Raw genomic sequence first — 113,051 nt, forward strand, 5'->3', positions numbered from 1 at the left:
CACTGTGCCTGACTCAGTTTATTTTTAAAATTTTTTCTTCATTTATTATTGGCTTCTTGCATTCATTGTTTTGAGCACTAACTATGTGCTCAGCACATTGCTAAGCCTTTTGCATGCTCTGCTGGGCATTCCCCATTTGCTCTTCCAGATCCGTTATCCACCCTGCTCTGGGACCCCAGAAAGCTGATCTTTTACAGATGGTATCATTTGGGCTCCATTGGTTGGTTTGTAGTTGAGCCTGGCCACTTCTCTTTCAATGCGTCCCTGGCAGTCAGTACCAACATTTTAGTCAGGTTTCAAATAAATCTCTAGACCAAGCTGGAGAGAGGGCTCTTCCAATGATTCACTGATTCTCCAAGATCTGAGAATGTGAAACTTGGAAAAGGGACATAAAGACCAGGGATCCTTTGAACTGGTTCAATAATGGCAGAGCTTTAGAGATATGCTTCTGAGCTCCCTGGGTCTGTCTCGCTTTCTGCCTTCTGAAGTCTTGATTGTTAACTTCTTCCTGGGTTTCAGTTAGAAGCATTAGTGTCAACTGGAGTTGAATTACCTGGAAGTTTGCCTCCTAGTTGTATAAACTTGGGAAAATATGATCTCGTCAAGTTTCAGACAAAGGCAAACCAAAGCTAGAACTCCAAAGAGCATAAAAGTTTTTTTGGGGGGTAAATTATTTAATGAAGTGTAACATTCATACAGGAAGTACAAAAATCATCAGTGTACAAAATCTCTATGAATTTTCACAATGTGTAAACCATTTTCCTGTTTTTTGTCTGACCTTACTAAGTCAGGGTGTAAATTATTAATTTTTGTTTGAGACAGGGCTTTGCCCTGTGGTGCAGGTTAGGGCAGTGGTGTGAGCAGGGCTCACTGCAGCCTTGACTTCCTGGGCTCAGCTATCCTGCTGCTTCAGCCTCCCGAGTAGCTGGGACTGCAGGTGTGCGCCACCACGTCCAGCTAATTGTTTAATTTTTTGTTAAGAGACAGAGTCTCGCTGTCTAGAACTCCTGGGCTCAAGAGATCTGCCCGCCTCGGCCTCCCAAAGTGCTGAGACGTGAGCCACTGCACCCTGCTGAGTATATTTTTTAAAACACTTTAACTAGGGGCTATGGCTCACACCTGTAATCCCAACACTTTGGGAGGTCAAGATGGGCGGATCACCTGAGGTCAGGAGTTCGAGACTAGCCTGGGCAACAAGACTAAACCCTCTCTCTACAAGATACACAAAAATTGGCTGTGTGTGGTAGCGCGCTCCTGTAGTCCCAGCTCTCGGGAGGCTAAGGCAGGAGGATAGCTTGATCATAGCTCACTTTGAGGCTGCAGTGAGCTGTGATCGCGCCATTGCACTACAGCCTAGGTGACAGAGCGAGACCCTGCCTTAAAAAAAAAAAGGATTTCTTTCCCGTTCAGTGGATTCATTTGAAGCGAGGGCCAATTTGAAATAGATGACATCATCTGTTAGCAGAGGCGTGAGGCAACTTGAGGCGGGGTATGGGGCCTGACGTCATCACGCAGCCCCTTCCTTTCCCCGCCCACTTCTCTTGGCGAACGAGGTGTCAGTATAACACCTCTATGAATCCGGAAGTAGGCTGTCAAAACAACCAAACCACGGGGCTGGGGGAGGCGGGGCCTCAGTAGGCGTCCTCACGCTAGCTGAAATAAAGCAAAATGCCCGACTTTTGGGGGCGGGGCTCCTGGCAACAGCATCTAGGCGCAGGCGCAGAGGCGACCTCCAGGCAGGGCCAGGTGGGAGGGACGGTGGGGGGGTAGGGTCGCGCAGAGCCCTCTGCGCCTGCGCCCCGGCACGAGGTGGGGCGGCGGGCGTCAGTACAGTAGAGTGTGCGCCGGGTTGGGGGGCAACGGTCAACCGTCACCCTGAGACGGGCGGCGGCGGGATGGCGACAGCCTCCGGGGCTTCGGATTTGTCTGGCTCCGGAGCGCCCCCGCCCGGCGTGGGAGCTCAGGCGGCGGCGGCCGCTGAGGAGGAGGAGCGAGAGGTGGTGCGGGTCCGAGTCAAGGTGAGGCTGGCGGGTGAGTCGGCCCAGGCGCCGAGGCATCCCAGGGGAGGGGGAGGCGGTGGCTGTCGTAGGATGGAGAGCGGGACCTGAGATTTGGGACAAAACCTGAGCGGCGAAGCTTGAGGGCCAAGTGATGGTGGCGAGGGGGAGGGAGGGCCTGAGAGCTTGGGAGCGTTAGCGACGTACCTTGGGGCGTGGGACTGAAAATGGAGAGACGGGGGTCTATGGGATAAATGGGTGGAGCTTATAGACAAAGGGGAGGGGCTACGGGCTGGAGGAGGGGCCGCAGTAGTTGAGGGTGGGGCTCTGAGGAATGAGAAGGTGCTGGCTCTGGAGTCAGTCAACCCGTATGTGTCGAGAGTGCACTCATGTGCAAGTTCCCACTTTGATGAACTGACAGGCTCGTGGGTGGAGACAACTAAAGAAATGAGATGCTTCGGACACTCAAATAATGAAAAAGGTTATGCAACAGGGAGTCACTTTAGCCAAGGTTGTACAGGGAAATCCCCAGAGGAGGTACTGAAGGAGCAGAGACCCGAATAAAAGGAGTTAGCCATGTGCATATTAGAAGGGAAGAGTATTCTAGGCAGAAGGAATAGCAAGGGCAAAGGCTAGAGGATGGGAATGGGCCTGGCATGTTCCCGTAGGTTCCTGATTGCTGGAGTGGAGAGAATGAGGGGAAGAGTGGTAGGAGGTGAATCAGAGTGCTAAGACAGAGGCAGATCGCCAAGGGCCTTTGGTGTATATGCTGAGGAAGAACGCTGTTGCCATAGTTCCGTAAACAATGATGGTGGCTCCAACCAACCAGTGGCACTGGCAGTGATAAGAGGGTCCACACATCACTTCAGTGTAATAAAGCTCTAAGGTAGAAGTTTGACATTCAGAAAAAAAGATGCCTGAGCTGGGAGTGAACCACGTGAAGAAAGTGGGAGGGATGTTCCAGACAGGGGATCAGCACAATCAATGGCCTGGAGTCAGGATGGTTTCAAGGTAACTTCTAACAGTTTGGTACTACCAGAGTATAAAGTTCAAAAAACCTGGTGAGAGGCTGGCTGGGGCCCCATAGGCCCGCTTGCTGGGACTCTAGGGTTGCCATTGAAGAGATTTAAGCAGGAGAGTGTTGTAGGTAGATGTGCTAGATTGGTTACAGCATCATAGAGGACTGATTTAACAGGAGCCAGACTGGATATGGTGATTCTGGCAACCACAGTTGAAGGGATATAGAAGAAGGATTGGGGGCCTGAACCCTTGCAGTAGCCGCCTCCTCACTGGACCCTATGGTCCAGAACACCTGCCTTGATCTGGCCCCTGGCACCTCTCTGACTTTGCCTTCTACCACTCTGCACCTCACTCTTCAGCATGGTGATGAGGCCCCTGGTGGCCTACCCCATGTCTTCTCTCCCCAGAAATGTGAGAGCTTCTTACCGCCAGAGTTCCGCTCTTTTGCTGTAGATCCCCAGATCACCTCGCTTGACGTGTTGCAGCACATCCTCATCCGAGCCTTTGATTTGAGTGGGTGAGTGGGAAGATGCTGGGGACTGGCCAGTGGGCCACCCACCTCTACAGTGGTTATCTAGCCTTTGTTTGTTTGGTAGGGTTTGTGTTTATTTTACTACTACAAATAATCCCACAGTGAACAGCCACATATGCATGTCTTGGAGTACAGCAGTCTACTTTTATCTGTGGTTTTGCTTTCTGCAGTTTCAGTTACCCATGGTCAACCTCAGTCTGCAAATATTACATACAATAAGTTATTTTGAGAGAGAGAGAGACCACATTCACATTACTTTTATTACAGTTTACAGATAGTCCCCAACTTACAATAACTGGACTTAGGATTTTTCAACTTTACAATGGTGCAAAAGCGATACGCATTTGGTAGAGACTGTACTGCAAGCCATTCTGCTTTTCACTTTCAGTACAGTGTTCAATAAATTACGTGAAATATTCAACACTATTATAAAGTAGGCTCTGTGTTAGATGAGTTTGCCCAACTGTAGGCTAATGTGAGTGTTCTGAGCACGTTTAACGAAGGCTAGGCTAACCTGTGATGTTTGGTAGGTTAGGTGTGTTAAATGCATTTTTCTTTTTTTTTTCTTTTCTTTTCTTTTTTTTTTTTTTTTTGAGACAGAGTCTCACTATCACCCAGGCTGGAGTGCAGTGACATCTCCCGGGTTCAAGTGATTCTCCTGTCGCAGCCTCTCAAGTAGCTGGGACTACAGGCGTGCACCACTATGCCGGGATAACGGTTTTTTTTTTAGACGAAGTTTTGCTCTTATCCCCTGGACTGCAGTGCAATGGCGCAGTCTCGGCTCACTGCAGCCTCCACTTCCTGGGTTCAAGTGATTATCCTGCCTCAGCCTCCCAAGTAGCTGGGATTACAGGCACGCACCACCATGCCTGGCTAATTTTTGTATTTTTAGTAGAGACAAGGTTTCACCATGTTGGTCAGGCTAGTCTCGAACACCTGACCTCAAGTTTTCTGTCCGCCTCGGCCTCCCAAAGTGCTAGGATTACAGGTGTGAGCCACCACTCCCAGCCCCGGATAGTTTTTTGATCTTCTCTTTTTTTTTTGAGACAGAGTCTCACTCTGTCACCCAGGTTGGAGTGCAGTGCCCAATCTTGGCTTACTGCAGCCTCTGCCTCCCAGGTTCAAGCGATTCTCATGCCTCAGCCTCCCGAGTAGCTGGGATTACAGGTGTGTGCCACCACACTCAGCTAATTTTCATCATATTGGTCAGACTGGTCTCGAACTCCTGACCTCAAGGGATCTGCCCAGCTCGGCCTCCCAAAGTGTTGGGATTACAGGCGCATGAGCCTCTGCACCCGGCCAATTTTTGTATATTTAGTAGAGACAGGGTTTCGCCATGTTGCCTAGGGCAGTCTCAAACTCCTGAGCTCAAGCAATCTGCCCGTCTCAGCCTCCCAAAGTGCTGGGATTACAGGTGAGGCACTGCGCCCAGCCAAATGCATGGTCAACTTACAGTATTTCCAACTTATGAACTTATGATGAGTTTATTGGTACATAATCCTGTCATAGTCAAGAAGCATCTGTATTGTCATAATTGTTCTATTATTGTTCATCTCTTACTGTGCCTAATTTATCAATTAAACTTTTTCATAGGTATGTATGTATATGAAAAAAAAAAAACATAGTATATGTAGGTCTTGGTACTATCTGCAGTTTCAGGCATCCACTGGGGGGTCTTGGAATATATCCCCTGTAGATAAAGAGGGAGTAATGTATTTGGAAACATCCAGTCATGGGATAAATTCCTAGCAGTGGTATTGTCAGGAAAAAGGGTATTTGCATTTTAATTTTTTTTTTTTTTTTTTTAGTCAGAGTCTCACTCTGTCGCCCAGGCTGGAGTGCAGTGGTGCGATCTCAGCTCATTGCAACCTCCACCTCCTGGGTTCAAGCGATTCTCCTGCCTCAGCCTCCTGAGTAGCGCCACCATGCCTGGCTAATTTTTGTGTTTTTAATAGAGATGGGGTTTCACCGTGTTGGGCAGGATCATCTCCATCTCCTGACCTTGTGATCCACCCGCCTCGGCCTCCCAAAGTGCTGGAATTACAGGCGTGAGTCACCGTGCCTGGCCTGCTTTTTAAACTTTTAATGGGTGTTTCCAAAATGCTCTCCAGACAGGTTTTATCAGTTTATGATCTCATCAGCACCACATAAATGCCTGTTTCCCTCACACCCTCACAAACACTGGTTACTGTATAACTGCAAAATTTGCTAATCTGATAACTGAAAAGTGGTGTCTTTTGGGGGCAGATGTGATAGTCATTTTGTTGTGGTGCTGGTTTTGGAGGAATACATGCACATGGTAAGAAATTCAAACAGTACAAAATTGTTGGGTATTTAGGATGTTTCCATGGTTACGGTGAGCATCACGCAACAAACTACATAGTTGCACAAGTATAGCTGAATAATAAATTCTTAGTTGTTATTAGAGTTTCTTACATAAACATTTTTGTCGTGAAAAATAACAAACACAGATTGCTTTTTTTTTTTTTTTATGTAGTAAGAAGGCTGCTTTCTTCCCACTTCTGTTCCTCATCTACCCCAGAGGGAACCAAATTTTTTTTGGTTGTTTTTTTTTTGAGATGTAGTCTTGCTCTGTCACCCAGGCTGGAGTGCAATGCCACAATCTTGGCTCACTCCAACCTCCACCTCCCAGGTTCAAGTGATTCTCCTGCCTCAGCCTCCTGAGTAGCTGGGATTACAGGCACCTGCCACACACCCAGCTAATTTTTTGTATTTTTAGTGCAGAAGGGGTTTCACCATGTTGGCCAGACCAGTCTCGAACTCCTGACCTCAGGTGATCCGCCCACCTCGGCCTCCCAAAGTGCGGAGATTATAGGCGTGAGCCACTGCACCCGGCCAACATTTTACCAGTTTCCAATGTGACCTCCAGATACAAGCAGGTATGTACCTGCTTGTATGTGTTGGTGTAACAAAGTGGGTATAAATGACCTGATCTCAGGCTGCCCACAATCCTTGGCACAGTACCTTGCACATAGTAGGAAGTTGTTTTCAACACCTTCTATATTACCCTCCTTGTTTTGGAAACTGTCCCTGAGGCCTCCAGGGCATCAGGGGCCCTGAGAGCTCCCTCATATCCCCTGTCCAGGAAGAAGAACTTTGGCATCAGCTACCTGGGCCGGGACCGGCTAGGACAGGAAGTTTACCTCTCACTCCTATCTGACTGGGACCTCAGCACAGCCTTTGCCACTGCCTCCAAACCCTACCTGCAATTGCGTGTAGATATTCGGCCCTCGGAGGACAGTGAGTACCCAGTGCCCCCGGGAGCACTGCTCTGGGACCCCTTTACTCCATAGGGTGATGCCACCCCTCACAATACACTCCCTCATGGTGGGATGGGTAGCAAGGTGTCCTAGCTATAGATCCTGGCTCAACCACTAGGCCTCAATTTCTTCACTTGTAAAGAGAAAATTGTATGTTAGAACCATTGCGAGGCCTTGTATCTTAGAACCATTGTGAGGGGAAATTCACATAAAATGCCTGGAATGGTGCATGACTGCATAATGAAGGCTCAGAAAGTGTTATCTCTAATAATGATAATTCTATTGTATTATACTATTGTAACATATAACCTAGTCATGTATGTAATAATTATATATAATGCAGATTTATAATGTAGTATAACGGTATAGCTTTAGCATTATGTATTTCAGTTATAATACCAAAATGTAACAATGCATATTATAATAATGCTAGTTGTGCTTATTCATTCACTCATTCTGCACCCATATTCATTTGTTTGTATTCTTGCTCACTCATTCATTTGTTCCCTTGACCTCTCAGCCACTTTTTCTCTTCTCATCTTTGTTCCTCCACTCTTGCCTATTCTGGTCCCTGCGAGCACACAGATAAATTAGGACATGGTCTCAAAATTTGATTACAGAACATACATTAGATAATTGTATTGTATCAGTATTAAATTTCCTGGGTGTGTGTCTTAGTCGTTTTGTGCTACTATAACAGAATACCGCAGACTGAGGAATTTGTAAAGAAGAGAAATTTATTTCTCAGTTTTGGAGACTGGGAAGTCCAAGATGAAGGTGCAGGCAGGTTGTGTGTCTGGTGAGGGCTTTCTTGCTGCATCATCACATGACAGAAGAACAGAAGAGAGTGAACCCACACCCTCAACATCTTTATAAGAGCCCTAATCTGCTGGGCGTGGTGGCTCACACCTGTAATCCCAGCACTTTGAGAGGCTGAGGCAGGCAGATCACCTGAAGTCAGGAGTTCGAGACCATCCTGGCCAACATGGTGACACCCCATCTCTTCTAAAAAAAATACAAAAATTAGCCGGGTGTAGTGGTGCATGCCTATAATCCCAGCTACTTGGGAAGCTGAGGCATGAGAATCGCTTGAACCCCAAAAGCAGAGGTTGCAGTGAGCCAAGATCTTGCCACCGCACTCCAGCCTGGGCGACAGAGCAAGACTTCATCTCAAAAAAAAAAAAAAAAAGGCCGAGTGCGGTGGCTCACGCCTGTAATCCCAGCACTTTGGGAGGCCAAGGCGGGCAGATCACGAGGTCAGATCGAGACCACCCTGGCTAACACAGTGAAACCCTGTCTTTACTAAAAATACAAAAAAAATAGCCAGATGTGGTGGTGGGCACCTGTAGTCCCAGCTACTCGGGAGGCTGAGGCAGGAGAATGGCATGAACCTGGGAGGCGGAGCTTGCAGTGAGCCGAGATCATGCCACTGCACTCCAGCCTGGGCGACAGAGCGAGACTCCATCTCAAAAAAGTAAATGAAAATAAAAAATAAGAAAAAGAGTCCTAATCCCATCTATGAGAGCACTACCCTCATGACTTAATCACCTCTTAAAGGCCCCCACCTCTTAATATGATCACATTGGTAATTACATTGCAACACATGAATTTGGGAGGACACATTCAAACCATAGCAGTGTGGTAGTGGTATCATATCTATTGAAGGAAAATATCCTTGTTCTTGGGAAAAACACAGTTAAGTATGAAGGGATAAAATGTCATGATGTCTGCAAATAACTTGGCAAAAATAATGTGTTTATATACAGAGAGAGTGAGATAAAGCAAATGTGGCCCAAAAAAAAATGTTACTAGAGGATCTAGATGAAGTATGTATGGGTGTTCAGGGTATTCTTTTAATGTTATTGTAGGTTTGAAATTGTTTTAAATAGTTGTGGAGTGGAAGATGTGGTTCCCAGCCTCAGGAAACTCACGTGCCCATTTGGGATGATTTGGGCACTTTATTGATGTCGTTATAACATAAATAGCTAATGTGTATTGAACACTTAGGGCCATTCTGTGCACATAATATTTTTTCATTGAATTGTCAAAATAATCCTATAGAGTAGGGACAATCATTTTCCCCATATTATAGATGAGGAAACTGAGGCTCAGAGAGGTGACAGGACTCATCCCAGCCATACAGACAGTAAGTTGAAGAGCAAGATTTGAACCCAGGCAGTGACTGAACTGGCTCCAGAGTCCTTGTTCTTAACCATTTAACTCTACAATATTTTGGACTTGTTAAAACTGGCAGCTTTGTAAAAAAGAGAGGAGAGAGAGAAACAAGAGTCAGAGGGAAAGATAGTGACAGAGATGGGCAGGAAGCCAAATAGGAAAAGATAGGTAGCCAGACATACCGGAACCTCTGCCACTGAGTAGCCATATGTGCTTATGTCAGTCACTTAATTCCTTGGGCCTTGTTTTCCTCACCTGTAAAAGAGACACAGTAGCACTATTTCAGGAAAAAAATCAAATCTGCATGGCTACAAAACATGTGGAGAAAACCCCAAGTGCATGAGAACTGGGACGAATGCCAATAAAGCAGAGAGACAGAAAGGCACCCAGCAGTCTGGCAGGAATACATCTTTAAAAGGTTATCGCTGTGGCTCACGCCTGTAATCCCAGCACTTTGGGAGGCCAAGGCAGGTGGATCACCTGAGGTCAGGAGTTCAAGACCAGTCTGGCCAAATATGGTGAAACCCTGTCTCTACTAAAAATACAAAAATTAGCCGGGCGTGGTAGTGGGCACCTGTAATCCCAGCTACTAGGGAGGCTGAGGCAGGAGAATCGCTTGAGCCTGGGAGGCGGAGGTTGCAGTGAACCGAGCTCGTGCCATTGCACTCCAGCCTGGGTGACAGAACTAGACTCCATCTCAAAAAAAAAAAAAAAAGAAAAGAAAAAAAGAAGCCCTCTGTCTTATTTACCAAATTCCTGCACATACATGGGTCTGTTTCTGAATTCCTGATTCTCTTACTTTGATCTATTTATTAAATTCTAAACCAATTCTATGTTGTTTTAATCATTATAGTTTTTTGTTTGTTTTTTTTGTTTTTTGTTTTTGAGACAGGGTCTCACTCTGTCATCCTTGCTGGAGTGCAGTGGCCCAATCTCAGCTCACTGCAGCCTCCGCCTCCCAAGCTCAAGCAATCGTCCCACGTCAGCCTCCTGAGTAGCTGGGACTGCAGACACATGCCACCATGCCCAACTAATGTTTGTATTTTTTGTAGAAACAAGGTTTTGCCATGTTGCCCAGGCTGGTCTTGAACTCCTGGGCTCAAGCAATCTGCCCACCTCAGCCTTCCGAAGTGCTGGGATTATAAGCAAGAGCCACCACACCCAGCCTTAATCATTATAGTTTTATGATATGTTTTCATGTTTTCCTTTTTAAAAACTTTTCTTGAATATTCATGTTTACTTACTGTTCTTTTTATTTAATAAATTAGCTTATTATTCCATTAAAATCCTGATGGGAATTTGATTAGAGTCATATTTTTAAGAGAAACTAATCTTTACCCAGTAAATACATTCTTATTAAAAATAAAAGCATTTTAAATAAGGGTGAAGTCTCCTGGGAACACTATGCCTAATCTCAGTACCCTACCCTACCCTTTTTGCCCTGAGGGAATCGGTTTGATGTATAACCGTGCATGTCCTTTACTTATTTACACTCCCTACACACACATTTATCCATGTATGTGAGTATATTCATATTTGTGTGTCTATACACACAAATGGTATGTGTTTAACATAAGTGGTATTCTACACATTAATATGTAAGTGTCCAATATATGGAGCGATCATTAGACATATTAATGGCATTCTCGTGATCATTTTCACGGCTGTGAAAGCAACAGACATGTTGGGACTGTTTGGATGGCCTAGTCCCTCTTTCTGGGAAAAAGCCAGTTTCTGTCACCTCTACAGTTGGGAGATTACAAAGCCTAGACCTTTGACCAATTTGTACCTTTCCAGTATGAATCTTTTTTTTTTTTTTTTTTTTTGAGACTCTCTTTGTCACCCAGGCTGGAATTCAGTGACACAAATATGGCTCACTGCAGTCTTGAGCTCGAGCTCTCCTGCCTCAGCCTTTCAAGTAGCTGGGACTACAGGCGTGCACCACCATGCCCAGCTAATTTTTGTATTTTTTGTAGAGACATGGTGTTGCCATGTTGGCCAGGCTGGTCTCAAACTTCTGACCTCAAGTGATCCACCCACCTCGGCCTCTCAGAGTGTTTGGATTACAGGCGGGAGCCCCCGCACCCAGCCACCAGCCTCCTTTCTATCATATGTACTGCAAATGTTTTTCCCAGTTGATCTTTTGTTTTTTGGCTTTGCTTATGGGATGGATCTGTTTTGTCCTATCAAAATTAAACATTTGATTGCACACCTATACACATATCTATCTTTTTCTTTATGATTTCTGAGTTTCTCCTTTTTATTGCAGGCGTGGGGACAGAGTTTCGCTCTTACTGCCCAGGCTGGAGTGCAATGGTGCAATCTCAGCTCACTGCAACCTCCACTTCCTGGGTTCAAGTTATTTTCCTGCCTCAGCCTCCCAAGTAGCTGGGATTACAGGCATGTGCCACTACACCTGGCTACTTTTGTATTTTTAGTAGAGATGGGGTTTCACCATGTTGGTCAGGCTGGTATCAAACTCCTGACCTCAAGTGATTCACCTGCCTGGGCCTCCCAAAGTGGTGGGATTACAGGCGTGAGCCACTGCACCTGGCTGAGTTTCTCCTTTTACTTTGGAACATGTTCCCCATCCATAAGCTTATACAAATATTCTGTATTTTCTTCTATGCTTATTGTTTTCTCTTTTACATATAAATATTTTTCTCTGTCAGCATTGTGACAAGCAGAACTGGCTTTAAAAAAATCAAGATAGTCAATTATGCCAGCATCATTTATTTTTTTAATTTAATTTTTTTTTAGATGAAGTTTCACTCTTACTGCCCAGGCAGGAGTGCAATTGCACAATCTCAGCTCACTGCAACCTCTGTCTCCTGTGTTCAAGCAATTCTCCTGCCTCAGCCTCCCAAATAGCTGGGATTACAGGCGCCCGCCACCATGCCCGGCTAATTTTTATATTTTTAGTAGAGATGAGGTTTTGCCATGTTGGCCAGATTGGTCTCGAACTCATGACCTCAGGTGATCCACCTGCTTCAGCCTCCCAAAGTGCTGGGAGTACAGGCATGAGCCACTGCGCCTGGCCTGCCAGCATCATTTATTAAATAATCACCTTTTCTGCAGTGATTCGAAATGCCACATTTGTTGCATATTCAGTTCCCATATATACATGCTTGGATTTATTTCTAGGCTTTCTATTGCATTCTACCAACAGGCTCTATTTGTCTACTGCTATGCTAACACCATGTTATTTTTATGACAGTGGTTTTGTGGTCAATTTTAATAAGCTTTTGCCATCCTCCCACTGTTCTTTGTCTTAGCTATTCTTTTTTTTTTTTTTTTATTTGAGATGGAATCTTGCTCTGTCACCCAGGCTGGAGTGCAGTGGCACAATCTCGGCTCACTGCAAGCTCCGCATCCTGGGTTCACACCATTCTCCCGCCTCAGCCTCCCAAGTAGCTGGGACTACAGGCGCTCACCACCACGCCCGGCTAATTTTTTGTATTTTTAGTGGAGATGGGGTTTCACCATGTTAGCCAGGATGGTCTCTATCTCCTGACCTCGTGATCTGCCCGCCCGCCTCGGCCTCCCAAAGTGCTGTGATTACAGGCATGAGCCACCGTGCCCAGCCTGTCTTAGCTATTCTTAAATGTGAATTCTTCTATAGAAACCTTAAAATAATTTTATCCAGCTCCAGGAAAAACCCCCATTCAATTTCTGACTGGCATTGCAGTGAGTTTATATATTAATTTAGGGTTTGGGAAGTCTGACAATTTTATGATAAGGAAATGTGGGTATCACAAATATTATGTAATACCACAAGCAGGGTCTGGGCCAGCAGCCCATAATGAAATACTTGGATGTTTCTTCAGGGAAATGTGTGCATAGTCACACTACGTGGGTTATATAAAGACTATATATAGTCTCCTGTCACTTCAGATCAGGTTTTGCTACTAGGTGAGTTTGTGCTTGTAGACATTCTTGGCCTGTTTGTTTTTTGTTTTGTTTTGTTTTTGTTTCTTTTTGTTTTTGAGACAGAGTCTCACTCTGTTGCCAGGCTGGAGTGCAGTGGCACAATCCAGGCTCACTGCAACCTCTGCCTCCCAGGCTCAAGCAATTCTCCTGTCTCAGTCTCCTGAGTAGCTGAGATTACAGGCATGTGTCACCATGCCCAGCTAATTTTTGTATTTTTAGTAGAGACAGGGTTTCACCATGTTGGCCAGGATGGTCTCGATCTCTTGACCTTGTGATCTGCCCGCCTTGCCTCCCAAAGTGCTGGGATTACAGGTGTGAGCTACCGCGCCCAGCCTTTTTTCCTTTTTTTGAGAGGGAGTCTCGCACTGTTGCCCAGGCTGGAGTGCAGTGGCACGATCTCAGGTCACTGCAACCCCTGCCTCCCAGGTTCAAGCAATTCTCCTTACCTCAGTCACCCAAGCAGCTGGGATTACAGGCACCTGCCACCAAGCCCAGCTAATTTTTTTTGTATTTTTAGTAGAGATGGTGTTTCACCATGTTGGCCAGGCTGGTCTCGACCTTGTGATCCGCCTGCCTCGGCCTCCCAAAGTGCTGGGATTACAGGTGTGAGCCACTGCACCTGGCCTTTTTGCCTGGCCTCTTTGCCTGTTTTATTAGTGGGATGCGAGGGGGGGGTTTATCAGTATAAAATGTCTCTTCATGTTAAATGCTTTTGGCCTTGAGTGGTGCTTTTTCTGACATTCGCATGGCTACTATTTCTTCTGTTTGTGTTTGCCAGATATACCTTTAGGATTCTTTAATTTTTAACCTTTTTGTGTCACCTAGTTTTAGGTATGTTTCTCATACCTCTCATAAAAACCTCATAGCAGAATTTATGCTTTTTTTTTTTTTTTTTTTTTTTTTTTGAGACAGAGTCTCGCTCTGTTGTCCAGGCTGGAGTGCAGTGGCCGGATCTCAGCTCACTGCAAGCTCCGTCTCCCGGGTTTACGCCATTCTTCTGCCTCAGCCTCCCAAGTAGCTGGGACTACAGGCGCCCGCCACCACGCCCGGCTAGTTTTTTGTATTTTTTTTAGTACAGACGGGGTTTCACTGTGTTAGCCAGCCCGTCTCAGCCTCCCAAAGTGCTGGGATTACAGGCTTGAGCCACCACGCCCGGCCAATTTATGCTTTTTAAGACAACTGACAGTGAAATTTTTTTTTTTCTTTTTGACACGTAGTCTCGCTCTGTCACCCAGGCTGGAGTACAGATGGCACGATCTCAGCTCACTGCAACCTCTGCATCCTGGGTTCAAGCAATTCTCCTCCCTCAGCCTCCCGAGTGGCTGGGATTACAGGCACACACTATCACGCCTGGCTAATTTTTATTTTATTTTTTTATTTTTTTCGAGATGGAGTCTCTCTCTGTCACCCAGGCTGGACTGCACTGGCAGTCTCGGTTCACTGCAACCTCCACCTCCCGGGTTCATGCCATTCTCCTGCCTCAGCCTCCCGAGTAGCTGGGACTACAGGCGCCCGCCACCACGCCTGACTAATTTTTTGCATTTTTAGTAGAGAGGGGGTTTCACCGTGTTAGCCAGGATGGTCTTGATCTCCTGACCTCGTGATCCACCCGCCTCGGCCTCCCAAAGTGCTGGAATTGTAGTCATGAGCCACTGCACCCCACCCAACAGTGAAATCTTTAGACCACTTTTTTTCCTCCAATCTCTCCCACTTTTTCTGGCCTTTAAAGTAGAGCTTTGGAACACTTCTAATTCTTACTTGTTTTCTGGTCCCTAACCCTTAACTTCTAGCTTTTGCTTAGACAACTTTTTTTTTTTTTTTTTTTTTTTTTGAGATGGAGTCTTGCTCTGTTGCCTAGGCTGGAGTGCTATGGCACAATCTCAGCTCACCGCAACCTCCTCTTCCCAGGTTCAAGCAATTCTCCTGCCTTAGCCTCCCAAGTAGCTGGGATAACAGAAGCGTGCCACCACACCCAGCTAATTTGTTTATATTTGGTAGAGATGGGGTTTCACCATGTTGGCCAGGCTGGTCTCGAACTCCTGACCTCAAGTGATTTGCCCACCTCGGCCTCCCAAAGTGCTGGGATTACAGGCATGAGCCACTGCACCCAGCCAATTTTTTTTCTTTTTAAATTCCAGGTTATCATTCTGTTTTCTTACTAACACACTAAGTCACTTATGTTTCAGGAATCCTAATGTAACATATAATATTACAAATCCCCAATCATGTTATCTTTGTCATTTTAACTATAAATATTAAAAATCTAGGGCCCTCCACCATTTACCTTCCCCTTCGTCTCTCCCTATCTTGAGCCCTTCTAGTCATGCAGGAGTCATTTGCTCAGAGAACTTCTTTGTTCTCCTCCAAAAGGGTGCATGGGTTAGATGTACTCTAATGGTCAAAAATGTTTTTCTTTGGCTGAATAGATCTGTTACTGTCTTGACTGGGTGTGGGGCCCTTAGATCTCAGGTCTTTCTTCTTAGCGCTCCATAGATGCTGTGAGCTACTGTCTTATTGCCTCCAGGGTTGTAGAGCAGAAGTCTGTTCCTTGTCTGATCTTTCCATTGTAAGCAGCCGTTCTTTGTCTCTGGAAGCTGCAAGAGTTTTTCTTTTTCTTTTTTTTCTTTTTTTTTTTTTTTTTTTTGAGGCAAGGTCTCTGTTGCCCAGGCTGGAGTGCAGTGATGTGATCTCAGCTCACTGCAACTTCTGCCTCCCAGGTTCAAGTGATCCTGCCACCCACCTCAGCCTCCCGAGTGGCAGGGACTACAGGTGTGCGCCACCGTGCCCAGCTAATTTTTATATTTTTGGGTAGAGACAGGGTTTTATCATGTTGCCCAGGCTGGTTTTGAACTCCCAGGCTCAAGCAATCCGCCCACCTTGGTCTCCCAAAGTGCTGGGATTAGGCCAGGCGTGGTGGCTCATACCTGGAATCCCAGCACTTTGGGAGGCAGAGGTAGGCGGATCACTTGAGCTCAGGAGTTCAAGACCAGCCTGGCCAACATGGTGAAACCCCATCTCTACTAAGAATACAAAACTTTGCCAGGTGTTATGGCGCACACCTGTAGTCCCAGCTACTCGGGAGGCTGAGACAAGAGAATCACTTGAACCCGGGAGGCGGAAGTTGCAGTGAGCCTAGATCACGCCACTGCACTCCAGCCTGGATGACAGAGCAAGACTCTGCCTGGAAAAAAAAAAATTGCTGGGATTACAGGCATGAGCCACTGAGCCCAACCTAAGAGTTTTTCTTTATTCTTAGAATTTCAGCATTTCAGGCTGGGCACAGTGGCTCACACCTGTAATCCCAGCACTTTTGGGAAGCCGAGGCAGGTGGATCACTTGAGCTCAGGAGTTCAAGACCAACCTGGCCAATGTGGCAAAACCCTGTCTTTACTAAAAATACAAAAATGAGCTGGGCGTGGTGGCACACCCCTGGAATCCCAGCTACTCGGGAGGCTGAGGCAGGAGAATAGCTTGAACCAAGGAGGCGGAGGTTGCAGTGAGCTGAGATCATACCATTGTACTCCAGCCTGGGTGACAGAGCAAGACCACATCTCAAAAAAAAAAGGGGGGGGGGAAATAGGGTTGGTTGGGGGCCTGTTGTGTGTTGTTAGTTAATTAATCCAATCTAAGACTTGGTGAGCCATTCCTTCATCTCAGGGAAATTTTCCTTCATACTTGTTTAATTCTGACATCTCCACCTGATCCCTTTTCTCCCCCTGCATTTACTGTTATTTCCATATTTGGTCTCCTGGACTTGGCATCCAGGTCTCTCTACTTTTTCACTCAAATCATCGAACCTTAGCTCCACGCCTTGCAATGGTTCTTCTGTTCGGACTTTCAGACCATTACTGATTTTTCATAGTGTGACCTTCTTAATTTTACCTGTTAAGTGTTTTAATGCTCTAATTAATGTTTTAGAAAGACCATTCTGGCAGCTGTTGGGAGAGACTGGAGAGGAATACAGAGGAAGTGAGGACTGGTTAGGAGGCAGTTTCAGGTGAGAGATATGATGGCTCAGACAGGGTGAGAAGACGGAGATGAGAGAACAGGTAGGATGGAGGAATGCTTTACATGCAGTAGCCATAGGGCTTGGCGGTGGTTTGGACCTGGGAGTTAAGCGAGTGGGAGGGGGACAAGGATGTCTCTCAGGTTTCTGGTCTATTAAACAACTGAACAGATAGAGATGCTGTTTGTTGAGATGGGGAGTAGAGGAGGAGGCCATGTCTAGAGTGGATATTGGCCTTCTCTCTTTGGACCCCTTAGGTTTGCAGTGCCCCATAAGACATCCAGGGAAAAGCAGTGACATGCAAACGTGGCCTAGAGTTTGTTTCCCCCCTCAGCTCTGTGGGAGAATTGGGCTCCATGGGAATGCTGTTTAGGGATGGCATTTGCTTGCAAATGACAGTGGCTTAAACAAATAGAAGTTGATTGGTTTCACACAAGAGAGTTTGAAAGTTAGCCACTTGGGCCGGGTGCGGTGGCTCACGCCTGTAATCCCAGCACTTTGGGAGGCCAAGGTGAAGGGGGCCTGCCCCTCCACACCTGTGGGTATTTCTCATCAGGTGGAGACAAGAGGCTGAGAAAAGAAATAAGACACAGAGACAAAGTATAGAGAAAGAACAGTGGGCCCAGGGGACCTGCACACTCAGCATGCGAGGACCTGCACCAGCATCAGTTTCTGAGTTCCCTCAGTATTTATTGATCACTATTTTTACTATCTTGGCAAGGGGAGTGTGGCAGGGCAACAGAGTGATGGTGGGGAGAAGGTCAGCAGGCAAACATGTGAGCAAAGGAATCTATATCATGAATAAGTTCAAGGAAAGGTACTGTGCCTGGAGGTGCATGTAGGCTAGATTTATGTTTCACTTTACACAAATATCTCAGTGTAGCAAAGAGTAACAGAGCAGTATTGCTGCCAGCATATCTCGCCTCCAGCCACAGGGCAGTTTTCTCCTATCTCAGACTAGAACGAATGGTTGGCTTTACACCGAGACATTCCATTCCCAGGGACAAGCAGGAGACAGAAGCCTTCCTCTTATCTCAACTGCAAAGAGGCCTCCCTCTTTCACTACTCCTCAGCATAGACCCTTTATGCGTGTCGGGCTGCGGGATGTAAGGTCTTTCCTTTCCCATGAGGCCATATCTCGGGCTGTCTCAGTGAGGGGAAACCTTGGACAATACCCAGGCTTTCTTGGGCACAGGTCCCTGTGGCTTTCCGCAGTGCATTTTGTCCCTGGTATTAGAGAATGGAGAATGGCGATGACTTTTACCAAACATACTGCCTGCAAACATATTGTTAACAAGGCACATCCTGCACAGCCCTAAATCCATTAAACCTTGATTCAATACAGCACATGTTTCTGTGAGCAGAGGATTGGGGCTAAAGTTACATACAGATTAACAGCATCTCAAACCAGAACAATTTTTCTTAATACAGATCAAAATGGAGTTTCTTATGTCTTCCTTTTCTGCATAGACACAGTAACAATCTGATCTCTCTTTCTTTTCCCCACACAAGACGGGTGGATCACCCAAGGTCAGGAGTTTGAGACCAGCCTGGCAAACCCTGTGTCTACTAAAAATACAAAAAATTAGCCAGGCATGATGGCAGGCACCTGTAATCCCAGCTACTCGGGAGGCTGAGGCAGGAGAATTGCTCGAACCTGGGAGGCAGAGGTTGCAGTGAGCGAAGATCACACCATTGCATGCCAGCCTGGGTGACAGAACAAGACTCCTCAAAAAAAAAAAAGTTAGCCACTGGACATTGCCATTGTTGGCTTAGTAGCCCTCTGGTGTCAGGGCTATAGGAGAGGATCTCTGAAGATCCTCTCGAACTTACCCTCAGATGGCCACTGCTGCTTCAACCACCACATTTTATGTGAGGTGGGAAGAAAGGATGCGAGGCAAAATGAAAAAGAGAGAAACGGTCAGGTGCAGTGGCTCACACCTGTAATCCCAACACTTTGGGAGGCCAAGGCAGGAGGATCTCTTGAGCCCAGGAGTTCAAGACCATAGGCAATATAGTAAGATCCCATCACTACCAAAAAAAAAAAAAAATCATCCAGACATGGTGGCACACGCCTGTAGCCCCGGCTACTCAGGAGGCTGAGGCAAGAGGATCGTTTGAGCCCGGGAGTTTGAGGCTACAGTAAGCTATGATCACACCACTGCACTCCAGCCTTGGGGGACAGAGAAAGACTGTCTCAAAAAGAAAAAAAGAAAAAAAGAAAAAGATGCCTGTAATCCTAGCACTTTGGGAAGCCAAGGCGGGCCGATCACCTGAGGTCAGGAGTTCAAGACCAGCCTGGACAACACAGTGAAACCCTGTGTCTAGTAAAAATACAAAAATTAGGCCGGGTGCCGTGGCTGACGCCTGTAATCCCAGTACTTCGGGAGGCCGAGGCGGGCGGATCACCTGAGGTTGGGAGTTCGAGACCAGCCTGACTAACATGGAGACACCCCGTCTCTACTAAAAATACAAAATTAACCAGGCGTGGTGGTACATGCCTGTAATCCCAGCTACTCGGGAGGCTGAGGCAGGAGAATCACTTGAACCCAGGAGGTGGAGGTTGTGGAGAGCCGAGATCCCATCATTGCACTCCAGCCTGGGCGACGAGTGAAACTCCGCCTCAAAAAAAAAAAAAAAAGTAGCTGGACCTGGTGGTGGGCACCTGTAATCCCAGCTACTCGGGAGGCTCAGGCAGAAGAACTGCTTGAACCCAGAAGGTGGAGTTTGTAGTGAGCCAAGATCGCACCACTGCACCCCAGCCTGGGCAACAGAGTGAGACTCCGTCTCAAAAAAAAAGAAAAAAGAGGCTAGGTGCGGTGGCTCACGCCTATAATCCCAGCACTTTGGGTAGGCCGAGGCGGGTGGATCACGTGAGGTCAGGAATTCAAGACCAGCCTGACCAACATGGTGAAACTCCGTCTCTACTAAAAATACAAAAATTAGCTGGGCATGGTGGCAGGCACCTGTAATCCCAGCTACTTGGGAGGCTGAGGCAGGAGAATCACTTGAAACCAGGAGGCAGAGTTTACAGTGAGCCACATTCACACCACTGCATTCAGCCTCAGTTACAGAGTAAGACTCTGTCTCAAAAAAAAAAAAAAAAAAGCATGTACTGCATACCTGTTCTACTTTTGCACAAATATTTTATTTCTAAAGTATGTCTGGGCTCTGGACTAGGGTGAATGAAGTTCATATCCCAGCCCTACTATTTCCTGGCTGTAGAATCTTGGTCACTTACTGTTTGTTCCAAACCTTTTTGTCATCGTCTGTAAAATGAGAATGGTAATATTAGTGTGCACTGTTTGTGGGAGGAGGACTGGCAAGAATATGAGAGTAGGAGTTTGGGCTCTTGAGCTTCGGGCCTGGCCTTCAAATTTCCACTCCTTCACTCACTAGCTAAGGGGCCTTGGGCAAGTACCTTATTGTGACTATGCCTGTTTCCTCAAAGAGAGTCATGGTAATGTAGTACTCAACCGATAGGACTGAAGTGACTATTGCATGAGTCAGTATTTGCAAAGAATTCAGAATAGTTCCTGGCACACAGCACTATGGAAGCATTAGCTAGTATTATTATTCCCTATATTGCTATTGAGCACTTGTCCTAGTGCTTGGCACATAGTAACTGCTCAATAAATATTACTTTATATCATTAAAATATTAGAGGCTGCCCAGCCATTTCCTGAGACATCTACTACAAAAGAATTGTTCATGGTTTGATTTTGTTTTTTACATGATTTGGATGATACAGGAAGAGGGACTGGGAGTCGTTTGTTCCCCTGCAGGTAGCCCAGCTTCAGTAGGAGAGGAAACTGGCCCTGAGGTCTGGGTTATCATCCCCATTCTTATAGCACTTTGTTCTGTTTGCCCAGGCCCATTGCTGGAAGACTGGGACATTATCAGCCCCAAAGATGTCATTGGCTCCGACGTGTTGCTGGCTGAGAAACGGTCATCACTGACGACTGCTGCCCTGCCCTTTACACAGTCCATCCTCACTCAGGTGTTTTCAGGGACCCTGGGGACCCAGCTGTGGTTGGAGGGCAGAGCCTACCTGGCACCCTGGTTCTCAGCATGCTGGCTGGCATCTGCCCTTATTCCACGCAGTTGATCCCTCCTTCCTTCTCATAGGTGGGCCGTACCTTGTCTAAGGTCCAACAAGTGCTGAGCTGGTCGTATGGGGAAGATGTCAAGCCCTTCAAGCCACCCCTGAGCGATGCTGAGTTTCACACGTACCTGGACCACGAGGGCCAACTCTCCCGACCCGAGGAATTGCGCCTGCGGATCTATCATGGCGGTGTGGAGCCCTCGCTGCGAAAGGTGAGCATCCTCAGTCATCTGTTGGGTCCATCACTGCTGCACTCATTAACAGCTCCTGAGACACATGCAGTCAGCCACACTGCTGTGGGCGAGGGTGGAGATGTTCCAGGGCACGAAGCTTTCTTTAGGGAGGGGTGAGCAGTTGGAGGCCTAGCAGACTTATCAGAAGGAAGACAGAGGCTCAAGGAGGGTGGGTGGGTGGCGACTGATAGACACTGGGTGTGGCTTATCTGGAGAATTCCAGCCTCATCCCTTTCACCCCTGGCCAGGTGGTGTGGCGGTACCTGCTGAACGTGTATCCAGATGGACTGACAGGCCGAGAGCGGATGGACTACATGAAACGCAAGAGCCGCGAGTATGAGCAGCTCAAGAGCGAGTGGGCCCAGCGAGCGAGCCCTGAGGACCTGGAGTTCATCCGCAGCACAGTCCTCAAGGATGTACTGCGCACTGACCGGGCCCACCCCTACTATGCGGGGCCTGAGGATGGCCCACATCTACGGGCGCTGCACGACCTGCTCACCACTTATGCCGTTACCCACCCACAGGTGTCCTACTGCCAGGGCATGAGTGACCTTGCCTCACCCATCCTTGCCGTCATGGACCATGAGGGCCATGCCTTTGTTTGCTTTTGTGGCATCATGAAGCGCCTGGCCGCCAACTTCCACCCTGACGGCCGCGCCATGGCCACCAAGTTTGCACACTTGAAGCTGTTGCTGCGACACGCTGACCCTGACTTTTACCAATACCTGCAAGAGGCAGGTGCTGATGACCTCTTCTTCTGTTACCGCTGGCTGCTGCTGGAGCTCAAGCGTGAGTTTGCCTTTGATGACGCCCTCCGCATGCTTGAGGTCACCTGGAGTTCGCTGCCCCCTGATCCTCCTGAACATGAGGTAGAGCTGGTTGGACCCCCCAGCCAAGTGGCAGACACTGGTTTTGGTGGCCACAGGGGGTGGCCCGTGCGACAGAGGCACATGCTGAGGCCTGCTGGTGGAGGAGGTAGCACCTTTGAAGATGCTGTTGACCACCTGGCCACAGCTAGTCAGGGGCCTGGTGGTGGGGGGCGTCTCCTGAGACAGGCCAGCTTGGATGGCCTCCAGCAACTCAGGGATAACATGGGCTCCAGGAGGGACCCTCTGGTCCAGCTGCCCCACCCAGCTGCCCTTATCAGCTCCAAGTCCCTCTCTGAGCCTTTATTGAACTCCCCAGACCCACTGCTCTCCTCCTTTTCCCACCCTGATTCCCCATCTTCCTCATCTCCACCATCCACCCAGGAGCCCTCTCCCACTGGTGATATGGCTGTAGGATCCCCCTTGATGCGAGAGGTAGGCTCCCCGAAAGACCCTGGAAAGTCCCTGCCACCTGTACCACCAATGGGCCTGCCCCCACCCCAGGAGTTTGGCCGGGGGAACCCATTCATGCTGTTCCTCTGCCTGGCCATCCTGCTGGAGCACCGCGACCACATCATGCGCAATGGGCTGGATTATAACGAGCTGGCCATGCACTTTGACCGCCTCGTGCGAAAACACCACCTGGGGCGTGTCCTGCGCCGGGCCAGGGCTCTCTTTGCTGATTACCTGCAGTCAGAGGTGTGGGACTCGGAGGAGGGGGCTGAGGCCACAGCTGCATCTTGATCAGGCTTTCTCCAGCCCTCCATTGGCTCTACCAGATCTCCATTCTTTGCCATGAGGGCCAACACATGAGACCCCACCTCCCTCCCTGCCTGCCAGCCCTAGACCTGTTGGAGCATAGATCCCTTCCTCCCCAGGTCTAAGTATGTGGAGCTCTGCTTAGGCACTGCCCCACAGAGGCCACGCCTCTTTATTCTGTTTCTGTTGTTTTGTTTTTAACAACTATACTTTGCACACATGAAGGTCACTGTGGTTTGTGTGTTTCTCTGCCTCCTCCCTGGGTTTTGCTGTAGATGGAGTCCTCAGGGGCCCTTTACCTGATGGAGGGGAAATAATTCACTTGGTGGAGAGAGGCTCCAGCTTCCCCCTTGTGATGGGGAGAGTGGATGCTGAGAATCGGTTCCTGAAGGTGAGCCCAGGTGGGGCACTGCTTGAGGAAGGCCTGAGTCTGTTTTTTTGGTACATCCATCTGCCTGTAAGGGTCTGTATTATGGCTGTGAATATATGTTTTCAGGACAGCACCCTGGATGAGAGATAAGAGAGTTCCTGGCTCAAAAAAGGACAAGATTCTTTACTGAGATAGGGAAGTATGGGCTACTTAGAAATGTTGGACCAGCCACCCCTGGCATTTCACGTCACCATTTCTAGGATCTTGACCTCTCTGTGATGTTTATGCACCAATGCTGGCAGCCCTGGGCAGGGGCCTCAGCCTCCTTTTTGTTTTCCACTTCAGACAGGTACCGTGCAGATGTGAACAAGGTTTGAGGGAGGCACGTCTCACACATGAGCATGAAAGCCCAATCATCACATTGTTGAATTACAAAAGGATCTAGGGCTCCTATTCTTGTCACTTGCTTTGGAGCCAGTTTGAAGGACTGTGGCCTAGCCCATGCCTAGGGGCCCTAAACTGGGATTCCAGCTCACAGCACCTGTCTTAACCATTTCAGCAATAGAAACCACTTATTTACCTTCTCCATCTCACTAATATGGAGAAACATCAAACACTGATAAAACGCAGGCCATAATAGAATTCACTTCATTATTTGGAGGATAATGATCAAAAAAAGGTCCTTTTTCCCACTGACATGCTCAGAGGATGGGATTCTCTCACAGGCCAGGTGCTGTCATCCACAAAGGATGGGTGAAATAACTGGGCTTCTCAGGTCACGGTCTAGCCACACCAGCTTCTTCCAAGTACTAACCAGGCTTGACCCTGCTTAGCTTCAGAGGTCAGACAAGATCTGGCACGTTCCAGATGGTATGGCTGTAAACCGGGCTGAGCTCTGGCCTGAGCTGTTGCAGTAGACAATGCTGCCAGAGATGAGGAGGCATCAGGGCAGTCATTCCCTCTGCTGTTTGCCCCAAGAATGCCATACAAACCTGGGGATGACCCTTAAAAGGCTCCCGTCACCCCCAGTATTGGGGGGAAGCTGACTATTCCTCAGATGAGAGCCCAGTCCCTTGAAGAGCAGGACAAGACTATTCTGTGTCTAGGGGGCTCAAGCACTGTGTGTGGGTCTTACGAGTGCATTTTGTGGAAATGGGCTCAGACTCCCCAAAGGGCCATCCAACCTATGGGAGTGTCTGGCCTTCTGAGGTCCTGAAATGTCTCTCTTTTCAGTAAACAGCTAATACCCTCTGGGATGCATTCTGTGATTAATGAGCTCAGGTGTTTGAAGGACCAGACAAGCCAATTCTGTGGATGGTAGTTTGGGACCTCTGAGGGACAGAAGAGTCCTTTCTGTGAATAGGAGGCTCAGATACCCTGAAAGGCAGAAACCTCTACTATTCGTCTAGGATACTTGGAGTTTCTGGTTCCTGCAAAGATGGCAGACAGCACAAGCTACTGATTCCTTTGCCCGAAACCAACTCTGGAGAAACTAGAGAGGGAAACATGGGTTCCAGAAATTGGAACATAGCAATGAGAGACCCATGGGGAAATGGAAGACTGTCTTTCACTGGTGTGTGTTTTGACGGGCAGATGGGCGGATGGCCAGAGGCAGTAAACAGAGGATAGGTTAGGGAAAAAGAGATTGACGTTCTGGCTCTCACCTCTCCCCTAGATTGCCTTGGGGAGGTCGTTGTTTGCCCCCTTCATTGCATTAGTCATCCAAACCACTGGTACACATGTCTGGGGAACTAGGATCAGGGCAGCAAGGGCCCTGCAGGGGAAAGAAATAGGCAGCCAGAGGAAATCAGTCCTCCACTTCTCCCACTCCAGACACCCAGGCTGGTGGATTACACCTAAGGAGACTGCCACCTCTTTTTTTTTTGAGACAGAGTCTTGCTCTGTCACCCAGGCTGGAGTGCAGTGGCATGATCTCGGCTCACTGCAACCTCCACCTCCTGTGTTCAAGGAATTCTCCTGTCTCAGCCTCCTAAGTAGCTGGGACTACAGGTGCCTGCCACCACGCCTGGTTAATTTTTGTATTTTAGTAGAGACAGGGTTTCACCTTGTTGGTCAGGCTGGTCTTAAACTCCTGACCTCAGGTGATCCACCCGGCTCGGCCTCCCAAAGTGCTGGGATTACAGGCGTGAGCCACCGCACCCAGCCAAGACTGCCACCTCTTAAAGCGGTTTTTCCCCGACGGTTTAAAGATGAACCCCACGCTAGGGGGATTGTCAGGTGTCCAAAGAGCAAGTGAGCGGGATAACTGTGCTTCTGCGGTGCCTGTGGCTGTTCAGCCTCTGGCTCCTCTCCCACACATCCTTTTACCCCTGGAGCTCCAGGTCATTGAGCTGACTCGAGTTGGCCTTCAGCCTTTCCTCAGTATGTTCTATCAGCCAGGAGAGCAGATAATTTCAGGGGTGTGTAAGTTCACCACCAAAATAACCAGACACCAGGTTATTTCCACCAAAGAAAAATAAACTGGACATTCTCTAGTGCTGGATAATAAATTACCCCAAACTTAGCCACTTAAAACATCACAGTTTCTGGGGTGGGTACTGTGGCTCACGCCTATAATCCCAGCACTTTGAGAGGCCGAGGCAGGCAGATCACCTGAGGTCAGGAGTTTTGAGACCAGCATGGCCAACATGGTAAAAACCCATCTCTACTAAAAATACAAAAAATTAGCTGGGCATGGTGGCGCACCTGTAGTCCCAGCTACTTGGGAAGCTGAGGCAAGAGAATTGCTTGAGGCCGGGCACGGTGGCTCACGCCTGTAATCCCAGCACTTTGGGAGGCCGAGACGGGTGGATCATGAGGTCAGGAGATCGAGACCATCCTGGCTAACACGGTGAAACCCCGTCTCTACTAAAAGTACAAAAAACTAGCCGGGCGAGGTGGCGGGCACCTGTAGTCCCAGCTACTCGGGAGGCTGAGGCAGGAGAATGGCTTAAACCCGGGAGGCGGAGCTTGCAGTGAGCTGAGATCTGGCCACTGCACCCCAGCCTGGGTGACAGAGCAAGACTCCGTCTCAAAAAAAAAAAAAAAAAAAAAAAGAATTGCTTGAGCCCGGGAGGCGGAGGTTGCAGTGAGCCAAGATTGTGACCCTGAGGCGGAGGTTGCAGTGAGCCAAGATTGTGACCCTGCACTCTAGCCTGGGCGACAGAGTGAGACTCCGTCTCAAAACAACAACAACAACAAAACTATCACAGTGTCTGAGGGTCGGGAATCTGGAAGCAGCCTAGCTGGGTGGTTTTGACTCATGGTCTCTCCTGACGTTTTACTCAAGTTGACAGCCAGGACTGCAGTCGGCTGAAGGCTTCACTTGGCTGACAGACCCACTTCCAACATGGCCCACTCACAGGGCCATTGGCAAGAGGCTTCAGTTTGTCACCACCTGAGCATCTCCGTGGGCTCCTCACAATATGTCATCCTAACGAGCAGGTGAGACCGTGACCAAGACAGAAGCCACAGTGTCTATCATAACCTCAGAAAAGACAGACCATCACTTCTACTGTATTTTATTGGTCACATAGACCAACCCTAGCACAACATGGGAGGGGACTATACAGGGCATGAATACCATGAGGCAGGAATCATCAGGGGCTATATTGGAGGCAGGCTCCTACACTGGGTAACGTATAATATCTGAAGCAGAAGTATTGAAACAGATGAAAAATTTTAAATAAACATAATAAATAAAAACTATTAGAATATAGGGCTGGGCGTGGTGGCTTACGCCTGTAATCCCAGCACTTAGGGAGGCCGAGGTGGGCAGAGCACGAGGTCAGGAGATGACACCATCCTGGCTAACACAATGAAACCCCATCTCTACTAAAAATACAAAAAATTAGCCAGGTGTAGTGACAGACGCCTGCAGTCCCAGCTACTTGGGAGGCTGAGGCAGAAGAATCGCTTGAACCCAGGAGGCGGAGGTTGCAGTGAGCAGTGAACCACTACACTCCAGCCTGGGCAACAAAGCGAGATGCTGTCTCAAAAAAAAAAAGATTAAAATATAAAACAGGAACTAGAGATTATAAAAAGGACCCCCAAAAATGTTAGGTGTGAGTATGATGGTAGACAAAAACAAAACAGCCCGGCGTGGTGGCTCATGCATGTAATCCCAGCACTTTGGGAGGCTGAGGCAGGAACATCACTTGAGCTCAAGAGTTTGAGACCAGCTTGGGCAACATGGCAAAACCCCATCTCTACATAAAATACATCTCTACATAAAATACAGGTGTGGTGGTGCATCCCTATGGCCCTGGCTACTTGGGAGGCTGAGGTGGGAGAATCACTTGAGCCCAGGAGGTTGAAGCTGGAGTGAGCTGAGATCGTGCCATTGCACTCCAGCCTGGGTGACAAGAGCAAGACCCTGTCTCAAAAATAAAAATTTTTTTAAAAAGTGTAAATGGAGAATATGGAATGAGATGTCCCAGTAGTAATTATAAAAATATTTGAAACACAGAGACCCTCATTGAATTTAAAAAAAAAAAAAAAAAAGTCCAACAGCATACACACACACAAAGATTGAGAAATGTTGAAAATGAAAGGATGGGCTGGGCGCGGTGGCTCATGCCTGTAATCCCAACACTTTGGGAGGCTGAGGCGGGCAGATCAGGAGGTCAGGAGATCGAGACCATCCTGGCTAACACAGTGAAACCCCGTCTCTACTAAAAATACAAAAAGCCGGATGTGGTGGCAGACGCCTGTAGTCCCAGCTGCTCAGGAGGCTGAGACAGGAGAATGGCGTGAACCTGGGAGGCGGAGTTTGCAGTGAGCCGAGATCAGGCCACTGCACTCCAACCTGGCCGACAGAGCAAGACTGTCTCAAAAACAAAAAAAAAAGTAAAAGAAAGAAAATGAAAGGATATAGCACACTAAAAGCCCAAAGAAAGCTAAGATAGCTATCCTAATAGCTAAGAAAATAGGTTGGGCGCAGTGGCTCCTGCCTATAATCCCAGCACTTTGGGAGGCCGGGGCGGACAGATCACTTGAGGCAAGGAATTCAGGACCAGCCTGGCCAACATGGTGCAACCCTGTCTGTACTAAAAATACAAAAATTAGCCTAGAATGGTGGCATGTGCCTATAAACCCAGCTACTCAGGAGGCTGAGGCAGGAGAAGCGCCTGAATCCAAGAGGCGGAGGTTGCAGTGAGCTGAGATTGTGCCACTGCATTCCAGCCTGGGTGACAGAGATGGAGACTCTCAAAAATAAAAACAGTTGATAAAAAAGCAGAGGAACAAACCCGAAGGATTGAGTCGTGGAGGAAATAATATAATGATGGAAAAAGATACAATAGAGAATTGTTAAGTAATAATAAAGATTAACAGAATAGGCCAGGTGCGGTGGCTCACACCTGTAATCCCAGCACTTTGGGAGGCCAAGGCAGGCACATCACTAGAGGCCAGAAGTTCGAGACCAGCCTGGCCAACATTTGAAACCCCGTCTCTACTAAAAATGCAAAAATTAACCAGGCATGGTGGGGCATGCCTGTAGTCCCAGCTACTCAGGAGGCTGAGGCAGGAGAATTGCTTGAACCTGGAAGGCAGAGGTTGCAGTGAGCCAAGATTGTGCCACTGCACGCCAGCCTGGGTGACAGAGTAAGACTCCATCTCAAAAATAAATAAATAAAAAACAAACTAAAAAAAAAAAAAAAAAAGAAAAATAAAGTAAAGAAAAAAACAGGTGCAGTGGCTCAGGCCTGTAATCCCAGTGCTTTCAGAGGCCAAGGCAGGCAGATCACTTGAAGGTCAGGAGTTTGAGACCAGCCTGGTCAACATGGTGAAACCCCATCTCTACTAAAAATACAAAAAAAAATTAGCTGGGTGCAGTGGCTCACGCCTGTAATCTCAGTATTTTGGGAGGCCAAGGTGGGCAGATCACCTGAGGTCAGGAGTTCAAGACCAGCCTGACCAACATGGAGAAACAAAAATACAAAATTAGCTAGGTGTGGTGGTGCATACCTGTAATCCCAGCTACTTGGGAGGCTGAGGCAGGAGAATCACTTGAACCTGGGAGGCAGAGGTTGTAGTGAGCTGAGATTGCACTCCAGCCTGGGTGACAAAACGAGACTTCATCTAAAAAAAAAAAAAAAAAAAAAGCTGGTACTTTGAAAATAATTAATGATGATAGACCTTTCCCGAGACTGATTTAAAACAACACAATGCAAAATGCGTAACAAAGGAAAATTACAGATACAAAAAGGCTACAAATCGTAAGCTAATACACTTGAAAACACAGATGAGGCCGGGCGCGGTGGCTCACGCCTGTAATCCCAGCACTTTGGGAGGCCGAGGCGGGCGGATCACAAGGTCAGGAGATCGAGACCACGGTGAAACCCCGTCTCTACTAAAAATACAAAAAATTAGCCGGGCGCGGTGGCGGGCGCCTGTAGTCCCAGCTACTCAGGAGGCTGAGGCAGGAGAATGGCGTAAACCCAGGAGGCGGAGCTTGCAGTGAGCCGAGATCGCGCCACTGCACTCCAGCCTGGGCGACAGAGCGAGACTCCGTCTCAAAAAAAAAAAAAAAAAAAAAAAAACACAGATGAAAAGCAAAAATTTCGGGAAACATTAAAATGTGGTTAAATGAATGCAATAGAAAGCTTGAATATAACTTGAATGTAACAATAAATTTTAGGAAAAATTAAAATGATAATCAAAGATTCCCCATCTTATTGTAATAAAGAGCCTCAGGCCCAGCCCCAGATGGTTTTGCAGATTGTAGTTCTATCAAACTTTCAAGGAACTGTAATTCCCATCTTATACAAATTGTTCCAGAAAATAGGAAAAGAGAAAAAGCTGTATACCTCATTTTATGAGGCTAAAATAGTCTTGATTCTAAAACCACATAAAGAAAATACTAAACAATAAAGTTATAGACCCACTGGACTTATGAATATAGATGCAAAAATTCTAATAAAATATTAGCTACCTGAATTAAATAGTGCATTTTGTTTTAAATAGTAAGTAGGGTTTATCCCGGGAATACAATTGATCCAAATTAGAAAATTAGTGAGTGCAGGCTGGGCGTGGTGGCTCGCACTTGTAATGCCAGCACTTTGGGAGGCTGAGGCGGGTGGATTATGAGGTCAGGAGTTCGAAACCAGCCTGGCCAACACAGCAAAACCCGTCTCTACTAAAAATACAAAAATTAGCTGGGCATGGTGGCAGGTGCCTGTAATCCCACCTACTCAGGAGGCTGAGGCAGGAGAATCGCTTGAACCTGGAAGGCGGAGGTTGCAGTGAGCCGAGATCGTGCCACTGCACTCCAGCCTAGGTGACAGAGGTAGACTCCGTCTTAAAAAAAAAAAAAAAAAATTAGTGAATGCAATTTACCATATTAATAAAGGAGGAAATTATATGATAATCTCAAATCAGAGAAGGATTTGATAAGGTTCAGTGCCTGTTTATGATATTTAAAAGGGTGCTGGGCATGGTGGCTCATGCCTGTAATCCCCATAGTTTAGGAAGCTGAGACAGGTGGATCACTTGAGCCCAGGAGTTTGAGACCAACCTGGGCAACGTGGCAAAACCCCATCTCTACAAGAAAAAAATAAATAACTCTTTGCAAACAGAAGTAGAAGAAAACTTCTTTAACTTCATACATAGCAAAATCTTACAGCAAAAATGCTTAATAGGGAATTTTTTTTTTTTTTTGAGATGGAATCTCACTCTTGTTGCCCAGGCTAGAGTGCAATGGCACGATCTTGGCTCACTGCAACCTCTACCTCCTGGGTTCAAGCAATTCTCTTGCCTCAGCCTCCCAAGTAGCTGGGAGTACAGGCGCCCGCCACCACACCCAGCTAATTTTTGTATTTTTAGTAGAGGCGGGGTTTCACTATGTTGGCCAGGCTGGTCTAAAACTCTTGACCTCAGGTGATTCACTGGCCTCGCCTCCCAAAGTGCTGGGATTACAAGCATGAGCCACCAAACCTGGCCAATAGAGAATTTTTAAATGCATTTCCCTTTAAGATCAGGAACAAGGCAAGGATGTTCACTCAATACTACTCTTTAATATAAAACCAGCTAATGCTATAAGGAAAAAGAAATGAGGTATACATTGTAGAATTGATAAAACTCAGTTGCAAATGATATGAGTGACTACCTTAAAGAACCAACAGAGCCGGGCGTGGTGGCTCACACCTATAATCCCAGCACTTTGGGAGGCCGAGGCGGGCAGATCACAAGGTCAGGAGATCAAGACCATCCTGACTAACATGGTGAAACCCCATCTCTACTAAAATTACAAAAAATTAGTCGGGTGAGGTGGCTGGCGCCTGTAGTCTCAGCTACTCAGGAGGCTGAGGCAGGAGAATGGTGGGAGGCCAAGCTTGCAGTGAGCTGAGACTGCACCACTGCACTCCAGCCTGGGTGACAGAGCATCTCAAAAAAAAAAAAAAAAAAAAGGCCGGGCGTGGTGGCTCAGGCCTGTAATCCCAGCACTTTGGGAGGTCGAGACGGGCGGATCACGAGGTCAGGAGATCGAGACCATCCTGGTCAACACGGTGAAACCCCATCTCTACTAAAAAATACAATAAAACTAGCCAGGCGAGGTGGCGGGTGCCTGTAGTCCCAGCTACTCGGGAGGCTGAGGCAGGAGAATGGCGTGAACCCGGAAGGCGGAGCTTGCAGTGAGCTGAGATCCGGCTACTGCACTCCAGCCTGGGCGACAGAGCAAGACTCTGTCTCAAAAAAAAAAAAAAAAAACCAACAGAATGACAAAAATAACTAATAGGACTAATAAGGCCGGGCGCGGTGGCTCAAGCCTGTAATCCCAGCACTTTGGGAGGCCGAGATGGGCGGATCACGAGGTCAGGAGATCGAGACCATCCTGGCTAACCCGGTGAAACCCCGTCTCTACTAAAAAAATACAAAAAAACTAGCCGGGCGAGGTGGCGGGCGCCTGTAGTCCCAGCTACTCGGGAGGCTGAGGCAGGAGAATGGCGTGAACCTGGGAGGCAGAGCTTGCAGTGAGCTGAGATCCGGCCACTGCACTCCAGCCCAGGCGACAGAGTGAGACTCCGTCTCAAAAAAAAAAAAAAAAAAAAAAAAAGAAAAGGACTAATAAGAGAGTTCAGCGGCCAGGCGTAGTAGCACATGCCTATAATCCCTGCATTTTGGGAGGCTGAGGTGGGTGGATCACCTGAGGTCAGGAGTTCGAGACCAGCCTGGCCAACATGATGAAACCCCATCTCTACTAAAAATACAAAAAATTAGCTGGGCGTGGTGGCACATGCCTGTAATCCCAGCTACTCAGGAGGCTGAGGCAGGAGAATCGCTTGGAACCCGGCAGGTGGAGTTTGCAGTGAGCTGAGATCACGCCACTGCACTTCAGCCTGGGCAACAATAGCAAAACTCCATCTCAAAAAAAAACAAACAAAAAAAGAGTTCAGCAAGGTTTCCCAATACAAAATCAACATCAACCTGTAAAAATCAAAAGCATTTCTGTATAGCAGCAACAACCAACAAAAAAAAAAGTAGGAATGAATTTAATGCAAAAGACCTCTATTTTAAAGAATTTAAACTCTAACAATAGAAATCGATCTGAATAAAAGAGAGACATTTCATGCTCTTTGCTGGAAAGATTTTGGTAATATGTAAGTTATTTTTAACAAATTATCCCAAAACTTAGTGGCTTAAAACAATAAACATTTATTATCTCACACGGTTTCGGAGAGTCAGGATTCTGAGAGTGGCTTAACTGGGTGGTTCTGACTCAGAGCTGCTCATGAGGCTGCAATCAGGATGTTGGCCAGGACTGCAGTTATCTGAAGGCTAGGATCCACCTTTAAGAAGGCTTGCTCACATGGCTGTTGGCAAGAGGCCTTACTTTCTTGCCACCTGGATCCCTCCACAGGGCTGCTCATGACATACCAGCTAATGTCCCACAGAGTGAGCAATCTGCGTGACAGCAGGAAGCAGATGTGCCTTTTACAACCTGGTCTTGGAAATGACACACTATCACTTCCACCTCATTCTGTGCTTTACAACTGAGTCACTAAGTCCAGCACACATGCAAGTGGAAGGGAGTTAGGCTCCAACTCCTGACAAGTGCAGTATCAGAGTGTGACCATATCTTAAAACCTCCACAGTTAATATTATTAAGATGTTATTTTGGCCGGGCACGGTGGCTCACACCTGTAATCCCAGCACTTTGGGAGGCAGAGGTGGGTGGATCACCTGAGGTCAGGAGTTCGAGACTAGCCTGACCAACATAGAGAAACCCCGTCTCTACTAAAAATACAAAATTAGCCAGACATGATGGTGGGTGCCTGTAGTTCCAGCTACCCGGGAGGCTGAAGCAGGAGAACTGCTTGAACCCGGGAGGCGGAGGTTGCGGTGAGCTGAGATCGTGCCATTGCACTCCAGCCTGAACAACATGAGCAAAACTCCATCTCAAAAAAAAAAAAAAAAAAAAAAGACATTATTTCTCCCAAAATGTAAAAATTCAATGCAATCTCAATAAAACTTCCATTACTTTTTGTTGTTGTTTTGAAACAGGGTCTCACTTCGTTGCCCAGGCTGGCGTGCAGTGGCACGATCATAGCTCACGGCAGGCACCAGTTCCTGGGTTCAAGCGATCCTCCTGCCTCAGCCTCCCAAGTAGCTGGGATTTAGGCGTGAGCCACCATGCCTGGCCTCATTACTTCTTTTTTTTAGAACTGTAATACACTTGTATTAGAATTTAGAATACTAATGAATCATGGGCAGCTAAGACAGCCTTCAAAGAAAGAGTTATGATGGGGATTTGCCCACTAGATATTAAGACATACTAAAGGCGTTAGTAATAAAAGGAAAAAAAGAAAGAAAAAAAAAAACCTATATTGGCCGAAGAGCTAAGAAGTAGACCTATTTAGAAGAGAAAGCCGGGCGCGGTGGCTCACGCCTGTAATCCCAGCACTTTGGGAGGCCAAGGTAGGCGGATCACAAGGTCAGGAGATGGAGACCATCCTGGCTAACACGGTGAAATCCCATCTCTGCTAAAAAATACAAAAAAATTAGCCGGGCGTGGTGGCAGGCACCTGTAGTCCCAGCTACTCAGGAGGCTGAGGCAGGAGCATGGCGTGAACTTGGGAGGCAGAGCTTGCAGTGAGCTGAGATCAGGCCACTGCACTCCAGCCTGGGCAACAGAGAGAGACTCCATCTCAAAAAAAAAAAAAAAAAAAAAAACAGCTCAGGGCCAGGCGCGGTGGCTCACGCCTGTAATTCCAGCACTCTGGGAGGCGGAGGTGGGCGGATCACGAGGTCAAGAGATCAAGACCATCCTGGTCAACATGGTGAGACCCCATCCCTACTAAAAATACAAAAATTAGCTGGGCGTGGTTGTGCGCACCTGTAATCCCAGCTACTCAGGAGGCTGAGGCAGGAAAATCACTTGAACCCAGGAGGCAGAGGTGGCAGTGGGCCGAGATCGCGCCACTGCACTCCAGCCTGGCGACAGAGTGAGACTCTGTCAAAAAACAGAAACAAACAAAAAACAACAACTCAGAAGTCAGGTACGATAGTCCTCACCTGTAATCCCAGTGACTCAGGAGGCTGAGTTGGGGAGAATGCTTGAGGCCAGGAGCCAGCCAGGGCTTATCTCTTAAAAACAACAACAACAACAACAACAAAACCAGCAACAAACCACCTCAGAGACAGACCCATATATCTATGGAACTTAATATATGATAGAGATGGTAACAAACACACAGGGATGGGACAGATTGCTTAATAGATGGTGATGGAGCATCTGGCTCATCACATAGAGAAAAATAAAATTGTAGCTCTATCTCACACCATATACAAGGACGGACTCCACATGAATTAAAGACCTAAATGTGGCCAGGCGCGGTGGCTCATGCCTGTAATCTTAGCAATTTGGGAGGCCGAGGCGGGCGAATCACTTGAGGCCAGGAGTTCAAGACCAGCCTGGCCAACATAGCAAAAACCTGTCTCTACTAAAAATGCAAAAATTTGCCAGGCATGGTGGCACACGCCTGTAATCCTAGCTACTCAGCAGGCTGAGGCAGGAGAATCGCTTGAACCCAGGAGGCGGAGGTTGCAGTGAACCGAGATAGTGCCATTGTACTCCAGCCTGGGCAACAAGAGCGAAACTCTGTCCAAAAAAAAAAAAAAGAAAGAAAGAAAAAAGAAACTGTAGGGGAACATCTTGTGACCTGGGGAAGAGAATTATTTCTTTAAAAGCACAGACCAGGTCGGGCATGGCAGTTCACGCCTGTAATCCCAGTACTTTGGGAGGCCGAGGCAGGCGGATCATAAAGTCAGGAGTTTGAGACCAGCCTGACCAACATGGTGAAACCTTGTCTCTACAAAAATGCAAAAATTAGCTGGGCATAGTGGTGCACGCCTGTAATCCCAGCTAATCAGAAGGCTAAGGCAGGAGAATCACTTGAACCTGGGAGGCAGAGGTTGCAGTGAGCTGCTATTGCATCACTGCACTCCAGCCTGAACGACAGAGCAAGACTCCGTCTCCAAAAAAAGCACAGACCATAGGGGGAAAAATGATTATATCAAAATTATGGATCTTTATTCAACTAAGTTTACCGTTTACAAAGTTAATAACACAAATGCCAGAGCTGGAGAGGCTATTTCCAACACCTAAGGGATTAATAATGAGACTATGTGAGGAATCCCTGACAATCAACAGGAAGATAAATATGGGAATTACCCCAACAGGAATATGGATGTACTGTATTCTGTATGTTAGCAAATTTGGTCTGTGTTGGGCAAATTCATTCTATCGATAAGAAATTTAGCCTCTGAGGACAAACCTATTCTTCAATGATGTGGCATTCAGAAATGAAAAATCTGTCAAATCCATTTATTGTAAAAGTGGCCAAGACACTGAAGACCAAATTGTGAACAGTGGGCTCAGACACTACTTGTTTGGGATAAGTCTATTGTGTATTGCTAAAGTCCCTTCTGTGAATAAAGGACTCAGTTACTTTTTTTTTTTTTTAGACAGAGTCTCGCTCTGTTGCCCAAGCTGGAGTGCAGTGGCATGATCTCAGCTCACTGCAACCTCTGCCTCCCGGGTTCAAGTGATTATCCTGCCTCAGCCTCCCGAGTAGCTGGGACTACAAGTGCCTACCACCACGCCCAGCTAATAATTATTATTATTATTTGTATTAGTAGAGACAGGGTTTCACCATATTGGCCAGGGTGGTCTCAAACTCCTGACCTTGTGATCTGCCTGCCTCGGCCTCCCAAAGTGCTGGGATTACAGGCATGCGCCACCACGCCCGGCAAGGGCTCAGTTACTTTCGAAGAGAGCAAAAATTGCTCTAAGGACTGGGATTTACAACCTCTGAAGATCGCAGCATCCTGTTTTGTTTTGTTTTGTTTTCACCGAGGCTGGAGTGCAATGGTGTGGTCTTGGCTCTCTGCAACCTCCACCTCCCGGGTTCCAGCGATTTTCCCGCCTCAGCCTCCCGAGTAGTTGGGACTACAGGCGCGTGCCACCACACCCGGCTGTTTTTTTGTTGTTGTTGTTTTTTGGGGGTTTTTTTTTTTTTTGTATTTTTAGTAGAGACGGGGTTTCACCATGTTGGCCAGGCTGGTCTCGAACTCCTGACCTCGTGATCCGCTCGTTTCAGCCTCCCAAAGTGCTGGGATTACAGGCGTGAGCCACCGCACCCGGCCAGCATCCTGTTTTGTAAAAGCCATCTCAGGCAGTCTATTGGTGGGAAAATTAAGGGGCTGGCTTCACGGGGGCAGTCAGACAAGGGTGAGGGCTGAAGTCAGAGATGAGAAGGAATGACGCCAGGGAAAAACGTCGCATGACAGGCGGCTAGATGTTGAGCACAGAGGAGAAAGAGTAGGAGTCAGGGTCAAACCTTAAAACGTACGGTCTGACATCACGGACTGTGAAGGGTGATGACATCAGTGACGTGGGGGATAAAATGTCGGGCCTTTAAAGGGTACGAGGTTAAAGAACTAGAAGGTGAAGGAGGTTGACATCAGAGAATGGCAGGGACCTAGAGGAAGACGATTGCGATGGTGAGGAAGACATCAGATCCAGCGGGGGAAACGATGGCAAGGACGGGAGGATGATGTCAGGGACGGCAAGTAGTATGAGAGTGAGAAGGTTCCTGTGTGGGAGGGATCAAGGCAGCTCAGCCGGTTGTGGGGGGGATGCTGACGTTTAGGGTGCACCATCTGTGCAAAAGTCGACCCCATTTCCGGAAACACCCCATTTCGCAGAGAATACTGCTCCCTTCACTTTGCTGTCCCTTCCTCTCCCCCGCCACTCCGCCCCTGCTAGCCTCAGCCAATCAGCATGCACGCCGGGACGCGCAAGGGGAACGTTCCGGGACGTTCTTGCTACGTACTCTTTATCAATCGTCTTCCCGCGCAGACCAGTCCTTGTTTTCTGTGCTCCTCCGAGCTCGCCGTCTGTCCGGGTTTTTTACGTTTTAATTTCCAGGTAAGTTGCGTATGGCCTGCGGAACGGCGGCTCCTCGCCACACACGCGCCGCGCCGGCCGAGACCGGGGGATAGTGAGTGGGGAGAGTAATGGCCGCTGACACGTAGGCTTGGCTTTCTCTGGGGCGGGCGGGTCCCGTGCTGGGAGGTGAACATTTCGGTTGGTGGGAGGCCAGCGCGCTGTATCTGAGTGTGAGGCCCCTCGGGAGGGACTGGGTGGCGTCGGTGGTGGCAGTGACCACGCGACAGCCGACACTTGCTTTCCTTATCCCACGTGGCCGCCGCCATCTTGTTCTGCCGGCGTTGAGGGAACGCAGGGATGTTCTGGGCTTGCGCAGTGACACAAAATGACGGGCGTGGCGGCTGTGGATGTGTGAGCATGCGCAATAGTGGCCCCCTAATGGTGGCTGCGCTGAGCCAGCTCCGCAGATTACTACCTTATTGGCCTTCTTTCCCAGCTTCTCTGTAGTTACCCATGTTTTGTTCCTCTTTTTTTTTTTTTTGAGACGGAGTCTCGCTCCGTCACCCATGCTGGAGTGCAGTGGCGCGATCTCGGCTCACTGCAAGCGCTCTCGGCTCACTGCAAGCTCTGCCTCCTGGGTTCACGCCATTTTCCTGCCTCAGCCTCCCGAGTAGCTGGGGTACAGGCGCCCGCCACCACACCCGGCTAATTTTTTTGTATTTTTAGTAGAGACGGGCTGTCACCGTGTTAGCCAGGATGGTCTCAGTCTCCTGACCTTGTGATCTGCCCGCCTCGGCCTCCCAAAGTGCTGGGATTACAGGCGTGACCCACCGCGCCCAGCCATTTTGTTCCTCTTTTTTATTTTCTGTACTTCTCTCCGCCTTCTGTCTCGCTATTTTCTCACGTCTCCATTTTGTTCCTCCTTCCTGCCACCATTCTTCATGTTCTTCCCACAGGACTTGAACTGCCATGTCCTCTGAAGAAGGAAAGCTTTTCGTGGGAGGGCTCAACTTTAACACCGACGAGCAAGCGCTGGAAGACCACTTCAGCAGTTTCGGACCTATCTCTGAGGGTGAGACGGGCCAGACTCTCAATGGGGGTTGGTGAGAGAAAGTCTGGGATCCTTGTATTTCAAGGAGTATTAACCGAAAAGTTAGGACCCACGCTTCCATGTTCTTTTTCTTCTTAAGCCTATGGTGTCCACTAAGGATGAGGGGAACCGTCTTCGGGATTGGTGGGAGGGCTCCGTTTTCCCTACCTACCTCCATCTCCTTTTCGGACCACCCTTTGCTACTTAACCTTTGTGGTGCTGACTGGTCCACATCGCTCCTTCTTCTCTCCCTCTCATAGTGGTCGTTGTCAAGGACCGGGAGACTCAGCGGTCCAGGGGTTTTGGTTTCATCACCTTCACCAACCCAGAGCATGCTTCAGTTGCCATGAGAGCCATGAACGGAGAGGTGGGGCCTCCTATCTGCAGAGGGACCTTGTCCCCATCTGCGGCTTCCTTCATTCTTTTTGTTTTTCCTTCTGTGTCTGCTCGGGGCAGCGTGGCCACCAAGCCCCGCAGTGCCCACTCACAGGAGCATGACTGCCTTTTGTTCTAGGGGGTGGAGGGCAGCGGCAGACAGAGCCTGGCCGCCTGGGAGGCGACGACTGGTCCTGCATGAGGCCGAGAAGCCACCTGTGGATGGTTGACCTGCCTTGGGCTTAGGTAGTAGAGTCTGCAGACCTGTGGGCCTGGCCCGGAGAGGACCTCGTGAGTCTTCTGACATGGACTCTGAAGCCTCAAACCAAGAGAGGTGTCTGTCTAGCCCTGATAGTCGGGCAGCTTAGAGGAGTGGGGAGGAGAACTCAGCCTGAGTTCAGTCAAGATGTAAGTAGTAGCAAGGGGAACATGGTGCATTCAGGTCATTTTGTGTGGGATTCTATAGCTCCTGATGAAACCATTCTGGGGTAAAGGAGCTTATTCTGGAACATGGCACCCAGAACCTGGTGCCCAGCAGGAATTTTTGGCCTCTTTTGCCCACTTGCCCTTGCCTGCTCTTCCCTCACCACTGCCCTGACTGCCAACCCATCCTCCTTGTGTCTCCCACACTTAGTCCCTGGATGGTCGTCAGATCCGTGTGGATCATGCAGGCAAGTCTGCTCGGGGAACCAGAGGAGGTGGCTTTGGGGCCCATGGGCGTGGTCGCAGCTACTCTAGAGGTGAGTACAGTGATAGTTTTGATCATGGGGTGAGAGGGAGAGTTGCCTAGGTGAGGACAACTGCCATTTAAATATTTTTCTGTTCTAGGTGGTGGGGACCAGGGCTATGGGAGTGGCAGGTATTATGACAGTAGACCTGGAGGGTATGGATATGGATATGGACGTTCCAGAGACTATAATGGCAGGTGGGTAGCCTCGGGGCTGGGATGTTCTGCTATTGATTCCCTCTCCTTAAGAACTCAGCGCCTGGGTTTTCATGCGTACCACATCTTGCTGTTACTAATGTGTGCCTAAAACGAGTATGAAATTCAGCATTTTGAGTCAATTGTGTGGTCATATGGTTGTAACATGGTAAAAGTATACACATGTTGTGCTGCGTGGGTTATATAACTATATTGCTTTAACGTGTATTATGATTTAAATACTGCATATTATTATTTAAATACTGCATATACATTGTATGCCATAAAACTGTTTACTATGATACTCATGCTTAACATATCGTGTTTTTGATATTTAAGGTTTATGTTATGACACATACTATAAAACATGACCCATATAATTAATGACAGTGGTGTATAATGCAGTCCCAGAAAACTGTGTGTGTGTGTTTTTTTTTTTTCCCAGAAACCAGGGTGGTTATGACCGCTACTCAGGAGGAAATTACAGAGACAATTATGACAACTGAAATGAGACATGCACATAATGTAGGTGAGACTTGGATATCGGCATTGAGTAAACCTGTTTGTCACACTCTGTCATGACTGTCTCACCTTTTCTGGCAAGACTGTTCTGCATTTCTGCTGCCCTCATACTTCATCCAGCCAACCTACCAAACACCATTCCTAGGCCTTCCTTGCTCTCAGGTGCATGTCAGAGCACGTTTGCTAGGGGGTGGGATCTGAAAACCCATCTCCTATAATCCTCTAGTCTTGTGTGGGATGGAGGAAATGAAGGGGTGTCCCTGTTGTCCAACCCTCAGCATCTGTATCAGCTCTAGGAGGTGAGCATGTTGTCAGCTGTTTCTTCATGACATCACAATTCTCCCCCTCTTGCTGTTCTCAGATACACAAGGAATAATTTCTGATCCAGGATCGTCCTTCCAAATGGCTGTATTTATAAAGGTTTTTGGAGCTGCACTGAAGCATCTTATTTTATAGCATATCAACCTTTTGTTTTTAAATTGACCTGCCAAGGTAGTTAAAGATCTTTAACAGTTCCATCTTTTTAAAAATTTTTTCTGCCTATTTAAAGACAAATTATGGAACGTTTGTAGAGCCTGAGTGTTTTTCTTTTTACCAGTTTTTTAGTTAGACCTCTCAGGATTATTGGAGCTAGCAATAATTGATTCTGGCAAGTTTGGCCAGACTGGTTTCAGAAAATTAATGTGTATCCAGGACATTTTAAAAACCTGTACACAGTGTTTATTGTGGTTAGGAAGCAATTTCCAAACGTACCTATAAGAAATGTGCGTCAAGCCAGCCTGACCAACATGGTGAAACCCCATCTGTACTAAAGATAAAAAAATTAGTCCTGCGTGGTGGCGTACACCTGTAATCCCAGCTACTCGGGAGGCTGAGGCAGGAGAATCGCTGGAACCCCAGAGGCGGAGATTGCAGTGAGCCAAGATCGCGCCACTGTACTCCAGCCTGGGCAACAGAGCGAGACTCCATCTCAAAAAAAAAGAAGTGTATCAATAACATGATTATCCAGGGGTATTTTCTAATTCAGATAATCAAACTGATTATATAGAAGAGTTGCTTTAAAATGTTTGCAAATGTCTTTTTTTTTTTTTTTTAATACTGGAAGAAAAAATATTCTGTTGTGTCTCATACAGTGCTTAGGATGTCTTTCACAGAGCTTATTAAAAAGATGAAACCTGAAAAACCTGCTTTTTTCTTACTCAGCCCACTTTCCAAATTAAAAATGGGGGCAGAGGTGGGCCGATCACCTGAGGTCAGGAGTTCGAGACCAGCTTGGCCAACATGGTGAAACCCCCGTCTCTACTAAAAATACAAAAGCAGGGCGTGGTGGCGGGTGCATGTAATCCCAGCTACTGAGGAGGCTGAGGCAGGAGAACTGCTTGAACCCAGGAGGTGGAGGTTGCAGTGAGCTGAGATTATGCCATTGCACTCCAGCCTGGGTGACAGAACAAGACTCTGTCTCAGAAAATAATGGGGGCACATCAGTGAGAGGGAGGCTTGGAGAATATTTGGTTGATGGGTGGGCAGGGACTGCAAGGGGGTTAGGTGTACGTTGAGGCCTGAGGCCGGCTGGAATTGGGTTTCCTAAGCTGGGCTCTTACCTTAGTCCCGTTGTCTAATCATTGGGCTTGAATCTCCCTAGCCTCTGAGCGTTAGATGGGCACTGTCCTCACAGGATTGTTCTGAGACCATAAGCACCTGACCTCATGGCGTGAGCTAATCCCTATCATAAATAGTGGTACCAGTTTATTCCTTCCCCTGAAATGTTGGGGGTTGGGGAAAGGTGCACTGGACTCATCTTTGTGTATGAGGGCCATGAGAGAGGCCTGGTTTGAAAACAGAATGTTAAGAGCTCATATACCAATATTTATGTGGGGCTCTTCTACTTCCCAGGTATTTGGGTGAGTCATTTTACTTCAGCCTCATGCCATTTTACATTTTCTGGGGAGGGTTAGATTAATTGGCATATAAAGCCACTGATAAGAGTTGGCAAAGCTTTCAGTCACAGAGATTTGATCTTTTTTGGTGTGTGTGTGTCTTGGGTGGTAAGTTGGTGGTGATTTTGTAATTCTAGCTGGTCTTAGTTCCTCAGTTCTGCTCCCTTTAGTCGTGATTCTTTCTAGTGGCTGTATTGAGGCCCCATAGGGGTTATCCCTCCATTTGTTCTAGTTTGGAACAGAGATATCTGTTCATGGCTTTCACTTGGCTAATACTGAGCCAAGTTACCACCAGGTCGCAAATTCCAGGACATTATTGTCCTGAGCTGCCTATTCCTTTGCTGGTGCGTTGTATTGTGAGTCTCAGTCCTGGAGGCCTGGCTCCTGAGTTTCCCAGCTAGTTGGGACAGGCCCCAATATCCCTTTTTCCTGTAACCCAGTCATGAATTTGCTTTGGCAGGTGGATGGAGACTCGGGAACTTCCACCTCACCCACTAAACCAGGCCCAGGCTGTGGGGCATTGTGGCTAAGCCCACCAGGTGGATACTTGGTCTGAGGAGGCATCCTATTCTGGGCCTTTGGGGAGCTAAGGTAGTGAGAATTGGCAGGAGGACTGTGAATGCCTTCTAGGTCGGGGGATTGGAGGGGGTCCTCTGCTCCCCACCTCTCAGGACAGCAATGTACCTCTCACCCCCAGTGTCAGCTGAGGTAGGATCCATAATCAGTAATATTCCTGCAACAAAATGACCCCCTAAGTGAAATCAATAAAGACCAAAATTTATTTGTATAACAGCTCTCAACCTGCTCTGCGCTGCTGTGTTTACAGTGTGCTTTCTGATCATCCAGCCCAGGGAGTCCCAGTCTCTGGCTGTCTATCAGCTCTAAGGAAGAGAGCCCACGGTTTTCTATGGTGCCATAGTCCCTGATGAATAAAGTTCCAGATTTGAGGTCAACCCCCCACCAACCTTGTTGGTCTACTTTGGTTTGACCTCAGCATCCAACTAATGCACATCTGTCAAGAACCCACTGAAGCTAGAAACCCCCCAAACACTCAAGGTACCTTGAGAACATGTACCCCAAGACCTGCAAAGACCAAACGCATGGCCTGTGACTACTTTCACTTTCAAGCCCTGGAACTTGTCTGTACCAAAAATCTAAACCATTCACCAGATCTCTTGTCAAGGTCCAGAATAAAGAGATTGGCTTTTGGTTTTCAATTAGGCTTTCAAGTCCTAAGCCCCACCCCTCCTAACCCACCTAGGCAGAAATCACTGCAGATCCTTGCTTCCTAATCTCTGCCTCAGGTTCAAACTAACATCCATAAAATGGAAATAACCACCCACTCCACACGGGTTAGGAGTGTTTTGTTGTTTTTTGAGACAGGATCTCACTGTCTCCCAGGCTGGAGTACAGTGGCGCAATCTCAGCTCACTGTAACTTCCGCCTCCCGGGTTCAAGCAATTCTCATGCCTCAGTCTCCCAAGTAGCTGGGATTACAGGTGCCTGCCACCATGCCCAACTAATTTTTGTATTAGTGGAGATGGGGTTTCACCATGTTGACCAGGCTGGTCCCGAACTCCTGACCTCAAGTGATCCTCCCGCCTCAGCCTTCCAAAGTGCTGAGATGACAGGCGTGAGCCACCGCGCCTGACCTAGGGGCTAAGAGTATTAAATGTAAAATGTTAAGAACAGGCCAGGTGCGGTGGCTCACGACTGTAATCCCAGCACTTTGGGAGGCCGAGACGGGCGGATCACGAAGTCAGGAGATCGAGAACATCCTGGCTAACACGGTGAAACCCCGTCTCTACTAAAAATACAAAAAACTAGCCGGGCGCGGTGGTGGGCGCCTGTAGTCCCAGCTACTTGGGAGGCTGAGGCAGGAGAATGGCGTGAACCCGGGAGGCGGAGCTTGCAGTGAGCCGAGATTGTGCCACTGCACTCCAGCCTGGGCAACAAGTGAGACTCGGTCTCCAAAAAAAAAAAAAAAAAATTGTTAAGAGCAGACCAAGTTCATCAAACAGCTCCACACACTTGTTCCATGTTCTGGATTGGGGAGTTGGGGGGGTGAAGGTGTAGAACTTTTAAAAAGGTTTTTAAAATAAGTTGCTGTGAATACTTCATGTGTATAAAAAAAAAAATTGACTGACGGCCAGTGTTCTGCCATTCTTACCTGCTTATCAAGACAAAACCTGCCCAAGTCCCTGCCCAGCTGCATTCCAAGTGTTTTCAAGTTTGATGGTAAGACCTGACCTGAGGCTTCTTACAACCTTTACTCAGTGGGAATAGGCATACAGTTCACTACAAAAATATTTGTGTTTACTTAGAGGACGTGCCCTGGATCTGTGGGCCGGGCGAGGGGGTGGGGGTGGTCTTTTCTAAATTGTTAAAAGCAGTTCATGCCGTTATTCTTAATAAACATTTCTAATATGCTGTGAAAGAGTCTATTCGTTTTTTAATACATATATCCATTTACTCATTGTTCCCATGAAAGAGCCTTGTACGCAAACCTCCAAATGCCGAAGGAGCCAAGAAACAAGGCAGACAAAAATTGTTGGTAAAGGGTGCTTTACTGGGGGAACTTAGAAGCATGACGTGGGGCCGGGCACGGTGGCTCACACCTGTCATCCCAGCACTTTAGGAGGCTGAGGCAGGAGGAACGCTTGAGCCCAGAAGTTCCAAACCAACCCGGGCAACACAGTGAGGCACCCACCACCTGCCACCTGTCCCCTGCCCCTGTTAAACCAAAATAAAAATTAGCCGGGTGTGATGGTGCACACCTGTGGTCCCAGCTACTTGGGAGGCTGAGGTGGGAGGACTGCTTGAGCCTGGAAGGTCTAGGCTGCAGTGAGTGGCATTTTGGCCTGGGTAACAGCAAGACCCTGTCTCAAAAAAAAAAAAAAAAAAAAAAACGCATAAGTACATCTGTCAATATTTATAAGATCAATTAATGCCCCTACTATAAGCTTGTTTAGCAAATCTTTTTTTCTTTTTTCTTTCTTTTTTTTTTTTTAAGATGGAGTCTTGCTCTGTCTCCCAGGCTGGAGTGCAGTGGCTCCATCTCGGCTCACTGCAAGGTCCGCCTCCCGGGTTCACGCCATTCTCCTGCCTCAGCCTCCCGAGTAGCTGGGACTACAGGCGCCGGCCACCTTTTTTTTTTTTTTTTTTTTTTTGAGATGACATCTTGCTCTGTCACCCAGACTGGAGTGCAGTGGCGTGATCTTGGCTCACTCCAGCCTCGACTTCCCAGGCTTAAGCAATCCCCCCACCTCAGCCTCCAGAGTAGCTGGAATTACAGGGATGCATCACCCATGCCTAAGCCTCCTGAGTAGCTGGAATTACAGGCACCCACCACCATGCCCGGTTAATTTTTGTATTTTCAGTAGAGATGGGTTTTCACCATGTTGGCCAGGTTGGTCTTGAACTCCTAATCTCAGGTGATCTGCCCAATTTGGCCTCCCAAAGTGCTGGGATTACAGGCGTGAGCCACTGCTCCTGGCCTTCCTCTTCAATTTTTTGAAAGAATTTATGAAGAATTGGTACTCCTTCTTGAAATACTTGGCAGATATCACTGTGAAACCATCTTGGTCCTAGGCTTTTCTTTGTTGGGAGATTTTTGATGAATGATTCAGTCTGCTTGCTTGTTACCGGTCTGTTCAGATTTTCTATTCCTGAGTCGGTCTTGGTAGAGTGTATATTTCTAGGAGTGTGTCCATTTTTTCTAGGTTATCCAATTTGTGTATCAGTTGTTCATAGTAGTCTTTAGTAGGCTTATTATTATTATTTGAGATAGGGTCTCACTCTGTCACCCAGGTTGGAGTGCAGTGGCACAGTCACGGCTCACTGTAGCTTCAACCTCCCAGAATTAAGTGATCCTTCCTGCCTCAGCTTCCTGGATAGCTGGGATTACAGGCACACACCACCACGCCTGGCTAATTTTTGTATTTTTAGTAGAGATGGAGTTTCACCGTGTTGGCCAGGCTGGTCTCGAACTCCTGACCTCAAGTGATCCTCCCACCTCAGCCTCTCAAGGTGCTGGGATTACAGGCATTAGCCACTGTGCCTGGCAGGTCCTTTGTATTTCTGTGGTTTCACTTGTAATGTTTCTGATTTTATTTACTTCGTTTATGTTTTCAAAAAACCAACTCTTAGTGTCATTAATCTTTTCTATTTTTTTCATCTATTTCATTTATTTTTGCTCTGATTTTGTTATTTCCATCTTTCTGCTAACTTTGAACTTCATTCTTTTTCTAGTCCCTTGAGGTATAAAGTTAGGTTGTTTATTTGAGATCTTTATTTCTTTTCTTTCTTTTTTTTTTTTTTTTTTTTTTTTGAGACAGGGTCTTGCTCTGTCACCCAGGCTGGAGTGCAGTGGCAAGATCACAGCTCACTGCAACCTCCACCTCCTGGGCTCTAGGGATCCTCCCACCTCAGCCTCCCGAGTAGCTGAGAGGCACACACCACCATGCCCGGCTAATTCTTTTATTTTTTGTGGAGAAAAGGGTCTCACTATGTTGCCAAGGCTGGTGTTGAACTCCTGGCCTCAAGAGATCTTCCTGGCGGGGTGCAGTGGCTCACGCCTGTAATCATAACACTTTGGGAGACCGAGGTGGGTGAATCACTTGAGGTCAGGAGTTTGAGACCAGCCTGGCCAGCATGGTGAAACCCTGTGTCTACTAAAAATACAAAAAATTAGCCGAGCGTGGTGGCAGGCGCCTGTAATCCCAGCTGCTTGAGAGGCTGAGGCAGGAGAATCACTTGAACCTGGCAGACGGAGGTTGCAGTGAGCAGAGAGAGCGCCACTGCATTCCAGACAGAGTGAGACTCCGTCTGAAAAACAAATAAACAAAAACAAAAAACAAAGCACAAACACATCTTCCTGTCTTGGCCTCCCAAAGTGCTGGAATTACAGGCGTGAGCCACTGTGCCCAGCCAGAAGAGTATTGTTTAATTTCCACATATTTGTGAGTGTTCTGATTTTCCTCCTTTTATTGATTTCTACTTTTATACCATTGTGGTCAGAAAGGCTCTTGATATGATTTCATTCTTCTTAAACTTGTTAAAACTTGATTTTGTTGGCCGGGCGCGGTGGCTCAACCCTGTAATCCCAGCACTTTGGGAGGCCGAGGCGGGTGGATCACGAGGTCAGGAGATCGAGACCATCCTGGCTAACATGGTGAAACCCCGTCTCTACTAAAAATACAAAAAACTAGCCGGGCGTGGTGGCGGGCGCCTGTAGTCCCAGCTACTTGGAGGCTGAGGCAGGAGAATGGCGTAAACCCGGGAGGCGGAGCTTGCAGTGAGCCGAGATCGCACCACTGCACTCCAGCCTGGGTGACACAGCGAGACTCCGTCTCAAAAAAAAAAAAAAAAACTTGATTTTGTGAAGGTTCGTTATACCAATACTATTCTTTTGTGTAAGTTTGAAATTTTCCATTAAAAGAGTGAAAAAGAAAGCTATCAGGGATGTGGTTTGTTCCCCTTCCACATTGGTGTGGGCAGTGCAGACCCTCAGGTGTTTTCTGCAGGCTCACTGTGTCTCCCACAGCCCTCTCCTTAGTTACAGGCGTTTCTACTCCAAAGGCCTCAAGAAGCCCTGTTCTATAATTGCTACCTTCTATTTCCCGATATCTGACATTCATTAATAAAGTTGATATTTGACTGGGCGCGGTGGCTCACGCCTGTAATCCCAGCACTTTGGGAGACTGAGGTGGGTGGATCACCTGAGGTCAGGAGTTTGAGACCAGCCTGGCCAACATGGTGAAACCCCGTCTCTACTAAAAATACAAAAATTAGCCGGGCGTGGTGGCATGTGCCTGTAATCCCAGCTACTCGGGAGGCTGAGGCACGAGAATCGCTTGAACCCGGGAGGTGGAGGTTGCAGTAAGCTGAGATCACGCCACTGCATTCCAGCCTGGGTGACAGCTTGAGACTTTGTCTCAGAAAAACTAAATAAATAAAAATAAAAATAAAGAAAGTTGACATTTTCCAGACACTAGCTCTAGAACCCTACTTGCTTCCCCTCCCCAGTGACAGCCCTCAGGACCCCCCTGGCTTCCTCAGGCAGAAAGACCATCCTTTTGCTGAGCATCAGAAGTCCTTATTTCTCTCCTCTCGAACCCAGGACCTCTTTTAAACACCAGTCTCCTCGCCTGTTAAATGGAGATAATAAAGGTAGCCCCTTCAATGAGTTAAGACATGGAAACACCTAGATCAGTGTCTGGTAGTTGGGACGGAGTCAGTCAATGTTAGCATTTATTCTGTGTGTCACATAATAACAACAGGGACACCACAGCAGACAGGACATGTCTTTCCCTCAGGAATCATGCATTGGTGGGGTCCACCTACAATAAGCTAAAACATTGCTGTGTAATGTAATGTTAGGGAGTGGGAAGCATTAAGGGAAATAAAGCAGGGTTGGGGTGGAGAGTGAGACGTGCTGGTTTACACATGGCAGTCAGGGAAGGTGACTCTGAGAAGGTGCCTTTCAACAGAGACCCGATGTTTGAGGGAGAGCAGTCAAGGAGGATATCCAGTGATCTAGTTCGTGGGAATGGTTCCTCCACAGTGCTCTGGCTCCCTTGCACGTCTCCACACAGGCCACGCAGCTAAGTTGATGTAAGTCTTGGCAGAACGCCCTGTAATCTTTGGAACACAGAGCACGGAAGGTTTGTGGGGAGCTCTCACGAGGCCATTTACCATTCACCTCCCTATCTACCAAGTAGCCTGTTGTGAGAGTTTTCTCCCCACCCCCTGAGGTTCTGGTGGGGTTTGAGGCTTTCTACCCCTCACCTCTGGGTTATAGAACTGCTTAGCTGCAGCATGAAATGAGCTCCTCAGCAACAAGGTGTCCTGCCACCTGGGGTGTGGTCATCTCGCCCCTTTCATTTTGGTGTTGCCCGGCCCAAGAGACATGAGCCAGAATCTGTGGCTGTTCTTGCTTTCGTGGTCCATGTATATAACATCCGAATGTAACAAGGGCTCGTTTCATTTCCAGCCAAACCTGTCAGCCTTACCTTGCTACGACATCTGGAAGAGGAGAATTAAAGGCAGAGGGAAAAGCAAACAGGTGCAAAGGCCCTGAGGAGGGAGCTGCTTGGTGTGTGGGGAACACCAAGAAAGCCAGTGGGGCAGGAGCAGAGTGAGCCAGGGGCCAGTGGCAGGTGGTGAGGTCAGGGAGGGTCCGGAGGGCCTCGTGGGGCACGGAGAAGACTTTGGCTTTTTCTCTGAGAGAGATGAGAGCCACGGCAGGGCTCCGAGCAGAGGAGAGCCCTGGGCTGACTTGGGTTGCAACAGGATCATTCTGGCTGCCGTGAGGACAGATTGAGGAGAGGGGGCGAGGACGGCAGTGGTGAGGAGGCTGCTGCAATTGTCCAGACCAGCGATGGTGGTGGCGGCAGTGGACGCGGAGATGAGAGCTCAGATCCTGGCATATTCTGAAGGTGGAACTCACAGGGTTTGCTGACAGATCAAAGCGGGGGCAGGATGACAAAGTACTTGTTAGGAATCCACACTAGACGAGCTCACAAAAAGTAACTTGACAGTTGGTGTTAGTGTTGTGGTTAAGAACAGGGATTCGGAGCCAAGTGGCCTGTGTATAAATCCAGTTCCATTGCTTACTGGTTGCGTGACCTCGGGCAGGTCACTTCCTCTGTTTTCATTTCCTCACCTGTGAGATGAGATGGCAATAGTATCTACTTCACAAGGCTGCTGTTGTAAGGATTACACAAGATTTTCTATTAATGTAAAGTGCTTCAGGCTGGGCGCAGTGGCTCATACCTGTAATCCCAGCACTTTGGGAGGCTGAGGCAGGTGGATCACTTGAGGTCAGGAGTTCGAGACCAGCCTGGCTAACAAGGAGAAACCCCGTCTCTACTAAAAATACAAAAATTAGCCAGGCATGGTGGCACATGTCTGTAATCCCAGCTACTCGGGAGGCCAAGGCAGGATAACTGCTTGAACTTGGGAGGCAGAGGTTGCAGTGAACCGAGATTGTGCCATTGCACTCCAGCCCGAATGACAGTGAGACTCCATCTCAAAAAAATAATAAATTAGGCCGGGCGCAGTGGCTCACGCCTGTAATCCTAGCACTTTGGGAGGCCGAGGCGGGCGGATCACAAGGTCAGGAGATCAAGACCATCCTGGCTAACACAGTGAAACCCTGTCTCTACTAAAAATACAAAAAAATTTGCCGGGGGTGGTGGCGAGTGCCTGTAGTCCCAGCTACTCGGGAGGCTGAGGCAGGAGAATGGCATGAACCCAGGAGGTGGAGCTTGCAGTGAGCAGAGATTACGCCACTGCACTCCAGAGCCTAGGCGACAGAGCAACACTCTGTCTCAAAATAAATAAATTAATTAATTTAAATGAATAAATAAATTATGACTGGCATAAATAAAGTGCTTGTTATTAGTGACATGACCATAGGATGAGAAGTGTCAGGGAAGTGAGTCATAGCAGAGAGCATGCCAGATACCAGAAACACTGTACAGTTTTCAAAGCATGTGACAGGAAGCCAGCGTGGCTGGAACATAACCTGATGGAGTAAGAGTGCCAAGGGGTGAGGTTGGAGAGGAAGCCTAGGTGGAGATCAGCCCCTCACGGTAGCTGGACACCATTGCAGACCTTGGCGCATACAGCAGTCCTGGAGGTCAGAAGAGACACAGGAACATAATTAGATCTGGGACTTAGTGCTGGGGGTGCACAGAGCTAGGAGAGGGACCGGTCATTATTGTCAACAATGCTGGCTGGTTACTAGGGGTTGGTGGTTTCTGGTGTCCAGGATAAGAAACAGTCCAGTTCGAGCATTAGGACAAATACCTAATGCATGCAGGGCTTAAAACCTAGATGACGGGTTGATAGGTGGAACAAACCACCATGGCACATGTATACCTATGTAACAAACCTGCATACGTTCTGCACAGGTATCCCAGAACTTAAAGTAAAACAAAACAAAACAAAACAAAAACAGTTCGACTTCCCACTGGCGTCCAAACACTAGTTCTAATATTGTCTACATCTGTAGCCATGGGCAGTAAACCCCTCCAGAGTTCACTTTCCTTATCTTCAAAATGGGGTTTAAATATCATACCTACCTTCTTAGGTTTGTGACAGTACATATAAGATCAGTATAGTCAGCACTCAGTAATGCAGGCTATCACCACAACCAGGTGGGACCTATCCCAGGACAGCAAGGGTGGCTTGACATTTGAAAAGCATGAGATGTAGTTCAACATATTAGCAGCAAAGAAAGAGAATCAAGGGCTGTAATCGCCTGGGACTGTGATATCAGATCCAAGGGCTAAACCCTCCCAGACCTGCAGTCTAGCCCTGAATGCCTCACTGGGCAAGCTGAATTGAGATCTCAAGACCAGAGTGACCCTAGTCCTACCCCTGTGAAGTGATTTCCGCTGGCTCTGAATCCGTGGCCGGCAGGCTTCAACAGCCGCCTTATCCTCACACTCAGCAGTCCAAGGCTTTGTGCATTCTGGTTTCAGTTCAAATTTATTTTTCACACCTGCCCCCCAGCAACAATAACCAAACTACTTTTTTTTTTTTTTTTTTTAAAGAAGAATCTTACTCTGTTGCCCAGGCTGGAGTGCAATGGTGTGATCTCTGCTCACTGCAACCTTCACCTCCCAGGTTCAAGCAATTCTCCCGCCTCAGCCTCCTCAGTAGCTGGGATAACAGGCACCGGCCACCATGCCCAGCTAATTTTTCTACTTTTAATAGAGAAGGGGTTTCACCACGTTGAACAGGCTAGTCTCAAACTCCTGGCCTCAAGTGATCCACCCACCATGGCCTCCCAAAGTGTTGGGATTACAGGTGTGAGCCGCCATGCCCGGCCAAACTACTATTTCATTTACAAGTTTACCAATTTCTTACATTATTATTTTCTTACTGTTGATCTTGGCAGTTAGAATCGTAGCTCCAGGGACTGAAGAAGTATCTGTCAGAAGGCTGGCTCACTAGTTCAGCATGCCAGGGGCCGCTCAGGGCTCTGTTGAGGCTTCTTCCAAAAGCAGAAATCTCGTTTCTGACTTTGGCTATAGAGAGTTGTCACCAACCCCCATTTGGGGGTTGTGAGAACTTTGGCTTCAGAGGCAAATGTTTTCCCATCAGGAAATGATGAAAGTTATGACCTCATATCCTAACCCCCACTCACCCCATCTAGGAAGAAACCAGGGGTGAGATAAGTGAATGACGATTCCGTGTCTCCACTCCAATTACACCTCAGCTCTGTGGCTCCTCCCGTTTCTGTCTCTGGCCTTGATTCTCAGCACACCTGTTCCCTGAACCACCTACACTTTCCCTCAAATCATGCTTTACTTTGTCCCCTGAACCACCCACACTTTCCCTCAAATCATGCTTTACTTTGTCCCCTGAAGTTGGGGCCCAACTTGAGATTTTATTTCAGCCTGTGGGAGCAATGAAAACAGACACAGCGCGGTGGCTCACGCCTGTAATCCCAACACTTTGGGAGGCCGAGGCGGGCGGATCACAAGGTCAGGAGATCGAGACCACGGTGAAACCCCGTCTCTACTAAAAATACAAAAAATTAGCCGGGCGCGGTGGTGGGCGCCTATAGTCCCAGCTACTCAGGAGGCTGAGGCAGGAGAATGGCGTGAACCCCGGAGGCAGAGCTTAGAGACTCGGTCTCAAAAAAAAAAAAAAAAGGCAGACACAGCCAATGTGGTCCACTGCATTCCTTTGCATTTCTTTCTTTCTTTTTTTTTTTTTTTTTTTGGAGACAGGGTCCAGGCTGGAGTGCAGTGGTGTGATCACGGTTCACTGCAGCCTCAACTTTGCAGGCTCAAATGATCCTCCCACCTCAACCTCCTGAGTAGCTGGAACTACAGGTGTGCACCATCACGCCTAGTTATTTTTTTCTATTTTGTAGAGATAGGGTCTCACCATGTTGTCAGGCAGATCTCAAATTCTGGGGCTCAAGCAGTCCTCCTGCCTCAGCCTCCCAAAATGTTGGGATTATAGGTGTGAGGCGCCACACTCAGCCTTTCCTTTGCATTTCTAAACTCTGGGAGCCAGATAGGTAGGGGGCTCATAAAGGAAGGACGAGTCTGGAAAAAAGACAGCCCCTGCCCGTTTCTTCCACCCTCATAGTCACTGTTGTGATTAGTATCATCTTCAAACAACTCAGGCTTACCTGTCTTTTCTGTCCAAATCTGGTTTTGCTGTTCATTTGCCTGGGACCTTTACCCATCACTCTGACAGTAAAACAGCCCTGGATCCTGTTAGAGTGAATGGGGTGTGTGGTCCTCCATGGGTTTGAGCTTTTTTTTCTAGATGTCATGACTGCAACCAAAGTCATTCACAATCTCTCCTTGATACCCCCAGGCCTGAGACCCTCATTTCCCCGACTCACTGACCTGCCATTCCCACAGATAAAACTGCCCCTTTCTCTCCAAGTTCTCAACAAGCTGCAACTGCCTTCTTTCATCGGCTTGTTGTTCAAAACCCATTTTTAGGCCGGGCGCGGTGGCTCACGCCTGTAATCCCAGTACTTTGGGAGGCAGAGGTGGGCAGATCACGTGAGGTTAGGAGTTTGAGACCAGCCTGGTGAAACACCGTCTCTGCTAAAAATACAAAAAATTAGCCAGATGTGGTGGTGTGTGCCTGTAATCCCAGCTACTGGGGAGGCTGAGGCAGGAGAATGGCTTGAACCCAAAAGGCAGAGGTTGCAGTGAGCCGAGGTCACATCATTGCACTGCAGCCTGGGCAACAACTGTCTCAAAAACAACTCTGTCTCAAAAACAAAAACTCTGTCTTGGCCGGGCACGGTGGCTCAAGCCTGTAATCCCAGCACTTTGGGAGGCCGAGACGGGCGGATCACGAGGTCAGGAGATCGAGACCATCCTGGCTAACACAGTGAAACCCCGTCTCTACTAAAAATACAAAAAACTAGCCGGGCGAGGTGGCCGGCGCCTGTAGTCCCAGCTACTTGGGAGGCTGAGGCAGGAGAATGGCGTAAACCTGGGAGGCAGAGCTTGCAGTGAGCTGAGATCCGGCCACTGCACTCCAGCCTGGGTGACAGAGCGAGACTCCGTCTCAAAAAAAAAAAAAAAAAAAAAAAAAAAACTCTGTCTCAAAAACAAAAACTCTGTCTCAAAAACAAAAACTCTGTCTCAAAAACAAAAACTCGGAAACTCTGTCTCAAAAACAAAAACAAAAACCATTTTTAATCTAATGACAGCACATACATGTTAAAACAATTCAAACAGGTTGGGTGCAGTGGCTGATGCTTGTAATCCCAGGACTTACGAGGCCAAGGTGGGTGGATCACTTGAGGCCAAGAGTTCAAGACCAGCCTAGCCAACATGGTAAAACCCTGTCTCTATTAAAAACACGAAAATTAGCCAGGCGTGGTAGTCCACGATTGTAATCCCAGATACTTGGGAGGCTAAGACACGAGAATTGCTTGAGCCGGGAGGCAGAGGTGCCCATGTTGGCCAGGCTGGTCTCTAACTCCTGGTCTCAAGTGATCCACCCTCCTCAGCCTCCCAAAGTGGTGGGATTACAGGCGTGAGCCACAGTGCCTGGGCAACAAACCTTTCATTAGTTTGTTTTGTCTAGTATCTTATAGCCTTATAGAAGAGGTTTTAAAAATAATTTTTATAAATTTAATATGTGAATACTGAAAAACAACAATAAAATAATTCATTCCAATGGTAAAATAGAATTTTCCAGGTATCCCTGACTCGAATTCCTGACTTTCCTGTGATTTCATTCCATCACATTTCTTTGGAAGCAGAGTGGTGGGATGAAGGGGCAGGGCTCTGTTGAGAGTAGGTGGAAGTGAATGGGAAAGGCATTTATCACAACACTCTTTATGATGAAAAAAGAACATGGAAATAAACCCAATGCCGGTCACAAATAGGGGACCAGTTCAGGGCTGGGTGTGGTGGCTCATGCCTATAAATCCCAGCTCCTTGGGAGGCTGAGGTGGGATGATGCCTCAAGGCCACAAGTTCGAGACCAACCTGGGCAACATATCAAGACCCATCCCCCCATCTTTTTTTTTTAAAAAAATAAAGGGTTTCACTCTAACATCCAAGCTGGAGTGCAGTGTCATGGCTCACTGCAGCCTTGACCTCCCAGGCTCAAGTGATCCTCCCACCTCACCCTCCTGAGTAGCTGGGACTATAAGAACACACCACCACACCCAGCTAATTTTGTTTTTGTAGAGATGTAGTCTCAAGGTATTACCCAGGCTGGTCTCAAACTCCTAGACTCAAGTCATCTTCTTGCCTTGGCCTCCCAAAATATTGGGATTACAGGTGCAAGCCACCATGCCCAGCCAACCCCATCTCTCTCTCTCTCTTTTTTAATTGATTTATGTTTGAGATGGAGTTTTGCTCTTGTTGCCCAGGCTGGAGTGCAATGGCACGATCTCAGCTCACTGCCACCTCTGCCTCCAGGGTTCAAGTGACTGTCCTTGCCTCAGTCTCCCAAGTAGCTGGGATTTTTACAGGCGCCTGCCACCATGCCCGGCTAAATTTTTATCTTTTTAGTAGAGACAGAGTCATCATGTTGCCCAGGCTGGTCTCGAACTCCTAACCTCAGGTAATCTGCCCGCCTCAGCCTCCCAAAGTGCTGGGATTACAGGTGTGAGCCACCACACCCAGCTTTTTTTTTTTTTTTCAGAGACAGGGTCTCGCTCTATTGCCCAGGCTGGAGTATAGTGGCACAATCACAGCTCACTGCAGCCTTAACCTCCCAGGCTCAAGCAATTCTTCTGCCTCAGCCTCCCGAGTAGCTGGGACTACAGGCATGTACCACCATGCCTGACTAATTTTTGGTAGAGATGGGGTCTCACTTTGTTCCCCAGGCTGGTTTCAATCTCCTGGACTCAAGTGATCCTCCCACCTCAGCCTTCCAAAGTGCTGGGATTACAGACATAAGCCACTATGCCCAGTTGACACCATGTCTTTAAAAAAAAAAAAAAAAAATCTTAAGGGAACCAGTTCCATAAAATGTCACCCTTGAATTCCCTGGGCTTCAAATATCCTCATCTGTAAATTGGCGATAGTAATAGGACCCACAACCTTCAGTTATTATGATTAAATTGGCCGGGTGCAGTGGCTCACACCTGTAATCCTAGCACATTGGGAGGCTGAGGCAGGCGAATCACTTGAGCTCAGGAGTTTGAGACCAGCCTGGGCAACATGGTGAAACCCTGTCTCTACCAAAAATAGAAAAATTATCCGGGCATGGTGTCAAATGCCTGTGGTCCCAGCTCCCGGGAGGCTGACATGGGAGGACTGCTTGAGCCCAGGTGGCAGAGATTGCAGTGAGCCAAGATCATGTCACTGCACTCCAGCCTGGGTGACAGAGTGAGACCCCATCTCAAAAAAAAAAAAAAAAATTAAATAGATTAACATATATAAAATACCTTGAACAGTACCCAGCACATTGTCTCATAAATATTGTTCTTGTTAACGTTACACGTTTGTGCAGTGAAATAGAGTCTATTCTTTATCAATCATGTTACAAAAGAGTATTTAATATTAAAAGACACTGATAAGCTTGTTACATGGACAAGGGAGATGCTGAGTCAATACAATACAGTGGGATCTTTCAGTGACTTTAAAACATTGTTCAATTGATTGTATTTGTTATAAAAATAGTGTGGAAAATAACAGCTTCGAATTTTATGTCAGTTGATGTTAAGATCCAACAGGAAGTTTACCCTGATAACGTTAAGATGAACAATTTGAAACGCAGCTTCCTGCTGGAAGTTGAAATAGAGATGATTCAGATAGCCTCCTTGGATCCAAACCCCAAAGCTTATTTTGCCTAATTCTATCTTCTGTCTTTAGAAACTCAAGCCTCAAGCTTTCTGGGGGCATCCAAGTCCAACCATCCCAGTCACACACACACAACCGACCTTATTCATCCCAGGGGTGTGCAGAGGCCCACTGCAAGAACTGGTGAACTTTCAAGGCGTCTTTACATATATGATGATTTTTTATTAATTATTCAAGTTTTGCTTGGACAAGATTGTGCTGCTAAAAAGTGGCCTACACCCCCCCTTTTTTTTTTTTTTTTTTTTTAAGACAGGGTTTCACTCCCGTCACCCAGGCTGGAGTGCAGTGGCGCGATCTTAGCTCACTACAACCTCCGCGTCCTGGGCTCAAGCAATCCTCCTGTCACAACCTCCCGAGTAGCTGGGACTGCAAGCGCCCGCCACCATACCCGGCTAATTTTTGTAGTTTTAGTAGAGACAGGGTTTCACCATGTTGGCCAGGCTGGTCTTGAACTCCTGGCCTCAAGTGATCCACCTGCCTCGGCCTCCCTAAGTGCTGGGATTACAGGCGTAAGCCACCGCGCCCGGCCCTACACCACTTTTAAAAGTCGTGTTTCTTCTCTTTTTTATAATGTACTTCTGATTTCTAGGGAATGATTCGCAAACTCACCCCTGACGCTATGTCCCTTAGACACTATCCTTCCATATACAAAAAGTGCCATTAACGAGTGGGTAGAACTCGAGGGGTGGAGCCTCTGTCCTTGGGCCTGAAGCGAATGTCCCTCAATGCGCCTGCGAGACTCCCACACCCTGGGAAGGATGTCTATCGATTCGCTCTGGGCTCGGCAGCTCTTTCTGATAGCAGGCAGCCATCTTGCTTGGAGCCTGAGAAAGGGAGGAGAGACAGAAGGAACCGGCGACAGTGGTCTCAGGGCCGCTCCGGGGGGCCTCAAGAACCGGAGGCAGCCCCGGAGGTGGTTCCCGATCCCGGGCTATGCTCTTGGACCTGAGAAGGGAAGGCGGAGGGCGGCGGGGACAGGATGGATGGGGAATGTCAAGCAAGGAATGCTAGGCGGGGGAGGGGCGTTGCTATGGCGACTGGGGAGGGGCGGTGTCTGTTCTGAATCGCTGTGTGTCACCCCGGCGCTGCCCAGGAAGGGCAGGGCTGGGGTGATGACCATGGTAACAGCCGGGTGGGAGTTCGTGACATCTCCGGCGCGGAGGGACTCGATGTCTATGGCAGTGGTCGCCTGGCGGACGGGACGGAACTAGATCCCTTCGCTCGGGACGCTCACATTCCAGGCCCTTGTCCTGCAGGCTCCCGCGGGCGGACACGCCAGAGGAGGAGGCCGGGGAATGGCCGCGGTGTGGCAGCAAGTCTTAGCAGTGGACGCGAGGTGAGGCGTGGGGTCGAAGCCCATGGGAGCAGAACTTACTGTGGTGCATGCGCAATGGCGATAAGTGAGGCTGGGCGGAGAACTTGCCTTAATGCGGCTGCGTGGGCATGCCGGAGGTGAGCATGCGCAGTAGCGGGGGCGGGCACGCCCGCGGTGAGTTGGCTGGGCCGGAGAGGATTCTAAACAGCAAGCCGGGAAAGTGTGGTCAGATACAGGCATGCGCAACGACGCCGCCTGTGAGAGGGAGGTGGGGCTCAGGCTAGTGACATCCTATCCCCTATGGGTGTCCCCTGGACTTTTTTTTTTTTTACATCCCCATTCTGACCCCATCACCTCCCAACGCTGACCCCCTTAAATGTCATTCTGACTTCTGTCGCCCTGGTATACCGACCCCAGTTATTGTCTGCACTGACTCAGTCACCCCGTATGGACCCCAGCGGGGCAGCAGACTGACACTGTTGTCTGCAAACTGACCTCATGACCATGCTCATTATTACTGCAGACTCACTCCCACTGCAGGACCAAGAGGTCCCCCATCACCACTGCTAGTCATTCTAACCACCCAGGCCCCAGTCACTGCCACACACCTCACTCTCCTGCCCTATCTCCCGAGCTGATTGATTCCCTCTGTCCTGTGCCTGCTGCCTGCCCTGCATCCTGACCCTGCAGGTACAACGCGTACCGCACACCAACGTTTCCACAGTTTCGGACGCAGTATATCCGCCGGCGCAGCCAGCTGCTGCGGGAGAATGCCAAGGCTGGGCACCCCCCAGCGCTGCGTCGGCAGTACCTGAGGCTTCGGGGGCAGCTGCTGGGCCAGCGCTACGGACCCCTCTCCGAGCCAGGCAGTGCTCGTGCCTATAGCAACAGCATCGTCCGCAGTAGCCGCACTACCCTTGACCGCATGGAGGTGAGCTCCTGGCCACATTCACCCCCTGGGCATACCCTGCCTGCACACATTCACTCCACTGACTTTCATCAAGCACCTGCTCTTTGCTGGGCACTGTTCTGCATCAGCAGAGGACAAAAATATAATATGCCAAGTAAATCAATAAACAGACAATAAACTTGGTAAACAGGTCAGTAAACATATAGCAAGCCCTGTCTTGAGTATCTGCTGAGCAGGGGGAGGGCAGGAACAGCAGAACTCATGAGGAAGCCACTGTACAAGCGGGCAGCGGTGGTGGTGGCAGGGGGCACGGTGAGAAGTGATCTGGCTCTAGGTAGATTTTCAGGGCTCCACACCTCAAAGGTTCTCGGGTTTTTTGCAGGATGCACCCACCCTGACCCTTTCCATTTGCAGGACTTTGAGGATGATCCTCGGGCCCTGGGGGCCCGTGGGCACCGTCGTTCTGTCAGCCGAGGCTCCTACCAGCTACAGGCACAGATGAACCGTGCTGTCTATGAGGACAGGTATGCACAGAGGCAACCAAGGCTGGGGGTGGGTTGCGAGGAGGAGAGGGGCCCTGGGGCAATGGCAGACTGAACACTTTTGCATCTACCTCCTGTCACCCCTCACTTCCTGTTGGGGCCCAGGCCCCCTGGCAGCGTGGTGCCCACGTCAGCGGCAGAGGCAAGTCGGGCCATGGCCGGGGACACATCACTGAGCGAGAACTATGCCTTTGCGGGCATGTACCATGTTTTTGACCAGCACGTGGATGAGGCAGGTGAGCCAGTGGGTGGTGGGTTCCATCACCAAGCATTTGCCCAAACTGTGACAACCAACCAAGGCATCCTTTTCTGAATCCAAGGCCCCTGGCACACCTCCAAAGGAGGAATGACCATCCGTAAAGCCTTTTGCAGACTGAAAATCCCTCTGCAAAGTGGTCTGCAGAGTCTCAGTGCTTCGTCTATTGGAAAGGGCCTCAGAAGCCTAAGAGAGCCCTTTGCAGCAGGCTGCCTGGGTTCCTGAGTCACTTGGAAGAGTTCAAAGCCTTTGCTGATGATAAATCCCCTTGCAGAGGGCAGAGTGGGCTACAGTGTCAAGGGTTTTGCAAACTGCCATGAACTTGATTATAAAGTGTTCCCTAAGACAGGAACTTTCTCACATTGCAGAAGACTTGCAATCTGCAAAGGAGCTGCTAAGACTTAGGGAGTTTTGGCAGAGAGTCTTCTGGGGTTACAGTTCCCTTTGTCAGCCAAGGAAAGCCCTTTGCTGAGGCCACTGTGCCTCATGCCGTGGGGCCCCAGCCCCTGGCACACACGTCAGAGCCTTTTAGAGAGAAAAGTGCCCAATGAGTGTGCAGACTCCCACTAATGGCTTCTTGGCATTGCAGTCCCAAGGGTGCGCTTCGCGAATGATGACCGGCACCGCCTGGCCTGCTGCTCACTCGACGGCAGCATCTCCCTGTGCCAGCTGGTGCCCGCCCCACCCACAGTGCTTCGTGTGCTACGGGGCCACACCCGTGGTGTCTCTGACTTCGCCTGGTCCCTCTCCAATGACATCCTCGTGTCCACCTCACTGGATGCCACCATGCGCATCTGGGCCTCTGAGGATGGCCGCTGCATCCGGGAGATCCCTGACCCTGATGGCGCTGAACTGCTCTGCTGCACCTTCCAGCCCGTCAACAACAACCTCACCGTGGTCAGGCTCCAGGACACCCACTCATCAAGGGCTGATGGGCTGGGTCAGGAAGGCCATCTGAGGGATTCAGAGTATAAGGAGGGACAGCCAGGGGGGCCTAGGATCCCCCCGCACCCGCCCAATCTCGTCACAGCAGTCCTAGTGTGGTCAGACTTAAAAGGGCAGCAAATCAGAAGACAGGGGAGTGGGCCGGGCGTGGTGGCTCACGCCTGTAATCCCAGCACTTTGGGAGGCTGAGGTGGGTGGATCACGAGGTCAGGAGATCGAGACCATCCTGGCTAACACAGTGAAACCCCGTTTCTGCTAAAAATACAAAAACTTAGCCGGGCGTGGTGACGGGCGCCTGTAGTCCCAGCTACTCGGGAGGCTGAGGCAGGAGAATGGCATGAACCTGGGAGGTAGAGCTTGCAGTGAGCCGAGCTGGCGCCACTGGGTGACAGAGCGAGACTCCGTCTCAAAAAAAAAAAAAAAAAAAAGGGGAGTGCCATTCTTGGTCTGGGATGGCCTTGCTGTGGTATACTCCAGGGAGCACTGGCCAGGGGCAGGGTTCTGGCTCTGGGGCCCCTTTGGTCCCATCAGCTGCAGTCCTACAGTTTTCCAACCGCAGGGGCTACCTCTGAGGAGCAGGATGATGAGGCTGAGCCTTGTCTGGTCTGTCAGTGGCCCCACCATGTCAGACTCCAGGGTAGATTGGTCAGAGAGCAGGGGAAGGACATTAGAAAGTCTGGTGTAACCCAGAGTGGGGTGGGGTGAACTGCAGAGGAACCGACTAAGGGTGAGCTTGTGGGCTGGGATTCTCCCCACATCAGCAGCAGCCCCACAAGTTCCAGAAAGGAGCAGCCAGGGAGCAGGGGAAAGCTGGGATCACAGGCCTAGATGGGCCCTGTGGTTCTCACACTGTGGGAGGACCAACCAAGGGGCAGCATGATGGCTCCGAAGGCCCTTTAGTCCCATAGGCAGGTGGCCTACTCTGGGCAGATTGCAAAAGGGGCTGGCTAGGGAGGTGGATTCATGCCTGGTCACCTTGTCTACCTGCCACAGCCGCACTGTGAATAGACTCAGGGACTAGCCAGTCGCATCAACAGCAGCCCCATTGTGGTCAGACTCAAGGAGGGCCTGGCTGGGAGCAGGATGATGGTCTGTGCATTCTCCCCACAGGTGGGGAACGCCAAGCACAACGTGCATGTCATGAACATCTCCACGGGCAAGAAAGTGAAGGGGGGCTCCAGCAAGCTGACGGGCCGTGTCCTTGCTCTGTCCTTTGATGCCCCTGGCCGGCTGCTCTGGGCGGGTGATGACCGGGGCAGTGTCTTCTCTTTCCTCTTCGACATGGCCACGGGTAGGCAGACAGCAGGCCTGCATCTGAGTGCTCGCCCTCCAGCCCTTCCAGGGCACAGCCCTCACCCTCGCCTTTGCCTTCCCTCCCTCTGCTGCTGCAGGGAAGCTGACTAAAGCCAAGCGTCTGGTGGTGCATGAGGGGAGCCCTGTGACCAGCATCTCAGCCCGGTCCTGGGTCAGCCGCGAGGCCCGGGATCCCTCACTGCTCATCAATGCTTGCCTCAACAAGCTGCTGCTCTACAGGTGGGTCCCCCATCAGGGCCTCCTGGAGATGGAGGGCCTGCCTCCTCCAGCACACTGGGACAGTAGCTCATCTCCTCCATCAGGTTAATTTAATTGAGGGAGCAGTAGTAGCAGTTAACAGTAATAGCAATAGTGAGCGCGTTTACAGCAATCACTGCGGCCAGGCCCGTTCGAAGCAGTTTCCATGTATCACCATATTGAATCCTTGCACCGACCTGTGAGGTAGGTGCTGTTATTATTTCCATTTTGCAGGCGAGCAAACTGAAGCATAAAATAGATTAGGGCTACCTAAAGCAGAGGCCTGTTTTCCTTTCTTTTTTCTTTTATTGTTTTTGTTTTTGCGGGGGGCAATTTGGGGTTTACTGTCCCCACTCACATCAGTCATGTTGCCCAAATGCAGTTCTCAGCCTGGGCCACACATTGAAATGACCTGAAGAGCTTCAAAAACTCTTGCCCGGGCCCCTCTGCAGGCCAGTAATTTCAGAAGCTTTGGGATGGGCCTGGGCATTGGTAGATTGAGAAATTCCCTAAGCGATATCTAGCCAGGCCTGAAAACCACTGCCTAAGAGGATGCTTTTTATTCTACCCCTTTATTTCTCTCCTCCTTTTTAAACAATTTCTATATATACTTAAATTTTTAAAAATTTAAGTGTACCCTTAAGTTTGTACCCATTTCCCACAGCCTCTCCTTTCTTCCTCCTGCCACCTCTGGCCTCCTTCTGCCACAGTAAAGCCCATTAACGATCCACATCTTTCCACATATCCTTGTCTGTCTACAAATCCTGGGCGTGTACACATATCCGCGTGTGCTTTTGTTTGTGAGACAGGGTTTTGCTGTTACCCAGATTGGAGTGCAGTGGCATGATCATGGCTCACTGCAACCTCCAATTCCTGGGCTCATGCGATTCTCCCACCTCAGCCTAAGTAGCTGAGATTACAGGCACACGCCACCATGCTCGGCCAACTTTTTTAATCTATTTTTTGTAGAGATGAGGTTTTGCTGTGTTACCCAGTCTGGTCTCGAACTCATGGCCTCAAGTGATCCACGTACTTTGGCCTCCCAAAGTGCTGGGATTACAGGCGTGAGCCACCTTGCCTAGCTCCCACCACAGTTTTGAAGGAAAGACATTTTAAAGAAATGGCCTTTTCCGGCCAGGCACAGTGGCTCACGCTTGTAATCCCAGCACTTTGGGAGGCCAAGGCGGGTGGATCACCTGAGGTCAGGAGTCCGAGACCAGCCTGGCCAACATGGCAAATCCCCTTCTGTACTAAAAATACAAAAATTAGCTGAGCTTGGTGGCAGGTGCCTATAATCTCAGCTACTCGGGAGGCTGAGGCTGGAGAATTGCTTGAACTTGGGAGGCGGAGGTTGCAGTGAGCTGAGATGGTGCCACTGCACTCCAGCCTGGACGACAGAGCCAGACTCCATCTCTTAAAAAAGAAAGAAAAAAGAAATGGCCTTTCCTACATTTCAAGTTTCTCACCATGCGATGCCTTGTGGCAACCCCCCAGGTCACCTGTGGGGACTGTGGTTTATTCTAAGGGCTGTGCAGTTTTCCACAGTGTGGGCGTACCATAGTGTGTTTATTTCCTCTCTTTGTGCCTGTCTTAACACCAGGATCTTTTAGAGACCGTTAGAAAGAAAAGCTAGTGAATGAAACTGCAGAGGCTCCCATTTATACCAACAGAGATGGTTTCTGAACCATCAGTAACTCACACATCAGCCCCTATTTATAGTTTATGCAGTCATCTCAGAATTGGGTGTCATAAGCTGGGTGTGGTGTGTGCCTATAGGTAGTCCCAGCTACTCGGGAGGCTGAGGCGGGAGGATCACTTGAGCCTGGGAGGTTGAGGCTGCAGTGAGCCATGATCGCACCACTATACTCCAGCCTGGGTGACAGAGTGAGATCCTGTCTCAAAAACTAAAACAAAAAAAAAAACGGGTTTCATGCACCTTGAAAAGAACTTAGGCACAGGGGTGGGGACATAGGCCCACAACTTGTCTCCCTGCTGGGGCTGTGTTTTGACCCGGTCTGTCCTCTTGTCAGGGTGGTAGACAACGAGGGGACCCTGCAGCTGAAGAGAAGCTTCCCCATCGAGCAGAGCTCACATCCTGTGCGCAGCATCTTCTGTCCCCTCATGTCGTTCCGCCAGGGGGCCTGCGTGGGTGAGTCCTGTAGGGACAGGGGATCTGGGTGACTGGGGAGGGGCAGGAACCAGGGCTGGTGCCAGCCTGGCTCAGACATCATGACACTCTGATGCCCTGACTTCCTAGGCCTCATGACCCCTCCTGCCCCAACAGCCTCACTCTGGGACTCACAGCTCCAAACAGCTCAGAGAACTCACAGTTTGCACTTGGTCTCAGCCAAAAGGCCGAGAAGTGATGAAAACTCACACTTTGAACACACTTCCCCCCAAACAGCCCAGAGACCTCGCACTCTGCACACAGTACCGAAACAGCCAGGCGACCTCCCATCTAGGGATGGGGCCCCCTCAAACCTCCCCAAGCCATGCTAGGACCTCACACCTTGGACATACACCCTTCAACACCTCAGACACCTCAGGGACTTCCCACCACGGGCACCCCAGGCGCCTCCCGATGGCCTCTCCCTCTCACCCCGACAGTGACGGGCAGTGAGGACATGTGCGTGCACTTCTTTGATGTGGAGCGGGCGGCCAAGGCTGCCGTCAACAAGCTGCAGGGCCACAGTGCACCTGTGCTTGATGTCAGCTTCAACTGCGACGAGAGCCTACTGGCCTCCAGTGACGCCAGCGGCATGGTCATCGTCTGGAGGCGGGAGCAGAAGTAGGGTCCTGTCAGCCCTGCTGCTGTCCTCCATCCCACCCCTCTTACTCCAGCCTCGTGTTGTAAATAAAGTTTCGGTGGTCGTGCTGAGGGCCAGCTCCCAACTCTGCCAGGGACGGGCAGGGCAGCGGGCAGCTCCAGGAACACAGTGGAACGGGGTTCATTGACTCATTCGTGCATTCATGCATCGACGGATTCATTCATTCCACAAGCATTGATTGAATGTCTGCTGGGTCACAGGCACCGCCTTAACTGTTTTACATACTCATGCATTCGATAGACATTAGTGAGCCCCGACCGTGTGCCAGGAACCGTTCTGGGCACTGGGGATACTGCTCTGACCTAAACTGACAGAAATGCCTGCCCTCATTGGGCTTGCATCATAATGGAGACAGTAGACAAAAATACGGAACAGGCCAGCTAATGATGAGTGGTGTGAAGAAAATAAAGCAAGGATGGGAGACAGAGCTACAGAAGTTGGGGGAGTGGGCTCTTTATGGTGACAGCATCAGGGAAGATGATCCTGACAGGGTGACTTTTTTGTTCTTGAGACAGGGTCTCACTCTGTCACCCAGGTTGGAATGCAGTGGCATGACCATAGCTCACTGCAGCCTCAATCTCCGGGACTCAAGTGGCCCTCACTTAAGCCTCCCAAGTAGCTGGGACTATGGGTGTGTGCCACCACACCTGGGTACTTTTTGTATTTTTAGTAGAGACGGGATCTCGCCATGTTGCCCAGGCTGGTCTCGAACTCCTGGGCTCAAGCGATCCACTCGCCTCAGCCTCCCAAAGTGCTGGGATTACAGGCGTGAACCACCACACCTGGCTCAGGGTGACATTTAAATAAAGACTTGAATGAAGTGAGTGGGAGTCATAGTGTAGGGGGAGAACATTCTAGGCAGAGAGAAAGCCAGCCTAAAGGCACTTAGGCTAGAGCGCTCCAGAAGGATCATTGTGTATGCCAGAGTCTTGCTGGACCAGAGTGTGACAGTAGATGAGGTCAGACAGGCCAGATGCTTCGTGGGCCACAGTGAGGACTTTGGCTTTTTTTCTGAGTGGGGGTGACCAGAAGGTCTCAAGCAGAGGAGGGGTATGATCTGACTTGGTCATAGAGGCTCCCTCTGGCTGCTGAAGGGAACAAATTGGGGGTGGGCGTAGAAGCAGGGGACCCAGCAGGAGACCCCTCTGAGCGCAGTGATGGGGACTTGCACCAGGGTAGTGACAGTGGAGGAGTTGGCAGGGAACATTGGGTTGGACCCCCAGCGGGTTCACCATGTTAGGCTGCAGGACTCTGCTGCCTCCTCAGGGGGCGATATTCCCAGACTCCTCCACACAGCAGCCCTTGCCTGGGCTCCACCTCTCAAACAAAATAGTGTTGTTTCTTTTTTTTTTTTTTTTTTCTTTTTGAGACGGAGTCTCGCTCTGTCGCCCAGGCTGGAGTGCAGTGGCCGGATCTCAGCTCACTGCAAGCTCCGCCTCCCGGGTTCATGCCATTCTCCTGCCTCAGCCTCCCGAGTAGCTGGGACAACAGGCGCCCGCCACCGCGCCCGTCTAGTTTTTTGTATTTTTTAGTAGAGACGGGGTTTCACCGTGTTCGCCAGGATGGTCTCGATCTCCTGACCTCGTGATCCGCCCGTCTCGGCCTCCCAAAGTGCTGGGATTACAGGCTTGAGCCACCGCGCCCGGCCATAGTGTTGTTTCTTGAAAGCAGGGAGCAGACGTGTTGGGTCCTGGAGCCCCAAGCTGGTGCAGGAGCAACTGGAAGTTAAGGCTGACCTGGGGCCTCCTGCTGTGTGGTGGAATCTCCATCCCTCAGACCACCCTTGTCTCCTCCCAGCCCCATTCAGGGTGCATATTCCAGCCCTGGAACAGCTTAGAGACCAAAAAATGATGTTAAGTATTTGAGGGGAGCCCCGAGAGAGGAGAAAAAGGTTTGAGTATTGATGGGAGTAAATAACCAAAATCGCTTATCAGTGGCCTGATTCACCAGAAAATGTCAAAGTTACCTGAAGCGGCAAAGAGGCTCTTGCTCCATCCCCTCCCTTCCTCCTCAGCTCCATTTGTTGCCACATATGCGTTGACTGGAACTGCGACTGACATCTTGGGACCTTAGGGTCAGTCCACAGCTTGGTAGAGACTCCAGCTTGGTCCAGTGTTGCTGAGCTGCTGAACTCGCACCAACAGTCTTGTTGGAGGGAAATAATCTCCCGTTTGTTCAGTCCAGTTATTTGACAGTGTGGTTACTTTTACCCCAAGCATTTCTATCTGGCACTTCCATCTAATAGACCTCAGGGTACATGGTGGTGAGATAGGGACATCAGTGAGCTAGATTGTTCCCGTGGTAAAGGTCATATATGTGTGTGTGTGTCATGGTCCCCAATACCAGTCCCAGGCCCAGTGATTTGCTAGGAGGACTTCCAAGACTCAGTATGTGGTTGTATTCATGGCTATGATTGATTTATTACAACAAAAAGATATAGAGCAAAATCAACAAAAAGATATGGTGTGCAGGACCAACTCCCAGAGAGACCCAGTGACAAGTTTCCAGGGCTCCTCTCTCATTGGAGTCACAGAAGATGTGCTCGGTTCACAGTAATGGGTTGTGAAAATACATGCGAAATGTTGTCAACCAAGGAAGCTCAATTAGAGACTCAGCACTCAGAAGTTTTTTGTTGTTGTTTTGTTTTGTTTTGTTTTGGGGGGGTCTTGCTCTGATGCCCAGGCTGGAATGCAATGGCGTGATCTCGGCTCACTGCAGCCTCCACCTCCTGGGTTCAAGCGATCCTCGGGCCTCAGCTTCTCGAATAGCTGGGACTACAGGCGCACAGCAGCAAGCCCAGCTAATTTTTGTATTTTTAGTAGGGATGGAGTTTCACCATGTTGGCCAGGCTGGTCTTGAACTCCTGACCTCAAGTGATCCTGCCACCTCAGCCTCCCAAACTGCTGGGATTACAGGCGTGAGCGCCTGGCTGGTATCAAGTTTTTACTGGGGTATGGTCACACAGGCACCCCCTGCCTGGCACCTACCCAAATCCCAGACTCCCAAAAGGAAAGCAGGGGCTCAGCATAAATCACCTTTTTAAATTATTATTATTGAGACGGAGTCTCGCTCTGTCGCCAGGCTGGAGTGCAGTGGTGCGATCTCGGCTTACTGCAACCTCTGCCTCCTGGGTTCAAGCAATTCTGCCTCAGCTTCCTGAGTAGCTGGGACTACAAGCGCGTGCCACCATGCCCAGCTAACTTTTGTATTTTTAGTAGAGACGGGGTTTCACCATATTGGCCAGGCTGGTCTCCATCTCTTGACCTTGTGATCCGCCCACCTCGACCTCCCAAAATACTGGGATTACAGGCGTGAGCCACTGCTCCCGGCCCACTTTTTTATACAAACAGCTTAGGTAGAGTAAGCCATTCTTTTTTATTTTTTATTTTTTTCTTTTTTTGAGACAGGGTCTCACTTTGTTGCCCAGGCTGGAGTGCAGTGGCTCAAACACGGTTCGCTGCAGCCTCAACCTCCCAGGCTCAAGCAGTCCTGCTGTTTCAGCCTCCAAAGTAGCTGGGACCACAGACATGCACCACCACAACCCCAGCTGATTTTTGTAGAGATGGGTTTCACCATGTTGCCCAGGCTGGTCTTGAACTCCTGGGCTCAAGTGATCCTCCCACCTTGGCCTCCCAAAGTGCTGGGATTACAGGTGTGAGCCACCACGCCCGGCCAGAGTGAGCCGTTCTTATCTCTTAGGGAATGGTGGGAACCCTCCTGGAATCTATGTTCCTAGACACCAGTCAAGGGCCAACCTTGAAGCAGGCCTTTCCAAAGATCGCAGTTGAGGCCTGCTCTGTTACTGTTTTTCTGCACAGTATGCAACACCACACAGATGCCCAGTTTCCACCAAGGTCTGTGGATGGCAAGATAATTTTGAGGAACCTCCTTTTTCGCTAACATTTTTCTTCTTTTGTTTACACTCCACATTCTCTATTGAGTCTAGATTCAAGATGATTGATCATGAATATTGTGCATGATTTTGGGGGTCTCCTCTTTGTGAAATTTTGAGGTGGCAAATTTGACATTCTACTTTAAACTCATCTTGGTGGTACTTTTCTTGACTCACCACCTGAGGGGGAATAGATAATGCAGAAAGAATAAAAAGAGTGTTATCAGTCGCATTCGGGCCTCGGTTAACTTGTCCAGCATCACTGGTTTCACATCAGATCTGAAGCTCTGTCAACCATTCCACTATCAGTGCCCCTCTGGTCTTGCCTCAAATCGAGGCTTTGATTAATTGTTCCCTGCCCTTTGTCTGACTTTGAACCTGTGTGTTTGTCAACTACTTTACCATCAAGAGCCTCTCTGGGCCAGGCGCGGTGGCTCATACCTGTAATCCCAGCACTTTAGGAGGCCAAGGCGGGCAGATCACGAGGTCAGGGGATCAAGACCATCCTGGCTGACACGGTGAAACCCTGTCTCTACTACAAATATGAAAAAATTAGCTGGGCGTGGTGGCGGGCGCCTGTAGTCCCAGCTACTCAGGAGGCTGAGGTAGGAGAATCGCTTGAACCCAGGAGGCGGAGGTTGCAGTGAGCCGAGATCGCGCCACTCCACTCCAGCCTGGGCGACAGAGGGAGACTCCATGTCAAAAACAAAAAACAAAAAAACAAAAAAAATGGCTGGGCGCAGTGGCTTACGCCTGTAATCCCAGCACTTTGGGAGGCCGAGGTGGTGGATCACGAGGTCAGGATATTGAGACCATCCTGCCCAACATGGTGAAACCCCATCTCTACTAAAAATGCAAAAATTAGCTGGATTTGGTGGCGTGTGCCTGTAATCCCAGCTACTCAGGAGGCTGAGGCACAAGAATAGCTTGAACCCAACAGGCGGAGGTTGCAGTGAGCCAAGATTGCGCCACTGCACTCCAGTCTGGTGACAGAGCGAGACTTGTCAAAAAAAAAAAAAAAAAGAAAAAGCCTCTCTGGTCTCAGAACGAAGCTGGGCCTTTGTTAACTATTACCCCACTGGTGTACCACTGGTCAAATCTCAAACCAGGGCTACTGTATAATATTTCACTAGCAATTGACTTCTGATCTGACCTTGAACGGAACTTGGGTTTCTATTGACTACTGTATTTTGTGATCAGCGCCCTTTTGCTCCGTTCCAACCTCGAGGACCCTCAGTCCTGACCTTGCATCTGGGCCTCTGTTAATTATTTCACCACCAATGCCCTTATGGTGTCAGTTCCAATCTGCACTTCTGTATTAATGATTGTACCACTGGTTGGGCACAGTGTCTCATGCCTGTAATCCTAACACTTTGGGTGGCCGAGGCAGGCGGGTCACCTGAGGTCGGGAGTTTGAGACCAGCGTGACCAACATGGAGAAGCAGCGTCTCTACTAAAAATACAAAATTAGCTGGGAGTGGTGGTGCATGCCTGTAATCTCAGCTACTCAGGAGGCTGAGGCACGAGAATAGCTTGAACCCAACAGGCGGAGGTTGCAGTGAGCCAAGATCGCGCCATTGCACCCCAGCCCTGGGCAACAAGAGCAAAACTCCGTCTCAAACCCCAAACGACAACAACAACAACAAAACAGTTGTACCATGAATGCCCATGGAGTCTACACTTAAGCCCAGGCCTCTATTAACTAGTCTACTATCATTGACTCTTTGGTCTGACCTCAGACCTGGGCATCTCTCTCTTTTTTTTTTTTTTTTTTTTTGACATAGAGTCTTGCTCTGTTGCCCAGGCTGGAGTGCAGTGGTGCCATCTCGGCTCACTGCAAGCTCCGCCTCCCGGGTTCATGCCATTCTCTTGCCTCAACCTCCTGAGTAGCTGGGACTACAGGCGCCTGCCACCACACCTGGCTAATTTTTTTGTATTTTTTAGTAGAGACGGGGTTTCACTATGTTGGCCAGGATGGTCTCGATCTCCTGACCTTATGATCCGCCCGCCTTCGCCTCTCAAAGTGCTGGGATTACAGGCGTGAGCCACCGTACCCGGCCCTGGGCATCTCTTAATGTTTCTTTCACCAGCACCTATGACCTCAAACCCAGGCACTTTATTTATTTTTATTTTTTATTTTTTTTAAGACAGAGTCTCGCTCTGTTGCCCAGGCTGGACTGCAGCGGCATGATCTCGGCTCACTGCAACCTCCTGCTCCTGGGTTCAAGCGATTCTCCTGCCTCAGTCTCCCGCGTAGCCAGGATTACAGGTGCCTGCCACCACGCCCAGCTAATTTTTGTATTTTTAGTAGAGATGGGGTTTCACCATGTTGGCCAGGCTGGTCTCAAACTCCTGACCTCAAGTGATCCTCCTGCTTTGGCTCCTAAAGTGCTGGGATTACAGGCGTGAGCCACCGCACCCGGCTGACCTTCATTTGATGTTCTAGCTTCAAGGTCCTTCTGGTCTCGAATCAAACCTGAACCTCGGTTCACTTTTCATCCAACAGTGCCACATGGGTCATGCCTGGTCTTCTTTTTAACTGTTCAACCTTCAGTCTCTTCTCATCTGACTTTGAATGTAGGCCATTTTGACTCACACCATCAATTGGTCTGATCTCAAATCTGGTCTCCTGTTAAGCATCAATGTTCTTCTGGCTGAACATGTTCTCAAAATCTGGGTTCTCTTTTCTTTTCTTTTTTTTTTTTAGACGGAGTCTCGCTCTGTTGCCAGGGCTGGAGTGCGGTGGCGCGATCTCAGCTCACTGTAACCTCCACCTCCCAGGTTCAAGCGATTCTCCTGCCTCAGCCTCCCGAGTAGCTGGGACTACAGGCACGTGCCACCACGCCCGGCTAATTTTTGTACTTTTAGTAGAGACAGGGTTTCACCATGTTGGCCAGGATGGTCTCAAACTCTTGACCTCATGCTCTGCCCGCCTCGGCCTCCCAAAGCGCTGGGATTACCGGCATGAGCCACCGCGCCTGGCCACCGGGTTCTCTTTTCTAGTCATTCCACATTCAGTATCATCCTGGTCCCTAATCAGAGCTCTTCCACTATCCTTGCTCTCTAGTCTGTCTGATTCTTAACCAGGACTTACATTTCCTATTTCATATTTAAAGATCTACTGGTCTAGTTAGCCAACACAGCCATTTAACTATCCCCAAATCCTTCCACTCCAAGCCTTCTCAAACCAGTCTTCTGTTAAATATACCACCAACTCCCATCTGGTTTGACCTTGAATCTGATCCTCTGATAACTGCTCCATCGCCAGTGTCCTGTGGATCTGTCATTGAAATTGTATAGTTATCTCTTCCAACACCAGTGCCCCTAGAGTGTGAACTCAAACCCCAGGCTCTGTTAAGTATTCTAGACTTGAGTCCACTCTGAACTGACCTCAAACCTAGATATTAATTTGATTGTCCTCATCCCTTTTTCTCTGGTCTGACCCTAAACCACGGTCTCTGTTAACTGTTATGCCTGGAACGTTCCTCTAGTCTGAGTTCAAGCATTTGCTAACTATCCCAATATCAAATCCCTCCTCTTTGTCTAGATATTTAACAGAATAATTAAAGCAGAACTATTTAAAAATCCTTGCCCCTCTTACTTGACCTCAAATCTGGGTGTCTTTATTCCATCATCAGTGCTTTTTCTGGTCTATTATTGAACTCTGTGTATTAATTCTCCTATCATTAATGTCCGCATCTGACTTTAAACTATGGTCTCTGTTCATTCTTCCGCTATAAATTCCTCTCTGGTAGTGTTGCCTTCCACACAGACCTCTGATAAAACTACCACTGTTAATGCCCCCTTAAACGAGGACTTTGGTTAGTGAGTTTACCATCAATACCCTCCTGTTTTATTTTATTTTTTTATTTTTATTGAGACAGAGTCTTGCTCTTGTCACCCAGGCTGGAGTGCAGTGGCACGATCTTGGCTCACTGAAACCTCTGCCTCCCGGGTTCAAGTGATTCTCCTGCCTCAGCCTCCTGAGTAGCTGGGATTACCGGTGCGTGCCACCACGCGTGGTTAACTTTTTTTTTTTTTTTTTTTTTTGAGACAGTCTCACTGTGTTGTCCAGGCTGGAGTGCAGTGGCACGATCTCAGCTTACTGCAACCTCTGCTTCCTGAGTTCAAGTGATTCTGCCCCCACCTCCCGAGTAACTGGTATTACAGGCATGCACCACCATGCCCAGCTAACTTTTGTATTTTTAGTAGAGACAGGGTTTCGCCATGTTGGCCAGGCTGGTCTCAAACTCCTGGACCTCAAGGGATCCGCCTGCCTCTACCTCCCAAAGTGCTGGGATTACAGGGGTGAGCTATCACACCTGGCTGATACCTTCCTATTTATAAAGCACTGGCCCTGGCATGTGTTAACTAGTCCATCACCCATGCCCTATTTTCTGACCTTGAACTTGGACCATTGTTTGTTTTTGAGACAGAGTTTCTTTTTTTTTTTTTTTTTTGTGATGGAGTCTTGCCCTGTCACCCAGGCTGGAGTGCAGTGGCACGATCTCAGGTCACTGCAGTCTCTGCCTCTGGGGCTCAAGTGATTCTCCTGCTTCAGCCTCCCAAGTAGCTGGGACTACAGGCGAGCGCCACCAGGCCTGGCTAATTTTTTGTATTTTTAGTAGAGACAGGGTTTCACCATGTTGGCCAGGCTAGTCTGGAACTCCTGACCTCAGGTGATCTGTCCGCCTCAGCCTTCCAAAGTGCTGGGATTACAGACGTGAGGCACCGCGCCCGACTGGACCATTGTTAAGTGTCTCTATATCCATGCCTCTTCGGTTACACTTTAAACCTGGGCTTATGGCAAATACTTCAGCATTAGTGGCCTTCAGATCTGAACCCAAATATAGGAGATTAAATTACTGGACTTATAAGGGCTTCACAGTGGTCCCTATTAAGGAAATGCAGACTGCAGTCCAGATAAAATGGGGTGAGAGACTGCAGTGTGGACAAAAGTGTCCACAGAAATAAATGTGAGTTCTAGTGGAGTCACAGACTAGGGTGTGGACACTCCTAGGATCTATACCTGACACTGTGTGACCCCAGGAATTTCTGCACCCTGCTCTGTGTGACACCAGAAGTAGTCATGTCCCAGTATGTATGTGGCCAGGAGTGTCCACATTCTAGTCTTTGTGGCCTGAGGATTGTTGGCATCCTGGTCCCTGAACCCGTAAGTTCACCCTCCAGTCTGTGTGACCCATAGGTGTCCAAATTCCTATTTGTGTGAACCCAGAAGTGTTCATATCACAGTCAATATGAGGATCTATACCTAGTGTGTCTGACCCCAGCATTTCCAAACTGCAGTCTATGTGACCCATGGGGTTCACATCCCAAGTATGCCTCCACCCTGCCTGTGTGACTCTCACAGCATCGAAACCCCTGTTTCTGTGATCTCAGAAGAGTTCACATTCCCATTCACAAAGGAGAGAATATATATTCTTTCATTTCTGCTGCTGATAATTAGAGAAATGTAGATTCAATTTTTTTTTTTTTTTGAGATGGAGTCTAGCTGTATCGCCAGGCTAGAGTGCAGTGGCATGATCTTGGCTCACTGCGACCTCTGCCTCCCAGGTTCAAGTGATTCTCCTGCCTCAGCCTCCCGAGTAGCTGGGATTACATGCGCCCACCACCACATCCAGCTAATTTTTGTATTTTTCGTAGAGACAGGGTTTCACCATGTTGGTCAGGATGGTCTCAATCTCTTGACCTTGTGATCCACCCTCCTCGGCCTCCCAAAGTGCTGGGATTACAGGCGTGAGCCACCGCGCCTGGCCTCAACTGTATTTTTTTTTTAACCTAAAGGTAATCACAAGTGGAATTAAAAACAGGGATAGGTTGGCACAGCAGCTCACGCCTGTAATCCTAGCAGTTTCGGAGGCTGAGGTGGGTAGATCACTTGAGGCCAGGAGTTTGAGACCAGCCTGGCCAACACAGTGAAACCTTGTCTCTACCAAAAAAATACGAAAATTAGCCAGATGTGGTGGCATGTACCTGTAGTCCCAGCTACTCAGGAGGCTGAGGCAGGAGAATCACTTGAACCTGGGAGGCAGAGGCTATGGTGAGCCGAAATCGTGCCACTGCACTCCAGCCTGGGTGACAGAGTGAGACCTGTCTCAGGAAAAAAAAAAAAAAAATGACAAGGGCACTCAGACTGAATGAATATTCCAAGAAACAACCAAATGATATCTGAATCAATATGATTCAGAAAGTTTTTTAATGATGCATAAAAATGCATGAGAAAAGTAAAGAGAGAAAACAGCAGTTACAATAGAAGTTCAAGATAAAATTAAGGGAAAAAAGCATTAGACAGTCAAAGAGGACCCTTTTTATTGATGAAGGGCATGATCAACATTGAAAATACAAGTCATGAATTCCTGTATTCCATACAAGAGACCAAATCTTTAGCTAAAGGAATGGAAGAGAGCCAACTGAATCCTAGCCAAGCTCATGCATATGGTTGGATCAAATTAAGCAGTCTTCACAGCAGACACTAAAAATTGAAATGGGCGTATCAGTTAGGGTTAGTGGACAATAGAGGAAAAGCGAGGAAGTGGACACATGGTTTACCCATTTTCTCACCGTGGACCCAAGAAAGGATACTTTGGTGACCTTGGGTGTTCTCTCGTGCAGTGAATATAAGTGGCTACAGTACAATGTTGAGCACTCTTATGAGACCTTGACATGACTATACTAAGTTCATTTTCAGGTGCTTATTCAAAGGGGAAGTCACTGATGGCAAATTCTAACTCACAGCCTCATCTGTATAGAAAAGATGTGCCGTGATCGTGCCACTGCACTCCAGCCTCGGCAACAGAATGAGACCTTCTCTCTAAATAGTAACAGTAAGTTCCAAAACAAAACAAAACAACAACTTATAGTGGCCATAAGCTCCAGACCACAATGTAATCGTGGTTAGAAATTAGTAGTCGATTATACAGAAGAAGCCATTAAGCCCCTCCTACCACAGCTAACTGAGGTTCTGGCTGGTGGCTCTGGGGCTTTGTCCTCCATCTGTCCATGGTGATGCTCTAGCATTACATAACAGGGTTGGTCTGGTCAGCTCTCAACACATCGACATAACTTACTCTTGCATCAGAGAGATTATTCAAGTGCCAAGTACCACCACTTTCTTCTTCTTCTTCTTTTTTTTTCCCTTGAGACAGAATCTTGCTGTGTCATCCAGGCTAGAGTGCAGTGGCGCCATCTGGGCTCACTGCAACCTCAAGCTATTCTCGTGCCTCAGCCTCCCGAGTAGCTGGGACCACAGATGCACGGCACCACGCCCAGCTAATTTTTGTATTTTTAGTAGAGACAGGTTTTGCCACATTGGTCAGGCTGGTCTCGAACTCCTGGCCTCAAGTGATCCACCCACCTTGGCCTCCCAAAGTGCTGGGATTACAGGTGTGAACCACCACACCCAGCCACTTTCAAACTCTTCATTGTTGAGTTTTTCTAAGTTAAAACAACCTGCTTCTTGAGCTATGCTGCATATTACATGTTTCAGGAACTCCCCGCAGACTGATTTCCCAGCTCCGGAAACATGCAATCCATCTGTTATTCCCTTGGACTTTTTGCTTTCTTCATTTTAGAGATGGGGGAGGGTCTCACTATGCTGCCCAGGCTGGACTTGGCCTCCTGGGCTCAAGAGATCTTCTCACCCTTGCCTCTCAAGTGGCTGGGACTACAGGTGTGAGCCACTATGCCCAGCTTTTTGATATATCGATTCCCTCAGAACCAGGTGGAAACATGTTCTGAATAAAAGCCAGTCCTGGGTTTTCTTGCTCTGCTCACCGGCTTGGTTGTGTTGGGCTGAGCCTTATAGAACACAGTGCCAGAGACCTTCTCAGGGTCACTTCCTGTACCCTTGACTTTGAGCTGCAACCCTCTGGTTTTCTCAGGTGAGCTTTCCTGACTCTTTCCACTACTCTTCAGCTGATAAACAAAGTGACCATTCCACTCATGTGCTTTCCCCTGGGGTAACTCCTGGTGGATGCAGTCTTGGGACCCCTTAGTTTCACTGGGCAGTGTCACAGGGCAGGCTCTTTAGAAGCAGAATTTGAGCTGGAACTTGGGGCACAGGAGGTTTATCAGTTGATGTAAAGGGAAGGAGGAGGAAGCAGGATTGGGCAGGGGGAGAGCTGAGTACAGATGCAAGCCGCACCGCACAAAGCCTTGGCCAGCCCAGCGGGGAGCTCTGGAGCAGGGATGGCGTGGCAGAGTGTTTTGGGGTAAAGGGCATGAGCTTGGGGAAGTGGTTCTCTGCAGACCCTGAAGGAGCTGACAGCTGGAGGCTGCCTGCCCACCGCACTCCCTGCAGCTGCACAGCGAGCCTTTCCTTGAACGGTGTCTCAGTGGTGCACGTTTTGTTGTTGTTGTTGTTGTTTGTTTGTTTGCTTGCTTTTTTGAGACAGAATCTTGCTCTGTCACTCAGGCTAGAGTGTAGTGGCATGATCTTTGCTCATTGCAACCTCTGCCTCCCGGGTTAAAGCGATTCTCATGCCTCAGCCACCCAAGTAGCTGGAATTACAGGCGTGCGCCACCACACATCTCTACTGTTTTTAGTAGAGATGGGGTTTCAGCATGTCGACCAGGCTGGTCTCAAACTCCCGATCTCAAGTGATCCGCCCACCTCGGCCTCCCAAAGTGCTGGGATTCCAGGCGTGAGCCACCATGCACGGCCAGTGGTACACATCTTTGTCTCCCACTGTCAGGAAAGGTATGGGGAGGGACTGTGAAAAGAAATGGGTGGCCACTGGGTAAGTAACTGGGGACCCAGGGAAAATCCTGTTACTCCCATGACTCACCCACATGGTCCTGAGCCAGTCACTTTACCACTCTGTGCCTCAGTTTCCTCAAGACTCAGTTGAGGGTTGGGGAGTACATCCATTCATTCTTCTGACCTATATTGACTGAGTATCTCTATGTGCCAGGCACTGTGCCAAGTTATAACAGTCAACAAGGCACACAAAACCTCTGCCCTCAGGGAGCTGACATTGCCAAGAACCCCTCAGATCTATGCAGTGACCCAGAGTGAGGGCAGATGTTACCCTGGCCCTGCTTGCAATGATCGTGATGCACAGAGAGCACCGTGGCCTCACTGCATATTCAGACAGATGACAGCCTGACATGGAAGCTGAGGAAAGAATCAGTGGCATCCACATGGTAACAGGAAGGAGGGAGCCACTGTGGGTCCTTGAGCAGGAGCACAGAGATATCAGGGCAGCACTTCAGAAGAGCAATTCCAGTGGCAATCAGTGGAAAAAGACCTTTTTACTGCATGTCACCCTGCCCCTTAGGTGAGTCAAATTAAGGCAAATAGACAGGCGAGGCCAGGCCACCCTGTCCCCTGTTATGTTTTTGGTTTTGGTTTGTTTATAGCTGAGTTATTCCCTAGTGGTGGCAGTGATGATTGGGAAATTGGCTTTCTGATCTGACCATTCGGTGACTTCTAGGAATCAATGAACGGATGTTGGCAGAGAACAGCAGGAGTCAGGCATGTTAGCCTGTGCCTCTCGAATCTCTTGCCCTGTGGTTAACTGTGTGAAAATGAGTCACTGAGCTCCCTCTGTGGCTGCAGTCAGACTCCTGGGGTGAGGGAGCCATGTTTTCCCCTCTCTGGAGGGTGTCCAGACATTATTTTGTAATGGCACTTAAAGGAACTCAGTTCTGATTGGCTGAGAGAGATACATAAGCATTTATACAAATCAAATATTCCTAAAATTATAGGAAAATTAGGAAATCAAACTTTTTAAATGGCTGTCCTCTGTAGTCCAGGAAGAAATTGAACTTTCAATACTGTCAATGCACTAGACTTGAAAAAGATTCCTCCTTCAGAAACCAATTCAGAATCCAAGTTCTCATAATTAAGATAAATCTCTGGCAAATGACACTAGTTTAATTATTTGAGTTTAATAAAAACAGTATAGGACGGGCGCAGTGGCTCACGCCTGTAGTCCCAGCACTTTGGAAGGCCAAGGTGGGAGGATCCCTTGAGCCTGGGAGTTTGAGACCAACCTGGCCAACATGGCAAAACCCTGTCTCTACCAAAAATACAAAAATTAGCCAGTAGTGCTGGTGTGCGCCTGTAGTCCCAGCTCCTCGGGGGGCTGAGGTGGGAGGATGGTTTGAGCCTGGGAAGCAGAGGTTGCAGTGAGCTGAGATCATGCCATTGCACTCCAGCCTGGGTGACAGAGCCAGACCCTGTCTCAAAAACAAAACAAAACAACAACAAAAAACAATATTATGCTATTATTATGTAATTATCCTGTAATTATTATGGATGTTTTCTCTTTGATTTGTTAGTGTTAAGGATAATACAAGTGTGCATTTATCTGTTTAAGTTTGTGTTTTCCTAAATTGATGAAGGTTTACTGATCAAGTAAGCTACCACTTCTACATAATGTTGAAGATTACAAAAAATGTATCCTTGCATTTGACTAAAATAAATCATTAATCTAATAAGTTTATTTCACCGTAATTATGTTTTGTAGTATGTCATCTTGAAGATAACTTCCAAGATCTTTAGGTAATTGAAAATTCTGACTGATACTCAATGTACTTAATTAATGGATATTCATTGGATGCCCAGATCATTTCTGAGTAAGGAAGAAAACAGAAACACTGATTACTAGCACAATTTTAAATTTGTATAATTTTGCTGCTTCTTATTTTTAAATTTAATTCAATTTATTTTAATTGAGACAGGGTCTCATTCCGTCGCCCAGGCTGGAATGCAGTGGTGTGAACACGGCTCACTGTGGCCTTGACCTTCCGGGCTCAAGCGATCCTCCCACCTCAGCCTCCCAAGTAGCTGGGACTACTGGTGCATGCCACCAAGCCCGGCTAGTTTTCGCTTTTTGTTTTTTGAGACAGGATTGCCCTCACTCCGGTTGCCCAGGCTGGAGTGCAGTGGCCTGATCTCGGCTCACTGCAGCCTCAAACTCCCAAGCTTAGGTGATTCTCCCACCTCAGCCTCCCAAGTAGCTGGGACAACAGGCACACACCACCACACCCAGCTAATTTGTGTTTTTTTTTGTTGTTGTTGTTGTTGAGATTCTCACTCTGTCTCCCAGGCTAGAGTGCAGTGGCGTAATCTCGGCTCACTGCAGCCTCCGCCTCCCGGGTTCACACTGTTCTCCTGCCTCAGCCTCCCGAGTAGCTGGGACTACAGGTGCCTGCCACCACACCCAGCTAATGTGTTTTTTGTTGTTGTATTTTTAGTAGAGACGGGGTTTCATTGTGTTAGCCAGGATGGTCTCGATCTCCTGACCTCGTGATCTGCCTGCCTTGGCCTCCCAAAGTGCTGGGATTATAGGCATGAGCCACTGCGCCCAGCCTACTTTGTGTATTTTTTTTTTTTTTTGAGAGAGGGTTTCACCATGTTGCCCAGGCTGGTCTCGAACTCCTGGACTCAAGCAGTCTTCTCGCCTCGGCCACCTGAAGTGCTGGGATTACAGGCCTGAGTCACTGCACCCAGCCATAATTTTTGTATTTTTTGTAGAGATGGGGTTTCGCCATGTTGCCCAGGCTGGTCTGGAACTCCCGAGCTCAAGCAATTCACCTACCTCGGCCTCCCAAAGTGCTGGGATTACAGGTGTGGGCCACTGTGCCTGGCCTGCTGTTTATTTGTATGTGCTACAGAGAGGCCCTCTTTTGGGGTCTATCAATCAACATGTCCATTTTTGCCACATCAAGATGTCATATAAGGGACGTGGGCCGTTCTAGGGAGCTGGTTTAGGTGTAGCCCTGAGCTTGGCTAGTTGATTAAAATGACATTTCACAATTGTCCACACCTCAGTGAAGTCAAAGCTAGTTCTGTTTAATCTCTTAGGGCTTATTAAAGACCCCAAAGAGCTTTGATTTATGTGGGTTATGGCTATTGATACTTATTGGGTTAGAAATTAAAACAGAAGGCCGGGCGCGGTGGCTCACGCCTGTAATCCCAGCACTTTGGGAGGCCGAGGCGGGCGGATCACAAGGTCAGGAGATCGAGACCACGGTGAAACCCCGTCTCTACTAAAAATACAAAAAAAAATTAGCCGGGCACGGTTGTGGGTGCCTGTAGTCCCAGCTACTCGGGAGGCTGAGGCAGGAGAATGGCGTGAACCCGGGAGGCGGAGCTTGCAGTGAGCTGAGATCCGGCCACTGCACTCCAGCCTGGGCGACAGAGCGAGACTCCGTCTCAAAAAAAAAAAAAAAAAAAAAAAAAAAAAAAGAAATTAAAACAGAAAATTGTCAATATTTATTGAGTCATAATAATAACAAATGCATTAACATGTTTAACATAAAGAATATCTTAGGGCTGGGTGCAGTGGCTCATGCCTGTAATCCCAGCACTTTGGGAGGCTGAGGTGGGAGGATCGCTTGAGGCTGCAGTCAGACTCCTCAGGTGAGTGAGCAATATTTGCCTGTCCCTGGAGGGTATCCGTAAATTATTTTGTGAAGTCACTTAAATTAAAGGAACTCTGTTCTGATTGGCTGATAGAGAGAAATAAGCACATATACAAATCAAATATTTCTAAAATTATAGGAAAATTAGAAAATCAAACTTTTTTTGATTTCGTGGATAACATAGAGACCTTGTCTCTACTTTTAATTTTATTTAAAAGTAAAAAAAGTTGGGTTGATGGAGCATGCCTGTAGTCCCAACTACGTGGGAGGCTGAGATGGGAGGATTGCTCAAGCCCAGGAGTTTGAGGCCACAGTGAGCTATGATGGTGCTACTGCACTCAAGCCTGGATGACAGAGCAAGACCTTGTCTCATAAAACAAAACAAAACAAAAATGTATCTTGGTATTACTATGAAATTAGTTCTGACCTTTGGGCCCCTGACATCTGTCTTCAAGTAAAGTGTCAGTTTGTTCCATGATATGAAACTTGGAAAGTGAATGTTATTTGCCTTGGTTGATAACACCTGAGTTATGGAGGAAGCTATGCAATGTATTCGTGTCTTACGTTTCTTTCCTTGGCCTACAACATGCTTGGTGATTCTTTCTTTTTTTTTTCTTTTTCATTTTTGAGATGGAGTCTCGCTGCTCTGTCGCACAGGCTGGAGTGCAGTGGCGCAATCCCGGCTCACTGCAACTTCTGCCTCCTGAGTTCAAGCGATTCTCCTGCATCAGCCTCCCGAGTAGCTGGGACTACAGGCACACACCACCAGGCCCAGCTAATTTTTGTATTTTTTTTTTTTTTTAGTAGAGGTGGGGTTTTACCATGTTGGCCACGCTGGTCTTGAACTCCTGACCTCAGGTAATCCACCCGCCTTGGCCTCCCAAAGTGCTGGGCTTATAAGCGTGAGCCACTGCTCCTGGCCTTGTGCCCAGCCTATTATGTCCTTAATTTTTTTTTTTTTTTTTTTTTTGAGACAGAGTCTTGCTCTGTCGCCCAGGCTGGAATGCAGTGGCGCGATCTCGGCTCACTGCAACCTCTGCCTCCTGGGTTCAAGCAATTCTCCTGCCTCAGCTTCCTGAGTAGCTGGGACTACAGGCGCCTGCCACCACGCCCAGCTAACTTTTTGTACTTTTAGTAGAGATGGGGTTTCACCGTGTTAACCAGGATCGTCTTGATCTCCTGACCTCATGATCCGCCCGCCTCAGCCTCCCAAAGTGCTGGAATTACAGGCGTGAGTCACCGTGTCTGGCTCTATGTCCTTAATTTTTGAAGAAAAGAAATACAAAGAAAAAAATTTTCTCTCAAGTGATTTATAATCATGTTACTCTATCTGTATTTTTATGTTTTGTTGTCACTTTGGTCACCATTATTGTTTCTCAGGTACCTATAATACTGTCTTACTCAAGTGTATAAAACTCCTCTGAATTTTTCTTTTTTCTCTTTCTTTCTTTTTCTTTTTCTTTTCTTTTTTTTTTTTTTGAGACAGAGTTTCGCTCTTGTTACCCAGGCTGGAGTGCAATGGCGTGACCTCTGCTCACTGCATCCTCTGCCTCCTGGGTTCAAGTGATTCTCCTGCCTCAACCTCCCGAGTAGCTGGGATTACAGGCACCTGCCACCATGCCCAGCTAATTTTTGTGTTTTTAGTAGAGATGGGGTTTCACCATGTTGGCCAGGCTAGTCTCGAACTCCTGACCTCAGGTGATCTGCCCACCTCGGCCTCCCAAAGTGCTGGGATTGCAGGCATGAGCCACCACGCCTGGCCTTCTTTTTTTTGAGAGGGACTCTCTCTCTGGTGCCCAAGCTGGAGTGCAGTGGCACGATCTCGGCTCACTGCAACCTCCACTTCCTGGGCTCAAGCGATTCTCCCGCCTCAGCCTCCCGAGTAGCTGGGATTCCAGGCATGTGCCACCACGCCCAGCTAATTTTTGTATTTTTAGTAGAGACGGGGTTTCACCATGTTGGCCAGGCTGGTCTCGAACTCCTGACCTTAGGTGATCTGCCCACCTCGGCCTCCCAAAGTGCTGGGATTACAGGTGTGAGCCACCTCGCCTGGCCTAGTTTTTTACTTTTATCTTCCCAAAGCCAGACCTAAATATAGAAAAAAAAACTTTCATGATCTCCTTTGTACCTAAAACTATCTTTGACATTTCACACAGGGACCCTAGAAAATTACAAGGATCAGTTATTTCACTTTATTTAAAAAGGATGTTAGATACCGGGTGTGGTGGCTCATGTCTGTAAACACTTTGGGAGGCTGAGGCAGGCAGATCACATGAAGCCAGGAGTTCTTGCCAACATAGTGAAACTCTGTCTCTACTAAAAATACAAAAATTAGGCTGGGCATGGTGGCTCATGCCTGTAATCCCAGCACTTTGGGAGTGAGTCCGAGGCAGGCAGATCACTTGAGGTCAGGAGTTGGAGACCAGCCTGGCCAACATGGTGAAACTCCATCTCTACTAAAAATATAAAAATTAGCTGGGCATGGTGGTGCGTGCCTGTAGTCCCAGCTCCTCAGGAGGCAGAGGTGAGAGAATCTCTTGAACCTGGGAGATGGAGGCTGCAGTGAGTCAAGATCATGCCATTACACTCCAGCCTGGGTGATAGAGTGAGACTCCGTCTCAAAAAAAAAGAAAAGGGGCCGGGCGCGGTGGCTCACGCCTGTAATCCCAGCACTTTGGGAGGCCGAGACGGGCAGATCACGAGGTCAGGAGATCGAGACCATCCTGACTAACACGGTGAAATCCCGTCTCTACTAAAAATACAAAAAAATTAGCTGGGTACGGTGGCGGGCGCCTGTAGTCCCAGCTACTTGGGAGGCTGAGGCAGGAGAATGGCGTGAACCCAGGAGGCAGAGCTTGCAGTGAGCCGAGATTGCGCCACTGCACTCCAGCCTGGGCAACAGAGCGAGACTCCGTCTCAAAAAAAAAAAAAAAAAAAGAAAAAAAAAAAAGATACAGAACATGGCTGGGTGCAGTGGTTCATGCCTGTAATCCCAGCACTTTGGGAGGCCAAAGCGGGTGGACCACTTGTAGTCAGAAGTTCGAGACCAACCTGGGCAACATGGGGAAACCTCGTCTCTACTAAAATACAAAAATTATCTGGGTGTGGTGTCGGGCACCTGTAATCCCAGCTACTCAGGAGACTGAGGCAGGAGAATCTCTTGAACCCAGGAGGCATAGGTTGCAGTGAGCCAAGATGGCGCCACTGCACTCCAGCCTGGGTGACAGCGAGACTCTGTCTCAAAAAAAGAAAACAAACAAAGAAATAAACAGAAAGTATATGCTTTATCGGAAGTCCCTGGAGATGTGTGCCCTTGCTTTTCATAATATGTTGCAACTTAGAGGAAACACTGAATGAAACTCTTATGAAATATTTCCTGGGCAGGGCGGTGGCTCATGCCTGTAATCCCAGCACTTTGGGAGGCCAAGGCAGGAAGATCACTTGAGCCCAGGAATTCAAGACAAGCCTGGGCAACACAGTGAGACCCCATCTCTACTAAAAATTAAAAAAAAAAAATTAAACGGGCATGGTGGCATGCACCTATACTCTCAGTTACTCAGGACGCTGAGGTGGGAGGACTGCTTGAGCCTCAGAGGTCATGACTGCAGTGAGCTCAGATTGCGCCATGGCAACAGAGCAAGACCCTGTCTCAAAAAAAAGAAAAAAGAAATATTTTCGTTGAGTTTTCCTGTACTCATCAGAGTCCTGGTGGTGCTTTGCTTGATGCTATTAGATGACAGTGGTATAGAGTATTATTGGTCATCATAATTGGATATTACTGTAAATGCTTACTTGTTCACAGCCTTCTTTAATTTGAATCTGACATCTTCTCGGCCAGTGACGCTCAGTGCACATCAGACTTACCCATAAAGTTTTATTAAAATACAGATGTTTAGATTCTACTCCAAACTGAATCTCGTTATTTTATATTCTTGGTATATTATGTATGCTATGTCTCAGGACTATTATGTACTATATACAAGTTTTTTTTCTGGTTGGACGTGGTGCCTTACTTTGAGAGACCAAGGCGGGCGATGACTTGAGCCCAGGAGTTCGAGACCAGCCTGGGCAATATGGCAAGACCCAGTCTCTACAAAACAGTACAAAAAATGACCTGGGCATGATGGCATGTGCCTATAATCTCAGCTACTGGGGAGGCTGAGGTGGGAGGGTTGCTTGAGTCCATGAGGTCAAGGCTGCTGTGAGCTGTGATTGTACCACTGCACTCAAGCCTGGGCAACAGGGCAAAACCCTGTCTCTAAAAAAAAAAATAAAAGTAAAAATAAAGATTTTTTTCTTCTATAAAAATGTGTTCATCCATATTTATAAATGAGAGGTAGCATTCACAGATGTCTTTGGAAATAAACTTTGGCTGGGTGCGGTGGCTCATGCCTGCAATCCCAGCACTTTGGGAGGCCAAGGCAGGTGGATCACCTGAGGTCAGGAGTTCAAGACCAGCCTGGCCAACATGGTGAAACCCCGTCTCTACTAAAAGTACAAAAATTAGCTGGGCATGGTGGCAGGTGCCTGTAATCCCAGCTACTCGGGAGCCTGAGGCACGAGAATCACTTGAACCCAAGAGGTAGGGTTGCAGTCGGCCAAGAGCATGCCACTGCACTCCAGCCTGGGAGACAGAGCAATACTCTGTCTCAAAAAGACGGGGCACGGCGGCTCATGCCTGTACAGTTTGGGAGGCTAAGGCGGGTGGATCACTTGAGGTCAGGAGTTCAAGACCAGCCTGGCCAACATGGCGAAACCCCATCTCTACTAAAAATACAAAAAAATTAGCCAGGCCTGGTGGTGCGCACCTGTAGTCCCAGCTACTCGGAGGCTGAGGGAGGAGAATTCCTTGAACCTGGGAGGCAGAGGTTACAGTGAGCTGAGATTGTGCTACTGCACTCCAGCCTGGGTGGTAGAGCAAGACTCCGTCTCAAAACATAAATAAATACAAATAATCATTATCTTTACAGGCACTTTGTCTAAAAAAAAAAATTAGGAATGACTTAAAACTGCAAACATTTTTATCTTACAGTTTCTATAGCTGTGGGATCTGGGTGTATCTTTGCTATTACTAATAGATAGTTCTGGCTCAGGGTCTCCCACGAGGTTGCATCTAGGGCTGCAGTCATCTGAAGGCTTGACTGGGGCTGGGGGTGTCTGCTCCCAAGAAGGTCCACTCACCTGGCTGATGGCTGGTGTTGGCTGTTGGCTGGGGTACTTCAGTTCTCCTCCATGTGGCCTCTCAATCTCCAGGGCCTAATTTTTTTCTTTTTTTTTTTTTGAGACGGAGTCTCGCTCTGTCGCCCAGGCTGGAGTGCAGTGGCGCGATCTCGGCTCACTGCAAGCTCCGCCTCCCGGGTTCACGCCATTCTCCTGCCTCAGCCTCCCGAGTAGCTGGGACTACAGGCGCCCACAACCGCGCCCGGCTAATTTTTTGTATTTTTAGTAGAGATGGGGTTTCACCGTGGTCTCGATCTCCTGACCTTGTGATCCGCCCGCCTCGGCCTCCCAAAGTGCTGGGATTACAGGCGTGAGCCACCGCGCCCGGCTCATTTTTTTCATATAGCCTTTCTAATTGATGGCTGGGCTCCAGTGAGAGAGAGAGAGAGAGAGGGATCTTTTTATAAACGAATCTCAGAGGTGGTATCTCATCATTTCTACCATATTCTATTTGTTTTGAGTCACAAAATCCAGACCATACTCAACGCGGGGGGCACAGACACCAGGATGGGGAATCAGGGACCATCTCAAAGGCTAACCACAGTACTGCCCCTAAAATGTATGGGGCCCCAGACAAGTATTTTGTGCAGGGACTCTGTCTATATAAACAATTTAAATACAAAATGTATTACAAGATCATGAGTCCATGAAGTATTGTGATTTATTGATGAAGATTTTAATTTATTTATTTTAGAGATGGGGTCTTGTTCTGTCACCCAAGCTAAAATACAGTGGCGTGATCTCACCTCACTGCAGCCTCAAATTCCTGGGCTCAAATGATCTTCCCACCTTGACCTCCAGAGTAGCTAGAATTACAGGCGTGATGCCACTAGCCACTATGCTCAGCTAATTAAAAAAAATAATAATTGTTGTTTGTAGAGATAGTGCTTTTTGGGGGTGAAGGTTTAGAACACTGTGTTGACCCATTGTGAAATGAAATAAATAAATAAATACAATAGAACAGTGTGTATGTCTGGGTGTGGTGGCTCATGCCCATAGTCCCAATTACTTGGGAGGCTGAAGTGGAAGGAACACTTGAGACCAGGGTTGAGAAATGTTCAAGGCTGCAGTGAGCCATGATGGCACCACTGCATTTCAGCCTTAATAATAATAAATAAATAAATAAATAAATAAGTAAATAAATAAATAAAAAAGAAAACTTGGCAAATAAAAAAAAAAGAAAAAATTTAAAATGAAATAATGCTATAGCTGTCATAAATTTGTAAGTACTAATTAATAGAGTAGCAAGATGCAAAAAGTATAACCTCTAGGAAATGTAATAAATAAATGATAGAAATATACCAGAAGCAGGAGGCTTTAACTTACCTTTGTCAGCAAATGACAGCTCTAGTAGACAAAAGCAAAAATAGTATAATTAATAAAGCTATATCAAATTCTCTTTTCTTAAAACCATGAATACATCTTTTAGTCAGTCAGCGACTATGGAACATTAGTAATCACTGGCCATAATATTAGGCCACAAAGAAAAGTGTAGTAAATCCAAAAAGTAGAATGGATACAGACCACAGTCTTTGACCATAATGCAATAAATGTGGACTTTTTTTTTTTTTTTTTTTTTTTTTGAGACAGAGTCTCGCTCTGTCACCCAGGCTAGAGAGCAGTGGTGCGATCATGGCTCACTGCAGCCTTTGCCTCTTGGGCTCAAGTGATCCTCCTACCTCAGCCTCCTGAGAAGCTGGGACTACAGGCGCGAGCCACCATGCCCAGCTAACTTTTTGTATCTTTTTGTAGAGACAGAGTTTTGCCATGTTGCCCAGGCTGGTCTTGAACTCCTGAGCTCAAGCAATCTTCCTGCTTTGGACTTCCAAAGTACTGGGATTACAGGTGTGAGCCACCAGGTCTGGCCAAACTTGGATTTTTTAAAACAAAAATAAAAACAGAAAACTCCAATAGCTCGGGGAAAAAAGACTTAGCTCTCTCACCTTTTATAATATTCAGTGCTGTCAAGAGTATAAGGAAAACTGATAATATATAACAGGTGGCAGTATAAAATTCAACCAGCATTTTAGAAGAAGTTTCACAGTATTTCTCAAAGTTTTACATTTATATACGTTTTGATCCATGAATTTTTTTTTTTTGGCTAGGAATTTGCTCTTTTTCTGTTTTTTTTTTCTTTGTAAATTTACTTTAAAAAAATTAGCTGTCTGCATATTTTTGATGGACGGGTAAACCAAAAATATACAAACAGCTATTTGTAAAGGGGTAAATAAAAAAAGATAAAATGGTTTATTATGGGTGGAGGAAGAGGGAAGAAGGTTGAGGAGACAGGGATAGAAGCTAGATTTATCTAAATATACATTATTATTATTATTATTATTATTATTATTTGAGACGGAGTCTCGCTCTGTTGCCCAGGCTGGAGTGCAGTGGCACAATCTCTGCTCACTACAAGCTCCGCCTCCTGGGTTCATGCCATTCTCCTGCCTCAGCCTCCCGAGTAGGTGGGACTACAGACGCCCGCCACCATGCCCGGCTAATTTTTTTGTATTTTTAGTAGAGATGGGGTTTCACCATGTTAGCCAGGATGGTCTCGATCTCCTGACCTCGTGATCCGCCCGCCTCGGCCTCCCAAAATGCTGGGATTACAGGCGTGAGCCACGGTGCCTGGCACATATTATTATTATTTATCGTTTGAATATACCATACTATTATTGAGAACCATGCAAACACAATATTATTATATAATCATTATAATATAAAATTATATATTATTTAAAAACTGCATCATATCAAAAGGAAGTTATAGATTACTGGGGTCATATCAAGCAGTTTCAAAGGCTCCCATTGGCCAAAGATGGGGCAATTTGAGCATCAAAAAGAACAATAACTGCAATAGATCGAAATACATCTCCTAGCCCTCAGAGTACAATGATGCCACAAAATCTCCCTGGCCACCTTTGGAGGATGCTAGCGAGCCAACTCATTCTGAAAACTGATAAAGAGAGAGACAAAGTAACTGACTAGATAATTGATTAAATAATTATTATTTTTGAGATATGATCATGATTTACAGCTAACTTGTTAAAAGTTCTTATCATTTGGGCTGGGTGCAGTGGCTCATGCCCGTAATCTCAGCACTTTGGGAGGCTGAGGTGGGTGGTTCACAAGGTCAAGAGATCGAGACCATCCTGGCCAACATGGCAAAACCCCCATCTCTACTAAAAATGCAAAATTAGGTGGGCGTGGTAGCGGGCACCTGTAATCCCAGCTACTCAGGAGGCTGAGGCAGGAGAATCGCTTGAACCCGGGAGGTGGAGAGTGCAGTGAGCCGAGATTGCACCACTGCACTCCAGCCTGGCAACAGAGCGAGACTGTCTCAAAAAAAAAAAACAAAAACAAAAAACAAACAAAAAAAAAGTTCTTATCATTTACAGCAACATCTTGAGAGATTCATGGGTAAAATTATGTAATATCTGGGTTTTGCTTCAAAATAATCCAGTGGGGATGTGGGTAGAGGACATAAAAGAAACAAGATTGGCTGTAAATTGATCAGTATTGAACTAGACGATGACTACATGGAGATTTATTGTATTATTCTCTCTACTTTTTTATACGCTTGAAATTTTCTGTAACAGAAAAATAATTTTATGGAGGCAAAAGCTGTAAACAGTGTTCTATGCCTATATTGAGAGTATGACTTTTTTTTTTTTTTTTTTTGAGACGGAGTCTCGCTCTGTCGCCCAGGCTGGAGTGCAGTGGCCGGATCTCAGCTCACTGCAAGCTCCGCCTCCCGGGTTCACGCCATTCTCCTGCCTCAGCCTCCCGAGTAGCTGGGACTATAGGCGCCCACCACCTCGCCCGGCTAATTTTTTGTATTTTTAGTAGAGACGGGGTTTCACCATGTTAGCCAGGATGGTCTCGATCTCCTGACCTTGTGATCCGCCCGTCTCGGCCTCCCAAAGTGCTGGGATTACAGGCTTGAGCCACCGGGCCCGGCCGAGAGTATGACTTTTTTTAAAAAAAAGCCAGACCTGACTTTAAAAAAATTTTTATTTTAATGTAATTAAAAATATTTTTTTAGAGACAGGGTCTCACTTTGTGGCCCAGAGTGGAGTGCAATGGTGCGATCATAGCTCACTGTGCAGCCTCGAACTCCTGAGCTCAAGCGATCCTTCCACCTTAGCTTCCTGAGTAGCTGAGACTAAGGCCACGAACCACCACACCCAACTAATGTCTTTATATTTTATATTATTTTATTTTTATTTTATATTATTTTATTTTTATTTTATTTTACTATATTTTATTTATTTGTTTGTTTTGAGACAGGGTCTTTGCTCTGTCACCCATGCTGGAGTGCAGTGGTGTGATCTCGGCTCACTGCAGCCTTGACTTCCTAGGCTCAAGCAATCTTCCCACCTCAATCTCCCAAGTAGCTGGGACTACAGGCATGCACCGTCACACCTGGCTAATTTTTTAAAAATTTTGGTAGAGACGGGGCCTCGACGTGTTCCCCAGGCTGGTCTCAAACTCCTGGACTCAAGCAATCTTCCCTCCTCAGCCTCCCAAAATCTTGGGATTAGAGGCATGAACCACTGTGCCTGGCCTATTTTATATTTGAAAATAGAGACGGGGGTCTCGCTATATTGCTCAGGCTGGTCTTGAACTCCTGGTCTCAAGCGATCCTCTTGACTCGGCCTCCCAAAGTGTTGGGATTACATGAGCCACCACACCTGGCCACTATGCTGGGTTTAATTGTGGAGAACTAGAACTAAAGCATTGTCTTTAAAAAATAAGTACATTTTGGGCCGGGCGCAGTGGCTCACACCTATAATCCCAGCACTTTGGGAGGCCGAGGCAGGCGGATCACCTGAAGTCAGAAGTTTGAGACCAGCCTGGGCAACACGGCAAAACCCCGTCTCTACTAAAAAAATAAAAATTAGCCAGGCATGGTGGCGAGTATCTGTAATCCCAGCTACTCGGGAGGCTAAAACAGGAGAATTGGTTGAACCTGGGAGGTGGAAGTTGCAGTGAGCCCAGATCACGCCACTGCACTCCAGCCTGAGAGACAGAGTTAGAGACTCCGTCTCAAAAATAAAAATTAAAATTAAAATTAAAAATAAAAAACATTTTGGCCTACAATTCCTGACAAAGATGGAATGTGGGCAAACGCATAATGACCTGGATTATTTCTGGGGGAGTTGTAAAGAGTTTCTGTAGTCAGCGGAAATGCTTTAAATATTTTCCATATATTGGTTCATTAATCCCCCATGAAGTAGGTACAAGTAGGGGAAACTGAGGCACAGGGACGTTGACTAATTTGCCCAGGGTCACAAAGTGAGTAAGTGGCAGAACCGCTATTTGAACCTAGCTGCACTCGTAGTGCGTTAATCTTCAATCAGCGAGGATCGTCAGGTTGGCTGCTGGATCTTTCCGGATCTATTTTTCATTACCTCGCCTTTCAAACGTTGTGGGTTCATGTTGTTTTCGTCCACATAGCTTTGAGGCTTTATCAGATTCCTCTTGGGGGCAGTGTTGCTCCAGAAATGCCAGAAAGCTCCGCTATCTCTCACTTCACCCCTAAATATACGGCATCTCCTCCCGCCCTTAGGCTCCGAAAAAAATGCTGCGGAGCCATAAAGGCTGCAGAAAGCCGGGTGTGGCCACTGGCTCTGTAGCCAACCTGTTCCCTGCTGCTGCTGCTGCTGCTGCTGCTGCTGCTGCAGTCGTTTGGTTTCCCCTTAGAATCTGAGATGATTCTGAGGTCTACACTGCAAACTCTTGGCATACATCATTTCTAGAATTCCATTTCTACTCGACCTAGGCTGTGTGAATCTGCACTAGTTCGCGGCACGTTAGATCGCGCCCATTTCCCTTACTGGCAAGTTGTCAGGTTGAGGAAGCTCGAGGCCTGGAGGAGGGCATCTCCAGCCACCAGCCACGAGGCCCAGGGCCTCAAGCACCTTCCGGCCTCCGGGTGGCCTCCTCTATTCGCTGACCCAGACACTAGTCCAGCGGTTCCCAAAGTGGGGTTCCCTGGCAGGCAGCAGCTGCCTCGCTGGGAATTTATTAAAAATGCATATTCCCGGGCCCCACCCAGGACCCACTGAATCAGAAGCTGTGGGCCTGGGGCCCAGCAGTTGGTGTTTTCAGAAACCCTCCAGTGGACTCCGATGGTTCCTAGAGTTTCAGAAGCACACTGGGCTGGGCCAGCTGTGCCAAGCGGGAAGTAGCTTTTTGGCTCAAGTCCTCACAGGAACGGTCAGAGGGTCCCCATCAGTCTATCAGTGCGCACCATACAACGCTCACAGAGGGACACACGTGCGCCCGTGTGCATGCCTCCCTGTATGGGCTCCAGTTGGAGGGGGAGGGACAGTTTTGCCTTGTGGTTTTGTCACTCGCCATTGGAAAATAGCCCTTTCCCCTACTACCAACTAGCTTCCCATTGTTTTCTATTCCCTTTACTTTAATTTCAGAGAGTGTTTTCTCTTCTGTGTTTGTTTTGTTTTTTGTTTTTTGAGACGGAGTCTCACTCTCTCACCCAGGCTGGAGTGAAGTGGCAGCGATCTCGGCCCATTGCAACCTCCGCCTCCCGGGTTCAAGCGATTCTCCTGCCTCAGCCTCCTGAGTAGCTGGGATTACAGGCGCCCGCCACCACGCCCACCTAATTTTGCATTTTTAGTAGAGATGGGGGTTTTGCCATGTTGGCCAGGCTGGTCTCGAACTCCCGACCTCAGATGATCCACCTGCCTCGGCCTCCCAAGTGCTGGGATTACAGGCGTGAGCCACCATGCCGGGTCTCTCTTATCTTTGGAAAAGTCATCCATGTTGCTTGCAACTTTTTCGGAAAAGAGGGGACTACATTGTAGAAATAAATGGCAAACAGACACCCAACACCCAAGGAGTAATTTCTCATTTCTATCCTTTGAATGTTTATATTTCTAAATGTCCGTGTTTATATTTACATAAAGTTTTAAAAAAACGGTTTACTTGTACGTGTCATTTTGTTTTTATTTTAAATTTTTGTGTTTTTAATTTTGGTGATATATCATTTTGGTTTTACTTTTTCACTTTTGTATATACTGTTACGTAACATGCAGTTTTCCAGTAACACTAATTTGTGAATGCATATTTTACAATTTTATTTTTATTTATTTATTCATTTATTTATTTATTTTTGAGACAGTCTCACTCTGTCTCCCAGGCTGGAGTGCAGTGGCGTGATCTCGGCTCACGGCAACCTCCACCTCCCAGGTTCAAGCAATTCTCCTGCCTTAGCTTCCCTAGTAGCTGGGATTACAGACACGCCACCGCACCTGGCTAATTTTTGTTTTTTCTAAGTAGAGACGGGGTTTTGCCATGTTGGCCAGGGTGGTCTCAAACTCCTGACCTCAGGTGATCTGCCTGCCTCGGCCTCCCAAAGTGCTGGGATTACAGGCATGAGCCACTATGCTTGGCCTCATGTGTTTTTTTAATCCTTTATTCTCATAGTATGTTTTGTTTCATGCTGACAGTCCAGCCATTTCTATCCTTTTGCTTGTGCAAAGAGGGTTCACACATGCCCAGGTACAGAATAGAGGTGCTGATGGGCGGGAAAATAGATGGGATGCATGGCTCAGGCTGCCGTTTGCTTCTTTAATCCTTCCAATCCAAGTTTCCTCCATCAAACCAAGTTCGCTGGCTGGGCGCGGTGGCTCATGCCTGTAATCCCAACATTTTTGGAGGCCGAGGTGGGTGGATCACTTGAGGTCAGGAGTTAAGAGACCAGCCTGACCAACATGGTGAAACCCCGTCTCTACTAAAATACAACTAATTAGCCAGGCATGGTGGTGGGTACCTGTAGTCTCAACTACTCAGGAAGACTCTGTCTCACCAACAAAAACAAAAAACCAAAAGTTCCATGAAAGCTGCTGACAATTGTCCCCCAGCCTCTACCTGGGCCACAGAGGTAACTTCTTTAATGTCATTGCTCCTTGTGAAGTAGGAGTAATTCCTGTTAACAGTGGAACGGAATGCAGAGTGTCCTCTGCGAGTCTAGGCCCCCACGTGTGTGAGCACTGGAGTGAAGTTACAGGAAGCTTCAGCCCCATGTGGATGCCCCAATCAGCCTGAATGCAAGATTGCCTCCCAAGCAAAGGCCTTCATTTTCCCAAGATTCTAAATGGTCCATGGCTTCCTCTGATCTAAATGTGACTTTACAAGGAGGTGACTTTGGAAGCAGTTTCTTTTCTGTGCTCCAAAATTCAGCATCATACTTAGATGATTTGAAGAAAAATGAATGTGTGAAAAACACAATTAAGGAAGATTCAGGGAAATTATAAGCTTTGTGTCTGCACATTTTGTTGACAAACATAAAATTCATAATCCACTTAAGTAACACCTAAGAATCTAATGGCTAGAAATCAAACCTAGGCTGGGCACGGTGACTCACGCCTATAATCCCAATTACTTGGGAGGCTGAGGCACGAGAATTGCTTGAACCCAGGAGGCGGAGGCTGCGGTGAGCCAAGATTGTGCCACTGCACTTCAGCCTGGGCAGCAACAGAGCGAGACTCCAGGCCTGGGCAATGGAGCGAGACTCCGTCTCAAAAAAAAAAGAAAGAAGTCAAACCTATTTGTGGTAGATTACAGAAATGGCCCTAATTCTCCACCCCTCCCTGTGTCCATGCCCCTGTGCAATATGACTTTACACCTTTTCCAATCAAGACAGAGTCTCTACCACTCTTTGAATGTAAGCTGGCCTTAGAACTTGCTTTGGCCCGTGAGACAGTAGCAAATGTGACGCAAGCAGAGGCCTGAGAAGTGCTTACAGATGCTGATCTTGGGAACCGTAAGCCTGGGCTAGCCTGCTGGAGCAAAGGTAAACCAACCCAGTGGAGAACACTCTTATACCCACCGGCCTGCCTACTGCCAGACATATGAACGAGGCCATCCTATACACTCCAGCCCCACAGGAGCTGGCCCACACTAGAACCATCCAGCTGACCCACAAAGACATAAAAATAATTTAATGTTTATTGCCTTATGTCACTAAGTTTTGGTGTTGTTTCTAATGTAGCAAAAGTCAGCTAATATACAATTATTTTAAAATAATTTATGTAATACCAACATAAAAATTGGAAACGAGGCCAGGTGCAGTAGCTCATACCTGTAATCCCAGCACTTTGGGAGGCTGAGGCGGTGGATCACTTGAGGTCAGGAGTTCGAGACCAGCCTAGCCAACATGGTGAAACCCCCGTCTCTACTAAAAATACAAAAATTAGCCGGGTTTGGTGATGCGTGCCTGTAATCCCAACTACTCAGGAGACTGAGCACAGGAGGTCGATACTGCAGTGCACCATGATTGCACCACTGTACTTTAGCCTGGGTGACAGAATGAGACCCCGTCTCAAAAACAAACAAACAAAAAAAAACCTGACCAAGCGATTTCACTCCTAGGCATCTACCCAAGAGAATAAAAACATGTCCACTAAAGACTTGCATGCAAATATACACTATTCTTTTTTTTTTTTTTTTTTTTTTTTGAGACGGAGTCTCGCTCTGCCGCCCAGGCTGGAGTGCAGTGGCCGGATCTCAGCTCACTGCAAGCTCCGCCTCCCGGGTTCACGCCATTCTCCTGCCTCAGCCTCCTGAGTAGCTGGGACTACAGGCGCCCGCCACCGCGCCCGGCTAGTTTTTTGTATTTTTTAGTAGAGACGGGGTTTCACCGTGTTAGCCAGGATGGTCTCGATCTCCTGACCTCGTGATCCGCCCATCTCGGCCTCCCAAAGTGCTGGGATTACAGGCTTGAGCCACCGCGCCCGGCCAAATATACACTATTCATACATATTGAATTACAGCATTATTCATAACAACCAGAACCTAGAAATCATCCCAATGTCTATTAGTGGTGCGCAGATAAACAAAATGTGATATAGCCATACAATGGAGTACTATCAGCAGTAAAAGGAACAAAATACTGACACAGCACCACACGGATGAGCCAGATACAAAAGACCACATACTGTATGACTCCATTTATATAAAATGTCCAGAAAAGGCAAATCTATAGAAACAGAAAGGTCAGTGGTTGCCTGAGGCTACAGGTTAGAAAGTGGAGAGTCGCCATGAGTGGGCTTGAGGGAAATTTTGGAGTTGATGGAAAAGTTCTAAAATGGGATTGTGATGATGTTGGGACGACTCTAGAAATTTACTAAAAAATCATTGAATTGACACAATGGGTGAATTTTATGGTATGCAAATTAAGCCTCAATAAAGCTATAAATATGTGCCCAGAGGTTTTTGATTTCTGCTTCAATCTTGCTACTCATTGTTAGTCTGTTCAGATTTTCTGTTGCTTTATGACCAGAGGGCTCCACTGGTGAATGCTGCCAAACATTAAAAAATAATAATATAAATCCTTCTTAAACTCTTCCAAAAATAGAAGAGGGAACACTTCCAGATTCATTTTACTTTATTTATTTTTACTTTTCATTTTTGTGGGTACACAACATGTATACATACTTACCGGGTGCATGAGATGTTTTGATACAGGCATGCCATGTGCAACGCATAATGCAAAATAATTGTATCATGGAGAATGGGGTATCCATCACCTCAAGCATTTATCCTTTGGGTTACAAACAACACAACTACATTCTTTTAGTTATTTTATTCATTTATTTTTTTGAGATGGAGTCTCGCACTGTCGCCTGGGCTGGAGTGCAATGGCGCGGTCTCGGCTCACTGCAACTTCCACCTCCCAGGTTCACGCAATTCTCCTGCCTCAGCCTCCTGAGCAGCTGGGATTACAGGCGCACACCACCACGCCTGGCTAATTTTTTGTATTTTTAGTAGAGACGGGGTTTCACTGTGTTGGCCAGGCTGGTCTCGGACTCCTGACATCGTGATCTGCCTGCCTTGGCCTCCCAAAGTGCTGGGATTACAGGCGTGAGCCGCCGCACCTGGTCTATTTATTTATTGAGACAGAGTCTCACTCTTTTGCCCAGGCTGGAGTGCAGTGGCGTGATCTCAGCTCACTGCAACCTCCGCCTGCCGGGTTCAAGGCATTCTCCTGCCTCAGCCTCCTAAGTAGCTGGGATTACAGGCACCTGCCACCATGCCTGGCTAATTTTTGTATTTTTAGTAGAGACAGGGTTTCACCACATTGGCCAGGCTCGTCTTGAACTCCTGACCTCAAGTGATCTGCCTGCCTCAGCCTCCCAAAGTGCTGGGATTATAGGCATGAGCCACCATGCCTGGCCTTCTTTTAGTTATTTTAAAATGTGCAACTAAGTTACTGTTGACTATAGTTACCCAGTTGTGCTATCAAATACTAGGTCTTATTCATTCTATTTTTTATTGTACCCATTAACTATCCCCACCTTCCCCCAATCCCCCTATTAGCCTTATCAGCCTCTGGTAACCATGCTTCTACTCTCTGTGTCCATGAGTTCAATCATTTTGATTTTTAGATCCTACAAATAAGTGAGAACATGTGATGTTTGTCTTTCTGTGCCTGGCTTATTTCACTTAACAATGATCTCCAGTTCCATCTTTTTATTTATTTACTTTTTTGAGACATAGTCTCGCTCTGTCACCCAGGCTAGAGTGCAGTGGCACAATCTAGGCTCACTGCAACCTCCGCCTCCTGGGTTCAAGCAATTTTCCTGCCTCAGCCTCCTGAGTAGCTGGGATTAAAGTTGCGTGCCACCACGCCCAGCTAATTTTTGTATTTTTGGTAGAGATGGGGTTTCGCCATGTTGGCCAGGCTGGTCTCAAACTCCAGGACTCAAGTAATCCGCCTGCCTCTGCCTCCCAAAGTGCTGCAATGACGGGGTGAGCTACTGCACCCAGCCTCCATCTATGTTTTTGCAAATGACAGGATCTCATACTTTTTTATGGCTGAATAGTACTCCATTGTGTACAAGTACCATATTTTCTTTATCCATTCATCTGTTGGTGAACACTTAGGTTGCTTCCAAATCTTAGATATTGGAAACAGTGATGCAACATAGGAGTGCAGATATCTCTTCCATATACTGATTTCCTTTCCTTTCTTTTGGGTATATAGCCAGCAGTATATATCCAGGATTGCTGGATCATACGAGAGCCCTATTTTTAGTTTTTTGAGGAAGCTCCAAACTGTTCTCCATACTGGTTGTACTAATGTACATTCCCACCAACCGTGTACGTGGGTTCCCTTTTCTCCATATCCTTGCCAGCATTTGTTACTGCCTGTTTTTTGGATAGAAGCCTTTTTTTTTTTTGAGACCGAGTCTCATTCTGTTGCCCAGGCTGGAGTGCAATGGTGCAATCTCAGCTCACTGCAACCTCCGCCAACCAGGTTCAAGCGATTCTCCTGCCTCAGCTTCCCGAGTAGCTGGGATTACAGGCACACGCCACCAGGCCCGGCTAATTTTTGTATTTTTAGTAGAGTCAGGGGTTTCACCATGTTGGCCAGGATGGTCTCGAACTCCTGACCTCGTGATCCACCCGCCTCGGCCTCCCAAAGTGCTAGGATTACAGGCATGAGCCACCGCATCCGGCAGGACAGAAGCCGTTTTAACTGGGGTGAGATTGTTATCTCATTGTAGTTTTGATTTGCATTTCTCTGATGATCAGTGACACTGAGCAACTTTTCATATGCCTGCTTGTCATTTGTATGTCTTCTTTTGAGAAATGTCTATGGAGATCTTTTGCCCACTTTTTGATCAGATTATTAGATTCTTTCCTCTCGGGTTGTTTGAGATCCTTATATATTCTGGTTATTAATCCCTTGATGGGTAGTTGCGAATATTTTCTCCCATTCTTTGGGTTGTCTCTTCACTTTGTGGATTGTTTCCTTTGCTGTGCAGAAGTTTTTTAACTTGATGTGATCCCGTTTGCCCATTTTTGCTTTGGTTGCCTGTGTTTGCCAAATTCATTTTACAAGGCCAGCATTACCCTAATACCAAAGTCAGACACTACAAGAAAAGAACGCTACAGCCAATATCCCTGATGAACATAAATGCAAAAAGCCTCAACAAAACACTAGCAAACCAAATCCAACAGCACATTAAAAGGATCATACATCATGACCAAATGGGATTAATCCCTAAGATGCAAGGATGGTTCAACATACACAAATTAATAAATGTGATATACCACATTAACAGAAGGAAGGATAACAATCATCTCAAAAGATTCAGAAAGAGTATTTCACAAAAATTCAATGCAACTTCATGATAAAACTCTAAATCAACTAGGTATAGATGGAATTTACCTAAGGCCATATATGCCTGGCTAATTTTTGTATTTTTAATAGACACAGGGTTTCACTATGTTAGCCAGGCTGGTCTTGATCTCCTGACCTCAAATGAGCCTCACCTCAGCCTCCCAAAGTGTTGGGATTACAGGCGTGAGCCACCGCGCCCGGCTGCAATTTTTTTCTAAGATAAAAATATTTACATAAGGGTTCTCTGGGATGGAAACAAAAGTTGGACAGAGCCATTATTATTTTAATAAAATACAATTAATAGGAGTTGTGATAAATGAAATGATGCCCCACAAAAGTGCCCATGTCTTAACCCCTGGGTCCTAGGAATATATTATGGTGTATGACAAAGAAGAATAGCGGCTGTAGATAAAATCAAGGGTGATAATCAGTTGACTCTAAAATAAAGAGATTAATTTGAATTATGAGTTTGGTGTCTACAGCCATACCACCCTGAATGCACCTGATCTTATCTGAATTATAAGTGTGAGCCTAGGGTAATCATAAAAGTTCTTAAATGTGAAAGAGAGGCTAAGAAAATTAATGCTGTGATATGAGAGTCAGTCAGATTTTGTTTTCAATTTTTTAAGTTATGTTGGGTTGGGCGTGGTGGCTCCCAAAATCCCAGCACTTTGGGAGGGCAAGGTGGGCGGATCACCTGAGGTCAGGAGTTTGAGACCAGCCTGGCCAACATGGTGAAACCCCATTTCTACTAAAAATAGAAAAATTAGCCAGGCGTGGTGGCAGGCGCCCGTAATCCCACATACTTGGGAGGCTGAGGTAGGGGAATTGCTTGAACCTAGGAGGCAGAGGTTGTGGTGAGCTGAAGTCACACCATTGCACTCCAGCCTGGGTGACAAGAGTAAAGCTCCGTCTCAAAAAAAAAAAAAAAAAAAAAAAAAGTATGTATACACGGCCAGGCACTGTGGCTCATGCCTGTAATCCCAGCACTTTGGGAGGCCAAGGTAGGTGGTTCACTTGAGGTCAGGAGTTCGAGACCAGCCTAGCCAACATGGTGAAACCTTGTCTCTACCAAAAATACAAAAATTAGCCAGGCGTGGTGGTGCACACCTTTAGTCACAGCTACTCAGGAGGTTGAGGTAGGAGAATTGCTTGAATCTGGGAGGTGGAGGTTGCAGTGAGCCGAGATCATGCCACTGCACTCCAGCTTGGGCGACAGAGAGAGACTCCATCTCAAAATATATATATATACACACACACAAATATTCTTAGAATATATATATATATATAGTGTGAAAAATAATGCTGACTGTACTTTTGAAAATTTATGCAATAGAATCAAGAATTTTATGATAAAAAAGTGATTTTGAACATACAATAACATTTATAATGTAAAGTCTATTATTTTCAGATATTCAAAATATGTTTCTCTTTTGCAATTTAGATGATTACATTCCAGTTATGTTTTCATTGAAAAATGCCTTTTTTTTTTTCAAGGTGGCATTGGAATCTTGACCCTCAGTTTCCTCATTTTCTTCCACGTCTTCACACTTCTTCTGTAATGCAGGCCTAAGCCCACAGACCTGAGCATTTATCACCTGGCCTTCATCCACAGTGACCCTCCTTACTGTGGTGCCATTGTTGTCTCCAGGTCTGTCTGAATTACTGTATTTTCAGAACGACTTCAAGTGTAAAGGATTTTTTTTTTTACCTGAACAAGGTGATGAGGAGTTTCTCCATCTGCACCACCTGCCTCCTGAGTGTACTTCAGGCCATAATCATCAGCCCCAGAAGCTCTCGGTTTAACCATAAATATATATCATTTTCACCTGCCATTTCTTCTTTTCACATTTTCTCAGGTTTTTTTTCAGTAGTAATCTCATCTTGTGCACTGTGGCGTCTTCCGTTGTGACCCTGAGCCATCTTCTGCATACCAGTAAAGACTGTTCACTTTTCCACCGTGAACTCCATCATCAGAAGACTGTTTCTTACTCCAGATATGTTTTTCTTATAGGAACAATGCTGCTCTCAAGTGCATACAGGGTGGTTCTTTTGTTCAGGCACCAGAAGAAATTCTGATACTTTCACAGCACCAGCCTCTCCCCAAGACCTTCCCCAGAGAAAAGTGCCACTCAGACCATCCTGCTGCTGGTGAGTTTCTTTGTGGTCATCTACTGGGTCGATTTCATCATCTCATGCACCTTAACCTTGCTATGGGCATATGACCCTGTTGTCCTGGGTGTCCAGAGGCTTGTGGGCAATGTATACTGCCACTGTCAGTCTTTTGGTGCTACTCAGATCTGATAAAAGGATAATCAGTGTGACACAAACTGTGAGACAGAAGCTTAACAAGTTATTTTTATTGAAAACAGATTATTCTGTCACCAGTTAAGTTACTTAAGTAGTACAGAACTTGCTATCTAATTTAACTTAAATGTATGGATTTACACTTTCAATATGTCTAAATACTTTTGAAACAAATGCTGCCAATTCTCTGTGGGTTTTTTTTTTTTTTTAGTTTAACATACATGATGGATAGATATTCCCATATGTTTACAAGTGTCTTCTTTTTTCATTTTGATTTTCAGGCCTTAATATAGAAAACATTTTTACTTCTTTTTGAAGTGTAATATTAAGAATATCCTTCTGGTAATATAAGCTCTCTGTCTTCGTACTTTTGAGAATGTTTTATTTTTATTTATTAAAGATATTTGACTAAATATTAAATTCTTACACTCAATATTTACTTTTCCTTGTTCTGGCTTCTATCAAGGCTGTGTGGATGGTGCCTACAAATTTGTGGCTTACCTCTGTTTTTTTTCTCCCTACTTTTAAGATTTTTATTTCTTTTTAGTGTTATACAGCTTGACTATTATTTCTGTATAAATGATCACCTGTATTTACCTTTTTTTTTGAAAACTATGTACTTCTGAATTCGAGAATTTTTTCTGGCTTTTAATTTTACAAAAAAAGTATTTCTTTTTAAAACTATATTTGTGTCTTATTCTTTGTATATATTTCAGTGAAACAATTGAATATACTTTATTCCTTCTAATCTTTGTCTTTATAGATCCATAAATATATTTACATTTTATATCACTTTACTTTTATTAGCATCGATTTTCTCTCCTTAATCTTCCAGTGCACTATTTCTCTCATTAGCTTATTCTGAGTCAATAGCTTCCCAATACAATGTATATTGAATTTATAGATTTTTATTTCTCATTTATTCACTTTACAGTTATCTCTTTCCATGGATGCTCTTCAATTTTAAAGTTTCTTCCTCTTTAAACATTATTTTTGTCTCTTATTTTATCACTGAATTGACTTAAACATTTTAAATACAATTCCAATATTATTAATTTATGTAGCATCCAATTTCTTCTTACTCTAAATTATGGAAGCTTATTTTGTGTGTGTGTGTACTTCATAACTTATAATTTAGCTGTCATGATTGGGAGATCTTTCCATGTAAATGTCTTCAATCAGTATATTTGTTTGTTCTACTTAACCTGGCACAATATTATCAATTTTGCCTTGTGATCAGCCATTGGCTTCTCACGTTGATAAAGCCTTTTAATCTTTTCTTGACTCATTTGTGTTCCTGAAAAGTTCTGATATTTTTCCTTTCAGCCCCGTTGGGCATTCTGGAGATTTTTGTAACTTCTGATGCAAACTTTCACACTGCACACATAAGTAAAATATTTTAGTTATGTATTGCTACCACACATCAGCATCTTATGAGAAATCTTGAGCCTCTTTACTTGAAACACCCCCTCCCCAATATACAGTATGGAACACTGATGTGTAGAATGTGATTAGTTTATTAATATTAGCAGCTACACATGGCCAGAATAGATTTTTCTCTCTATAAATGTTAAGTTAGTACTGGTATTTGTTATGCAATATTTGGTTCTTTAGTTTCAGTCTCAATGCTTTCTTCCTGGCATTTCATTGACTCTGTAAATTAACCTCAGCATCAATTTTCTTTTAAATTCAATAGTTATTCAAACTGATCGAAAATTAAACTTGTATGTAGCTAGATATTATTTGTGAGTTACACTTTAATTGACAGTTTCTGATGTCATTTCACAGAGTCTAGAATATAGGACCTATTGGAGATCTACTTTCATGAAATTACTGACATAATTTTGGGTCCAAAATTTCAAAATTTTAAATATTTTTATTTGGAATTTGAAAATAATTTATATGCTCTTTTTACTGACTAATAATGCTATTCATTTTAATCTGATATTCAAACTGTCTAAAAAAGTTAACAATCATTGATTTATTTGTTGTATATACAGTTTATTTCCATGACAGTTTTAATGTCACCTAATATTATTTTTAATGTTTCAGTTTCTCATTTAAATATATTTTGTGTTGTTTATTTCAATCTGATTCAATCTGTATGTGCAAATGGCTTAGGGAAAAAAAAAGGCCATATATGACAAGCCCACAGCTAACATCATGTAGTCAACAGTGAAAAACTAAAAGCTTCTCCTCTAAGATCAGGAACAAGGCAAGGATGCCCATTCTCACCACTCCTATTCAACACAGTACTGGAAGTCCTAGCCAGAGCAATTAGGCACAAAAAAGAAAAGGCAACAGGCCAAGTGCGGTGTCTCACGCCTGTAATCCCAGCACTTTGGGAGGCTGAGGCAGGCTGATCACTTGAGGTTGGGAGTTCCAAGACCAGCCTGGCCAACATGATGAAACCCCGTCTGTACTAAAAATACAAAAACTTGGCCGGGCGCGGTGGCTCACGCCTGTAATCCCAGCACTTTGGGAGGCCGAGGCGGGCGGATCACAAGGTCAGGAGATCGAGACCACGGTGAAACCCCGTCTCTACTAAAAATACAAAAAATTAGCTGGGCGCGGTAGTGGGCGCCTGTAGTCCCAGCTACTCAGGAGGCTGAGGCAGGAGAATGGCGTGAACCTGGGAGGCGAAGCTCGCAGTGAGCCGGGATCGCGCCACTGCACTCCAGCCTGGGGGACACAGCGAGACTCCATCTCAAAAAAAAAAAAAAAAATAAAATAAATAAATAAATAAATAAATAAATAAATAAATAAATAAAAAATACAAAAACTTAGCCAGGCGTGGTGGTGCGCACCTGTAGACCCAGCTATTCAGGAGGCTGAGGTGAGAGAATTGCTTGAACCCTGGAGGCAGAGGGTGCAACTCCAGCCTGGGCAACAGAGTGAGACTTCGTCTCCTAAATAAATAAATAAATAAAAGGCAACCAAATCAGAAAGAAAAAAAATTATCTCTGCTTGCAGATGATACAATCTTATCTCTAGAAAACTCTAAACACTTCACAAAATAATTGTTAGAACTAATAAACAAATTCACAAAATAACTGTTAGAACTAATAAACAAATTCAGTAAAGTTGCAGGATACAAAATCAACATTAAAAAATTAGTTGTGCCAGGCACGGTGGCTCACGCCTGTAATCCCAGCACTTTGGGAGACCGAGGTGGGTGGATCACCTGAGGTCAGGAGTTCAAGACCAGCCTGGATCACGTGGTGAAACCCCGTCTCTACTAAAATATAAAATATTAGCTGGGCGTGGTGCCGAGCGCCTGTAATCCCAGCTCCTCAGGAGGCTGAGGCAGGAGAATCGCTTGAACCCAGGAGGTGGAGGTTGCAGTGAGCCGAGATCGTACCATTGCACTCCAGCCTGGGCAACAAGAGCGAAACTCTGTTGCAAAAAAAAAAAAAAATCAGTTGCATTTCTATACACCAACAATGAACTATCTGGAAGGGAAATTAAGAAAATAATTCCATAATTCCATTTACAATAACATTAAAAAGAACAAAATACTTAGGAATAAATTTAAGCAGAGGTGAAAGACATGTACACTGAAAACTACGTAACATTAATTAAAGAAACCGAAGACAATACAAATGAATAGAAAGACATCCTGGGCTTGTGGATTGTTAGACTTAAATTAATATAGTTAAAACGTCTATACTACCCAAAGCAGTCTACAGATTCAATGCAATCCCTATCAAAATCTCAATGACATTTTTTACAGTAATAGAAAAAAAATCCAAAAATCCATATGGATCTACAAAAGGCCCCATAGCCAAAACAATCTTGAGAAAGAAGAACAAAGCTAGAGTCATCACACTTTCTGCTTTCAAAATCTAATTTAAACAGTATGCTACTGGCATTAAAACAGACAGACATATAAACCAATGAAACAGAATCAAGAGCCCAGAAATAAACCTCACACATATGGCCAACTAATCTGACAAAGGTACTCTGGATACACAATAGGAAAAAGATAATCTCTTCAACAAATGGTATAGGGAAAATTGGATATCCACATGCAAAATAATGAAATTAGACCCTTATCTTACACTACAAACAAAAATAATTTATTTGGAATTTATTTTAATTATTCCATTATTTTAATAAATTTTATTTCTAAATAAATATAAATACATTTATTTTTAAATAAATGGATTTAAATGTAAGACCTGACCCTGTAAAAATGGGACACCTGTATAGGGCATTAATCATGAATAGAGCTTGCAGGACTAGAAGTTGCTCTGGGTGAGTTAGTGTGCGAGTGGTAAGTGAATGGGAAGGCCTAGGACATTCCTGTACACTACCATGGACATTATAAACTCTGTACACTTAGGCTACACTGCATTTATTTAAAATATTTTTCTTTTTTGGGCCAGACGCTGTGGCTCACGCCTGTAATCCCAGCACTTTGGGAGGCCGAGGCGGGTGGATCACCTGAGGTCGAGAGTTCGAGACCAGCCTGACCAACAGGAAGAATCCCTGTCCCTACTAAAAATACAAAATTAGCTGGGTGTGGTGACGCATGCCTGTAATCCCAACTACTCGGGAGGCTGAGGCAGGAGAGTCGCTTGAACCCAGGAGGCAGAGGTTGCGGTGAGCTGAGATCGCACCATTGCACTCCAGCCTGGGCAACAGGAGCTAAACTTCATTTCCAAAAAACAAAAATTCTTTTTTTTTTTTTGAGACAGAGTCTCACTCTGTCTCCCAGGCTGGAGTGAGGCGGCACAATCTGGGCTCACCGCAACCTCCGCCTCCAGGGTTCAAGCGATTCTCCTGCCTCAGCCTCCCGAGTAGCTGGGATTACAGGCACGTGCCACCAGGCCCAGCTAATTTTTGTATTTTTAGTAGTGACAGGGTTTCTCCATGTTGGCCAGGTTGGTCTCGAACTCGTGACCTCAAGTGATCCGTCCGCTTCGGCCTCCCAAAGTGCTGGGATTACAGGTGTGAACCACTGCATCTGGCTCATTTAAAATATTTTTCTTGGCTGACTCTGGGCACACTACCTATGAGTTAGCCCTGCTTCTCAAGGAGCAGTACCATTCAAAAAATTAAAATTAAAAAAAAAAAAGAGAAAAATACATTTAAAAAAATTTTTCTTCTGTAATAAATTAATCTGTGTTTACTGTAACTTTTTTACTTTATGGACTTTTTACTTTTTAAAAAACTTTTTGACTCTTTTGTAATAATACTTAGTCTAAAATTAAAGACATTGTATAGTTGTATAAAAATATTTTCTTTTTTTATATCCTTATTGTATTTTTCTATTTTTAAAAATATTTTACATATTGCTTGAGCCCAGGAGTTTGAGATCAGCCTGGGCAACATGGTGAAACCCCATCCCTACAAAAAATTAGCTGGGCATGGTGGTGCACACCTGTAGTCCCAGCTACTAGGGAGACTGTGGTGGGAGGACTGCTTGAGCCCAGGAGATTGAGGCTACAGTGAGCTGAGATCGCACCACTGCACTCCAGCCTGGGTGAAAGAGTGATACCCTGTCTTTCTCTCTCTCTCTCAATCTCTCTATATATGTATATACTATATACTATATATATAGATGGTATATTATATAGTAGATATATACTATATATACACAAAATAGTATACTCTCTCTATATATCTATATATATATTTAACATTTTAAATTTTTTAGCTAAAACTGAGACAAACACACACATTAGCCTAGGCCTACACAGGGTCAGGATAATCAACATCACTGTCTTCCACCTCTATATCTTTTCCCACTGGAAGGTCTTCAGGGGCAATGACAGGCATGGAGCTGTCATCTCCTAAAACAATGCCTTCTTCTGGAATGTTTTCTGAAGACTTGCCTAAGGGTGTTTTACAGTTAACTTTTTTTTGTATGTAAGAGTACACTCTAAAATAATGATTAAAACTATGGCATAATAAATACATAAACCAGTAACATAGTTGTTTATTATCATCAAGTATTATGTACTATACATAATTGTATATGCTATCCAGTATTTTTATTTTATCTTATTGTATTCTATTCTACTCTTATTTTATTTTATTATTTTATTGGAAACAGGGTCTCACTCTATCGACACACTGGAGTGCAGTGGCCCAATCCTAGCTCACTGAAGCCTCAATCTCCTGGGCTCAAGTGATCCTCCCACCTCAGCCTCCTGAGTTGCTGGGATTACAGATGCCTGTCACCGTGCCTGGCTACGGTACTTTTATAGGACTGGCAGCACAGTAGGTTTGTTTACACCAGCATCACCACAAACACGTAATGTGTTGTGCTATGGTTAGATGACAGGAATTTTTTTTTTGAGACAGAGTCTCATTCTGCCCAGGCTAGAGTGCAGTGGTGCAATCTCAGCTCACTGCAACCTCTGCCTCCCGGGTTCAAGCAATTCTCCCTGCCTCAGCCTCCCGAGTAGCTGGGATTAAAGGAATGTGCCACCACACTTGGCTAATTTTTGTATTTTTAGTAGAGATGGTGTTTCGCCATGTTGGCCAGGCTGGTTTAGAACTCCTGACCTCAAGTGATTCACCTGTCTTGGGCTCCTATAATCCAAAGTGCTTGGATTATAGGCGTGAGCCACAATGCCTGGCCAAATGATAGGAATTTTTCAGCTGTATTATAATCTTATGGGACAACTGTCATATATGTGGTCTGTCATTGAAACATCATCATTTGCTATATGACTATGGCATGATTCCACTTATATGGGGTATCCAGAGTAGTCAAACTCATAGAAACAAAACACTAGGATGGTGGTTGCCAGGGCTGAGAGGATGGGGAATGCGAGTTGCTGTTCAATGGGTATAAAGTTTCAGTTATGCATGATGAGTAAGTTCTAGAGAGCTGTTTAGAGCATAGGGCCTACAGTTTACAATACTGTATTGTACACTGAAACCTTTCAACTGGGTAGATCTCATGTTAAGTGTTCTTATGAGAGAAAGAGAGGTGGGGGAGGGAGAGAGAGAAAGAGAGAGAGAAGGAAGGAAGCAAGGAAGGAAGGAAGGAAGGAAAGAAGGAAGGAAGGAGGGAGGGAGGAAGGGGGGAGGGAAGAAAGGGAGGGAAGAGGGAAGTAAGGAAGGGAGGGGAGAAAGGAGGGAGGGAGGGAGGGGGAAGGGAAGGAGGGAGAGAGAGAAGAAAGAAAGGAAGGAAGGGAGGGAAGAGGGAGGAGGAGGGAGGGAGGAGGGAAGGAAGCCCAAAACCAGGAGAGAGCAACAGGCATTATCTTGCACCAGTGGCCACAGTAGCACCAACCAGTGTGTGCCTGGAAGATAAGCCCAGGGCTTTGCCTCATGTCAGAGATGAGAAACAAGCACTAGGCATGCTGCTGTCACCACCTTTCTCCTGACCAAAGAGGGGTGACTTCCTCCAAGACGTGCTATCAGAGCGCCAGGTGCCGTGGCTCACACCCATAATCCCAGCACTTTCGGAGGCTTAGGCAGGCAGATGGCTTGAGCCCAAGAGTTTGAGACCAGCCTGAGAAATTTGGTGAAACCCCATAAAAAATGAGCCAGGCGTGGCGTGGTGATGCTCGCCTGTAGTCCCAGCTACTTGGGAGGCTGAGGTGGGAGGATCACTTGAGCCCAGGAGGTTAAGGCCACAGTGAACCATGATCACACCACTGCACTTCAGCCTGGGTGAGAGAGTAAGATCCTGTCTTTAAACAAAACAAACAAACAAACAAAAAACTGCTATTAGAGTTATAAGAAGCTTTTCCATGGGTCTTCACAGAGAAATATCTCATTCTTTTGGCTTTAAATATGACCTTCCCAGGCTCTCTCAGATGGACCGTGGTTCCTGTGCTCTTAACCTGTTTCCCTCCAAATCATCGCTATAAACAAGTAAGGTGCAGGCCAAGCTAATTCTTTCTCTCTCTCTCTCTTTTTTTTTTAATTTGAGATGGAGTCTCCCTCTGTAGCCCAGGCTGGAGTGCAGTGGCACAATCTCAGCTCACTGCAATCTCCACCTCCCGGCTTCAAGCAATTCTGCCTCAGCCTCCTGAGTAGCTGGGATTACAGGTGCCCGCCACCATGCCTGGCTAATTTTTGTATTTTTAGTATAGACGGGGATTCACCATCTTGGCCAGGCTGGTCTTGAACTCCTGACTTTGTGATCCACCCACCTTGGCCTCCCAAAGTGCTGAGATTACAGACGTGAGCCACCGCGCCCAGCCAGCTGCACTGTAGCAGGACCAGCCGCAGACAAAACTCCTCAGACACCGGATTAAAGAAGGAAGAGGTTTTTTATTCGGCTGGGAGCATCGGCAGACTCACGTCTTAAGAGCCAAGCTCCCCGAAAAAGAAATTCTTGGCCTTTTTAAAGGCTTACAACTTTAAGGGGTCCATGTGAAAGGGTCATGATAAATCAAGCAAGCATGGGAAATGTGACTGGGGGATACATGCATCAGCTAACAGAACAAAAAGTTTTACAATGCTTTTTTCATACAGTGTCTGGAATTTACAGATGACACAAGTAGTTTAGGTCAGGGGTTGATGTTATTATTACTTTTTTTAACTCCTAGGGCCGGGTGGTGGTGCCAAAGTTGTCTGGCTATTTATCTTACTTTTGTTTCTAACTTTTTGCTTTCTCTCTTTCCTCCTGTCTTGTGAACTAGGTAAGGTGGGGGGAGGAGGGCAGCAGGAGTAGTAGTGGTCTCCTTCCTTAGCACCAATTCTTACACCAAGAAGTGATGGAGCACAAGTGCTGCTGGGCCTTAACACCATCATAAGGCCGGGCGCGGTGGCTCACGCCTGTAATCCCAGCACTTTGGGAGGCCGAGACGGGCGGATCACGAGGTCAGGAGATCGAGACCATCCTGGCTAACACGGTGAAACCCCGTCTCTACTAAAAAATACAAAAAACTAGCCGGGCGAGGTGGTGGGCGCCTATAGTCCCAGCTACTCGGGAGGCTGAGGCAGGAGAATGGCGTGAACCTGGGGGGCGGAGCTTGCAGTGAGCTGAGATCCGGCCACTGCACTCCAGCCTGGGTGACACAGCGAGACTCCGTCTCAAAAAAAAAAAAAAAAAAAAAAAAAAACACCATCATAAACATCTTTTGTTTGTCCCAGGGAAGAAATTCCCAACTCATTCCAAAGGTCTGTGAAAGTCTACCAGTACCCCAAACTGATTTCCTTATCCTCTCAGCAGATGCTGGAAAGCTGGAGGTCTCCTTCCTTCTTCTCACTCTCCTGCTTGACATCTGCACAGCCATTCTTCTTCCTCCCCTTCCTCCCCTTCTCCTTCTCCTTCTTCCTGAGCCAGAGTCTCGCTCTGTCGCCCAGGCTGGAGTGCAGTCATGTGATCTCGGCTCACTGCAACCTCCGCCTCCTGGGTTCAAGCAATTCTTTTGCCTCCACCTCCTGAGTAGCTGGGATTACAGGTGTGCGCCACCACAGCAGGCTAATTTTTGTATTTTTAGTAGCAACGGAGTTTCACCATGTTGGCCAGGATGGTCTCGAACCCCTAACCTCAGGTGATCTGCCTGCCTCAGCCTCCCAAAGTGCTGGGATTACAGGTATGAGCCACCGCGCCCGGCCCTTTTTATTATTATATATTATTTTTGAGACTGGGTCTCACTCTGTCATCCAGGCTGGAGTGCAGTGGCGTGATCACAGCTCACTGCAGCCCTGACCTCTTGGGCACAAGCAATCCTCCTGCGTCAGCCTCCCAAAGTGCTGGGGTTACAGGCGTGAGCTATTGTGCCCAGCCTATGATTTTTAAAAAATTTGCAATAATTGTGTTTATTCAGGCAGTACAATGTGATGTTTTGATTTATATACACGTTATAGAGTCAAGCTAATTAACACTCATCACCTCACCAATTTATCATTTTTGTGTGGTGAGAACATTAAAAACCCATTCTTTCTCCTCTGAAGCTCTAGAGGATGGTGTGCCCCTGCTTTCATTTTTAATGAGAAAATCATGTTTGTTATTTCATAAAATGATGGCAAGAATAGTTAGACAGTGAGGCTTTGTTAGTTTGTTTAATGTCCTAACTTGGCAAAATTGAAAGGTGGCACCACTCTGCCCCTCTCCCATGTACCATGCATACACACATATGTTTACAGCTAGGTCTTTTTGCAGGGGAGGTAGTATCCATATCATGTATTAATTTTCTTACAATTTCTTTTTTCTTTTCTTTCAGTGATGGGGTGTTGCTCTGTCACCCAGGCTGGAGTGCAGTGATGTGATCATAGCTCACTACAGCCTCGACCTTCTGGCCTCCAGCTATCCTCCCACCTCAGGTTCCCAAGGAGCTGGGAATACAGACGTGCACCACCACACCCAGCTAATTTTTCTTTTTCTTTTTCTTTTTTTGTAGAGACAGGATTTTGCCATGTTGGCCAGGCTGGTCTCGAACTCCTAGCCTCAAGCCATCCTCCAACCTTGGCCTCCAAAAGTGCTGGGATT

The 113,051-nt window shown here is 47.1% G+C and overlaps 3 protein-coding genes, 1 long non-coding RNA gene and 1 other non-coding gene across 20 annotated transcripts; 4 read left to right on the forward strand and 1 right to left on the reverse strand.

Moving 5' to 3' along the window:
* The first annotated feature begins 1,778 nt into the window (after nucleotides 1-1,778).
* TBC1D25 (TBC1 domain family member 25) lies at nucleotides 1,779-23,128 on the forward strand. 6 transcript variants are annotated; one of them, XM_065538661.1, is made up of 7 exons: nucleotides 1,779-2,018; nucleotides 3,425-3,534; nucleotides 5,505-5,597; nucleotides 6,656-6,810; nucleotides 20,814-20,941; nucleotides 21,070-21,258; nucleotides 21,528-23,128. In XM_065538661.1, the coding sequence occupies exons 1-7, from the start codon at nucleotides 1,896-1,898 to the stop codon at nucleotides 22,887-22,889; spliced, it is 2,160 nt and encodes a 719-aa protein (XP_065394733.1). In that variant the 5' UTR covers nucleotides 1,779-1,895; the 3' UTR covers nucleotides 22,890-23,128. The 6 variants fall into 6 exon arrangements, with proteins under 6 accessions (XP_065394733.1, XP_005593533.1, XP_073886079.1 ...); XM_005593476.4 differs by lacking the exon at nucleotides 5,505-5,597; XM_074029978.1 differs by lacking the exons at nucleotides 5,505-5,597; nucleotides 6,656-6,810.
* A 49-nt stretch (nucleotides 23,129-23,177) lies between these two features.
* On the forward strand, nucleotides 23,178-26,979 carry LOC141409460 (uncharacterized). The gene is made up of 2 exons (XR_012430323.1): nucleotides 23,178-23,295; nucleotides 26,564-26,979. It is a non-coding gene; the product is annotated as an uncharacterized lncRNA (long non-coding RNA).
* LOC123571522 (small nucleolar RNA U13) lies at nucleotides 23,614-23,715 on the reverse strand. Its single transcript, XR_006695673.1, has one exon. It is a non-coding gene; the product is annotated as a small nucleolar RNA U13 (small nucleolar RNA).
* A 10,663-nt stretch (nucleotides 26,980-37,642) lies between the features above and the next one.
* Nucleotides 37,643-41,758, forward strand: RBM3 (RNA binding motif protein 3). 4 transcript variants are annotated; one of them, XR_012430322.1, is made up of 7 exons: nucleotides 37,643-37,705; nucleotides 38,623-38,738; nucleotides 39,017-39,123; nucleotides 39,271-39,539; nucleotides 39,766-39,871; nucleotides 39,960-40,056; nucleotides 40,499-40,581. XR_012430322.1 is itself a non-coding variant. In XM_015443276.4 (7 exons), exons 2-6 carry the CDS (start codon nucleotides 38,636-38,638, stop codon nucleotides 40,557-40,559), a joined length of 474 nt encoding a protein of 157 aa, XP_015298762.1. In that variant the 5' UTR covers nucleotides 37,643-37,705; nucleotides 38,623-38,635; the 3' UTR covers nucleotides 40,560-40,582; nucleotides 40,937-41,758. The 4 variants fall into 4 exon arrangements, 3 of the variants coding, with proteins under 3 accessions (XP_015298762.1, XP_015298763.1, XP_073886095.1); XM_015443276.4 differs by lacking the exon at nucleotides 39,271-39,539 and adding an exon at nucleotides 40,937-41,758 and having other exon boundaries at nucleotides 40,499-40,582; XM_015443277.4 differs by lacking the exon at nucleotides 39,271-39,539 and adding an exon at nucleotides 40,937-41,758 and having other exon boundaries at nucleotides 40,499-40,578.
* A 16,392-nt stretch (nucleotides 41,759-58,150) lies between these two features.
* WDR13 (WD repeat domain 13) lies at nucleotides 58,151-94,126 on the forward strand. 8 transcript variants are annotated; one of them, XM_065538287.2, is made up of 10 exons: nucleotides 58,151-58,244; nucleotides 58,588-58,783; nucleotides 59,337-59,577; nucleotides 59,971-60,080; nucleotides 60,204-60,334; nucleotides 60,944-61,251; nucleotides 62,410-62,590; nucleotides 62,691-62,832; nucleotides 64,881-64,999; nucleotides 93,687-94,126. In XM_065538287.2, the coding sequence occupies exons 2-10, from the start codon at nucleotides 58,722-58,724 to the stop codon at nucleotides 93,767-93,769; spliced, it is 1,377 nt and encodes a 458-aa protein (XP_065394359.1). In that variant the 5' UTR covers nucleotides 58,151-58,244; nucleotides 58,588-58,721; the 3' UTR covers nucleotides 93,770-94,126. The 8 variants fall into 8 exon arrangements, with proteins under 8 accessions (XP_065394359.1, XP_073886098.1, XP_015299044.1 ...); XM_074029997.1 differs by having other exon boundaries at nucleotides 58,588-58,667; XM_015443558.4 differs by lacking the exon at nucleotides 93,687-94,126 and adding an exon at nucleotides 65,458-65,789.
* Nucleotides 94,127-113,051: the final 18,925 nt, after the last annotated feature.

This window comes from Macaca fascicularis, chromosome X (genome assembly GCF_037993035.2).
Source record: "Macaca fascicularis isolate 582-1 chromosome X, T2T-MFA8v1.1".
NCBI lineage: Eukaryota > Metazoa > Chordata > Mammalia > Primates > Cercopithecidae > Macaca > Macaca fascicularis.

Coding starts and splice junctions, on each gene's coding strand:
- TBC1D25 (XM_065538661.1), top strand. CDS start 1,896: ATGGCGACAGCCTCCGGGGCTTCGGATTTGTCTGGCTCCGGAGCGCCC. Junction 2,019..3,424: donor TGGTGCGGGTCCGAGTCAAG/GTGAGGCTGGCG, acceptor TTCTCTCCCCAG/AAATGTGAGAGCTTCTTACC. Junction 21,259..21,527: donor TGGAGCCCTCGCTGCGAAAG/GTGAGCATCCTC, acceptor ACCCCTGGCCAG/GTGGTGTGGCGGTACCTGCT.
- RBM3 (XM_015443276.4), top strand. CDS start 38,636: ATGTCCTCTGAAGAAGGAAAGCTTTTCGTGGGAGGGCTCAACTTTAAC. Junction 39,124..39,765: donor TGAGAGCCATGAACGGAGAG/GTGGGGCCTCCT, acceptor TCCCACACTTAG/TCCCTGGATGGTCGTCAGAT. Junction 40,057..40,498: donor TCCAGAGACTATAATGGCAG/GTGGGTAGCCTC, acceptor TTTTTTTCCCAG/AAACCAGGGTGGTTATGACC.
- WDR13 (XM_015443558.4), top strand. CDS start 58,722: ATGGCGATAAGTGAGGCTGGGCGGAGAACTTGCCTTAATGCGGCTGCG. Junction 58,784..59,336: donor GCTGCGTGGGCATGCCGGAG/GTGAGCATGCGC, acceptor CTGACCCTGCAG/GTACAACGCGTACCGCACAC. Junction 60,335..60,943: donor CCAGCACGTGGATGAGGCAG/GTGAGCCAGTGG, acceptor TTGGCATTGCAG/TCCCAAGGGTGCGCTTCGCG.